Here is a 121,896-nt window from a genome sequence, read left to right as displayed (position 1 = left end):
AAGTTTTTTCTGTATACTTGTACGTAATATATTAAGCTCTTAATGAGTATTGGACATAATTTATACTTCACCAATAGTGCAGTATTGGTTGAAGAAACTATTTGTGGGTATGTTGTGTTGTATTCGATAAGCGATACGACAGTTCCTTGCTGCACAAATATAATCAAAAGTGTACGTGCAATTCGTCTTAAAAAGAACGAAATCTTTTACGTATCCCAACCATCAAACTTTGTGATCAAATCATCAAGATTGCAGTAGTGGAATTTCAATACTTTCAAATGATAAATGTGTTGATTAAATAGATGAAAGTTCACTATAACTTTTCACTATCTAATTGATATGGAATTACTTATGCTTTACTAGATAATTCAAGGATTAACCAATTGAGTTTTTATTCACTTAGTGACTTTATTTGGGCCCTAATTAGGTTTGTAGAACCACGTAGGCTAATTAATTTGAATTTGAACCCATCAATATGTAATTATACATAACCAAAGGGACACACAATGCAATTTAATATTAATTTTAAAAAATCAAAATTAATTGGCTAATTCGAAACCTAAACAGTCAAGAGAATATTGTCTGTTTAACACGACTCTCCTTGTTTACGACTCTTTTAATTTAGCACCATTCTTCAATCGAAGCCGTTCAATACTCACCTCACCCATAGATAGATCTGCACCGTTGATTTTCCCCAAACACAATTATAAATAGCCCTCGCATCGTTTATTCTCTGCCAAAATACTTTCACGATATTGGAAACTTGAAGTTAGAGAGAGAAAGAGAGAGAATTTAACGGAGGATAAAAATATCCGGTAGCTAATTCTTAGGGTTTGGAATTTAATTTTTCTGAAATTCGATTTTTTCTTTGAATATTGGGAAATTTGATTACAACATTGGCTTAATTTTTTCGTTGATCGTTGTAGATAATGAGCGATCAGGCAACGGCGATGAATCGAAACCAGCAAACACAGGAGCAACAATTGGCGAGCATGAACCAGAGTTTGAAACAGCAGCAACAATTGTTGATTATGAACCAGAGTTTGATAAGTATGATGACTACGAACCAGGGTTTGATGACTACGGTGAACCAGAGTTTAATCAGTATGATGAGTCAAATGAATCTGCCCGAGCAGCCTCCGATTCAGGTAATCGAATTCGAAAAACTTATCTTTCTCCCATTTATTTCACGAAATTTGGAAAGGTGTAGTGTCAGTGACAAAATTATTAACGTTTGTGAGATCAATTCGTTCGTCGTTTCTCGGATTACAACTTGAAATATTCCGGTCTGCTAATTTATTAGGGTTTTGTACCTATTTTATATTTCTGTTTCCGAATTTTGTTAATCGTCTGGATAATGAACTGAGTCCGTCTTCTGTTTTCGAATTTTGTTAATGATGTTAGCTGCCGATGATGAATCAGTACCAGCAAAAAATGCAGCAACAAGTTGCAAGCGTGAATCAGAGTTTAAGAAAGCAGCAACAATTGCTGTGTACGGATCAGACTTTCAAACGGTCACAGCAACCGGCCTTCATGCGCGCGGTGCAAGCGCAGCAGGTGCAACCGGTGGCTCAGCAGGTGCAACCGGTGGCTCAGCAGGTGCAACCGGTGGCTCAGCAGGGGCAGTTCTTCGCTCATCAGGGGCAGTCCTTTGCTCAGCAGTTGGCTCAGTGGTCGGCTCAGCAGGTGCAGCCCTTGGCTCAGCAGGTGCAGCCCTTGGCTCAGCAGGTGCAGCCCGTGGCTCAGCCGTTACTGTCGATGCGGCTGCAACCACAGCAGCAGCTTCAGGTAATAGAATTCAACATTCGTCTTTAATCTTGGATTACGATTTAAGGGAAGATAAATATGTCAAAATCTTTTGGTCTACTATCTCTTAGGATTGGAGTCTGATTTTTGTATTTGACAACTGTGAAATTTGATTACAACTGGCCTGGAAATCTTTTGGTTCTCACTTCCTGTTACTGTTTACGAACTGAGGGTTTAATATGTCTGTCCCCTTTTTATTTGTTTCTGTAGATCAATCAGTGTTTAAACCAACAAGCGGCAAGCATGAATCAGAGTTTAAACCAGCAAGAGCAATTGCCGAGCAGGTATCAGAGTTTAAACGAGCAGCAACAAGTGTCTAACATTAATCAGGGTTTAAACCAGCAGCAACAGCAAATGACGAGCGTTAATCAGGGTTTAAACCAAAAGCCACAAGTGCCGGGTTTAAACCAGCAGCAACAACAAATGACGAGCGTTAATCAGGGTTTTAACCAGAAGCCACAAGTGCCGAGCGTTAGTCAGGGTTTAAACCAGCAACAACAAGTGCCGAGCAAGAATCAGGTTTTAGAACGGCAGCAATATTTGGTGGGCATGCATGAGCGTATGAAAAAGAGGGCTGCGGATCTGCTTTTAAAACAGCAGCAGAAGTATTTGATGAATAACGACGGTGGTGGTGCTATGAAACAAGCACCATTTTCAGCTTTTGATAACTCACTGCCACTGGTGGGTCTGTCACTGGGTACAGGGAGCAATACGATGGGAAAAGGGGATAATAACGATGAGCACCACAAGTCCTTATTTCACCCTAGTGGAATTCTTGGTGGCAAAATGTTCAATGGTGGTTGGAATTTGAATTCAACCAACAATGTGTTGCGAAATCGTATGGCACAACTGGAGAAGGAGATTCTATCTTTGAAAAAAAAGGTGGTCTTGATGGAGAAGGAATTTGGGGGATTAAAGACGAGGATGGAGAAGGAGTTGGGGGATTTTAGGAGGATGATGGAAGCTCATTTGGTAGAGGATTCGGATGATGATAATGAGGATTCAGATGGGGAATTAAACGATGAGGATGATGATAATGAGGATTCGGATGCTGAAACTATTCGAAGTGTTGAAGAGAAAGACGATGATAATAGTGAGGATTCGGATGCTGAAACTATTCGAAGTTACGATGATAATAATGAGGATTCGGATGCTGATAATAGTGAGGATTCGGATGCTGAAACTATTCGAAGTTACGATGATAATAATGAGGATTCGGATGCTGAAACTATTCTAAGTGTTGAAGAGAAAGACGATGATAATAATGAGGATTCGGATGCTGAAACTATTCGAAGCGTTGAAGAGAAAGACGATGATGGTACCGTTTCCGACGGTTCTAAAGCAGCAGGAGAAAATGTTGAATTACTTGTTGAAGGGTACAAGAGTAATAATGACACCGTTACTAAACATGTGAACGGTAAGCAAGGTAAAAGCTACAGTGACGAGCCACTTGAGGAGTCAAATAATGATGTGGATGCAGAAATCAAGGTAAATGATGACGAGGATGCTGAGCTTTATGGATATGTGATGGTAGGATGAGAAGGTAGTGCCCGATTCGGTGCAATGATGCCCCGTTAATTCTCATCTGTATTCGTAAGCATATAGGTATATAGTCGGCCCTCACCATTTCTGCAGTCCTTACTCCTTAGCATTATTCTTAGCATTTCTACTACTTTATGTCTATTAGGACCTTTAATTTTAGTTCTTCGCTTAATGGTTTGAACAGTGAAGTGATAAAATATTTTTCTTTAATTTTTTTTGTGGTTTCTGTAGTTTTATTATTGTTGTGTATTTTTTGTTTATGCCTGTGTGTATATATCTATGTGTGTCTTTTATGTATGTGAAACATGTGTGTTTACTTTAAACATTAATGCGTGTGTGAGTGTGTGTCTGTGTGTGTGTTTTAGGGTAAGCTGCTAGTTTGTTTTGACCTGGAAGACTTTTGTAATTTTGACCAGCTGTGGAGGTAGAGGTGCAATACTGTGTAGGACTGTATGCATTAGATTTTGTTTTGGTTTTCCTTCTATTAATTAATTTTAATTTATGCATTTTTAGTTCACTTTTAGGTTTGATTTTCATTGTGGCAAGAATGAATGATTATGTGTTTGGCTAAATTTATAAGTTATGAAAATTTGTTTGGTATTTTTTTTCAAGACAGATCTTAATTTTTTTTTTAAATAAATTGTTAAAAAGCTTATAAAATATTTAAGAAAAAAAGTACTAACCCCCATTCTTTTTATTTATCTTGAGCTTATACTGCATCACTGTCGAAATAGAAACGAATAGGATAGTATTATTAATGGAAAATTGATTAAGAGTCCCTTTAATTTTATTTTTTTTATAGCTCTAACAGTTCGTTCGGATATTTAGAATTTGATAACAGTCCATCGGGACAGTTTAGTTAGACAACTTAGATTGAAAGTAGACAATTTAAAATACACAATTTGGACTGAAAATTGACAGTTTAGTTGGATAATTTGTATTTAGAATAGACATCTTAGATAAAAATAACCTCTTTCCAATGATGTTATTGTGGCATATTTAGGCGATCAACGACCGATGACTAGTAGGGAGAAGCGAAAGAGTAGGAGAAACGTCATTTTTTGGAGTGGGTGTGGTTATGAGGACGGATGGATTGGAGAATAATAATGTATTTTCAGTCTAAGATGACTATTTAGTATTTTCTATCTAAGTTGCCCAAGAAACTTTTCGCAAAATGCTAAAGTATTATTGCCCTGATTGAAAAGGGTATTAGTGACAAGGGTGTTCAGTAAATTGCCATTATAATTAATAATGTGTTGGAAAACTGAAATGATTATTACAATATGCGACCGGTAGAGCCGGGGGCACAGGCGGATCCATCGCATGATGAGGATGATGATGTATCTCTGTAAGTTTCCGGTCTCAATATATTTATTCGGAGCCAAATTTTAGACCAGATGGCGATGACGATTCAGCACCCCTGACTCTTTGACTAGTGCTACTACTTCGTCTGGTGCTGCTACGTGACAGAAATTGTAATTTTAAAAATTGGAACGAAAAATACTTGTTCCAAAGTAAAAAAAACACCGGTTTGGAATTCGAAATCTAATTTGCATTTCAATTTTGTTCCATTAAAAATCGAGAAAATCATAAATCAGAGTAAAAAATTTATACAGTTCCAAAATCGAAAATAATCAGATTAAAATTGGCAGAATTTAGAAATCTCTGTTCCAATTTCCATCCCCAAGTGGAATCACTTAAATAGTGGAACTAAATAAAGTAGAAACGTGAGTAGTTTGTGCTCTCTGTTAGCACTAAACCCATTAATAGCGAACACTAATTCATCTACTTAAAAGCAATAATCTGGAATTCCATTATCTTCAAACATATATAATGCTATCTATATATCATGTGATAATTTTGTTTAATTTACCACTACGTACGTACTTTAAATTCTTATCTCTCCGTTATGATGCACATGCGCAAATAAGAAAAATTATTATAATCAAGTCCCAACACTTAATTAATTGCCGCCAAATCAATAGTTAATTAACTAGTTAATGCATGCAGTCGCCATACATCATTTAAGAATTAAATTGTTCATTAATCCCCAACGTGGAATATCTTGTCAATCTCCATTTTCTATATAATTTCCTAATTAATCACACTATAAATAAACCAGCTTAGTCAGTCGTTAAACTCACCTAATTAGAGTTGGAGTAATTAGCTTAATTATAAATTAACTCATATCATTTTAGCTCAAAATAATTAAATTAATTAAACATGCAGAAGTCATACAATTATAATTACTCTAGGGTTTTGATGTTTTTAATGTTGTGTGTAGTGGTGAGGTCTCAACTTAGTGCAGATTTTTACGCTAGAAGCTGTCCGAATCTGCTTAATATTGTTCGAAAAGAGGTTAAAAACGCGATAAAGAATGAGATGAGGATGGCTGCTTCTTTGCTTCGACTTCACTTCCATGATTGCTTCGTCAATGTGATGAGTAAACTAAATAATTCTACCATTAATATTTCTTTTAATTTTATACGAATATTGTAATTTATTTTTCTTTTTTTGTTTAATTAGGGATGCGATGCATCGGTGTTGTTGGATGGAAGTGACGGCGAAAAGTTTGCGCTTCCGAATTTAAACTCAGCAAGAGGATACGAAGTGATCGACACCATAAAAAATGCAGTGGAGACCTCTTGCAGCGGTGTCGTTTCGTGTGCCGATATTCTCACACTAGCTGCTCGAGACTCCGTGCTCTTGGTATGTAATTACAATAAATTAATTATTTTTTTTTTAATTATTATTATTTTATTTTTTTGAAAAAGAATAAATTAATTTATGACCCAATATTGCATATATACTGTTAAAATCTCTATAGATTAACACAATCGGTACTAGCAAAATTCTATTAATTTAGTGCAATATTAAAGTATCGAACTAATAGTAGGTTTTTATCACTATTATTTAAGAATGGTTATTAATTTATCGAGTATTAATTTATATACGTTGGAATGCATGCATGCAGAGTGGAGGGCCATCATGGAAGGTAGTGTTGGGGAGAAGAGATGGATTAGTGGGTAACCAAACGGGAGCAAATTCAGCACTTCCTTCTCCGTTTGAATCTCTTGATAATATCATTGCCAAATTTGCTGCCGTTGGTTTAAACGTTACTGACGTCGTTGCTTTATCAGGTATTTAATATATTAAATTAAATTACGGCCAACTCCCTAAGGTAATTTTAAATTACGAAAAACCCCTTCATATTTGGGTAATTACAACCACCTCCCTCAAATATAAATCTCATTACACGTCCACCCTTTCAGTGTCAAATTCTACATAATCTTCTAGATTTCGTGGAAATCTTCTCTAGTTTGTACTCGTTTTGTGCAAAAATACAGTTTCTAATACAAATCTAATATTTACAAGCCACGAGGCACATCTTATAATCATCTTGTTTCAAAATGTGGAGCTCGAACGGGTTAAAATGGATACAAACTGAAGAATATTCCACATAATCTAGAAGATTCCACTAAATGTGATCACACCGCAAATGGCGACATGTAAGAAGATTCATAATTCAGAGAGGTGGTTGTAATTACTCAAACATAAAGAATTTTTTCATAATTTGACCTTACATCGGAGGTTGACCGTAATTTACCCTATAATAATTTATAAACATAAATATTTATTTTTTATAATATTTATAACTAACCCTTGAATATTTTTTGAAGGCGGGCACACAATTGGGTTATCAAGATGCGCGCTCTTCAGCAACAGGCTATCCAATTTTTCCGGCACCGGAGCACCGGACAGCACGCTCAACACCAGCCTGATTCCGGAGCTGCAGACCGCCTGTCCGGCCACCGGCGACGGCAACAACACCGTCCCCCTAGACAACAGATCCAGAGACTTATTCGACAACCGCTACTTCGTCAATTTGGTCAACGGGAGGGGCATTTTGCAGTCCGATCAAATACTTGTTTCCAGTGACTCAGCTCAGTCAACCACCAGAAGTATTGCCCAACTCTACAGTACAAATGCTACGGTTTTCTTTTGTGACTTCGTGAATTCCATGATTAAGATGGGGAATATTAGCCCCTTAACCGGATCAAATGGACAGATTAGAAAGAATTGCAGGGTTGTCAATTCTTGATTATTATTATTATTAGGGTTTGGTTTATTTCTCTAGTTGGGAATTGTAATGGGGTCTATCTAATAAAATTTAATTTGGGATTAGTAATTAATTATTTGTTCTCTAATATGTGATATAAAATTAAACTATATATGTTTATATAAAAAAAAAAAATTGGCTTTAAATAATTAGCATGATCATGTGATTAAATGTTTTTTTTTTAATAGATAAATATTAATAACTGGTAAAGAACTAAAAACTTGGTAAAATATTAAAATAATAATAAAACAATTTTATTATTTCTAACAAAGTTATGGCATTTGGCACTCTTATTGTTTGTTTACTCTAATTATTAAAAAAAAGTTCTTACATTATTTTTAGTAGCAAACCCCACCTTGATTAAATTTTCTTCACCAAACTATTTCAAAAAAATCATCATTTAGGGATTGTTGGCTTAAAAAATACATCTTAGTGAATTTTTGTTAGTATTAGTAAACATATAATATTTCTAAGCGATTCGAAATAACACGGTACAAATCACTCGAAGAACCAATATTTGAGTGTTGCGGATAAATTGTTGATTTTTTTTTATTTTATATTTGATGATGAAGGAATCCGCAGCCAATCATATAGTTGCACTGGGTAAACTTAGACTCTTGTATAATAGTTTGCAAACCATACGAAAGACGTAAACCACATTAGACTAATCATGTGTGATAAACTCGACCTAGCGACCGTAAGCAAAGGGATTCAAACCTGGGTCAATTAGCACATCCTAACTTGCTCGGAACGCTAGGCCTTAATTGTTGAATTTATTCAATGAATTAATAATGGATCATATGCTAATTAGTTCTCACCTTATTTCATTGTATTGGCTTATTTTCAACATTAATTGAGCAAGATAGAGTTTCGGGCCGGGCCCGAGTCTTTAACAAAGTTAATTACGTGGAATTTTCTAGTTCTAGAACTTGGATTGAGTCTTTTTTTTTTATTGAATATGACAATGTATGTTTAATTTTGGGAATCTAATAAAAATTGGAGATAAAAGACAGCCATGCATAAAGTATAAATTTTCACACAATAGATATAATTAATATACTTACATGAGCCATCTATTTTGACAAATCTCTTGTCACGTGCATTGAACTTTGGTTAATTATAATAAATATTAGTTTAATTATAACTTTAGTTCATTAAACTTTACAAGAAAAGTTAATTATTTGTTTTCCACGTCAAACCAACTTAATTTCTAAAAGCATCTCAAGTATTGGAGATATATAATATATAGTTGTTGGTAAAATTTAAGATTTTTTCCCATTTTAGAATTGAATGATATAATATATGGATGAGATCTTACACCATAGAAAATATTTACAAATGCGAAGCAACATTATGATAAGATTAATTCAACAGTTGGTCTAATTATGTGTTGTTTGCGGATGGTTTTAGAAATAGATTATGGGCTTTTTAGTGTATATAATCTGTTTTTAGCTGTTTGCAAAACAAATTTTTGTTTTTGCTTCTCTTAAATAAAATTGCTTTAAGCTATAATTTTAAAAGCACCCATGTATCTGTTTTTTCTAATTTAGTTTATTATTCAGCTAATTAGAAAACACCCCCAACTTTTAGAAATAAACACTTAATTCCAACTTAATTCACAATTATTAACTTCTACTTTTAAATAAGCTTTTACAAACACCATCTAAGAGTTGAATATATGTTTCGTCAAATTTGCCGCAGTTTGGACCCCGCAACTTATTATTTGCCGAGGAAAAAATAAGGACCTTCAAATTTTAGTCAAAACTAAATGAAATTGATTCATTCTTCTGTTTATATGCCACCGTGGGATGCACGGGATAGCGTTGCAAAAAAGAAGAAAATTTAAATATATGATGATTAAATTGTATTAAAAAAAAATTACACAAATGTATAAATTACTTAGCTGTTAAATTTAAATTACCGAAATAGCATCAAAAAGTTAAATTATTCATTTATTATCTAAGTGGTGGATTAATTCCAAGTTTTATTTATTTAATTTTTTTGGAGAAGTTGAATAATTCCAAGTCACGTTGGCCGAATAAGTCCAATCCGATCAACAAATAAATATACATCTATATCAAGAAAATTATTCATTCATTATTTAATTGCTGGATTAAGGATATTATATGTGTGGTAAATCATTAATTATATGATTGAAAATGCAGTCCAGTTGATATAATTGAATATAGTACTTGCAGTGAATAAAGAAGAAGTTTTCATGCATAGACGTTTTCTCCTCTCCAACAACTAATTAATTGTCACTATAAATTAACCTAAACTCAGCCACAATTACATAGAAACAAAAAAGAGAGAAGAAAAATACATACACTATACTGCAAATAATTAACTATATTATTCCACCATGTCTGTGTTGAGAGTGCCAATAGCAACTTTTCTCGTGCTGATATTCGTAACTGTGTTCGAAAAAGGATGTAACGCTCAGTTGAGCACCACATTCTACGCTACCACGTGCCCTAATATATCGAGCGTGGTTCTCAATGTCATCCAACAGGCTCAACGGGCTGTTGTTCGGGCTGCCCCTAAACTTATTCGCCTTCATTTCCATGATTGCTTCGTCGATGTAAATTTTCCATCTCTATTTTTCCCCTCTTTTTTTCTAGGGTTATTAGGGATCGGCATGCATGTGTTAAAATCTAGAAGAGCCTCTTTTTTTTTTTTTTGCTCATAATTTGTTTTTAGGTGTTTATAAAATCGGCTTTTGCTTTTCCTTTTGTTTCTCTTGAAAATAATTGGCTTTAAGCTATTTTTGTTAAAAGCACCCGGCCACTAGACCACCGGTTTATCTATTTAAGTTAATTTTCTTGCATACTTGCAAACAGTCACTAACTTAATTCGGTTTTTGAATAAGCTTTTTGCAAACACCACCTTATTGTTCCCGATACGTACATATCGAAATTTATAAAAATTAGTGTTAATAAACAATAACAATAGACAATTAGTTAATATTGTCTCCGAAATCTCAGGATGTATATTCCGGTGGTTATATATTTGAATGTGTTAAGTACTAATTTGTTTGTGTTCATTCGTCAGGGCTGCGATGGATCGCTTTTGCTAGACAATGCAGACGGCATACTCAGCGAAAAAGACGCGTTCCCGAATGCCGGTTCTGTCGACGGATTCGGTATAATAAACCAAGTTTTGGTTACAATAACTCATTTACTGTAACAAACTTTAAGTATTGTCGCGAAACATTCAGTTTTGGGTAACGACTGGGATTAGTTATTACAAAAAGAAATAATTCGTTATGAGAAATGCCTTTTTCGGTGACAACTTGATTACTTCGTTACAAGAGATTTACTGTTGTTACCAAAAGGTTTCTTTATGGTGACAAACAATAGTATTCGTTACCTTTAGTATCAAGTTGTCACAAAAGAAAATAATCTTTAGTGACAGCAATATTGTGCTCACAAAAGGTTCCAATTTTTAAATACTTTTGATTATAAATATAATTAATATATAATAAAAATAAGAAAGAAAATACAAGTAAAAATTAAAAAAATATATTATTTATTTATATTTTTAGTCATAACAATATATATATATATATATATATATATATATATATATATATATATATATATATATATATATATATATATATATATATATATATATATATATATATATATATATATATATATATATATATATATATATATATATATATATATGAATATGTATATTTTTTTCCCTCAAAAATAAAAGGAACAAATTTTGATTATTATGGTTAAAGAGTATTGAACAATTATCCTTGATTTAAATTAATAATCAAATCATTAAAAGATTAATTTAAATTTAAAAAGCTTTATATACTACGTTATTTTATTAATTTTTTATTTTATTAATATATATTTTTTTTTATGTTTGATTTTTTTGCTGAAAATATATCTGATGCATGTTAAAAACATCAATTATTTTAATAAGTACCGTAGTGGTAGAAACACCTTTAGTTAAATAAATGTAACTTTAGGTTAAAATTTGGACTAAAAGAGTCCCAAAATTCTGGGCGGCAAAATTAGCGCCTCTTCTTTATACTTCTCTGGATTATTCGAGCGGAGAAGACAAAGAATCAAATGAACAGACAAAGACGAAGATAGGGTTTTCAATTTTCACCACCGTCACAGATTCGTCACTCTTCCTACCGCCACCGCACACCTCGCGAGTTCACTTGATTTTTCTAGCAAAGGCGGCTGAGCCAATAGAGAACGACAATTCAAGGTACATAAATCCTGAGTATTTCGCAGCGATGATATGGGATGAAGTTTAAGTCCTATCTTGATTTTTTTGTCCACTGGATTAACTTTTTTTGGAATAACATCTAATTTACATATGATTGTAGTTTAATGGTACAAATGCACTAAGATTATATAGTGCTTGAATCCTGCTGACTATTACAACTTATAATTCATATTACGATTGCCAAAGGGGTCGAAATAGTTATTGAAGAATTGGAAACCCTTTCTCATATGAGGTATATAAATCAATTTCATGAAATCCTTTAGTTTTATTTTCCCTGGTTGTGGCTTCATTTTTTAATTGTTAAAAGTTGAGAATAAATTGTACATGTTTGAAACATTAAATAAATTCTTCACATATACAGATTCTTTGAGACTTTTACTAACAGAACCTGAGAGAGAATTTAAATTAATTGCGTGGAACCATTTCTAAAATTTTCAAGCGCGAATTGTGTTTTACGTATTATTCTTTATTTGCTAACTTAATTGATTATTTAATTGTGCAGTTAAATGCCACCTAATAATATAATACCGCGTCGCATTTTAACTAGGAGGAGTAAAGATGCAAATGTAGAAGCATCTTCAGTCGCCCAAGAACTTCCATTTGTGTCGGCAAATTCACGATCTGAAATCCCGTCATCTCGTGTGCCAACTTCATCTACGTCTCCCCATCTTCATGAGGATACACAAGGATACGAAAGTGAAAGTTCTTTATCAATCCCTGAAAACTCAACTGGTAATTTTATGCATTTTTCTAATAATACTTAACTTTATCATCTATTTATTAGATATTTGTATTTCTATGAATAAGTATCAGTTTCCACAAAGAAAAGAGGCCGCGGAGCAACTACAGGAAAATCAATAGAGAAAGCAATTACTGAAAATGTTAGTGTCTATTGTTTGATATACATTTCTCTTTTTTGTTACATGTACCTAATTATAATTATATATATTCTTTTATTTGTGATTAGAAAGGACAATTATTAGAAATTGAGTTTCCTGAAGGTTTTAAAAAGCCACGTCAATTTGCTAATCACTTAGCAACTGGAATTGGAGTTGTGGTTAGGTACAGTCCTGAACTTGACTGTATGAGTAACTGGAGTGACCTTGCAGAACACGAAAAGCTACCTATTTATGCTGGATTAGATGTAAGTATAATGGTTTTCTACATTTGTACTTTGTCATAGATATGAAATAAATTTCTTTATTTTGATAGTTACTCTTGTCCACCAATTTTAGACATGGTTTAATATTAAAGGATGGGGAAATAATCCAGTAGTTCAAAGTTATATGGAGGAGATGTTCCAAAAAAGTTATACGCATTGGAAAGGTCGATTATCAGGAGCTTATAAACGTATGATTGAAGAAGAAAAAGATCCCAAGGCTTGTAGTCCGTTTGATTGGATAGAACTTCGAAAATGGCGTACTTTGTGTGATTACTATGAAACTGAAAATTTCAAGGTATTATTACAATTGGTTTGATATATAAATATCATTTTGTAAATTGTGTTAAAACTTTTAGTAAGATTTTAACTTTTACTTTTTCATATGGAAATGCAGAAAAGGTCTAAAGCTAATGAAAGTAATAGGAAACTTCTACCGTATACTCATACTTCAGGTTCAAAATCATTTCATACACGGCTATTGCAAATGGTAATATATTGATTGATTTTGATTGATATTTGTTTAGTTTGGTAATGTTGGTTCTTATATTTTATTTTTCTAATTTGAAAGGAAAATCAAATCTACGTGGATAATTTTGCCATGACTCATAAGAGAAATGGTACTTTTGTGAATGAGAAGGCTGCAGATGTACATGTATGTTGGATTGTGCACAAATGTCATTTTAATTGATACATATTTATATATCTAAACATGAATTATGGACTTGACTTTGTTAAACGCTCACAGGTTGAAATGGAAAATATGAGGAATGGACTAAATCAAAATGAAAGTATCACTTCTGAGCGGGAAATTGTAAATAAGGTACTTGGTAAACGATCTAGATATGAGAAAGGCTTAGGGTATGGAGTTGTGCCGTCTAAATGTTCGAAGAGGTCAACATGTGAATCTTCACAATTGGAGACAGTTCAAGAAAAGTTGAGTGTTACTGAAGATGAATTGAAAGATGCTACTTGTCGTATTAAATCCCAACAAGAATTGATTCAAACGCAAGAAGCACTAATTCAAAACTATGATGACCGTTGCAAAAAGCAAGATGATGAAATACAAGGCCTAAGGGAAGGGCAAGACGAGTTGAAGCAAATGCTATTGCGTTTATTGCAACAAAATAGTTCAAGCAATCAAGACAAACTTTGTAAGTTATACATGTTTGTTGCTATCATTTTCATATTTTAATTTTATTTTATGTTAGTGTGCTGAATTTTGATAAAATACAAGTTGATTAGAACTGTGATAAAATTTGGTTCCATATTCCTTTAATTTGGTGTTGTATAATATGTTTATGTGTGATTATTTTTGGGCATATGTTTGATCTGAGCATTTTTGTCTTCTTCTTGTAATCTTTATTGATAATTAATTTGTTTGATTACTCTTATTACATGCTTGAACAGGAGATGATATGACTTAAGGAATTTTTTTCCAGAAATGTGTGCTTAAAATTTGACTTTGGAAATAGGTATCTTCTTCCAATTTTTTTTCATACAACCTTATAGTTTTGTTTTTCTAATGTTTTTTTACTGGTTTTATGCTTAAATGTCTAATAAAATTTAAATAATGCTTATATTTGCAGGTTTTTGGTGTTAATACAACAAAGAATGGTCCAGTGTAAAGTTTTGAAAGTTAGCTTGTATTTTGATCAATCATGCATCACTAAGGATACTATTTAGAACATTTTGCTACTTCTTAATTGTTTTTGAGTCCTGATGTATCTTTGAAGCATGTATCTACAATGAAATGTTTGGTGTTTATAATCGATATAATTTTTTTAATGTTATATTATCTTACATAATTATTTTGAATGAATATTCTTGTTGTCAGAAAATTCTCAATTCATTTTTTTATTTTACAAAAAAAATTAAAAATAATATCGGAAAAAAAAAGTATTGGTGAGTATATCATTGTCATAAGAAGTTTTTGTAACCAAGACATTATTATATTTTAAATTTCATGAAACTGATTATTGGTAACGAATTCAGACTTTCGTAACGACTAAAAATATATAGCGAGGACCGTATTTGTTACAACTAATATGCTATTGTAACTAAATTTAATTTCGTTACCAATGTATTAGTAACGAATAATAAGAAATCGTTACCTAAACTTCTAGCGTCGAGCTTTACACGACAAAGAAAGGTAACCAATTACGTCGTTACAAGACGTTAAGGTGACGAAAAATTGCCATTTGGCGACCAATTTCATCGTTACCACAGGTGATTTTTCTTGTAGTGAATTGTAATGGGGTCTATCTAATAAAATTTAATTTGGGATTAGTAATTAATTATTTGTTCTCTAATATGTGATATAAAATTAAACTATATATGTTTATATAAAAAAAAAAAAAAATTGGCTTTAAATAATTAGCATGATCATGTGATTAAATGTTTTTTTTTTAAATAGATAAATATTAATAACTGGTAGAGAACTAAAAACTTGGTAAAATATTAAAATAATAATAAAACAATTTTATTATTTCTAACAAAGTTATGGCATTTGGCACTCTTATTGTTTGTTTACTCTAATTATTAAAAAAAAGTTCTTACATTATTTTTAGTAGCAAACCCCACCTTGATTAAATTTTCTTCACCAAACTATTTCAAAAAAATCATCATTTAGGGATTGTTGGCTTAAAAAATACATCTTAGTGAATTTTTGTTAGTATTAGTAAACATATAATATTTCTAAGCGATTCGAAATAACACGGTACAAATCACTCGAAGAACCAATATTTGAGTGTTGCGGATAAATTGTTGATTTTTTTTTATTTTATATTTGATGATGAAGGAATCCGCAGCCAATCATATAGTTGCACTGGGTAAACTTAGACTCTTGTATAATAGTTTGCAAACCATACGAAAGACGTAAACCACATTAGACTAATCATGTGTGATAAACTCGACCTAGCGACCGTAAGCAAAGGGATTCAAACCTGGGTCAATTAGCACATCCTAACTTGCTCGGAACGCTAGGCCTTAATTGTTGAATTTATTCAATGAATTAATAATGGATCATATGCTAATTAGTTCTCACCTTATTTCATTGTATTGGCTTATTTTCAACATTAATTGAGCAAGATAGAGTTTCGGGCCGGGCCCGAGTCTTTAACAAAGTTAATTACGTGGAATTTTCTAGTTCTAGAACTTGGATTGAGTCTTTTTTTTTTATTGAATATGACAATGTATGTTTAATTTTGGGAATCTAATAAAAATTGGAGATAAAAGACAGCCATGCATAAAGTATAAATTTTCACACAATAGATATAATTAATATACTTACATGAGCCATCTATTTTGACAAATCTCTTGTCACGTGCATTGAACTTTGGTTAATTATAATAAATATTAGTTTAATTATAACTTTAGTTCATTAAACTTTACAAGAAAAGTTAATTATTTGTTTTCCACGTCAAACCAACTTAATTTCTAAAAGCATCTCAAGTATTGGAGATATATAATATATAGTTGTTGGTAAAATTTAAGATTTTTTCCCATTTTAGAATTGAATGATATAATACACATATGAGATCCTACACCATAGAAAAAAGATTTACAAAACAACATCATGATAAGATTAATTCAACACTTGGTCTAATTATGTGGTGTTTGCGAATGGTTTTAGAAATAGATTATGGGTTTTTTTGTGCATATAATCTGTTTTTAGGTGTTTGCAAAACAAGTTTTTGCTTCTGCTTCTCTTAAAAAAAACTGTTTTAAGCTATAATTTTAAAAGCATTCATGTATCTATTTTTTCTAATTAATTAGTTTATTTTCCAGCTAATTAACAAACACCCCCAACTTTTAGAAATAAACACTTAATTCCAATTTAACTCACAATCACTAACTTCTATTTTTAAATAAGCTTTTACAAACACCATCTAAGAGTTGAATATATGTTTCGTCAAATTTGCCACAGTTTGGACCCCGCAACTTATTATTTGCCAAGGAAAAAATAAGGGTCTTCAAATTTTAGTCAAAACCAAATGAAATTGATTAATTCTTCTGTTTATACGCCACCGTGGGATGCACGGGGTAGCGTTGCAAAAAGGAAGAAAATTTAAATATATGATAATTAAATTGTATTAAAAAAAATTTACACAAATGTATAAATTACTTAGCTGTTAAATTTAAATTACCGAAATCGCATCAAAAAGTTAAATTATTCATTCATTATCTAAGTGGTGGATTGATTCCAAGTTTTATTTATTTAATTTTTTTGGAGAACTTGAATAATTCCAAGTCACGTTGGCCGAATAAGTCCAATCCGATCAACAAATAAATATACATCTATATCAAGAAAATTATTCATTCATTATTTAATTAATGCTGGATTAAGGATATTATATGTGTGGTAAATCATTAATTATATGATTGAAAATGCAGTCCAGTTGATATAATTGAATATAGTACTTGCAGTGAATAAAGAAGAAGTTTTCATGCATAGACGTTTTCTCCTCTCCAACAACTAATTAATTAATTGGCACTATAAATTAACATAAACTCAGCAACACTTATGAAGAAACAAAAAGCAAGAAGAAAAATATATACACTATACTGCTAATTAACTATATTATTCCACCATCATGTCTGTGTTGATGAGAGTGACAATAGCAACTTTTCTCGTGCTGATATTCGTAACTGTGTTCGAAAAAGGATGCAACGCTCAGTTGAGCACCACATTCTACGCTACCACGTGCCCTAATATATCGAGCGTGGTTCTTAATGTCATCCAACAGGCTCAACGGGCTGATGTTCGGGCTGCCCCTAAACTTATTCGCCTTCATTTCCATGATTGCTTCGTCGATGTAAATTTTCCATCTCTATTTTTTCCCTCTTTTTTTCTAGGGTTATTAGGGATCGGCATGCATGTGTTAAAATCTAGAAGAGCCACAAATATATATATATGTTCCGGTGGTGGTTGCAAAAGCTTTTAGAAACAGCTTCTGAACTTTTTTTTTTTTGCTCATAATTTGTTTTTAGGTGTTTATAAAATCAGCTTTTGCTTTTTCTTTTGTTTCTCTTGAAAATAATTGGCTTTAAGCTATTTTTGTTAAAAACACCCGGCCACTAGACCACCGGTTTATCTATTTAAGTTAATTTTCTTGCATACTTGCAAACAGTCACTAACTTAATTCGGTTTTTGAATAAGCTTTTTGCAAACACCACCTTATTGTTCCCGATACGTACATATCGAAATTTATAAAAATTAGTGTTAATAAACAATAACAATAGACAATTAGTTAATATTGTCTCCGAAATCTCAGGATGTATATTCCGGTGGTTATATATTTGAATGTGTTAAGTACTAATTTGTTTGTGTTCATTCGTCAGGGCTGCGATGGATCGCTTTTGCTAGACAATGCAGACGGCATACTCAGCGAAAAAGACGCGTTCCCGAATGCTGGTTCTGTCGACGGATTCGGTATAGTAGATAACATGAAAACAGCCTTGGAGAGTGTGTGCCCAGGTGTGGTCTCGTGTGCAGATATTTTGGCACTAGCTTCTCAAATTTCAGTTAACTTGGTAACTACATACAAATAATTAATCTTTGTTTCATGCGCATAAGTACTTATAAATTAGTAACTATTAATTATTTTCAAGTTAATTAATTTGAAATATGGTTTTATAATTAATTAATTAGGTAGGAGGTCCATCATATTCAGTACCACTAGGAAGAAGGGATGGCAGAACAGCAAACAGAGCAGGGGCAAATACGGAACTTCCAAGCCCTTTTGCCAACCTTGATGAACTCCGATCCAATTTCAGCGCCAAGGGTCTCGACTCTACCGACTTGGTCGCTCTATCAGGTATACTTACGCCTCGTTTGGTTGGGATGATTACCCATTATTAACTAAAATAATGTTATCATAGGCATATTTTTTGTTAGACGTCTCCTAGTCCAATAAAATTATTAGATTATTTAATCTTATTTTGTCAAACAAACGAGGCCTTATATTACAAGATGAAATATTAATCATGAAAAAACACAAATCCAAATTCAAGATTTTGAATACATATTTTTACTATATGGTGCAACTCAGACTTGCACTAGACGTTATTTTTGTTCCTCATATTCGTCTTATAAGTAAAATACTAATCCATTTTTTTTTTTTCATTTTGGAAATCGGAATGAAATTTTTTTGTTGCAAAGTCAGAATTTCGCGAATCGGAATCAGTTGAATTCGGAAATTATGCTCCGATTTATCCTCTTAATATAAATTAATATATTATATTCATACTATAAATATAATTTCCCAAAACAAATTGAATTATTTTTTAAAATTAAAATCGAATCATAAATCAAAATTGTATAAATAATCCCAATTCCGAGATGCAAAATATTTCAGGAATATCGAAAATCGGGATTAAAAAAAATAGGTTTCTAATTCAAAAAGTTTTGGATTTAAAACGGAGAAATTCTGAAACTCAACCAATTTTCCGAGTCAACTCGCAAATATTATTTATCATTGTTTATCTTGTTTTTTAGACAGTTTTATCCCACCAATCAATAATACAATTGGGTTTTTTCATTAGATTATTTTATCTTATATTGGCTAATCATATCTTGACAACCAAACGAGATCTAATAGTATATATATTGTAATCTCAGGTGCTCATACATTTGGGCGTGCAAAATGCAACACATTCAGCCACAGGCTCTACAACTTCGCCAACTCCGGTGGGCCCGACCAAACCATAGAACCTACTTACCTGGAAACGTTGCGACAAACGTGCCCTCAAAACGGCGCCGGAACCACCTTAGAAAATCTTGACCAGTCAACGCCCGACGAATTCGACAACGAATACTTTGAAAATCTGCAGAGCGGGAAAGGCCTTCTTCAGACCGATCAACTATTGTTCTCTTCTACTGGATCCGATACAGTTGCTATTGTTGACCGGTTCGGTGATAGCGAAACCGAGTTTTTCGATGCTTTCGTCCGGTCCATTATTAAAATGGGCAACATTGCCCCGCTCACCGGAACTCAGGGAGAGATCCGAGCTGATTGCAAGACGGTTAATTAATTAATTAATTAATTATTTATTTAAAAATAGTGTGCTTCGTCTTTTTTTTTTTTTTTTCCTACGTTTTGCAAGTTGTAAGTTTAATTTAAATAAATTGTAATTTTGAGTTATTGTTTGATGAAAGTTGTGATGTGGAAATTTAAATATGTTGTAAGTATGTTTTATTATTTATAATTCATAGAAAATATATAATAATAAATAGTCTAATAACAAACATTAAGAATAATAAAATATCAAATATAATATATAGATAAAGTTGAAAATTTATTATTCGAATTAAGTATTGAATATCACCACTCTATTTATTGGAGATACGTGCTCAAGAGGTCAAACCATGGATTGGTTAAACTTTAATTGGTTGTTAAAAAAAAAAAAATATCAACACTTGAGTCTTTCATTTATTTGTCTAAGAATTGAATTATATATAGTTCCTCAAATTTGCCACAATTTGCACCCTGCAACTTATTATTTGCTGACGAAAAATTAAGGGTCTTCAAATTTTAGTCAAAAATAAATAAAATAAATGAAATTGATTCATTCTTCTGTTTATACGCCACCGTGGGATGCACGAAACAACGTTGAAAAACGGAAGAAAATTTAAATTTATGATAATTGAATTGTATTAAAAAAATAAATTACACAAGTTAAAATAATAATTAGTTGTTAAATTTAAATTACCAAAAAAGCATAAAAAAAGTTAAATTGTTCATTCATTGTCAAATTGGTGGATTAATTCCAAGTTTTATTTAATTATTTTTTTTGGAGAAGTTGAATAATTCCAAGTTACGTTGGCCGAAGAGGTCCAATCCGATCAACAAATAAATATACATCTATATCAAGAAAACTATTCATTCATTGTCTAATTGGTGGATTAAGGATATTATATGTGTGGATTAGGTATATTAAATAAAAATTAATAATAATAAATCATTAATTATATGATTGAAGATTGAGTCCAGTTGATGTAATTAAATATAGTAATTGCAGTGAATAAAGAAGAAGTTTTCATGCATAGACGTTTTCTCCTCTCCTACAATTAATTGTCACTATAAATTAACCTAAACTCAGCCACAATTGCATAGAAAAAAAGAGAGAGAGAAGAAAAATATATACACTATATACTGCTAATTCACTATATTATTCCACCATGTCTGTGTTGAGAGTGCCAATAGCAACTTTTCTCGTGCTGATATTCGTAGTTGGGTTCGGAAAAGGATGTAACGCTCAGTTGAGCACCACATTCTACGCTACCACGTGCCCTAATATATCGAGCGTGGTTCTTAATGTCATCGAACAGGCTCAACGGGTTGATGTTCGGTCTGCCCCCAAACTTATTCGCCTTCACTTCCATGATTGTTTCGTCAATGTAAATTCTCTCTCTCTCTCTCTCTCTCTCTCTCTCTCTCTCTCTCTCTCTCTCTCTCTCTCTCTCTCTCTCTCTCTCTCTCTCTCTCTCTCTCTCTCTCTCTATATATATATATATATATATATATATATATATATAGAGGTGGTATTTGCAGAAGCTTTTAGAAATAGCTTCTGAGCTTTTTTCTTTTTTTTTTATTGACTCATAATCTGTTTTTATGTATTTATAAAATCAGCTTTTGTTTTTCCAATTGTTTCTCTTGAAATAATTGGCTTTAAGTTATATATTTGAATGTGTTAAGTACTAATTTGTTTGTGTTCATTCGTTAGGGCTGCGATGGCTCGCTTTTGCTAGACAATGCAGACGGCATACTCAGCGAAAAAGATGCGTTCCCGAACGCTGGTTCTGTCGACGGATTCAGTTTAGTAGATAACATAAAAACAGCCTTGGAGAGTGTGTGCCCAGGTGTGGTCTCGTGTGCAGATATTTTGGCAATCGCTTCTCAAATTTCAGTTAACTTGGTAAGTACATACAAATTAATTAATTAATCTTTGTTTCATGCACATAATTACTTATAAATTAGCAACTATTAATTGTAATTTTCAAGTTAATTAATTTAAAATATGGTGTTATAATGAATTAATTAGGTAGGGGGGCCATCATATTTAGTACCACTAGGAAGAAGGGATGGAAGAACAGCAAATAGAGCAGGGGCAAATACGGAACTTCCAAGCCCTTTGGCGAACCTTAACGAACTTAAATCCAATTTCAGCGCCAAGGGTCTCGACTCTACTGACTTGGTCGCTCTATCAGGTATACTTAGGCCTCGTTTGTTAGACGTCTCGGAGTCCAATAAAATAATTGATTTTCATTTCAATTTTAATTTTTGACTAATCGTATTTTGTCAGCCAAACAAGGCCTTATATTACAAGATGAATATTAATCATGACAAAACACAAATCTAAATTCAAGATTTTGAATAAATATTTTTACTATATGGTGCAACTCAAACTTGCACTGGACGTTCTTTTTTTTCATCGATTTGTCTTATAAGTAAAATACTAATCCCGATTCACTTCCAAATTTTTTTCATTTGGAAATCGGAATGAAATTTTTTTGTTGCAAAGTCAGAATTTCGCGAATCAGAATCAGTTGAATTCGGAAATTATGCTCCAATTTATCCTCTTAATATAAGTTAATATATTATAGTCATATTATAAATATAATTTCCCAAAAAAAAAGAGAGAGAGGAGTTTGAATTAGTTTTTAAAATTAAAATCAAATCATAAATCAAAATTGTATAAATAATCCCAATTCCGAGATGCAAAATATTTCAGGAATATCGAAAATCGGGATTAAAGAAATAGGTTTCTAAATTCAAAAGTTTTCGATTTAATTCGGAGAAATTCTGAAACTCCACTATTACCATTCTTCACCTTCATACGCTACACATTTTTTCTTATATGCTACGGTAGTTTGGTTGGAAAGATTAACTATATATGATTAACTAAATAACAAGTCAATGACTTTTTGAGTCAAAGTCGCAAATATTATTTTATCATTGTTTATCTTGACTTTTATGTTTTTTCATTAGATTATTTTATCTTATATTGGCTAATCATATCTTGACAACCAAACGAGATCTAATAGTATATATATTGTAATCTCAGGTGCTCATACATTTGGGCGTGCAAAATGCAACACATTCAGCCACAGGCTCTACAACTTCGCCAACTCCGGTGGGCCCGACCAAACCATAGAACCTACTTACCTGGAAAGGTTGCGCCAAACGTGCCCTCAAAACGGCGCCCCAACCACCTTAGAAAATCTTGACCAGTCAACGCCCGACGTATTCGACAACGAATACTTTGAAAATCTGCAGAGCGGGAAAGGCCTTCTTCAGACCGATCAACTATTGTTCTCTTCAACTGGAGCCGATACAGTTGCTGTTGTCAACCGGTTCGGTGATAGCGAAACCGAGTTTTTCGATGCTTTCGTCCGGTCCATGATTAAAATGGGCAACATTGGCACGCTCACCGGGACTCAGGGAGAGATCCGAGCTGATTGCAAGAGGGTTAATTAATTAATTATTTGAAAATAGTGTGCTTCGTCTTTTTTTTTTTCCTACTTTTTTTCGAATTTTTTTTGCAAGTTGTAACTGTTTAATTTAAATAAATTGTAATTTTAAGTTTTTGTTTGATGAAAGTTGTGATGTGTAAATTTAAATATGTCTGAAGATTATATTCAAAAGAATGAGTAAAAACAAGAAATAATGTCATTATTCAAACACTCTAAAAATTAATCCCAAAAATAAGATATAACAACTTATCAGCTCTTAAAATATCTTATCAGACGTAAGAGCTTATAAGTTGTTTAAAATAAGCTTAGCCAAACACCCTCTTAAATTGCGCCAATAAAATAACTGTAACTAATGTTCTTGAGATTATAATTAACTGCGTCTGAGGTTCTACAAGTGGTATCAGCTCATTGTACATTGTCTAATATCTATACAAAAAAAAAGGCAACTTAGAATTAATACACGCCTTTCAATAAATCAGAAACAACTATATTACATCTATGTCCGGAAAAAAAAAAAAAAAAAAAAAAAAAACACGATACTAGGTATCTAAGTTTGTTGCGTTTGCCTTTGGCTCAACACGAGTTGAGCAAACAACAGTTGGTTCCAAGTGTCGGGGACGCCAGGTAGGCACCAATGGCTACAATCTTGGTGAGTTTCGAACAAGCGTTTCTCCTGGACCGTCGCGTTCGGCTTTCTATAAACCGAAGGGTGCGCATCGCTTCTATAGTTTGTCATTCGCGTAACGTTTAGGTAAACCACGGGTGACTTTAGCTTCTCCATCGACTTATCGAGCATTTGCGGTATCGGAGGACTCAATTCTTCTATACTCAACAGATCCTTCGCATCCTTGATCGGCTCTCTACTATCACATCGTCCACCGGAATTCCACTCTCCTTTACTGCGATTTACGAGGGAAAGTAGACAAACATATTAACTAACATATTAACTAACATAGAACATAATTTGTTTAGCCTATGATGTTTTATTTAGTTTTTTTTTATTATTTAATTACCTGAAATGAGAGAAGGAATAACCTCGGAAAAAAACACGGGTTTTCTTCGGATCTACGTTGGATTCGACCCATCTTGCCCAAGTGGACATTGCCTTATCGAATGCTTCGACAACGTCGAGTTTTTCGTGAACATGGTCGCCTTCTTGATAGTATCCTTTCCTACAAGATAGATACAATCATAGTACTCTATATATCAATTATTTCAGTTCATTCTTAACAAGATTTACGAAGAATTAAGAAAAAAAAAATCGACGAGAAAATAAAAATACCCTTCGGATGTTTTCTCATGGGTCCACCAGTTCCCGGTGTTGAATACAAGCACGTCAGCATCTTTATACAAATCGTACGATTTTTCAACACGGTCGAGCCGAAGTGTTTCTTTAGTCGAACCGTTTTCTATTGGCATTTCCCATTCTTGGACTAGAAAAGCTGATCGAATATATTCCACCGAAACATTATAATCCTACATCCAAAATAAAGTTTTTAAAGAAGAACCCAAAACGAAAAACCCGAAAAAAAAACGCAAGTGTACATATATGTATATATACCGGGAATAGGAAGGAGTAAGTCCCTTCTTTCTTGAATTCCTGTTTACCAGAAGCCTCAAACACTCTGCTCTTATCCTTAACCGAATTCCGCAACAAACAAACCATCGATTCGTACATGTTTCTGTTCAAAGAATCGCCCACGTAAACTATCCGCTTCCCTTTCAAGAACCGAAGCATCTTGCCACCGTCGAATCTGCCAATTTTTCGACATTTCCAAAACACAAATTCAATCACAAGTACATTTTTTTTCAAAACAACAAAAAAAAAATAAAAAAAACGGAATCTTTATCACCACCTAGGCACATTGCAATGATTCGGCTGCCAACGCAACTTCTCGTAACCGGTATCGGGTCTTCCGTTCAAATAGCAGTTAAACGATTCGTCGATGAAAGGGCAAGAACCCGGTTCGTAAAAGGGGGGAGAATTATCTCTCACCCATTTCCCATCAAACACATCACATTTGCTCATCAATTCAACCCATCTTTTTTTCTTCTTCTTCTTCTTCGCCGCCGTCGATTTCCCTTCGGACAAAGTCGAATTTCTCGAACCGTTTGAAGAAACACGAGATTGGTTTAATTCCGGGTTAAAAACGGAATCTTTTGCCCTGGAAAGATTCTGCTGTGATAAATGATTATGGTGCGGGAAATAGGAAGAGAGTTGCGACCTGTTTTTGATGACGTTTTTTAACCACTGAGAAGAAGATTGATGAACGTGGGAGTTTCCGAAGAGGAAGATGATTGTGCAGGCGAGGAAGATGAAGGCGAAGGAATATGCGAATGTGATGGATCCCTTTGTCCGAAAAGTTGGTGTCCGGATTATGGAATTGGGCGAGAAAAGGGCGTTCTTCAGCTCCATTGCGATTGCGATTGCGATTTGCTGTTGTTGATGTTGTTTGCCGCCATTGTTGCGGTTTTATTGTTGGTTGGTAATGGAGGAAATGCCCTAATTGGGAGAATCTGATTGTTGGTAGATTTTAATTTGAATTTCAGAGGGGACACACGTATGTAGGAATTTCAAATATGTAATAATACTACATGTTAGAAGTAGAAAGACAATTGACTAAATATTTTTTTTTTTAAATAATAATAATAATAAATTTAAAGAATTTTAAAAAAAAAAAGAAAAAAAAAAAAAAAACGAACATCTTCTTCAGGAAAGACCAATAACTCGTCCAGAATCGGCATCGATATCAATGTCGCTCTGTGGCAATCTAGGCATTGTTTTGATCATTGTCCCAACTAAAGGATATATAAATCCAGCTTCCAATGCTTCCTCTCATCTCTTCAACACATTCGTCAATTCTAACTCTAAATCATCGATTATTCGACATATTTCTACAACTACTAGCTCAATGCGACTTGGAACGATTATTTTAACAACATAGATTCTAGTATAAATTTCCGATATTTTCTTTTACAATTAATATTAACAAAAATTGCAAAAACCTTATTTGTTGTAATCGGTGTTCAAGGCAATGGGTAGAGGTGGCAATGTGGCTCGGTTCCACCTCTCTCTTTCTTTGGAAATGGGAATGGAGCCTATATTAGTAATTTCATGTTTTATATTTAGTAAGTTATTGTAAATTTTGATTTTTAATTTAATATGGTCTTACGGTAAGACTCTTACCACTTACCAATTTAGATGCTTCAAAGGGTCCCTTCAATAAAGCATCTTATATATTAACATTTAAAAAGATCTTGCAGATATTTCGATTCCAAAGAACGATGACGATGACGATGACGCTATATCTTCAATCCGCAAATTCTAGATTATTCAACATACTAACAAGAGAGGAAGAAAAAAAAAAGAAAAAAAAAACATCACAAAAATACAACCTATGGAATGGAGGAACTCTTATTGACCCATAGTCCATCTTCATTGAATCACAAAACACCAAAGCATACAAAAAAAAAAAATGCAATCCCAAAAATCGAACATCTTCTTCAAGAAAGACCGATAACTCGTCCAGTTTCAGTGTCGATATCAATGTCGTAAAAGCAAGGCCTAGTGGGCAAGCCAGGCATTGTACTCATCGTCCCAACTAAAGGGTAAATAAATCCAGCGCCAATGCTTCCTCTCACATCTCTTATCGGCAGGACAAAACCACTAGGAGCACCCTTCTCCGAAGCATTGTGTGAGAACGAGTACTGCGTCTTTGCCATGCAGATTGGCAGGCCCGAAAATCCTTGTTTGCTGTACATCTCTATCTGCTTCTCCGCCTACCTCATCCAAAAAACCAAATATAACAAATTAAACGAAAAAAAAAGTCGACAACTGCGTTTAGATGGATCGTGTGCGATAATCTATTCACATGAGGGGTTTCTTGCGTTCGACATCTCTGCACTTATTCTAATTATCACAAAAACTCACTACGTTATTTTTATTACCATAAAAGTTCCTAAGATCGAAACTCAAGAGCAAATAAACGCATGGAGCACCCCTGCGCGGACAGTGATCTAAAAAGAAGGGTTTATTGCATTTAGCACCCCTGCATTTTCTCTAATTTTCAAAAAAACTCCCTGTGTTAAGGGGGTTTGTGCTAAAACAAATGCATCGTAGGGTTTTTTTTTTTTGGAAAATACTTATAAAAATAGGAGTTTTTTTAGCAATTCCTTATAACACAGGGGTACTAAATCCAATAAAATCGTAAAAAGAACGTAAAATAGGAGGGTTTATGCAGATAAAAATTACGAAATGACACTTCCAAACTCAAGAAGAAACAACTAAAAAGCTAAACATGTACCTGTTCGGAATACTCGACCCCACTTGCACCATACGACTTTGCTATTGCCTCTATTTTCTCTTTGATACTTATATCTAAAGGATATAAAAACGTCAAAGGTTGTGTAACACTTTCACACGCCTTTTGAACCGCAATTCCAAGATCCACCTGAGAATCGAAAAAAAACCAAAATAAATATAAATTCAAGGTACGACAAAACCCCGTTAAAATTCCGTTCCACGAAAAGTAAATGCTAGATAAAATAGTAAATTAGTTAGTCAGCTAAAAAATGCTAGCTAAAATAATTGTTTTCAGAATGATGAAACTAACCGCGCCTTTCCCGCCATGTGCATGATGAGTACAAATAACAGCATCAAAAGCCCCCGCCGACAAAGCCGCAGTTCTCACAGCATTGAGCTCCGCTTCAGAATCCGTCGAAAACATATTAACCGCCACCACAACATTAACACCATAAGCCTTCGTGTTCTTAATATGCCTCGCCAAATTAATGCACCCCGCTTCAACAAGAGCCACATTCTCCGTCACGTAGGCTCGGTCCAGCGGCCTCCCAGCCACAACATCGGGCCCGCCACCGTGCATCTTCAAGGCCCGAATAGTAGCCACAATCACCGCACACTGAGGCTTCAATCCGCTGTACCTACACTTTATATTCATAAACTTCTCAGTCCCAATATCCGCACCGAACCCCGCCTCGGTCACCACAAACCCACCGGGGCCCACAAGCTTGAGGGCAATTTTGTCCGCAACTATCGAAGAGTTGCCGTGCGCGATATTCGCAAAGGGGCCCGCGTGTACAAGTACGGGCGTGCCCTCAAGAGTCTGCATTAGAGTAGGGTTAATAGCGTCTTTCATCAACACCGCCAGTGCGCCACCGACTCCAAGGTCATCGGCGGTGATGGGGTCGCCACCCCTACTATTTCCGACCACCATCTTTCCAAGGCGGGCCCGCATATCAGGTAAGGAGGTCGTGAGGGCTAAAACCGCCATGATTTCACTAGCTACCGAAATATCGAACCCCGTTTCTCTAACCATGCCCTTTTCTTCGGGCCCTTGTCCAATCGATATTTTTCTCAAGAACCGGTCATTAACGTCCATGACTCTCCTCCACGTGATGGAATCGGGGTTTATGTCCAGCCTGGCGAACTGCTTTGCTTCGGTTGGTGTTAGGTCTTCGGGGTTAGATTTTGAGATGCCGAGTTTTTGTAGACGGCCGAGCATGACTTCATTGAAGGTTCTTTTGCCTTCTTTGTTCGGCGGGCACAGGCGGTTGAAGAGGGCTTTGTCGGATTGGGTTGACTCATGGAAGATTCTTGTGTCGATGGCAGCGGCGAGGAGGTTGTTGGCGGCAGTGATTGCGTGGATGTCTCCGGTGAGGTGGAGGTTGAATTCGTCCATCGGGATCACTTGGCTGTAGCCTCCACCGGCGGCACCGCCTTTGATTCCGAATGTGGGCCCCTGTGATGGCTGCCGGAGGCACGTGACTACCTACGGAAAATCGAAAAAAAAAACAGATGATAAATTATCAGAAGAAAGAAGGGCAAATCAAGTTTGATTGAATACCTTTTTGTCAAGAAAAGCTCCCAAAGCTTGACAGAGACCGACGGTGGTGGTGGATTTGCCTTCTCCGAGGGGGGTGGGAGTAATACCTCCGACCACCACGTAGTACCCATCTTCTTTACCTTTAAGCTCATCAATCACTGACAACAGAACCTGGATACCTCAAAACAAAATCGAAACCCAAACATCGGAAATCCATATATACAATCTACATGAACCAAAAATGCCCTAAAAAATGGGGGGAAAAAAAACCAATCGGAAGAGTGAGATTTTCTAATGTTACCTTAGCTTTGTATTTGCCGTAGAGATCGTAATGCTGAGGGGCGAGATCGAGCTCCTGGGCGATGTCGGAGATGTGGAGCGGCGCCACCGAATTGGCAATGTCTATGTCGGCCGGCACCGGCGATGAAACCTCGAGTTTCCTCAATGTTTTCCCCATTTCGGGTAATCTGGGATGATTTCTTCCGTTGGTGTGGGGTGATTTTTGTAGATTTCGATCGGGGCACGGAATTAGGTGGGAAATGTTGGATGTTAGATGAGAAGAAATTGAGCGAAGAAACATGGGAGAAATTTTCTGCAGATTGTCTCTTATCTAGTGAGTGGAGCTCGGGATGTGTGTCTCCACTGTTGGGGTCGCACGTGGGGTGGACTGTTGGCGAATGTTTATCTGCCACGTGTAGGCAAAAAAATTATTTTTAACAGCAAAAACAAAATAAAAAATAATTAACACATACGTTTAGAAATTTATGGAGATGCGGGGTATCGATCCCCGTACCTCTCGCATGCTAAGCGAGCGCTCTACCATCTGAGCTACATCCCCTTGACGACGGTACGTTTACTAATGTATTATGTGTCTAAATGCAGACAAAAAACTATTTAACAAATATGAAAAAAATTACTACTATTTAACGCAGACGAAGAAGAAAAGTGGAGATGCGGGGTATCGATCCCCGTGCCTCTCGCATGCTAAGCGAGCGCTCTACCATCTGAGCTACATCCCCATCATGCCAATTCATTTCATTAAAAAATATTTGATTTTATGCATTCCAGTTGAAAGAATTTCCAATTGCCACAATAATGCTGCCCTCACTGTTAAATATGTTGTTGGAGCCAAAAGTTATGTGTCGTTGCATTTTATTCAAATTGAAAAAAAATAAAAAATAAAATAAAAGGATTCGTTTATGCTTCCAAGCTGGCCATTTTTCAAGAAACCCTTGGAAGAAGAAGTGAAAAGCTTATTTGTTGAAGATAACTATTTGTGTCTCTGCTGGTTTTATTTGATGTTCTAGTGAATGAAATTTAAGGGTAAAGAACATTAAATAATTTTATTTGGCCAATCAAGTAAAACTACATCTTTTAGAGCAAGTATGCAATTCATTTGGACAAACGAGTAAAGAACATTAAATAATTTTAGTTTGGCCTAATTCCATGCACCTAAAAAGTACAAACGAAAGGAAGACTTCACATGGAATTAAGGTTAAGTAGTGTGTCTTTTAAGATTGTTTTATTTGTGTGCTAGTTTATAACACTTTCGGCATATAAGGTTTCAAATTGACGTGAGGTTAAGCCATAAGGTGCTATGGTATGACCTAGGGTCGGAGTTTTAGGCGAGCTGATGTTTTTGTAACCTAATATCCCATTAAATACGGTAGACCCATATGAGAAGGTAATTAGGTCAAAAACCTTAATGAAGCTGGACCCCGGTGGTAGACCGAGATTCCGGCGGAGTTGGAGGCTGACGCAAGGAGAACCAGGTTAACATCACGCTTACGTCATAAACCCAACGAACAGAGAACGATCACAAATCATGCGAGGATATTTTTGAAATATTAAAAAGTAAAAAAGATTTTACAAGTATAAAAATGGTCAAAAACAACTTTGAAAATTTTAAGAGTTGAATAATTCAGGTGCATATCCATTAGCATGGCATCATTTCAGGTGAAATAGCTCATACAATAGATCCACACTCATTCACTGCCATAAATACGAGGGAGAAAGAGCGCCCCCGGCACCAGAAACACAACACGAGAATCGAAATAAATACCAGAGCATGCATCTTGCTTTTTTTATCCCCAAGCGAAATTGGGGCAAGTATCTACAAGGGCAAAATGGACCACAAGAATGTGAAGAATGCTCTCTTCTTTCCTTCAATTCAAAACACTAATGGTTTTCGATAATAATACATGAGCACAATCTGTGATCGAATCCTTGACTCAAAAAAACATACTAATTTACACGGTTTTTCTTCATTCCTTCATATTCTGACGCTCCGATCCAGTTCAGAATATCAGATAAAACCGTTCCATTGTTTGTTGCTTCATTTGCAAAAGACACTGTACACGAAAATAAAAAAAAAAAAAAAAAAAAGGAATATAAATTTCTTCATACAGGCATCGGGTTTTGGGTCCACTATTCTAAGCTCCTAGCATAAATCAACTCCAAGATAATCAGAAGAGCGACTTTACATCAACCTGTAAGGCAATTAAGAAAAACGAAAAATACGATCAGCTTGATAAATAGCCAGTTCAATGCATAAAGGACAGTCAAAATGAAATACTTTGTGCTTCAAAATAGCAATCAATTGTAAGAACTATATGTAGAAGTCTAGAACCAACAGCGACTAATGATCGAGTATGTACAACACTGCGAAACTTGAGCCGAGCATTTGACAATCAAATTTTAAAAAACTCTTGCTTTACGCACTTTATAACTTCAATCAAATTCCAAATGGGAACACAAGTAGCAAATCTCGATAAAGAACAAAATATCAAACTCAATTACTTAATTACTTAAATAAAAACCTAGACTGAAATCCCAAAAAATAAATTCAATCCCATGAAGATCTTACTGTGTACCATGTTGTAGAGAACAATCCATTATCCTATTTCGATCTGATGGTGTTCTGACTACAACAAGAAACTGGAAATTTAGACGTCACGAAACAATGAATGCTTGTTTAAGTGCGTCAATTTGAAAAAAAAAAAAAAAAAAAGTGACGGAAAGGATCAAACCGCTAATAATAACAATACGCCGACTGAATAAGCATAAAAAGAAACTAAATTTTAGTACATTATTACGTCGACTCATACATCAGCAGAAACAAATTTACCCTGTCGACAAATTAGCGGTAGAAAAGTTTCGACTTTTCATAGTTCACATGCTCCGTACAAACATATATTACCAAATTCATGATGATTGGCCAATCAAGTTGAACACAGACAACACAAATACAATAAACACATTCTGCAATTACCTTAAGCAATATCAAATTCAATAAATAACTTCAGCAAAACAATTATATCATGAAACGAATCGGAAAGGCAGATATATACTATAAACTCCCTCACACATAATTCATAACATACCAAAAGATCAAAACCGATGCTGCGTCAAGCGGCGTCGACCATCAAGATATCGCCATCTTCGTCACGCATTTCATCGACACCCCTACCACTAACTTCCCCACCATTATCACTCGAGCCTCGTCTACTGGAGCCCGATGCAGTAGCAATTGAAATCAGATTGGCCTCCCCATTAACCCTCCTCAACCTCGGCTCTCTAACCGGAGTTCTATCCAGAAGCAAAAGTACATCACGATCCACCTCCCAGCGGTGCGCCCATGGGTCAATCGCCTTCTTTTTCGGCGCGGATTCGGCTGGCAATTTGTGCCGGCACAAGGGGCAAGTGTTGCTCCTTTGAAGCCATTCAACAATACAATCCCTATGGAAAAAGTGCTCGCACGGCAATTTATTGACTGTTACAAAAGTACCTGGATCTATCTGGAAATCCTCCATGCAAATTGAGCACGATTGAAGAGACCGGTCTGAATTTGGGGGAAATATTTTAATCGGCAGCGAGCGAACGAACGATTTCAAAGCAGGTGTAGATTGATGGGAATTGGGGGTTGCAAATGATAGGAGGGAACTCTCGGAATCGGAGTCGTCGCCGGAGTCGGAATCATCGGAGGTCTCATAAATGTAGAAGTTTGGGCCAGGGGGGAAATCGGAAGTCGGCGGACGAGGGGGAGGAGGTATCGACGGCGGCGGCGGAGAAATGGTGTGGTTAGGGATTAGGTGGCGGTGATAGCATCGAGGGCAGCGGAAAGAGGAAGGCGGAGAGGCGGATGCGGTGGCGGTGCGGGTTATGTGGAAGGAGTGGTTGCAGTTGTAGCATCTGTATGATCGGCGGTGTGAGGGGGCGGCGACCGCGACGGCGGCGGAGGAGGAGGAGGAGGATGCGGTGGCGTCGACTGACGGAATTGAACGGAGGGTGGGGGGCTCCGTCGTTAGTGACGTCATTGCTTCGTTCCCCCGCGGTGACTTCTAAACCCGCGTGTCTAGTAATTTTCTTCAACTTATAACTCGTATATATACTAGCCACATAGCATAAATTTTGCTTCTTTTTTTTTTTTTTTTTTTTTTGTTCTTTTGCTTTTTTTTTTTTCTTTTTTCTTTTTTTTTTTTTTTTTTTTTAATTTTTTCCTTTGAAATTTAGTGGATAAGTCAATTCGTACTCTGTTAGGTATCCGTCTAGCTTCGTTTCAGATTTGATAATAATATTTATTTTGCCAAAACGGTATAGCTGGGTATTTTTTCGTTCCATCTCGAATTTAGCTGGTACATGTATCACAGTTTATGCATGAAACGGGCCTGACAGATAGGAGACGGTGGAGTTTTTAACACGTGTAAAAGACAGATAGGATTTGATAAAATTTCTAAATATGGTCGTTAGACGCGCTCCGTTAGGGATCCGTCTTGCTTCGTTTCAGATTTGAAAATAATACTTAGTTTGCCAAAATGGTATATTCGGGTATTTTTCCGTTCCATCTCGAATTTAGCTGGTACATGTATCATAGTTTATGCATGAAACGAGTTAGACAGATAAGAGCATATATAGTTTTTAACACGTGTACTAGACATATAGGATTTTATAAATTTCTAAATATGGCCGTTAGGGGTGACGATTTAACGCGCGCTCCGTTAGGTATCCGTTTTGTTTCGTTTCAAATTTCATAATATTACTTATTTTGCCAAAACGATATAGTTGGGTATTTTTCCTGTTCCATCTCGAATTTAGCTGTACATGTATCACAATTTATATGTGAGACGGACGAGACAAATAGGAGCCTATACAGTTTTTAACACGTGTACAAGACATACAGGATTTGATAAATTTCTAAATATGGTCATTAGAGGTGACAATTTAACGCGCTCTCCATTAGGTATCTGTCTTGCTTCGTTTCAAATTTGATAACAATACTTATTTTGCCAAAATGGTGTATGTGGGTATTTTTCCCACTCTATCTCGAATTTAGTTGTACATGCATCACAATTTATATGTGAAATGGGCGAGACACCTAGGAGACTATATAGTTTTTACACGTATACAAGACAGATAGGATTTGATAAATTTCTAAATATGGCCGGGCGTTAAGGGTGACAATTTAACGCGCTCAGTTAGGTATCCATCTTTCTTCGTTTCAAATTTGATAATAATATTTATTATGCCAAAACTGTTTACGTGGGTATTTTTCCTATTCCATCTCGAATATAGATGTGCATCGATCACAATTTATACGTGAAACGAGAGAAACATATTAGGAGTCTATAGATTTGTTAACACATATACAAGACAAATTGCATTTTATAGTTTCTAAATATGCTCGTTATAGGTGTAAATTTAACGTGCTCTGTTAGATATTAGTCTTGCTTCATTTCAAATTTGATAATCATCATCATTTTGCCAACACGGTATACTTGGTAAGTTTCTCTCAAATTTTTTGCGTGAAAATGGGTCACAACAAATAAGATTCTATAAAAGCATTTAGCACGTGTACGAGACAGGATATGATCCGATAAAATTTTAAATAGTCTCAAGGCGCGTAGCGTTGTATGAGTGTTTAATGGAGTAAACTACAACGAACCCCTAAGGTAAGATGTGATTACGAAAAAAACCCAACTTTTCTTTTTTAACTACAACCCTTGATTTTTTTTTTATTATTATTATTATTTTTTTGCAAATACACGAAATATGTAGGATTTTATAAATTTATAGGTGTATCGTGTATGAGTGTATAAGAGTGACTAGATTATAAGAGTGACTTTCTTTCCTAATGCATCCATATCTAAATTTAAATTACAAAAGCTACAAAATAATTGAATTAAAATTATATATTCAATGTTCTTGAAAAAATCAAAAAAATACTTTAAAATTTGAAACACAAATTTATATTCGAATTAAAATATTTATTCAATATTTTTAAAAATACTTTAAACTCAAACGACTAATTTATAAGAGTGAGAATTTTTTTTCTCTTAATTCGTCCCTTCATAATTACAATCTATTTCAAATAAAATTATTTATTTAATATTCTTTAAAAGTATTTATAAGAAGACCGTTATTTTACAAATCTTTCTTCTCAGTTTCTCTCTCCAAGATCTCCCTCTCATTTTCACACACAGTTCAGGCGGTGCTCGTTTACGGCGGTGCTCGATTACGGCGGCGTCGTTTCAATTCCCCGGTGAACTGGTACAAGAGTTCTTCTTTATTTCTCAATTGATTTTCCCCCTTTTCTTCTGCCTTTTTTCAATTTTTTTTTTTTTGTTCCGTCGCAACATGGGTTATGCCTTAAACCCTAATCTCCTTGAAGTTTATGCGAGTCTTGTACATTCCCTTAATTTCGCAAGATTCCTGATAATGCGGGTCAGAATTTTTAAATTTAATGTTTTTCCTTCGTTGCTAAACAACGAGATTTGCCCTTTCGGTTGGGACTTCATATGAAAGTTTAAGTAATTGAAAATTCAATTTTGCTTCATGTTTCCTTGTTGATTTAAAATGTATTATTTTTTTTACTGAATTTAGTTAGTATGGTTCTGGAGATATGCAATTTAATGAAATAGAAGAAGAAAATTCAATTTGTAAAATTAAATCAAACGGTATCATAAGTTTTCAAATGGAAAAATACTTTTGTTTTTATGTTAAATAATAATAATAATAAAATGCGTGTCTTCGTTATTGACTTCTTATGTTGTTGTTTTTCCAGAAATAATTGTATTTTGTTACCAAGCAGTCCCTCCTGAACAAGGCATGCCTGCTATGAAGAAGGTTCGTATAGATGATATGATAGCTCTGCCGTTTAATTAGTGATTTTATTTTCACGACTTTCCTTACAATCCGTCCCGGTTTGTTGAGTGCTGAATGCATTAGTATGCCTTCGTGTGTAAACTTATCTTATTTTTTATTTCATAACCAGAGTGCTGAATGCATTGGGATTGGGCAAGTATTCAATAAACTGGTGACGGAGATCGGAAGTCCAGTTGATTTTGAACTTCCCCAATCATTAAATAAATGGAAACCTACTTCTTATTCATTTATCAGGCGCAGTATCCTTAATAGTTAGTTACTAAATTAACTTCATATGCCTAACATTAATCTGGTATTTTTTATGTTTTTAATCCTGTCAGCAATCTTCTCCCTCCCAATTTCTACTGTTTATTAAAATATATTTTTGTTTGTTTAATCTTAACTACTTCAAGATGTGTATCTAGCTAAGAAGATGAAAAGGCGTTTGGGGGATGATGGAATCTTTTGTTCCTGCAGCTCGTCACCTGGATCTTCTGGTGTTTGTGGTAGAGATTGCCTTTGCGAGTACGGATCACTGTGATTGAGTTTTTATGACAAATTTGGACTTTTAATTGAGCCTGACAATTTGATGATAACATATTACCTCTTCTTATCATTGTACGTTTACATATTCGACAATGTTTGGATATATGAGCGATCCGACGTTTCTTTTCCATCGTACTATGCGTGCATTTGGCTGTCAATCTGGGACCATCTCATTGATGTTCCTAACGTGCTTGAAATAAATAAAAAATACTTTGCTTCTTCTTACCACTGTTTCACTTCTATTTAATTCACTAGAGAGTGCATGAAAACTTGTTTAGTTGTGAAGAAGGTTTTGAATTCTTTCGCATATGGGCAGATCCAAGATCTACGTTTTCCTCTACACTTGATATTTTTATACTTTGAAACTTGGTACCCTTCCCTATTGGTCTATCTGCTTATAGTAGATATTTTTGGTATTGCGATGATTATACATGCAACACATTTTAGAGTGAACAAGTTCTTAACGTGGATCAAATAGTATATTTTCTTGATTGATATCTTTGTTTCCTGTTACAAGTGTGTTGATGTCTAGCTGCTCTTCGGCCTGTAAATGTGGGAGCTCATGTCTGAATAAGCCATTTCATCGGAGGCCTGTGAAGCAGATCAAAACCGTGCAGGTGATACTTCTCTTTGTTTATTAAATTGTATTAGCAATTACAGAAACTGAAGATTTGTACTTTGTAGGGTGTTTGGTTGTTTTCTTGCATTATTTTCCCAGTGGCACTGTTTAACTGAAAACTGTGGTTGCTAACGAAACGGTATCCGAGTGTCTAGAGCAATTGATCCGCTAATGTCTTAGACTTCTTTTAGAATTCTATTTGCATTGTTGTGAGATTCTTGATACCTGTTGGAGTAACAACTCGTTGATGATCAGTTTTAGATTTTGTATTGCAGTTATGTTTCCGTTGGAACTTGGAATTTTACTTTTAAGTGTCATTTCTACAGTGGAATTTTAGAACTTGATTGTGTACATCCTCTGCAAATAGCTTTATTCTGTACATCCTTGCACATCTATTTTAGGTTGATTGTGTACTTGTTGACTTAAACAAAACCATGACTAATCAATTCTGCTGCTGCCCTTTTTCATGATTCAAAATGCAAATGTATTTAATGTGATTTTCGTCGCATTATAGCCTGGCTTAATGATTTGTAGTATAGATACGCTAAACTGTTGAGTAAGATGAAGTGCCTTTTTTCAGACTGAGAAATGCGGAATGGGTATAGTGGCAGAAGAAGACATCAGGAAAGGAGAATTTGTGATAGAATATGTCGGAGAAGGTAAGTATTTTTTAAACGAAGATGTGCATTTTACAGGAGCCAGTTCTCAGCTGAGTGCGATACTTTATTTTCACTCTTGCAGTTATTGATGATATAACATGCGAGGAAAGACTCTGGAAAATGAAACACAAGGGAGAAACAAATTTTTACCTCTGTGAAATCAATCGAGACATGGTGATCGATGCCACTTATAAGGGAAACAAGTCTAGATACATTAATCACAGTTGCTGTCCCAATACCGAGATGCAGAAATGGTTAGGCTGAATGATGATCTTTAGTTTCTTGAAGTGAAAAACACATTTTATTTTAATAACTTCTCTAGCAACTCTTGATTTTCAGGATGATTGGTGGTGAAACAAGAATCGGAATATTTGCCACCTGTGATATTAAGAAGGGCGAGCATCTGACCTATGATTATAAGTACGAGCTTTCACAGTTTATTTTAACTTGTTCGCTTTCAAGAATTTACATCAATATTTTGGTCTAACAAATCTGGCAGGTTTGTGCAATTTGGAGCAGATCAAGATTGCTACTGTGGTGCTGCAGGTTGCCGAAAGAAGTTAGGAGTTAAACCAAAAAATCATGCTTCGGATGCTGCACTGAGAGTAGTAACATGTCAAGTGGCTGCAAACTCTCCGAAAGCGAAAGCAGTTATATCAAATAAACCTGTAAGATTTCCTTATTTTACGTACAGAGAGTATGAAGAGTAAACTGAAGCTAGGTGCTTGGAATTTGTGTACCGTCGTATGTTAGCATCAAGAGTTATTAGCAATCGAGAACTAGAAGAAGCCATCTAGGTTTTGACAAGATGGAATGCCAAGACGTTGATATTAAGTAATAGCGAATCTATCTGTATCTGCACAAAAAAAAACAAAATCGAAATCTGAAAAGAAGATAAAACACCCTTTCTAGTGTGCCGTCGCATCTCTCCACAATTTGCATCCACTAGATGAAACTTTCATGTTACAATCACTTTTACAAAATGTAACAGAAACGGAACACCATCTGTAAGTAGATTTTGGGCCAAATCAAAATAAGGACATGGTTACATGAATATAGATACGTTCAAGTGGGAATATATAGAATTTTCTTTAAATCATTGTGTATCACATACACACGCACATATATATCTATATATTTTGTTGAACGGGGGACTAAGCGGCTGCATAATTTTTTTGAAGGTATATATGAATGGAGTTCCTGGTGTAGGTGCGCTACTCCCACTTCTCAACAGCTTTTACTTTCCTTTTACTGGGAAGAATACACTTAGTTTCTATTTGGCATCGTTGTCTAATTTGTGTTGCGATTAATTTATTTCCAGGAGGTTTAAGGAACAATTCTTCTCAAAGAAAAAAGAAGCGCCGGAATTGCATTGGTTCAGTAATACGAATTTTTCACATTTCAGATAATAGGTACATGAGATTATATCATTCTTCTTTTTTTTTTCCCGAAAACTTTCCTCTTTCAGTTTGATATTGTTCGGTTCTTGATATATTTTATCAGGTCCTTTGGGATAATAAGACACTTTGACAGCACCAGGAGAAAACATTTGGTGAGGCAGCACAAAATGTCACATGTTTATATATATATATATATATATATATATATATATATATATATATATATATATATTATTTCCAACTTAAGGACAGTTCATCATAAAAAAAATCATTTTTTCTAAGTGCAGATTATGTTTGAAGACGGAGATTCCGACTTTCTAGACTTGTCAAAAGAAGAATGGGAATTTTGTAATTGTTAAAGACATTGTCAGGTAACCAACATAGGCCTTGCTCGTGTAGATTTTACGACATGTTTGAACCTGGGATTTTGTATGTTTGGTTCTGCAGGTGCGAGGAAGATGTGATATATGATGTTTACAGTGAATGGAGGAGGATTAATGTTACCTATAGATTTCTTATTTTTTGCCAATAACTTTTTGGGCAATACATATGTGATATGTTGTAATTCTTTATTTCGTTTTATTTGTGTTCGATTCGTAATAGCAATCTGCAAGTGTAATCTATATAATAAATAAAATGGTTAAACACAGTTTACACCCGTAAAATATAGGGTGGTAACATTTAACCCAAAGTTACAAATGTAAAATTTACCTCTCCATTAATGAATTTGGTGGAAAGATTTTGACGTTAAATAATGTGGCATTTTTCCATCTCAAAAAAAAAAAAATTATATACATATATATATATATATATATAAAGAAAAAAAAAGAATATATATATTTAAAAAATCTTTCAAAAATTAATATTTTTAAATAAAATAATAATAAAAAACATTATCTTATAAGATTAGTCGAACACCCTCTTAGCATATCAAATCAAACTTAAACGCAAATTTAAAAGCCCAATCTTTTTTCGAACAAATAGCTCCAATATCTTTTCTCTCTCTCTCTTGAATTTTTATTTCAATACAATATTCTATTCCGATTCGGTATAGTAGTGAATTTTAACTTCCTCCCCCAATATTAAACCCTAACTCGTTTTCCCGCCAATTTTGCGCTGGTTTGGCGCTATCGATTCCCACTCGGGCCATCCACTCCTGCTTTTCCTTTCGGAGTAGGAGCTCTGTAGCTGAAGAAATGGCGCCACTGAGTTGGAGGCACCAGACTCTGATACAGGTCCTGCTTTCGCGGGGCCCACTCAAGGAAAATGACTTCTCTTCCATCTTCTCACAAGTCATCGGGAGAACTTCAGGTTTATTACACGTTTCTCTAATTCCAAATTTTTTTTTTTTTTTTTTTTTGTTCAAGATACGATTGTTGAAGCACAATATATGCATATGTATGTATATGTATGTATCAATGTATGTATCTATCTGAAGAGTTTATGTTGCTTTTTTTAGGGTATGAGAAATTCGTTAGTTCTAGTACAATTGATTGTGTGTGTACTGTGTACAAGTGATTTGATTTACTTGGTATGTGTAAATTGAAATAGGATAATATATTATACCGTGCTGTTGATTTACTTGATATGTGTTATTTATTATATGTGTTGTTTTCTGCAGGGCCACAGCAGCAGTTGCTTAATGAATATCTGCGCAAGATAAATACGGAGTTAAGTTATGTTCAGTTGGAGTTGCGAGCATGCCGAAACCAATATGATGGCAATGTGTATTATGGTGTCGTCAACAATGTCTCGGATGAACAGTCCAAACTCGGAACTAAATACACAGTTCCTCAGATTGCTTTCTACAAGGGCATTGTGAGCTTCTTTATTTTCCTTTCCCCATATTATATATGTATAACTTCTTTAGGATTTTCGTAAGGATTGTCCAATAAGATGTCGAACTGGAAGCTTGCTTGATGTTTAAGGAGTTAACAGAGTTAAAGATACGTAAAAGAATATATAAAATAATAGAAACAAAAGAACGAAAGAAGTTTGTGCACATTATTCTTACTTCAAGATTGCATTGTTGAGAGGCCTTTTGATGTGTTGGCTGAAGAATTAAGTCACTGTGCTGGCATCGACGAAGCTGTTTTTGTCTTTAGTTCATCTCCTTGTATATTTTTTTATTTTTTCTATAGGAGTAGTTCAAATATCGTATGTGGTAACAACATTTCGGGCTACCATAGTAGAACATGGACAAATCCTTTTTTCTTTGAGGGAATAGCTATACCTTTAGTCTTTTCCTTTGTTGTACATTTGGTGTCAAATCAGACTATTCATAAATTTCATTTCCCTTGACATATTTGCTGAATCAACGAAACAATTTCTTCCAGCTCCTGGACATTTGGCTGATTCGTATTATGGGATCAAAAAAATAAGCATTTGGTGATTAAAAGCTAAAATCCAGATTATTTTGCTCCGTTTTTTATTACTACTAAAGTATCGTCTCAATATGGGAATTTCTTTTAGCATAAATACACACACATCACACACACACACACACACACATATATATATATATATATATATATATATATATATATATATAAAGGATTTATCATGCATGTGATTTACTCTTTGTCTACATACTTTGTCTATTCCGATGTTAGTTTTTTTACAATGTTTAGTGAGATTGTAATGTTTTTCTTCTTTACTTGATGTTTATTTGTTTTGGAAATTTATATTAGGTTGAAGCTATTATACAAGATGCGGAAGCTAGAGGCTGCATTTTGAATACTGATGCTCTAAACATACGGTTGGACACACAGGTTTCTGGATACCTTTTTTACAGTTTTTTGTTGTGAATGATATTTTCTTAAGGAGTAAAATCCTGTCACTCAATCGATATCAATACTTGAAGAACTTGGATTTATTGGTCGGACTGATTCTTAAGTGTAAACTGTTTGGATATTATATTCTTGAACGACCATGCTTTTGTAGGGGGGATTAGTGATAGTACAACTTTGATTCCTATACTTCAATTGGACTTTCTGTACGTGTTGCTTGTCCTTTCAACTTATCATGATGTTGTAATTCTTATTCTTGTTCAGCTATGTTTTTCGGCTATGTTTCCAACCATATTTAATTTATGTGCAAAATAATACTGTCAGTCCTATAAGTTAGCTGCAGGCGTGGTGCGAATATAATCCAATTGTTTTATGTGAACATGCTACCATATCTGAGATATAGTCTGGCATTCATTCAGTTCTAGAATAAATTCATGGAAACTTCGATGACTGGAGGGCATGTGCATGTCACTTTCTTGGTAAATTGTACCGTTGAAGGAAAATGATTGTTATTCCACTTTCCTCTTCTTGATTTTTTTTTGATAAAACAGGTTCCACAAAAATGTACGCCTGAATTTAAAATCCCAATTCTGCAATTGTCTAATTTGGTGCCTAAATTGCTTGGGATGGCCTTATCGATAGTTGATAGGATTCTTTCTTGGAGAGAATTCACGAGTAATTTAACTGATACTTGGTTCTTACAGTTGCACCATATGTTGGACTTTTTGTAAATTGCAGGTTCATGGGGTGACTGATTCAGAGTCGCAGGCAGTCCAGATTCCTCCTGCATTTAAGAATTTTTCCATGTCGCAAAAGGAAAAAACTCTTGAACAATTGGTAAAAGACAATTGGCTTTGTTCAATGCCAGATGGAAAAATTGGTATTGGAGTAAGATCCTTTCTAGATCTCCGAAGTTGGTTTCGTGCCAACGAAGTGCCTGCATGCGAAGTTTGTAATGAGGCTGCAGTTAAGGTTTGTCTTTTAGGCTGAAATCTGATTTTATTTTCAGACTTCCTAGTTCCTACAAATTTAGTGCGCAGTTATTTATGCTTACTAAGCTTTGCAATGTTATGGCAACCTTCTCTCCCGATTCTTAACTTAAACATTGTATGGGAACAATACGACTCTGTATAGCCTAGTTTCGTCAATCTGTGTTCCTGAATTATTTACTCCTAAGATAAATTATCAGTAGTCAATTTATGGATTTGTGAATTTCAGAGTATCAATTTGTGGTTTATGTTCCAATTTTTTGAAAATCTTTGTTGTGGATTAATCAGCGAGTGCCGAAGTCGCGCATTACGAAATGGTGTATTACATCATAACTTTCAAATATAAATAGTGTTTCTGTTAATTTATCCCCAAAATTTGTGTGTGGTTCTCATGGAATCACGGCCTATCGGGTCCATTTATTCTACCGAAATGGTAAACTCATGTTTGTGTTTTCTGTATAATATCATGTGGGCAGGCTCAACTTTGCCAAAACGAAGCTTGTAATGTTCGACTCCATCCGTATTGTCTGAAAAAGAAATTCTCTCAACAAAGGGTACGAAGTTGTTTCACTTATCCATACCCTCACTATTCTCTCTATTCTACTATGATTGTCTGAAATTAATACACCAGAGTCGACGAATTCGCAGGTCGAAAGAGTTTGTCCAGGTTGTGGAACACAGTGGCATGGCATCAAAGCAGAAGCTGTAGAAGAACCGGATGAGAATATTCCTCCCTCTCAACCTTCGATGAAAAAGAGGCGTAGGCCCCACCGAGAAGATAATGCCGACAGTGAAGAATACTCTTCTCAAGCTTCTTTATCCAATGTAAAGAGGGTGACTCGTAGTTCTGCTCGCCGCGGTGCCAGCTAAGGCAACTCTGCCTGCTTACGTGGCAATTCCTCCCTCGGATAATAAACCTTGTGTAATGTGTTTTCTGATTACTGTGGCTTTTTTCAGATGCTGCAAAATGGAGTTTTTGGAAATTTATTTTTTTTAAATTTTTTCGATGTAAATTTTGGTATTGTATTACAGAAGGTGATAGTTCCGGTATTTTTGTAATATTAGATATATATTGCTGCTACTTTCTAGTGTTGGAATAGTATGTATATATTTTTTGGAATTTAGGCATCCCATTTTGAATGGATTTTATTGCAATTATTATTACACTGGATTGATTAAGGTTGGCATGGCTACTCATTGGTCAACCGCAAGAATAATTATCTCATATTTCATGGATTTCTTACACTTTTGAGTTCATCATTTGTAATTCATATGGAACAGGCTTCAAAAACCCTACCTTACAAATAGTAACTGTTCTCTTAATGGTAATTGAGTATTTTTTTCCTTTTTTTTGGGAAAAGAAAGAAAGAAAGAACGAACGAATCTAAGTTACTGTAAATTTCGTTTTATAGTTAAATCTCTATTTACTAATATAGTCATAACTAGCAAAATTCTACTAATTTAGTGAAATATTAAATTATTTAACTAATAATTTAGTACATTATAGAAAATTGAACCAGATCATGTCTTTCCTCAATGTTGACAAAATAAGAATGGGTAATTTGCAAATTAAAAAAAATTCTTGGATGCTTAGACTTGAAACAGGTATGGACATAATTGAAGAGATGAATAGTACTAGTGAATAGTGATGATAGAGGATAGGTGCATTGAACCATGTGAAGAGGCAACTGTTTTTTTTTTTTTAATCAAGATTCTTGGCCCCCATGCACCATCATTTAATGCCCCCCACCTGGTCTCTCTCTTAATTATTAATTTTAACCTGTGCAGCTTTATCACCACTGTTTAAGGTAAAAATTGAGAAATACAACAGTCAATTTCACTTAATGTATATCCTGACTAGAGGCACAACCTGAATCCAAACAGTAAGATTCTGCTACTACACACCAGCACCACAACAGAAGGCAGCCAAATGAAACTTATTATAATATTTTCAACTTTTTTTTCTTTCTCAAGTATATATAATCTCTCTTAATTTCTCGTGGAAATTATTAAAAATGATATTAAGTTGCCTCTTCTATTTCAGTCATTTCATTTCAACAGCCTCATCACTCCAAATTAAATTACAGATACTGGACACTTGAAGGTAAAATCAAAAAATAAAAATCACAAAACTTCGAGATCGAGATCGAGAGAGAGTTGACAATATAGATAAAGTGTTACTGCAGCTGAGTAGCAAAATATACAAGGAAAAGGGGATTGATCTATTAGAGCAGCTAGTACATTGCTCCAAGAGTTCTATTTCTACTATGGTTAGTCAGCAAACTCTACATCTCTACTTTTCTAAACATAAAATTAAAATGCATTCTTCTTCCCAAAGGGCTCTGGCTCTGTTCCACTATACATACACTGACACACACACTCATTACATGGGAATATGCATTTCTACGATATTTCGTATCGTCCTCAAGGCCTCACCGACACCCACTCGTAACGCCCCGCCAGAGGTAACTCTTTCCCAAAGTCAAAATTGTACCTAAAAACATATATTGTGTGAGAAGAATTGGATTATAGACACATATGGATTAAAAAAAAATAAAAAAAAATCGGACGTACTTCTCGATAAAATGGCGCTGCAAAGGCTGCTCCTCGCGGGCAAAAAACTCCTCCAATTCACGAGCACAAGGAACATTAAGGAGAAGGGCATTTTGAACTTTTTGAGTAGAGTGTGTCGAACGTGCCTGCTTTGTAGTAGAACCAGGGGTAATTCTGGTATCGGTAGTCTCAATTAAACTGCACGGAGTGGTTTCCCTCGTTCCCCTGTTGAAAATTACACAACTGATCAGTACATTATTTAATCTCTTCATAAATTTTTTTTTTTGATAATGATCAATCATAGATAATCGAAAAACGGGACAAGATAAAATTGCAGATAATGTCTAATTAACCATTGCCACAGTGTACATTTTTCACAAGAGCTATACTGTATATTGCAATTTATCCAGCTAAAATAATATCTTCTTGTTAAAAATCAGCAGTAAAACTGATTATAATTAGGAAAAGGAAAAGAAAGAAATGGAACTACAATTATTGAAGGTGCTAACTTTGTCTGTGCAACTTTTGTGGACACTATAAGTCAAGTCAAGTCAAGTGGTGGGGGCTGACAAAGGCAGGCAAATGCCAAAAAAATGTTTATTATCATTAAAAAGAAAAAAACTATATTCAGTATTCAGTCACAAGTCACAAATCACAACCCTTGTGCTAATCTTTCTGTGAAAGCAATTTCCATATCTGACATTGAATAATGATTTGATGCATAAACAGTGACTAACCCCACTAGCATTTATGGCACTGAAAAGAATGGGAAAGGGCTATTCCAATAAATATACATACATATATATGTATATATATGTGTGTGTGTGTACGCATGTGTTTAAAATATGTATTGAATGAATAAACTCATATGGTAGGGTGAACTGCACAAAATAAACCTAAATATAGATAATTGCTTCAAGAAGAAACTGCAGTAGTAACCAACTCAAAGAATACTTCTCTGACTGAAACTAATTGAAATATACATCCAACTGTAATCGTACACTAGAATAAGAAACACAGATCTTAAACTCAGACAAAATAAAATATAAAAAAAAAAAAAGATAAGTCATTTGTTGTAAAATTCGATTTTGAGAAATAAAAAAGTTCCTTAAAAAGCACTTTCATATAAAGAAAGCAAGCCCAAAGGGCCAAAACTCCTTTTTTCCTCCCCAACTAAAATGTAAAAAGAAAATGAAAATTGAAAAGGGCAAACTTTTCTGCCAAATAAACAAGAAAGTAGACTTGAGGAGGTTAGGTCAAATCTTATCACACCCTATTTTTCTGCAGATTCTTAAAAATGGCAGAATTTTTTTATTTATTTTTTTTTTTAAAAAAAAAGAAGGAAAAATTGGCTTCATGGGTAGAATTGTTTTTGGACAAAATAAGAATTAGGAGAGGAAATATGTAAAATTAAACAGAAGTTCAAAGGTAATTGAAATGCAGAAGTGCTTAAGCACATCAATTATGAGGGGACGAGATAAAATAACAGAGGGTTAAACATAATTATGGCTGCCTGAGAGAGTACCTTGCCCTAGTTTCAAAATCGAAGTTATTTTCCCCAAAAGAAGTTTCAATTGACAAATCCTCCTCTTCAATTTCACCTCTGCAGCCACAACTGTGTGGGGAAGTTGGGGAATTTTCCTGCTGCATGGATTTCTCGAGGCGCCGCGAGCGTAGCTCTAGGTAACATGCGTCTGGTTTTGACGGAGGCGGCGAAGGGGCGGCGGCGGTGGTGGACTGTAGGCGCTGAAGAGCTAGGGTTTTGGCGCGGGTGCGGACGCCGAGGTAGGATTGTGAGACGTCCATGAGAGCGACGCCGACAGTGACCTTGGCTTTCCTGGTATACTTCCCCATCTCGTGCGTGAAAATGTGTGTGTGAGAGAGTCTCTGAATTTTTATCACTGCTCCAATCAAATTTTCATGGAGAGAAGAGAGAGAGAGAGAGACGCGGCGGTAAAAACTAAACAAGGGCTTTAAATTGTGTTTTTTTTTAGCCTTTTCTTTTTGGGAAAACTCTATTTTTGCCCCCTCAACTAAATGGATGTTTCTATTTGCACCTTCAACTAAATGAATGTTGGAAATTTGCCTCTTTGAACTACATTTTTAAGGGATTATTCCTTCAAAATTATTTTCTATAGCTTGAAATATTCATAAATATAACCCGCAAGGGTGGCCTAGCGGTTGGAAGCAAGGGAGCTTGGGTCAATTGACCCAAGTTCGAATCCCCTTGCCAACGGTCGCTAGGTCGAGCTTGTCACACATGGTTAGCCTAGTGTGGTTTAAATCTCTCGTATGGTTTGCAAGCTATTATACGAGAGTGTAGGTTTACCCAGTGCACCTATATGGTTGGCTGCGGGTTCCTGCATTATCAAAAAAAAAAAAAAAAAAAAAATATTCATAAATATACTTAGAGTACGTCGGTCACTAAACTGAAAATAGACAGCTTAAGCAAATAGCTTAGAATAAGAATTGTATATGAAGTGTATTGTGTTAAATCATTGGCCTAAACTCACCATCTAATCTGTTATATTTTAGTCTAAACTGTTCGAAAGAACTTTAAGTAAAATGAGAAAGTAAAAGTATACTAATATGAAAAGGAATTAGACTTGAAGGGTATTTAGTAAATTACTAATATTTTTTAAACAAGGTAATTTTAACATGTAAAGAGAAGTCATTTTTACCAATCGATGCTATTTGAAAGCAAAATCGATTTTCAAGCCTAAAAGTGGCTAAGAAGATCGCCACGATCGTGGTGCACACTCACTGACCGAATATGGGGAGCATTTCATAAGATATGTGATCAAAACCAATACCCAGATCATGACCACCCAGCCCTGATCACGATCTGACAAGATGGTTACCAGTTTTCCGAGATTACTAGTTTCTCAACAGAAAACTAGATTGCGATCCAAGACACCCATACCGCATTGCGATCATATATAGAAGGGCTTATACATTTGAAAGTTCTTCTTCGACCTTTCTTCGATTTTTAGCAGTTCCACGTTGGAAGTTTCGACAGGGATCTCGAATAAGGTTTTTCAGAGGGTTTTTATTCACGAATAATTTATGATTTATCGTCTTCTTCCTTTTGACACTATGTTTGTATCAAACTGAATACTCTCCTAGGGAAATGATAGTGATTTGGATTTTGAGATCTGTTATCTATTTGCATTGTTTCGATTTCGTTTATGTTTTCCTGTATTAAATGCTTCTGACTGATCACTGCCTATCAGATTGATGTTAAATAGGAATGAACTCGAGTTAGAAAAATATAGCTTAGGTTGTGGAAACGAGACGTTTAGGTATCCTTTAATGACTTGACCTAAATGTTCTCTTTACAGCAAGTTCTGAACGAAGACTTCAGGTTCAGGGGTAAACTCTAACTACACTGGAGACGGGAATTAAGGTACTTTAGCTTCTGGGTTAGCAAATAGAAATATTGCTTTAGATATCAGGTTTGCGAATCGAATGGATTTTGCCCCAAAAAGGCTTTTACAAATCGAAGTCTTTCCGTTCGATTTATCATCGTTACATTTACGATTATTTACATTTGCATGTGTTACAATGTTTATCTGCTTTCAGTTATTAGTATTAATCACAGCTCCATCCAAATTCCAACGAGTTAGATAATATTAAAAAGTAATATAGTTACATTACTTATCATTAGAATTTATAGGTACATGTGGATCGATACTCGAAATTACAGTTCACTTCTGAAAATTCAATATTCTAATAAAATATTGTTCATCCGTCAAAACACAATAACTTATGCAATTCATACATGCATGCGAAAGACAAGTGAGAAGGATGAATGTCCCTTTAGATAAAAGCTTGTTTCAAAATTGGATGCTAATTAACAACCAAAAAATTTAAATATTAAATATTTTAAAAAACATGGCAGTAGATTTACGAAAAAAGTATCGAAAAATCCAACAAAAATGTATTTGATGGGGCCTTTAGCTTTATCCCACCCCCAATAATTAATAGTATGGAAATCTATAATATCTTGAACAGAATTTAGAGAATTTGGATTCAATCAATATTTAGAATAAAAAAATGACTATAACTATCAATAAAATTTGGTCTAAAGTTGTAACCACCGTACCGTACCCCTTGATATGTTCTATTTCATACAAGTTGTACCAGCTACGAAACTATTTGCAAAAACGAAAAACCGTTGGTTAGAATTTCAAAACTAATCTGATTTTTTGTACTGATATTAAGCATTGATAATATTTATTTATAAATATTCCAGTCCCTTTGAGAGGAAACTATCTACTCTATCTATATATCTATCTATATGTTCATCAAAAACTTTTGTTGATGTACTTGTCAAACTGTTGATAACCTGAAAAAAGTATCGAGACATAACAGATGGTGATGTTAAGTACTGATATAATATTGAAGATGACCCGTGAAACACAAGTTTGCAGATCTTTGTTGTACCTATTTCCACAACTTGACGGAGCTATCATGGCTAGCAGAGGCAATCATTCCTGTCCGAGTTGACTGAGCCAAAGCCGTAATTATGTTCTCGTGTGCTGGGACTGTCATGCTTCTGTTCTCCGCCATGTTCCACAACTCCAAAGACTGCATGCATGCATCATCAACGTTTATTTTTATTTTTTAAAATAAAAAAAAAATTGTTGGAGAGAGAGAGAGAGATGATTAGAGAGAGAGAGAGAGTGATGATTACCCGCAACCCCCCAACAACCAAGATAGCAGAATAACTTGGATGAAAAACACAAGAGTAGAATTTGTTCTCATCGGAGTTGAGTTCACGGATGCACTCTCCAGATTTTAACGACCAAACTTTAATGCAGTCTTCACTCACAGTAGCCAAGTGGTCTCCATTGACATCCCAGCAAATGTTATTGACCACGCCAGAATGCCCCTAAAAAGATCACCAAAACTTTTAGCATAACAAAGAAAGGCAGCAACAAAATACACAGAATTACAAGTTTATTCACTGCACGAAGCATCGGAATAATTAAACCGAGATGCGAATATAATGAACAAACCTGAAAAGAATGTATTGGCCTGTCGTTTTCAACATCAAATATGGAAACCAACTTGTCTGATGCAGCTGCCAAAAATTGTCCAGTTATAGGTTGAAACCTCACTTGACCACTGCCTCCTTGCTGTGCATGAAACACGAGAAGATTAACTTCAAATTAACACCTCCAGAAATACAGATGATGTTGGATAAGCAGATAAAAGACAAGAAAAATAAAAGAAATAACAGAGTTAGACGCCCAACCTTGGAAATCCGAGTGCGCGAAAATGGGCTCATACTCCAATAATTTATTTCGTTTTTACCATCAGAGAAACAGAAAAGGTCATTCTTCTTAGGATGGAAATCAAGGGACATGACATGGGAAGTATGACCTGTATAAGTATGCAGACAATAGCTTGGCTGCACAATAATTAAATAGAGTAAGTACTTGTAATTTCAGTAAATAAATGCAGAATTATCAGAATACAAACTCCTACGCTTGGTCTTTTATTTAGAATTGGTGAAGTGTATTGGGAACTTAGAATGGGAGTTAAAACTTAAAAGCAATGTGTTGTGCTTTTCAGGAGAAATATTAGTGTGTCGTCAAGATGCTTTTAGTTATATGTACGTGTGTGTGTGTGTTTATATAATAATATAAAATAAAAAAATGTAAAAATGATAGATCATAGGCTGCATTTAATATTGAGAAAAGGGTAAAAAATGTATTCAAAGATGACAAAAGCAAAAACAATTGTACGTGGGGGAAAATAATCTTTGCCTAAACAAAGACCAGACAATTGACCTAGGTTGAATTGCATAGATGTTAAAATATGAAGGCTAGATTGAATTGCATAGATATTAAAATATGAAGGCATAAAAATATAAAAATGAATATCAGATTGAGGGAATGATATCATTACATTAGTAGCATCCCATATTCTCACGGACTTGTCGAATGAAACTGTTGCCAGCTGAGTAGAATTTGGCCGGAAGCGAACATCCGTAATTAAGTATTGATGTTCTTCCATCGTATTCTGTGTTTGCAGAGTATCCATATTCCAAAGAACAGCCTAGTTCAAGAACCACGAAGAACAGGCGAAATCAGAAGGAAAATGTGGGCAGACACTAAATCTAGTAATGCATGTATAAGAAAGTATAAAATAGAAAATTAAGACACGTAACTGCATCCAAAAACAAACGTGCAAAACAACAATAGAAGACAATGACATCCACATTGAAACTTATGTTGAGAAGGCAATTTTCTAGGAACCAACTTATACCTTTTTGTCATGCCCGGCACTAGCCAACAACTTCCCATCTGATGAAAAATGGCAACAAGCCACTTTGTTTTTTGCTCGTATGCAACCAACTTCTCCAAATGAAAAACCTGCAAATAAGACATAAATCATGTGAAATTGTTGCACTGGAAGTTGGCATTAAGCGGGAGAAACATAATATGAGACCACCTTTAGAAGTCTCCGTTTTATGCTCAGCATGAGTCTGTTTTAAAGAGCCATACATATTTCCGTCCTCGCCATCATTAGATAAATAGGATTCTACATTATCTTCAAGACCACCAACATCTCCAAAATTCCCCAAGTCATCCTGTACAAAGAAAGTACAAATACGAACAGATGGGACGCATTGCATGTTGCACCAATTAGAATTCAGATTTTTCGAAGATAAATCTCTGAATAGTAGCTTGAAAAAAAAAAAGCATAATAGATGACCAGTAATATCTGAAAGGTCCCGTATTAGTATGTCTAGAAGGTGATACCACAAATTGAAAAACAATTGAAACAAATGATAAATCCAATCTTACTAGTTCGTGTGCAGATGATGCAACTCCACCAACTCCAGCTGCACTGTACATCATCATACTCTTGGGCACGTTATTGACATGTTTGATTCCAGCACCAGGTGTATGTGTTGACTGTGGTGAGCCCGGAGAACGGCCTGCGGTATTTCCAGTACCTGTACTGTTGGCAGGTCCAGATGAAGATTGTTGTCTCCTTTTCTTGTTGTTCTGTTTCAGGTTAAAGCAAACGTCCTCATTATTTTTGTGAAGAGACGTAATGAGAAAAGATTTGTGTATTTTATTATACAAACCAAGGAGATATTTACTAAGAAATACAATAAAAGGAAAATAGACACAATCAATATGATTGATTTGATAGCCATAATCTATGCCTATAAAATCCCTCCAATTAAGCAATTCATACAATTTTCAAGCAACTAGACAGGATAATCACAAGAATAAGAAAAAAAAATGTTGTGATTGTTCTGACACGAGTAGTTACGGAATCAACTGATAGGTTACTTCACACAAATTGCCACATATGACATATGAATCTTTTTTCATTGTTCAGCCAACAAAATCGGATCAAGTTTCACAAGAATGAACTGACCTGTTGCAATTGCTGCGGCTGCTGCAACTGATCCTGTTGTTGAGAGGAAGACTGCTGCATTTGCGCCATTTTCATCATCTGCTCAGGATGACAAACTTTTAATTTGCAAGCATATAGAAAAGACGAATATGAAGAATTTATCATATCTTCAAAAAGATTAAACTCGACGAAGGGACAGTTACATTCTTGAAGGTGCACAAATACTTAAAAAGAAGAAGGCATAAATTTCACTACCTAGGGCAATGGGAGGCTCAATTTTTACCTCAAAATGAGAAACAAAAAACTTAAAAGAGGCATGAAATCCAGCAAAAAGAAGAGAAACAACAAAGGGAGACTTTCAAGCCACTATTTAAGATTACATAGCATTGCCAGGAACAAGTAACTAAATATAGTAGCAATAAACAGCGACAATAAATAATTTGGCCCTAAATTTATAGGAACTCGGTGATTTTTAACAATATCATTAATTCACAACATCAGCTATAAGCTGGAATGCAATACATTAGTTTGCATAAAAAGAATTAGTTCATAAAGAACACACACAAACATAATAATTATATATTACAACAATTGATAACATTGCATCAGATTTGAAAAGGAAAAAATGTTTCCTTTCAGGCGAAGGGTGTGGAGAGAAGTAATATATACGAACTAAAATGTTTGATCATCTTAAGGATAGATGTTAGCGTGTGTATTGGTAAAATCAACTAAGTATTTTCCAAAACATTATCTTCCAATAGAGCCAATTAAAAAAAAAATCAAATAACTGTTCCCATCTCTGAGTGTAAATGTCGGAGAATATAAATGTAGAATTACAACTAAGACTGAACAAAACTCAAGCAGTTCTATTGCACCAGAAAATAGTGTCCTACTAGCCCATAGGTGTACATGAAGCTAAACAAAAAGGACGATTGCATTGTTCAGTCCTTTTTCCATCTATAAGAAAGATACACTTTCCTCCAAGACAAAACATTCACCAAAATGCATAAAGATTATGTGGACAAATGTCGTTTACAAAATCAGGTCAGGGACAGTACTTACCTTCTGTGAATTTGATTGACCATCTTTTGCATTAAAGTTACCCCTTGGTGCTCCAAATCCGTAGTTGGGTGAATTTTCAAGGTTCCCTAGTACCTGAGCTTGTGCTAGAGCCTGCTGTGGTTGTGAAGCCATAAGAAATTGGTTTTGGGTCGGCAAGTTGGGCTTCTGTAAACCCGAACTCGTCCGTAATTGGTCGATCCCCTGTATGATCTTGAAGCATCAGCACTTGAGAGTTTTCTCGCTTAAGCCAGATAATTCCTCGAGAAATAAAAAAATTGATAGCTAAAGCAGAAGAAACTCACTGTCATAGGCCAACCCTTCAGTGGAAGTTCACCGACTCCTTGATTCAACCCTGAAACAAGAATCAAATTTATGACGATTCACATCATCAAGTCAAATAGCCAACAAACATCAGAGCCAGCCTAAGATTCAGATGGAGCAACAAAGAAATTGCAGATAACTTTTGGGAACATACTTCGATACCTAAATATGCTTTTGCAAATTACTGGTATAAGAAAATAAAAGGTACATCTTAACATTTGTGTAATTGAACTTGCAAGATAATTATTTGAATATCTTAGAAAATGGTAAAATTAATTATCCTTGCCTCCCTCCCTCCCTCCCTCCCTCGAAAGAAAGGACATGAAGCGCTTATGGAACACCAATTTTATTACCTGCACCACCAAGTCCAGATTTGGACTGAAGAATTGCCTGCCCATAAAGTGATGATGCGTCCAAAGACAAAGATTTCTGGGTCGCACCCTCTCCTGTAATGCCCTAGAAGAACCACAAATTAAATGGTTACAGTTGTTTCAAACAGAAGAGATGAATTTAGTAGTTACAGTAGCCAGTTGCTGCCTTACTTGCATTTGCTGCATGGCTGCAGATATGCCTCCAGGATTTCTTTGCATCAAGTGCCTGAATCATCCCCACCAAAAATAATATGACAAGAAAATGTAAAGATCTATAATAGTCCAATTTATAAACTTCAATTCAAATAAGTCGAATGAGACAAAAGTCAATGTTACTCTTGTTGACTTGAAGCAGACTTGAGAAGTGCCATCCTGTTAGCCTCCATAAAGCCCTGTGGTATCTCTGAATCCATTGAAAGAGGATGCTTCATGCTTTCTTCGTACATTTTCAGCATTCCTTCAGAGTTCATGGGACCGAGTGGAGGATGGTTCGGATCCCTTCTCTGTAACTGGCCACCGCGCTGCTGCATGTGTTGCAACTGCTGCATCTGATGCTGCATCTGAAGCTGCTGCTGTTGTTGTTGCTCCCTCGTCTTATATAGCTGAGTCTAAATATAGGTGGAAATGCCAAATGAAATGAAATTTCCGTATATACAATTGCGGCATGCGATAATAAGAAACCTGAAATAAGAGAACCAAAACCAAGTGCAGATTTTTGAAATACCTCTATATAAGCTGCAGCTGGTTCAGAATGCTTTGCATTTTCCCTTGAAATATAGATGTCCCAAAAAACAGACCACCATTCAAGAAGGAATCCTTCAGGAGTATCAATAGCTAAAAACACAATTAATTGTAAAAAAAATCAGATATCATCCCATGGTTCTGAAACCAGAAACAGAAAGCAACTCAGTTTTTCCAACCAACTTCCCGAGCATAAATAATACAATTTCATAACATCTAATAGATTCCTTACCCATCGGACCAGTAGCTGAGATCGAATTTTAAAGCATAATGCATGAAAAACTTACCTACAGGATCTGTAGCAACTTTTCCTTCAGTCACGAAAGCTTTGGCTGAATTATACAATTTTCTTTTCAAGAAATAGTCATGAATGTAGACATCAAGCCTGGAAGAAAAAGAAAAAAAACAGAAGTCTTAACCAGCAGTGATCCTCTGCTATTTAAATAAAATACACACAGTCCAACGGAATTTTTTTGTCAGTCTGCCAGAACAATGTGAAGCAAATAGTCATAGAGAAGAAGATCTTCTGACTGAAACAAATAAGCTGCTTCCACCTACCAACTCAATTATATTTCGACAATGTTGCCACCTACTAGAATTTAGTATTGTTTTCCTATTCTCATGAATTCAATCACATAACTTAGAGCACTTCCCAATTTTTTGCCAAGAGAGAAAAGATTCTCCTGGTTCCCATTCTTAATACTACCCCGAGTGTAAATTTAAAGAGACAACAATACAAACTAAATAGTCAAGAATCATTACATCTTATCCGCTTCCCAATTACTAGTCAGCGACATGATCGTTTCTTCAACAAGGGATTCCGCAAAATTCTTCTCCGTCAGACACTTGTCTCACGCTGAAACCAAGACAAACGAGCAAAAATAAGCACAGAAACGAGAAATCATAAACTCACTCACCAAAAATAACAGAAATCACACTCTACGTTGAAAAATTCCCACCCGAAAACCCTAGGTCGAACTAATTTCGCACCACAAAAATTAAAATTCACTTAATCCCAACGAAGCCAGAAAAAATATCATTCCGGAAGGAAAAAAAAATACATATATATATACTCACTTTTTTTTCAAAATTCACGTCTGAATGTCTTAAATTCTCAGTTACAGCTTCTCCTTTAATTACTAGGAATCGTGACCCTGAAATTCTCCGTTGAAAAAATACTCACCAAAATTCACTTTTTTTTTTCACAATTCTCCGTTAAAAAAACACTCACCAAATTCGTCACAGCAATCGTTACACTGAAATTCAATTAAGCTTCTCCTTAACTACTAGGAATGTAATCCGACAAAATTTTCTATCAAAAAAATAAATAAAAATCCGACAATTCAATACATTACAATGATGCTACGGCAATTCTCAAAAATCCTATTAATTTTTTTTGTTTTCCAATTAAACAAACATCTAGAATCTTACCCCAAAACGAAGTTGCAGACGAAGAGAAGTAGAATTCGCAAGTTCTGGTGAAGACGAAAGGCGGCTACGTGAATTCCTAAACAAAAAATAGCTGGAAAACCAATCGCCTTAGGTGTGGGAATGTGAAGGAGAATCAAATTTGAGAGATATATATAGGCTCTAGGCTCGGTTTAAGGTTGGGAGTTGTATGGCTTCAGGAGACTTCGTGTGGACTCATAACACTGCTCCGAAGCTGCGGTTGTGTGACCGAGGCTTTGAAGTTTATCTAGGTTTAACTAAGTTTTACTTGTATGCTATTTTTCGAATATTTTTCGAATATTAACTCTTGGCTGAGCTTGGTTGGGGATGATGGTGACGGGAAGAAGAAACTTATTCTTCTTTTTTTATTTTTTTATTTTTAAGATTTATTTATATTTATTGAAAAGAAAAGGAAGAAAATTGGTGTAAAAGAAAAATACTAATTTACCCCAGCTAAAGTCACGTGTGAGGCACGTGATTTGACTTCCGGTCAATTTTGGCCAAAAATGGACATTTTGGACATCGGTGCTAAGAAAATCGGAGTTCAGGTATGCCCGTGCAACTTTTTTCCGTTCAGGGGGTAAAGCGCAAAAACGTCCAAAGTTTAGGGGATTTTTTGCAGTTAACCCTTTTATATATAAAATCTTATATCTAAAACTAAGAAATAGGAATAACATATTTGTAGAAAAAAATTAAAATTAATTATATCTCTTATTTTTCAGTCTTTTTTTCTCTAATGACTTTCATTGTTTAGATTTGCAAATCGGCTAGGAAAATCTTAATCCACTCGCATATAGGTTTTTTTTCTTTTTTTTTTTTTTCTTTTTTTTTTTGTAAACAATTTATTTTGTGGTTAATATTTCTTACATATTACAACTAAACGGAAGTTGTGTAACTTTAAATCTACGTATTTTTGTCGGGATTTGTATGATCATATTTGTAGGAATATTAATGTTACAATGGTAATTTAAAATTCACAATTAATTATTTTAATATAGTATAATTTATTTATTTTTAACATAATTTAATTATTATATATCTAAATTTTCTTCCTTTTTGAATGCTAGCAGTGCATCGCACGAGAAGAATTGCTAGTAGGTATTAAATAGGTAATGACATTAATATTTTTAATAAAAATTAATAAAACACAAACATTAAAAAAAAATCATTTTCCTTATTTAACACCACACACGTAGGGGTGGAACTCGGAGGGAATTGAGTGGAAAAGAGCTTTTTTGAAAAAAAAATCAAAATTTTTCGGAAATAAAAAATGTATTCCAATTTTCGTCCAAAAAATCGGAATGCAAAAATTCTCCGATTTTGGAATGCCTCAAAATCGACGAAATTTCAGAAATTACATTAGTTTATAATCTTTTGTTCCAAATTCTTATAGAATTAAAATTTTCACAATATTTTTCTATCTTTTGCATAACATGCAAGACAATCTAAAAGAGAGCTCGACAAAACGTAATTAAAAAAAAAGTAGAAACAACAAATTGAAACATAGATTTTCTTATAAAAAAAATGCAGCATACGTTTCTGATAGATATTAATATTTTATAAGGTTTTAATTTACTTGACTATACGATATTTATATTTTTCATATGAATTACAAAATATATTATAAAATTGTATTACTTACTTTAAAAGAGGGTGAATTGCTCTTTGCACACCATAACTAACCCTAATTGGCGCTTTGCACTAGACACGACCACGGGGCGGGTCGGATCCGGGTCCAGGTCGTACCTGCCGGGTCCGGATCCAACTTTTAGGGGACCCAAAACCGACCTGTGGGGAGGTGGGTTCGGGTCCAAATCAGTTTTTTTAAAAAAAATTCAAAAAATAATTACAAAAAAAAAAAGAAAAAAAAAACTTAAATTGAAACTTGAAAAAACTTAAGATTAACTTTAAATTCAAAATTACAAAAAAAGAAATATTGAATTTAAATAGTAAATAATTTTAGAAAAAAAAATGAAACGATTAAGATCTTGAGACATAAACTAAATAATATGAAAGTTGTGAAGATTGGATTAGGGGAATTTATAAGTGAAAATAATAATTGAGAAATTTTTCAAAAGTTCAAAATTAAAAAAAATCAAAATTCAATTTTTATTTTAAATTTAATCGTAATTTTTTATATTTTTCCAAAATTAAATATACATGCATTTGTTATTAGTGGATAATTTTAATATAATAATAATAATGAACATGACAATTAGTAATTTATTAAATATTAGTTATACAATTATTATAATCATTTTACAGTGTTATTTATATTTATATAATTATAGTTTCTGAGTATTATAATAAGTTATTTTGCCTGAGTGGTTAGCACTATGAAATAAAAGGTTAATCATTACCAACTTGATCTTGTTGCTCCTGACAACAAACATGCGTGAACCATTTCACGAAGTATGTGTTCGGATAGGCCAAAGTCTCGATAGTTAGCTCTTGGTCTTCCGGTCGAAAAACAACGGCGATGAAGACGTGTAGGTGCACTATTCCGTGGTGGGGATTGTAACTTTCCATAAATTTCCCATTTGTCACTCAATGCTGGAACTTTACTTATTTCTTTTTTTGAGGATCTACAAAATCTACTAAACCACTCGGGCCACTCGTGTTTGAACTCCAAACTCAACATATTTTGGTGTTATTACACTTAAAATTCGGGTGGACCGTCGGGTCTCGGGTCCAATAAATCGGGATCCGAAACCGACCCATAACTCTGGTTCGAACTCCCAACTCAGCATTTTTTGGTGTTATTTATTTTACTTAAAATTCGTGTGGACCCGACGGGTACTCGGATCGGGTTCTCGGGTCCCCCCGCCGGGTCTCGGATCCAAAAAATCGGGACCCAAAACCGACCAATACTCTATCGGGTCCGGGTCTGGGTCAATGGTCAACATGGCGGGGTAGGGCGGTCTTTGGGTCGGGTCCGGGTCAAACCGAGTCCGTGGCCGTGTCTACTTTGCACCCTCACATTTCAAAACTAGCAATGTCCACCCTTAATTCGTATTTCTCGTGGCACAATGCACCCTCATCATTTTTTTATTGTGCGATTTAAACCCAAAAATCAATATATCACGATATTTTAACTTATGTAAAAAACAATTTAAAGTTTTATTCTAAATAATATATTTAATTTCTATCAACTAGAGTCTAGACATTTAAAAATAATACTAATGTTCTACAATTCTTATTCTATTTTTAATTTTTTAATAAAATATTAATTTTATGGAAATTAGGAATTTTAAATTATTCTGAAAATTGAAATCGACTCAAAATTAGAAATTATATATACATTTTTGCTTCGATGCAAAACATATAAAATAAATCATCAGTTATATTTTAAATATGTATATATGTAAAATAATTAAATAATATTAAGTAAGTAAACAAAATATAAAGAATGATGAAAATTCCTTCAATATTGTAAAATATCGCGATATATTGATTCTTTTTTGCTAAAATGTTACTAGAAATTGAGGTAGGGTGCATCTTGCCATGAGATGCATATTTTAAGGGTGGGCTTCGCCAATTTTAAGATGTCAGGGTGGAAAACACCGAATACTGCTAATTCACCCCTTCAAAAAACAATTTAATGTACTTATTACTAATAAGTAATAGCATTATATTTGAAAGACTTCTTAGTTTACTGCACTAAAACAATTCTATGAAAACACAAAAAAAGCCAACAAAAATTTATTTGGTGGGGCCTTATATCTCACTTCCACTTAATTGAATGTCAATAATCCTCAAACAAGGCCCAGTTCGAATTTCTTTGTCAAAGCTTTTTTGAACATGTCATGGTTTATGCTTAATTTGGTTTACGTCACTCATTCAATCTTACGAGCTATTGCACGATAACGAAGTTTATCCAAACGAGTTTGTTTGTTTGCTTCGAAAGTATTTGACCCACAAATACGCATAGAAACTCAGAAATTTGTGTGTTCTTCGTTTTAGTATTTAATCTCGTGAAGAAAGATGAAAATAGGTGAAGAAGAAGGAAAGAGACTTTTAGCTTAGAAAAAATATAGGGACTTCTAGCTATTGTATTTATTCAAACCTAAGACATTTGGATTTAATATAATCATGTCAATTTAATTCCCATTGCTATATAGAAGCAAAAAAATATGACAACTTTCAGCTGAACTCTATCAGAATTCACGAAATTTGGATTCGATCGATATTCAGAATGAATACTATCATAAAACTTGTTCAAAATTTGTAATCACTGTACCCATCGATATTTTCTATTTCTTACAAATTGTACCAGCTAAGAAACTATGTATAAAACGAAAACGCTAATTAGAATTTTAAAACTAATCTGGTATTTTTGTGGTCATATTATATGCATTGATGATGATTTTTATATACATAAGATCGATGGTGATATAAACTGATATATTTCTTACTATATCCACAACTTGCAGATCTATATGAAGCTTTCCGACCAGCAAATTCTGCACTATTTCCACAAGGTGACGGTGTTATCGTGGCTAGCAGAGGCAGTCATTCCTGTCACAGGGGACTGCGCCAAAGCTGCAACTATGTTCTCGTGTACAGTGATTGTCGTCAACCTTCTGTTCTCCGACACGAACAAGAAATCCAAAGACTGCATGCATCATCAACGTAACGTTTATTTTTATTATTCAAAAAAAATAAATTAAAAACTGTTGTCATAGCCATTAGGAATTAATCTCAAATGTGAATGTGTGATTCTGAGAGAACATGCCACCACAAGCCTGGGGTGTAGCAGAGAGAGAGAGAGAGATTGATTGATTACCCCCAATCCTCCTACGATCAAGATAGCAGAATGACTTGGATGAAAAACACAAGAGTAAAATTTGTTCCCAACGGAGTTGAGTTCACGGATGCACTTTCCAGATTTAACCGACCAAACTTTAATGCAGTCCTCACTCACAGAAGCCAAGTGGTCTCCATTAACATCCCAGCAAATGTCATTGACCACACCAGAATGCCCCTTAAAAGATCACCAAAACTTTTAACATAACAAATAAAGGCAGCAACAAATATAATGAAAATACAGCGAATTATAAGTTTACTCACTGCACTAAACATCGCCATTAAATACTTAAAATCCTCACCGAGATGTAAATATAATGAACAAACCTGAAAAGACTGTGTTGGCTTGTCGGTTTCAACATCAAATACGGAAACCACCTTGTCTGATGCAGCTGCCAACAGTTGTCCAGTTCTAGGTTCAAACCTCACTTGACCACTGCCTTCTTGCTGTGCATGAAACAGATGATGTTGGATAAGCAGATAAAAGACACGAAAGAAAAAAGGAATAAAAGAGTTAGACGCCCAACCTTGGAAATTCGAGTGTGTGAAAATGGGCTCATACTCCAATAATTTATCTCGTTTTTACCATCAGAGAAACAGAAAAGATCATTCTTCTCAGGATGGAAGTCAAGGGACATGACATGGGAAGTATGACCTGTGTAAGCATGCACACAATATCTGGGCTGCACAAGAATTAAATAGAGTAAGTACTTATAACTTCAATAAACAAATGCAGATTTATCAACATACAAACTCCTATCTTGAATTGGTGAAGTGTATTGGGAAACTAAAATGGCTTTAAAACTTTAAAGTACTTTAAAATTTTGAATTTGTGCTTTTTTAGGAAGGCATAAAAAAATATGATTACGTGAGCAGCATCCCATATTCTCACGGATTTGTCAAATGAAGCTGTCGCAAGCTGAGTAGAATTTGGCTGGAAGCGAACATCCGTAACTGAGTTTTGATGTTCTTTCATTGTGGTATATGTTTGCAGAGTATCCATATTCCAAATAACAGCCTAATTCAAGAGCCAAGAGGTATAAGTGAAATCAGAAGGAAAAACATGAAACTTTGGGTAAATGGCAGATAATTAGTCTTAGTAAGGGCATGTATAAGACTAATGAAAAACAAACATGCAAAACAAACATCCACATTGAAACTTATACCTCTTTGTCATCCCCGGCACTAGCCAACAACTTCCCATCTGATGAAAAATGGCAACAAGTCACTTTGTTTTTTGCTTTTATACAACCAACTTCTTCAAATGAATAACCTGCAAGTAGACATAAATCATGTGAAATTGTTGCACTGGAAGTCGACATTAAGCAGGAGAAACATAATATAAGACCACCTTTAGAAGTCTCAGTTTTATGCTCAGCATGAGTCTGTTTTAAAGAGCCATACATATTTCCGTCCTCGCCATCATTTGACAAATAGGATTCTACATTATCTTCAAGACCACCAACATCTCCGAAATTCTCCAAGTCATCCTGTACAAAGATAGTACAACTATGAATAGACGAACATAATGCATGTTGCACCAATTAGAATACAAAGAATAGTTGCTTGAAAACAATGTTGTGATTTTTCTGACGGGGGAAGTTATGAAATCAACTGATAGGTTACTCAAATTGTTCAGCGAACAAGTTGCACAAGAATGAACTGACCTGTTGCATTTGTTGTGGCTGCTGCAACTGATACTGTTGTTGAGAGGAAGACTGTTGCATTTGGGTCATTTTCGTCTTCTGCTCAGGATGACATATGTTTTATTTGGAAGCATATAGAAAAGATGAATATGAATAAGTTATCAGATCCCCAAAAATATTAAACGTGAAGATTAAAAGACGAAGAGGCATAAATCTCCACAAAATTCTTAAAGAGGCATGAAATTCAGCAAAAAGAAGAGTAGCAACCAACGGAGAATTTAAAGCCACTGTTTAAGGATAAATAGCATTGCCAGGAACGAGTAACTAAATATAGTAGCAACTGCAACAAATAATATATTATGAACAATATCATTAACTCATAATATTAGCTGTAAGCTGGAATGCAATATATTAGTTTGCGTTAAAAAAAATTGTTCCTTAGGTACACCCGAACTTGATAATTATATATTATCACAATTGATAACATTGTGTCAGATTTGAAAAGGAAAAATGTCTCCTTTCAGGCTGAAGGGTTTGGAGAGAAATAATATATACGAACTAAAATGTTTGATCATCTTAAAGATAGATGTTACTGTGTGTCAACTCTTGGTAAAATCAACAAGATGATTTGTTCAGCCTTTTCCACCAAGACAAAACATTCACGAAATGCACACACAGATGTTAAGTGGACAAATGTTGCTTACAAAATCAGTTCAGATACAGAATCTACCTTTTGTGAATTTGATTGCACCGGAGATTCCAAATCTATAGTTACCCCTTTTTTGAAAGGCTGACCATCTTTTGCTTTGAAGTTAAAAGATGGTACTCCAAATCCATAGTTGGATGAATTTCCAAGGTTCCCTTGTACCTGAGCTTGTGCTAGAGCCTGCTGCTGTTGTGAAGCTAAAAGAATTTGGTTTTGGGTCGGCAAGTTGGGCTTCTGTAAACCCGAACTCGTCCCTAATTGGTCGATCCCCTGTATGATCTTGAAAGCATCAGCACTTGAGAGTTTTCTCGCTTAAGCCAGATAATTACTCAAGAAATAAAAAAATTGATAGCTAAAGCAGAAGAAACTCACTGTCATAGGCCAACCCTTCAGTGGAAGTCCACCGACTCCTTGATTCAACCCTGAAACAAGAATCAATTATGACGATTCACATCACATCAAGTCAAATAGCCAACAAACATAAGATTCAGCCTAAGATTCAGATGGAGCAACAAAGAAATTGCAGATAACTTTTGGGAACATACTACGATACCTAAATAGGCTTTTGCAAATTACTGGTATAAGAAAATAAAAGGTACATCTTAACATTTGTGTAATTGAACTTGCAAGATAATTATTTGGATATCTTAGGAAATGGTAAAATTAACCCTCCTTCCCTCCCTCCCTCCCTCCCTCCCTCCTTCCCTCCCTCGAAAGAAAGGACATGAAGCGCTTATGGAACACCAATTTTATTACCTGCCCCACCAAGTCCAGATTTGGACTGAAGAATTGCCTGCCCATAAAGTGATGATGCGTCCAAAGACAAAGATTTCTGGGTCGCACCCTCTCCTGTAATGCCCTAGAAGAACCACAAATTAAATGGTTACAGTTGTTTCAAACAGACGAGATGAATTTAGTAGTTACAGTAGCCAGTTGCTGCCTTACTTGCATTTGCTGCATGGCTGCAGATATGCCTCCAGGATTTCTTTGCATCAAGTGCCTGAATCATCCCCACCAAAAATAATATGAAAAAATAAAGATCTATAATAGTCTAATTTATAAACTTCAATTCAAATAAGTCGAATGAGACAAAAGTCAATGTTACTCTTGTTGACTTGAAGCTGACTTGAGAAGTGCCATCCTGTTAGCCTCCATAAAGCCCTGTGGTATCTCTGAATCCATTGAAAGAGGATGCTTCATGCTTTCTTCGTACATTTTCAGCATTCCTTCAGAGTTCATGGGACCGAGTGGAGGATGGTTCGGATCCCTTCTCTGTAACTGGCCACCGCGCTGCTGCATGTGTTGCAACTGCTGCATCTGATGCTGCATCTGAAGCTGCTGCTGTTGTTGTTGCTCCCTTGTCTTATATAGCTGAGTCTAAATATAGGTGGAAATGCCAAATGAAATGATATTCCCGTATATACAATTACGGCATGCGACAATAAGAGACCTGAAATAAGAGAACCAAAACCAAGTGCAGATTTTTGAAATACCTCTATATAAGCTGCAGCTGGTTCAGAATGCTTCGCATTTATCCTTGAAATATAGATGTCCCAAAAAACAGACCACCATTCAAGAAGGAATCCTTCAGGAGTATCAATAGCTAAAAACACAATTATTGTAAAAAAATTCAGATATCATCCCATGGTTCTGAAACCAGAAACAGAACGCACCTCAGTTTTTACAACCAACTTCCCGAGCATAAATAATACAATTTCACAACATCTAATAGATTCCTTACCCATCGGACCAGTAGCTGAGATCGAATTTTGAAGCATAATGCATGAAAAACTTACCTACACGATCTGTAGCAACTTTTCCTTCAGTCACGAAAGCTTTGGCTGAATTATACAATTTTCTTTTCAAGAAATAGTCAAGAATGTAGACATCAAGCCTGGAAAAGAATTACACAAACAGAAGTCTTAACCAACAGTGATACCTCTACTCTTTAAACAGTGTGAAGCAAATATCATAAAGAAAACGATCTTCTGACTTCAACAAATGAGCCGTTGCCACCTCAATTAATTCGTCAATGTGAATTCACTGCAGTACTTCCCAATTTTTCGCCGAAACAAGAAAATCAAGACAGTACTACACCAAAGAGAGAAGAGTGTAAATTGAAGGAAACAAGCATAAAAAATGAATAGTCGAGAATCCTTACATCATATTCGCGTCCCAGTCCGTCATCGCCATGATTGTTTCTCCAATAATGGATTCCGCACAATTTCTTCGTCGCAGACACTGAACCCAAGAAGAATTACATACTTGCATTTTAATCAAAACGTCCAAAAATTGAAGCACAAAAACAAGAAATCTTACAGTTACTCACCAACAATTGCAGAGATCACACGCGCGAAAAACCCTAGGCCGAACAAATTTCGCACCGCAAACAATTGAATACAGTTAAATTCACATAATTCCGACGAAGCCAAGATAAATATCGTTCCAAAATATATATATATACACAAACTCACTTTTTTCTTTCACAAATCACTTGTTAATGGCGCAAGTTCGTCTATCAAAAAACCCAGAAAATGAAAAAAAAAAATCATCAAATTCGTCACAGCAGTCGAGACTCTGAATGTAATCCGACAATTCAATACATTTACAACGATGCTGCTGCGGCGCTTCTCAATTTAATTTTATTTTTCCAATTAAACAAAAATCTTACCCCAAGAAAAAACAAATTGAAGCAGCGAATTGTAGTGAAAATGGAAGCGGAAGCACAGCTTGGTAGAGAGAGAAGAAAAATAGCTGATCATGCAGTTATCTGAGCCTTGGGTGTGGGAAATGTGAACGAGAATCAAATTGGAGATATATATATAGACTCATAGGCTCGGAGTAAGGCTGGGAATTGTATCGGTTGGGGACTGGGAACTGGAGGTTCGGAGTGAGGTTTGGTAAATGGGTTGGGAATGTCAAGCTGCTTTATTGTTAGTGAAGTGCAACCGGGAGTAACGGCTTCATAACAGAGTGCTCCCAATTAAATGTTGTAGTTTTATTATTTTTTGAATTTTATTATATATCGAACTGAAACCGAATCGAACCTAACAGAAACCCGAAACCAAAATCAAAATCGAACCGAATTTGCTAATAATAACTTGTTAGTACCTTGTTTGGCACAATATGGAAATAGTACTACCCCTAGATACTCACATGAGTGTTATATTTTGATGATAATTATATAACCATAATTAAAAAAAAATGAAAAAATAATTCGTTTATTACAAATAATCCGGTTGATTATATTGAACTCGGTCCGGTTTGGCAAGAGAGTTTATGTTATGTAGCTTCATATTGTCATTTATGTGATTAATGATTGGCTTTTTTAGCCTTGAAATCTCATCATCACTTTGAAATGGCTGCTCTTGAGGTTGTCTCTATGTATGTTGCAATTTCCTTTTTTAGGGTTGTTTCGTAAATATATAAAAGTTTCGGGGATGCTTCTGATAATAATAAAAACATAGACACGATTTTCCAAAAAAAAAACATTCAAGAATTGTTACCACAAGAAGTCATTTGCCCAACAAAATCTTACATCTTATGTCTCTTTTCTCACGCATCAAATATGCACTAAATACGAAATTTCAAGGCCGGTACCACGGATTTTGGGGCCCTAACCAAGATTTGAAAAATTAGCCCATTTTCTTCTTCAATATTATTAAATGCTTTTCTTTTTGGTCGACCAATATTGATAATTATATGTAGCATGCAAATTTTAACTTCTCAACATATTTTTATTTTAGTTTGTAAATTTATTCTACTCTAAAATTTAATTTTATTCGTGAATGCACATCTATAATTGACAATAAGCATGCACATCATTTTTTTTTACTACTAAACTCTTTTTATAATTAAATGCAATCAAATATCAAATATTAAAGGCATAATGAATCGGTTGTAGGCCAATGTATAAGATATATATATATATATATATATATATATATATATATATATATATATATATATATATATATATATATATTAATATATATATACACGATAGAATAGCGATCATTTTTATATAAATATATGGGTAAATTACGAAAACTCCTGAACTTAGGCTAAATAACGAAAAACACACCCACCTATTCATAATTAGAAAAAAAATCCTAAGGTTTGTCTCCGTCATACACCACCCCCTTAGAGTGTGACTTTTCACGGATTTTTTTTTATTCGAGGGAATAGACAAAGCACAATTTCAGATATCTTCTTTTATTTCTCACCTATTTTACAAAAGGTATAATAGACTGTACACATTTTCTGTTAAAAAAATCGATCAGCAGTTAATCAGAAGGGAAATTTTGGTTGTTACGAATAGATGGGGTGTTTTTCGTTATTTAGTCTAAGCTCATGGGTTTTTTCATAATTTACCCAAAATATAATAACAAATTACAAAAGAAGATTATATTGGAATAATTCGTACTATTGATATGTCAACTTTAGCACTTTCTTGGATGCCCTGTTTGAGAAGACCAAAAGCTAAAGTGCCATTCAAATAATTATTGCAAATTACAAAAAAGGGTCTGCCATAAATCATAATTAAATCATTGCCCCTCCAACACTGAAACCCTAAACCAGAAACCTAATTCCAGACACAAACTTAACTACTACATGTATAATAATTTCTCATCACACCAAATTAAATTATATTATTAATATCCAACTAATAACCTTGTTTTAAAATCTTTAACTCAATTGATATACAAATGGATATAAATTAAATACTCCTATAAGAACAAAAGTGCAGCAGCTATATATATATATATATATATATATATATATATATATATATATATATATATATATATATATATATATATATATATATATATATATATATATATATATATATATATACCATTCCATCACCTCAACATATATATAGGAGTTTTCATGGTGCATACAAATGTATGACTGATCAAGCTATACAATAATTCAAGAAAAGAAAAATAATAATAAACTTCACAAAACAAATTAAACGGGAAAAGAAAAAGAAAGATTATGCATATATATAAACGGCCGGCGTTACAAAAAAATTCTCCTCCGCGGCCACGTACGGTAGCAAAATGATCTGAGCTGATGAGTACTCCACTCGAAGAAATTAAAAAAATAGCTCGAAAAAAAGCGAAAAACCGCGATTTTATTACCTGTTGGAAATAGGGTTTGGTCCACTGGGAACTTCATGATCACTTGCTTCAAACTCCGACCCTACTTTGGATTTACGGTTTCCTCTCTTTCGTCTATGGCGAAGATTCATTGTTCTCGCAGTAGAAGAATCCGAAAAAATTAGGGTTTGATAATTGTGGCGAGATGGAAGAGCGTTCGAGGCGGTGGCCGCCATGTTTGATGATGAGGGTTTTGAAGGGTGGTGATCACTTGTGGAGCCCACAAAGATAGAGAGAAGAAGAAGAGAGAGAAGGAATATTTGAAGATTAATTGGTGGTGATGAAGGAGAAGGGATGATTTTGTGGAGTGTTGTTTTTGCCATGCAATTTGGAAATGAAGAACCTGCTAATTAAGTAGCACTCCCCAAGATCACACAAGAGATCAATATCCATTCAAATGAAAGGAAGGGAAGAGAGAGAAAGTACTCAAGGTTAGAGAGAGAAGCAAATGAAAAAGAGGTTTTGAAATTGCATACACATTTTGGTGGAGGAATTAAGGAATGAATGAAAAAGAGAGATTTAACTTAGCATGGAAGGATATATGGAACTTTATATATATATGGTTGTTTGTAGTGTAGTATGTATATTTAATATCTATTTTATGAAGAAAAAGTGATTTATATATATATATATATATATATATATATATATATATATATATATATATATATATATATATTGAATGAAGATATTATTGACTTTGGTGCCCCCACCTTTTTGGTATGGCTTCAACTTGAAGGTTTAGAATTTCCAATAACTCATTTATTTTGAGTGTCTAGTATTTTCTTCGCTCTACTCGGCAATTGCTCTAGTTGGGAATCGAATCCGTGACATTGATTTTGTTATCGTTTGTAGGATATATATCAGGCGCTACCAGTTGTTCTAAAACAGCTGGTGTTAGGAAAGACGCAAACTCTAGAGTGCATTCAACATATACAAGCGCACAAAACATTCGTATTTTGGGACGCACATACTCGGATCTCCCCCACGTGGACAAGTGATGTCAAACTCAGGCTAACGGTTAATAGTGTTTAACTAATTTATACTTTATACACCAATATTTGTTGCAGTTTTCATGGTTTTTTTTATGTCGATGAAGCGCATTCTTTTACTGGATTTAATTAATTTTCAACGACTGTCGAGCAAACGTGAGGTGTTTGTGGATATTTTTGTGAAACGATTAAATAGGAGTAAAACTTGAGATAATTGCATTTGTTTTAAAAATTGGTGAGTGTTCACAATTCTATAATTGCACTTAATCCCTTGTGGTTTGAACTTTGTACGCATAATACCCTTGTAATTTCAAAAATTTCATCTTCCTAATGAACATTATTATTATTTACCAAGTGAAATATCATAAGGGATTATGTGCTCATATATAAAGTTCAAACTACGAAGGTGCCAACTGCCATGTGCTTATATTGAAAGTACAGGGGGTGATATGCAAAAAGTTCAAATTACAGGGATTAAGTATTATTTACCCTAAATTAACAACGAGAAGAATCTTGAAGAAGAAAACATAAAGGTGGTGCAGATTGAAAATACCAAAAAAGCGATTATGGTGAACTTTTTCTTTCTTGGGGTAGGTTTGCAAAAAAATAAATTCTTTGACTTGGGTTATACCTATGTTTAGACTATCAGCCTTATATTATATTTTCTGTTATTTGCTTTACTACTTTAATTAATTATTCATTTATACAAATTAATGTAAATATGTTCCCATATGTGTATCACATTATAAATAACCATAACTTGACATTTTCAATTGGTCAAATTAGTTAATTAATAAGATGTTAGACTCCTCGATATGTTGCCGGAAGGTTACCTTATTCTATGTTACACCTGATAAATTCACCGGATTAAGTTAATTGGACACATATATATTATATATATAATAATTAATATATTTTTATATGATTATCCGATGTATTTCATTCGATATCACATCTATAAGACCTATTGTATGCCAGGGCCATAGCTCGGAAGGAAAAAGATAATTATCGTATTATTGGCTTGGAACGTCCAACAATCTGATATATTAGAATGCCGTGGCATTTCACTACGGTCTAACCGTCATAAAGTAATTTTTTTTTTTTTTTTTATAATTTCTAATATTTTGTTAAAAAAATGAAATTAATAGGATTGACAAACAATATATTCCACATAAGTATAATATAATATTATTGAAGTAATAAAAACATTTTTATAGAAGTATATATGGTGTAAAACGTGAATAGGGGTAAAAGTGAAAAGTAGAGAGAAATTAAAGCTGCGTTTTCTCTTCATTCCACACATTCAAAGGCCAAAGGGAATTAATTCCCAAATGACTTGTCTCCGCCATCCCTAACCTATGCATGGACCCCAATGCAATTTCTCCACTTTTTATGGGCTCTGCATTTAAAATTTAAATTTTTACATTAATTGTGAATTATTTTGGTATTATGTATCTAAAATCTTTAAGAGTCTATGTAGCACAGAAACGGAAAATTATATCGTACACCTGGTTATTAACACCGGGTAATTATTAACCGTAGATCTAGACACAATCACATACACTCATGTGTATGTGTGCTTAGTAGGTGTGTTATTTAACATTATCTACGGTTAACAAACATCCAGTGTAAATCATAGTAGTTAATCTCGCGAGATACCGCGATATATATCGCGAGACGGTACGGTCTCAATCAAAACGATACAACTCATAATATGATCGGCTATGCATACATACCGTTAAATATCGCGAGATATCATATCGTATCGAAATTTCACGATACGATACGATATTTACGATATTAGTCAAAATATTAAAAAAAAAATTTAAAAAAGAAAAGAAAAAAGAACGAAACGAAATATTCACATTACCAGGGCCTGAAAACGAATTTCAATATTATTTAATGTTTTTCTTACATATATTAGATACAAGAAATTTACACGCCAAGTTTGATATTGATAATAGATAATAGGAAAAGGCCAAAGTTGGAGTTGAAGAAATTGATGAACATGGGTATGAAGACACTCATTTGAAATTGGTGGATGAAAATAAATTAAGTGACATTGATATTGAAGTTTATGAGTGATAGGTTAGTTTTTTTTACAAATTGTGGATCAAAATTTGAACTTTGTTGATGTTATTTCTATGAGCAGCTTTTGTCCTATTTATGATCTATTTTATGATAGATTAGTTTTTTTTAAGAAATTAGGGATGAGTGGTTTGACTTTAAAATATAAAATTTTACATTTTTATAGTATTATTATTATGTGTGTGTGTGTGTATATATATATTATTTTTAATAGTTGGTTAAATATCTTACGATAACGATATGATACGATACACAGAGGAAAGCGATATGCCGATATTTTCCGATTCTATAACCATGGTGTAATTAACCTGGTGTAGCATATAATTTCCCCATGGAAACTTTTTCAAAAAAAAAAAAAACTTCCCCATGGAAACTTCAATTTCTTAATGTTTCCATTTTTCAGACACGTTTCGTTTCGGACACAGTTCGGACACTTTTATGGGCCAGTTTACAATTTCTAAAAAGTTATAAACATATTTGAATAGCAGATTTTCAAATATTTTTGTTGCTTCTCTAATTATCTACACGATTTAATGATCAATTGCAAATTGATAGTTGCAAGTAAAACTTATTTTGAATATATTTTTATGAAAAATATAAGAAGAATTAATAAATAAATAAAAAATTATAAATGTTTATATAGCATATTTATAAATATACCCCTATAATTTTAATATTTAAACGTTTCTCCCAACCTCTCGTATTCCTATATATTTTGGATATGTCATTTCTCCGTGTCCGTTTCCACATTTCCCTGTCTCACCGTTTAAGTGTCCGCACTACATAGTTTAGAGTAGATTTTCATTATTTCAAAAATTGACTACCAACTCTCATGTGTCCAAAGACAATGAAGTGGATATTATAACAACAATGATTATATTTTAGTCACCAAATATTAGGAATTTTGTGTTCAACTTTTTTCTCTAGGAAGAGACCGCAGTGGTGGAGCCTGCATAGGGTCGGGGGCCCCGGCTCGCATCATTTCTTAGATCCCTATCATTTTATATACAAATCATATAAAAAGAATGCGTGTATAATTTCTGGCTTCGTTAGTGGGAGAGAGTATCTAGCTATATATCTTGATGGTGGTGTTTTGGTTTTTCCTAGGTGTAGTAATAGTAATTAATTCTAAGTTAATAGAGCTGAAAACAAGATCAGAGATACTCACACTATTCTGACCCTAAATTCATACAAAATTGATGTCAGTAGACAGCAATTATCAAAAATCTTATCTATGAACATCAAAGTGTACGTACAAATATAATGTATGTCAATCTTGAACAAAATAGCTTTTCTCAATCAACGTGAATTATAACATAACTTGCCCAAATGTTGTCAGGTGCTGCTACTTTCACTAAAGCAGAATAAAGCAGCTATAAAAAGAAAATAAATAAAAATGGGGCAGGGCCCACATTACATGCAGCAGACCTCAAAGAAATCCCACTAAACAAACACATGCTTGACACCCCCATCATACATTTTTTTTAGGCAAACTATTTAGTAATAATTACACAATAATTAATAGCCTGAATGTAACAACAAGCTAATTAAGGATGTGATTACATATATTTTGAGAAATATAAAGACAAATTGTCGTGTATTATAATCATCCCACTTTCCCTCCCCCTAATTGTGTTTTTTTTTTTTTTTTCATGACGTCTGATCACTTTTGCGTTCACTGTTTATTTGCCCCTCGATGGGACACCTTATACAAGATTGAATACACATTGGCATTTTCGGGCAACACATCCGTTTGACTATGACGATGGTTTTGTACAGAGAGAGAGAGAGAGATTGAATATATTCCTAGTTTCAAGTTTATGTTCTTTGGTGAACGAGTGAGATAGTTCAAATCTAGTAGGTTTGGGACTATGAGTAAGAACTTTGACCAGACGGCTTAGGGTTTCTAGGTGATTTGTGCTTTATGTGAGTTGATGGAGCCACCGCCGGTGGATTCTGGACGAGGAAAAAGTGACAAATAAAACTGAGCCGTTAATAGAAATCTAAGCCCCTTTGTTGAAGCGATGCTACTCATAGCTTCTATGTTCGTGTTCATTTCATTCTTATATACAATGGGAACACAAGAAATTGATTAATTCAGAACTTCCTTTTTCAAAAGATATTATGTTGTGTAAAGATGGTAGGGCACAAGGATTATCTTCTGAATTGCAATTTTGCTTTTGTATCTAATATTAAATTAGCTATTGCCTGTCTTTTCCCATGTCCCCCACAATAAAAAAAAAAAAAAAAAAAAAAAAAATTTAAAAAAAAAAAGAAAAAAAAATCTTACATAAAAATCCTCATTATTTTATTCATGCACGATATCTTGTTACATTGATGACAACGTACATAAATAGGTTGTCAAATAAAGTAATAGCTCTTCACAAATTAAAAGAAGGTACATATTGTGAATACAGTTGCACTGCAGGCAAAAAGAAACTAAATCTAAGGCAAAAGCTTAAATATACCAACACACAACAAATGCAAGAACCATTATCAATGGGGGGGCTAGGCTAAAATTCCCATACGAAAAGAGAAAAGATCGAATAGAAACTCACTTCCGCCTTAAGGAGTTCCTAATTCCAGAGTAGATTAGCCCCACGGACCTTCCTATCAAGCAGACTAAAAAGAACGAGATGGCATCACTGGCTTTCGTAACAACCGTTCTTACAAACGGCATGGTGATGTCAGCCAGTTCTAGGAAGAGGCTGAAGTAGTATTTCCTGCAAGTGAAATGAAAAATGTATCGAACTTAAGTAGGAATTTCTACTTCTTTGCCTTTACTAGTTCCGTTAACGTGAGCATCGAGAAAGAAAGAAACTGGAAACGTATTTCGACATGTAACAATTAACAAAGTAATGAAAACTTTCAAGATTAAAATGCAGGAATAACATTTGTCAGTACAATTATTGTATCGACGTCTGAAAAAATCCCAAGAACAACACTCAGTCGGTACCTACTGGAGATGGGAATTTGGATGACCAACCCCCTTGACCTTATGCATGAAAATACAGGGGTAAAGAAGGAAAACGTGAAAGTCATGTACTTTAGACAAAATTTGGACTAAATCACGAATATCTTCTCTATCTTTTCTGAATAGCAGGAAAGTTGACCCTGAACTCAAGTAATCTTCCCATAATAACAAGGTAGTTTCATATAATATAGCCGGATAAGAACCTCCATTTCCACATTCCAGACTTCCCGAAATTAATCACGTGAATAAAACCAGTAATTTAGGACGCAATAGGTACATAATTAAATAATATGTTACATGATGCCCGATGCTGAGGATATATATATATATATATATATATATATATATATATATATATATATATATATATATATATATATATATATATATATATATATTGAATATCACAACATGCAATAGTGACATGAATTGCAGTAATTTAAGGAGAATAAATAAGATGGTAAAACGGAGTAGAACATACCACCCAGTCAAGGCCCTTAATTCCATGGTCCTTTTAACAGGTATAGAGATTTGGTTGATCGCAACAAATTGCAATGACGATGATACAGGTCCTGATCTGTTGATGCTGAGCTTCTTCCACCAACCAAAATTTTCAGCCTCGCTGCTGCTAGATTCTTCAACCAGTTGACTTTGAAGCGTGCAAAGGTCAAATCGGTCTTCAAACATAGATACCACTGCTTCCATGTTCTGATGCATCCACTGATGTAGCGCCACCTGTTATAACCAGATACCCCTTGCCTTTCATGATTATGTAACACTAGATAAATATACTAAGCACCTCATCTTCACTAACACTATCTTACAATCTTTAGATCATATTCATATCCCACATTATACAATCTACGTTAATTGAGACGTCTGCGGGTTTACTGTTTACAGGACTTTTATGCTTCACATTTCATGAAATTCGTTATACTAGATCAAGATAGGAACGAGCCTCGAAGAATTACACATTTATGTAGTGTAGCTCTTACCACCTTCTAGAGAGGATAAGGATCTACAACATGATGCTTATTTTGATGTTATCTTCAGAACTGAGAATTGATACAGTATACTTGTACTATGGAAAAATGACTGACAACCCAAAACGAGAAAAAGGGAAAAGGTAAAAGTCATACTTCATTGCGTAATCTCTGAAGTGCTCGGGTGGACAGGGTACACAAGCTCAAACCAAGGTTGTTCATTTCATTGGACAAGCTACTATCCACAGATATAAGTTCCAAATACATGCTTGCAATGCCATCGGCTAATGTGATCAGCAAGTCTTCTAATATGTCTACCCCGTGCTGGATAAATAAGCTAGAGTTATAATAGCCGCCTTTCCTGTCAAAACATACCAAGATAATGATAAACAGAACTAAGAAAAAGGTATTCCTCAATCAAATACAGGAAAAATCATTGCACCAAACAGTCTGATGAAAGAGACGGATGAAAGAGAAGGGTCAAGAATCAGAAACTTCCAAAAACTTTCTTAACATGTATTCGTTGCAGCAATCATGTTTCTGGATTTGCGGCTGTGCCATCAATAGTTATTTTAACTTTAATTGTCACATCTCCTATCTTAATCGATTTAGGAATACAATGAGATGCTCATCAGAAAACAAGAAAAAGCGATAACTAAAAGAAATATAATTTTCTAAGGGATAAGATGAAAATGTAGCCAAACAGTAGAAAAGCATGTGAAATTGAAACATAGACAAGAACCAACTACTAAAACTGCCGCAAAAACAAACTTTGCTGCTCCTTCGTACCTGGAAGAACCGAATTTAAGGGCATATACTAACTCCGCGTATAGATCCTCCTTGCCCAACTTTATAATACTTTGAATGATGCTGCCATATCCATTCAACTTATCTTCTGCCAAAGAAAGAAGTTCCTGAAAGAGGACATAAAACAAAGAAAGTATAGTTATGGCTACTATATTTCTTCTTTCAAACAACTTATATATCTTGTGCTCCGGTGTTTGTTGAGCTAGATAACATGCCTTGTCAGGTTTACTGGAGATAAGGCGAAGCTCCTCTTCCAGCCATGCCATGCATACAGGCTGGCAGCACTTTTGAATAATTTCAGCAAAGACAGCCAATAAATCACTTTTTGAATTCGTAGAAGGGTTTGTACATATACTTGCCACCTGAAGGAGATAATTGAATTGAGAAGAACCCTTTCATGGTGGAGGAAGAAAAACACTGAACAGCATGCAAAGGGAAAACCAAAAGAAGCAAGATGTAACAAAACAGAAAGTGCATGCCTCTTTGTTGAGACACTGAAACGATGCCCACAACAATCTTATTCTAGGACCCTCAGCAATAGCAGACAAACTTGAAGGCTGTTTTGCAGGTTTTTGTTCAATCTCGGAAAGTCTTTCACTTAAATTGACCCCATTCTTAACAGCAGATAAGGAATCCACTAGCTTGCGTTTCACAACATCCCAAGCAAACTGCAACCGAACCTCACCGTCATTTGTCACTCCACTGCAATCATATAAGACAGTATCTCAATAAAGGAACTTCTATCTCCAGACAAATAGAGATATTTGCCAACCCATAATAAGATTTCACCCACTAACCTTCCTTACCTACCCGAGGAGGAAGAGTTTCCAGGGACAACATCAACAAGCGGTGTGCTCGTTTGAGTGCTATATGGTGACTTCTCAGCAGGAATTACACCAGCCATATATGTAAGAGTTATGCTTGCTAAAAGAAGGATTTGGTCCATCAAAGGGACCCAGTCAGAAGCAAGTACACTATTAGCACTGGCTAGGGCACTCGAACAACATGTCATAGGAGTCCTCCAACCCGGACTTCCCTTTAGGATTTTTGAGTGAGGAGCATGCTTGAGGGCCTTCCATGATGAGAGCCGGTAAACATTATTATTCCGACAATAGAAGCTCCTAATAGAAGAAATAATAGGTAAAAATGTAGTTAACAATTACTGAAACTGCTAATAAAATTACATCTATATTTTATCTTGTGGAGGCAGATGCAGAACTTGCATGAAGTTCCTTATTTAGATGTGATGTGACAATTAAAATAATAGATAGGACTAAGACAAAAATACGAATCAAGCATGATAATTTACTGCATTGTAGAGACAATGCATATCATAAGGCAATTTATAGTTATAGAGCAGGTAAGTGAAACCTTCTTGCTTGAAGATGCGAAGTTTTGGCCAGAACGAGTTGCTCTTCTAAGACATTCCCATTAAAGTGCAGCTTGACTTTGGATGGAATGGCCACATATTCTGCCATTCCAGAGGTTTCTTACTACTTATCAGTACATTCTATGGCTTATATACATTGCGGAAAATGCTGGATCTTTCCTCAGCTTCAAATGAGCACCTACACAATCACGAAAGTATATAACTGCATAAAAAACGAGAACGTATATTGTCTATGCAAAAAAAATGTGGAACATACCATATTAGCTATCCCATTTCTATAAATGTACATACATTTCACAGCTCTCGTTTTAAAGTGGAATACTGAATAATCGCACGACCAAAAGATATTCCATTTCACTATTTGCTTGGGTCAACATTGGATAGGAAAATTATCTCTAAAAGGAGGGTGCCCATTCATTTTCCTAGAGAAAGCCCAAAATAAATTCTAACTTAGAACAAACAGCGCAATTCAAAAAAACATAAACTTTCCATAATAACATAGTGCAAAAAACATCAATCCGAAGCATATAGTGGAATAACAGAAAATAAACAATTTAATTGCACGGACACTCAACTTTCTGAATCTGTAATGCAATTGATTCACATTTTTCATAATAAAAACATCACATCCCGATCCCTGAATTCTTCCCTGATACTCCGAAAAAAAAAAATTGTAAATCACATCACGCGAGCAACTCAGCTCAGCTTTACTAGTAAAGAAAAAAACAACAAAATAAAATGTACATATTCGTCAACAAGAGTTACCAAGCTGAATTTGAATCCTCGCCAACAAAAGAAACCCTAGATTTTAAATCAATGGCGAGAAAACTCAACAGAAATTAAGGGGTTTTTTTTTTTTTTTCTTCTGGCAAAATTGCGCAGCCGCTAAGTGGTGGAGGAGAGAAGGATTGGGTATGTGCGAACCTGGTTTTTCACATGGAATTGAATTTTTATTATTAACGGACAATACAAAAGGAGAGAACCAATGCCGATGTTGACATACGTCGAAGCTTCAAAAGCAGCTGGTGGCTGAGCTTACAAAGATGAAATTCGGTAATGGGCTCGGGCTTTCCCTAATTGGGCCTTGGAAAATTTTATAGCCCGAATAAATTAAATCTGTATTTGGATCTCATTACCCAGAAGTTAGGATCAGGGCCCAGGTATGTACTTTAGGGTTTATTTAGGGGTGAAAATTGGAACGAGATTTTTGGATTTTGAAATAATAAATTTTTTTATTTTTTTTTTGAATTACCGAATAAAAAAATCGATTTCTGGTTTTCTTGAAGATTGTTTTATGAAGCTTGGAATATATATGAGATTCCAAATTTTCGACTTGATTTAATTTTTAAAAAGTAATTATGAAGATTATAATAAAATAATTATGAAGATTATAATTTCTTCTTAGAAACTAAATTTATATGTTATGATTTAAGGGATAATCGTAAATCGACAAACAAAACAAGAGAAAAAAAGATGGAAATAAAGATAGGTAGTGTTTTCTGGAGTAAGAACAAACAACTTGCGTTCTAAAATAGATAAAGCTACGCTGCTTTAATTTAACTTAACTAAACTATAAATTACGCGTAAATTGTTAAGCAACAGACAAAAGATTCGGACTCACGTGCTTGAGGCCCTTCTATGTAGAGCTGTTCGCCGTAGTTCTACCTTCTATATTAAATTGAAAACACTTAATAACTTGAAGAAACGTGTAGCTCTTCTTCTACAGTCCAAACGAAGTCGTTCTATGAATTGAAAAATTCAAAAAACAAACAGTTTATTTCGACACATTATAATATAGTTATTATTAATTTTTTACAGTCTAGAAAAATAAAGAATAGAATTTTCGAATTCTGCTAATTTAAATCATAAAATAAAATTTCTGATATTGAAATGAAATTGTAACTAATTTTTCACTTAGGGTAGGTAAAAATAAAGATAAAAATACTAATTTCGTCTGATTTGGTAAGTTCATTTTTTTAATCGGACCCGACCCGACCCACATAGATCGACGGCCCGCCCAGCTCCATTTTATATTTTTAATATCTTTTTCTGTTTTTGGTTAATATTTAATATTTTTTGGGAAATAACTTTTGAAAGATTTTGGTCCGCCACCAAAATCCCAAACCTAAAACCCTAATCCCCTTCTCCCTCTTCCCACTCTCCACCTTCTCTCTCGCCGGAAACGTAAACATGCCGAAGAGAAGCAAAAGTACAGTCAAATGTTCAATTCACGCACACACGAATCCACTGCGTCTTTCCACCACGCGCGCAAATTCACCGTCTTCTTTTTTTTTTCTGTGTTTTCTAATAATAATCAATAACTGTGGATTCAATTTTTGGTTTTTTGTTTTTAATCTCAGAGAGCAAGAGTAAGAGGACTTCGTTGAAGAAGAAGTACAAGATTATAAGGAAAGTGAAGGAGCACCACAAGAAGAAAGCTAAAGATGCTAAGAAATTAGGTCTGAGTAAGAGACCCAAAGTAGAGAAGGATCCCGGAATCCCCAATGACTGGCCTTTCAAGGAGCAGGAGCTCAAAGCCCTAGAAGTGCGCCGCGAACGCGCTCTCCAAGCGATTGAGGAGAAGAAAGAGGCTCGTAGGGAGAGGGTATTATTTCTTTTTTTTCATACTTTTTTTTGTTCAATTTAGCTGTTATTGTTCCATTTACATGTGTTTCTATGGAGGTTTTTTGCTCCACTGGGAGTTTGTGTTGGTTGCATTTTCGTAGTGTTCGAGTTTTCATTGTTGCAGTTGGTTTAATTTGTTTATGTGTATGTATTTTTAATTTGGATGAAGCGAGCGAAGAGGAAATTGGGCCTGCTCGATGATGAAGATGCCGAAGAACCTAGTGCTGTCTCTGAAAATGCCGCTGGAATTGTTAAGAAACCGGGTATGCGAAACTTTTTAGCACTGGTGAATACCGAAAATGAAAATGGGGGGATTTTTGGCTGTCGATATAATTGTGTTTTCTCAATTTTGTTTTAAACCAATTTTTTTTAAACCTTATTGCAGAAAGCCAAGAGAAGACTTTCTACAAGGAGTTGGTCAAAGTCATTGATGCTTCTGATGTCATATTGGAAGTTCTTGATGCTCGAGATCCCATCGGTACACGCTGTGTCGACATGGAAAAGATGGTGATGAGTTCAGGGCCTGATAAGCATCTTGTTTTACTCCTCAATAAAATTGGTATGCTCGTTTGTCACACTTTCCATGTGTTTGTCATTTTGAGGGATGAATTATTTGACCGCCACTTTTAGTTAATGTTTAAAGAATATATGTTACATAATGCAAGCACTTGACAACTTTGGTTGTTTACATTGCAGATCTTGTCCCTCGTGAGTCTGTTGAAAAGTGGCTCAAGTATCTTAGGGAGGAATTACCAGCAGTTGCATTTAAATGCAGCACACAAGAACAAAAAGCGAACCTTGGGTGGAAACGTGCTCCAAAGGGTAACAAGTCTGTGAATTCACAAAGTCTTCTGCAAACAAGTGACTGTCTAGGAGCTGAAACTCTGATAAAATTGCTGAAAAACTACTCAAGAAGCTTCGAGGTACTATTAAAAGTTCCATTGATGACTTGGCTTTGTTAGAATATCAATAGTAGTCTTTTTTTATGTGCGTACTTCATTCGTTTTATTTGTTTTTTTACTATGTGGACGCGCATTTCTTGATTCAGATAAAAAAATCCATCACTGTGGGGATCATCGGACTGCCTAATGTTGGTAAAAGTAGTCTAATCAATAGTTTGAAAAGATCCCATGTTGTCAATGTTGGTGCTACTCCTGGTTTGACGAGATCTATGCAAGAGGTTCATCTGGATAGTAACGTTAAATTACTAGACTGCCCCGGGGTTGTGATGCTTAAATCTACAGAAAATGATGCGTCCATTGCTCTTAGAAATTGCAAACGAATTGAAAAATTGGCCGATCCGATTGGTCCTGGTTAGTGCATACCTTTCTCTGGGCTTTTGCTTCTTAGTTACTGCTGTATTATTATGTACTTACAACGTGCGTTGCTTACTGATCGAGCAGTTACGGAAATTCTGAAGCTTTGTCCAGAGAGAGTACTGGTAACGTTATACAAGGTCCCAAGTTTTGATTCTGTTGATGACTTCCTTCAGAAGGTTGGTACTGTGAGGGGAAAGCTCAAGAAGGGTGGCATTGTAGATGTTGACACTGCTGCAAGGATTGTTTTGCGTGACTGGAATGAAGGTATTAGTTTATTTTTTCCACCTTTCAAATATGCATCGAAAGATTGGTATTTTTTAGAATGCAGTCATAATTTGATCTGAAAGGTGACCAGTGGTCATAATGTTTGGGAGTTTAATATTACGAGAAATAGAAAATTTAGCTTAAAGGGGCAGATGGAAATTTTGGTGGCACTTAATTCTGACAGTTTCTGATGTGCTAAACCCATTCTTGAAAACTATATAATTATGTGTCTTCTTTTTTTAAATATTACCCCGTGAAGAAGAAGTGAAAGCTGAAAAACAAATGAAAGTTCTGCTTAAGTTCAGTTGTTATTGGATATACTTAATCGGAGTGAGAGCAGATAAAAGATCAATTCTTTATTAGCTTGTAAATGCAAGCCAACTATGATCTAAAATTGGTATTTAATTTGCTTTTTGTACCTGCAGGTAAAATTCCATATTATACCATGCCTCCCCAGAGGAATGTAGAGGAGCCTTCCGAGGCAAAGATCGTACCCGAACTTGCAAAGAAGTTCAATGTGGATGAAGTTTATGACGGTGAATCATCATTTATAGGAAGCTTGAAATCTGCTAACGATTTAAACCCTGTTGAAATCCCTTCAAATTGCCCCGTAAATTTTGACATGACGATGCTTGAGGTTCGTCATCTATATCCATGCTTAGTTATTACTGGATCTCTAAAATCAGCACAATCAGCACAATATATGGAGAATATTTCAGATTTATAATAAGCTATCTATATGCAGGATGATGAACCATTAGAGGAAGCTCCAATGGAGGGCGACCATCCCATGGAAAATGCAGAAGAAAATGCGGTGCCGAAGGAGAAATCTGGCATTAACAAGCAAAACGAGAAGCTATATGCAGAGGAAGGCATGCTAAATTCCAAGGTGAAAAAAGCGGAGAAGAAAAGACGGAAAAAGGAAGTTCAGACACCAGCAAAGGAAGGTGATGGGAATGATGATTATGACTTTAAGGTTGATTACGTTAAGAAATCGTCAGCCATGGATACTGACGAGGATGGTAGAGAAAATGAGAACAAAGTTGAGCTGCCTTCTGTTGTAGACATGGACAAGGAATAAATGAAAAAAAGAAAAAGTTCGAAAAGAAGAAATAGACCGTTTAATTTTATCAACGAATTTTTGTGGGATTTAAAAATGTTGCTCCTGTATTCATCAACTTTATGTACTCTCTTTTTTTCTTAATAGCAAAGCAAGTATTATTATGTCTTGAATAGTAGAGATTGAAACGGAAATGATCGGGTATTTCGATAGCCATCGATACAATATATGTATGTGTTTTTGAGAGTCTAATTGTAATAGCTTCAAATAATCCTGGTACCAAAAACATTGTGTAGTCATTCGGTTACGATCAAATATGCAATGCAGTCGATGTTCTTATATATCGAGTGTGAGGTCTTTTATATTTCATTAGAGAAAACGGTAGTAATTCAATAGACGCATAATTTATTTGACGACCTGGTATATAATCGACAGACAATGTCTTACTATACTGTTCGATACGATGAATAAATAACTAGTAAATGAATCCTTATTTGGTACCCTTGGAAAAAGGGTCTTCCTTGGTATGCTTTGACACTGAAGTTGCAGCTGCAGAAATCACAGTCGCGTTTGGAATTACGCCTTTTGCTTCCACAGCATCCCTCGAAGCTTGCTCTTTCGCTCGTCTAGCCTTCTCCAACACCTCCTCCTGCCCATTTCATCGGTTCAAGTTACAATTTATTTATTATTATTTTTCTATTTAAACTTCATTATAGTCTATAAGCAGAAAAACTCATTCAAAATTGCAGTATTTCAAGTAACTTTTGCAAAGATGCCATTATCGGAATAAATAACTATTTCTAGACAAGCTGAACATGTTCAAATTCGAGGATTATGTTAGTATTCCAAGAATTAAGAAGAGAATAATGCAGCCAATTATAGATTCTTGCTCTTTGTAACTTAACAAGACAGATCGATTTAATTGGCGAATATAACATATTGGGAAAGTAGAGACGGAAAAGCTGGTGGGATATCGTTAACAATAGTGGGACAACACATGTGCAGCACATGCATCTATCAAGAGACTTCCAAATTCTAAAAACATATAAATAAGTAAAACATGCAAATATATATATTTTTTTAATTATTTATGTAGTCTTATTACAACCACCACGCTTGATACGGATACACATACCTGGAATTCAGACACATGTTTTTGCTGCTCAGCTTGCAATCTGCCAATTACGCTCAGAAACTCGCCCACGGTTGACTCTATTCGCTCGTTAATTACTTCTCCTAGAGCCTTCCCCAAGAAAAATGCATCCAAAACTGTTTTGCTCTCATTCTCCCCTGCAAAAATATGGTGCATTTTTTTTAATTTTCTGGTCACGAATATTAATTATGAACACTAAAAGAAGTAATGTAAAAGATACTGATTTTTAGTGAAAATATATAGTTTTCATTCTGTTGGAAAATGCAATAAGAGGCACTTTTGAAATCTAGCTTGAGATCCTCCAAGAAGTCAAACTAAGAACATGTCAACACGAAAAGCCCCGATTCCGATCATATTTTAAACAAAAAAGCAACAATTTTCACCAAGAGATTGACCGAAAGATCCAGATTCAAATATCCTCCAAAAATCTTCAATTTTTGTGTGTGTGTGTGTGTGTGCGTGTGTTTTTTTATCTTTTTCTTTTTTTTTTATAATTCAAATATCCAGATTTCAAATCAGACAAAAAAAAAAAAACACAAAAATGATGCAAAGTCAACTCTGTATCAAACAAAAATTATACGACATGGAATTGAACTTTTGCACAGTAAATTAAAAACATTTAAAAAAAAAAAAATTGTACCCGAATCGGCAGTACTTTTGCACAGGAAATTAATCCTAGGTAAATTGAGCAAGCCAATTGAGACGGGGTTGATAGTCGAAAGAAACAAGGGATTCTGACGCGAGGCAGAGGGGATAACAACACTGCAGCGGCGGCGTTGACCGATTATAGATGGAATACGAGGAATTGAAGATACTGAATGCGATGCTATCACTCCTCTATCCATCTTTCTCTCTCTTCTTCTTCTCTCTCTCTCTCTCTTGTGTTTCTGCTGCTGTTTCTTTCTCTCTCTACTCGTCTTCTTCTTCTTCTGGAGCAGTAGTATAAATAATTTTTTTTTTTTTTTTTTTTTTTTTTTTTTTTGGGATATTGAAATTAAGTGCAATTAGTTTTTGTTTATTATAAAAAGGCACACACAGCTGCCCCTTTTGATGCTTCGTTTGCTTGTCTGGGTTTTTTTTAGTTTAGTTTTCTCCCACTCTCCACGCTCACGAGGAAATTGCAGACTTACCCAACAATTACTTATTTTATTGCAAAAAGACCCCCGCGAAATTATTTCAAGTTCAACCCACTTAATAAGTTTACATTGTTCTCCTTGAGGTTAGATCTAATTGTTTAGAGAACCTTCATAAATATTTTGTAAGCTACGACCACACCCCTACAACGTCCATTATGTTTAGGTAATTCAATTATGAATATTCTTATACGTCGACCTTATACGGTGTCAAATTTAGTGGAATATTCTCTATTTTTTTACCCATTTTATCATATTCGAGCTCCACGGGTGAACACAAGATGATCAGAAGATGTGTCTCGTGGCTTGTAAATATCAGATTGTGGTGCATTATAAACTGCATTTTTGTACAAAACGGGTACAAACTAGAGAACGTTCGACAAATTTAAAAAATTATGTTGAATTTAATACCATATGGGTGAACGACTAAGAAGATTCATAGTCGAGGGGATAGTTGTAATTATCCTAACAATATATATATATATATATATATATATATATATATATATATATATATATATATATATATATATATATATATATATTTTCTTTTTAATTTGACCTTATCTCAAAGAATAACCCGCATAATTTACCCATATTTTTAAAAATAGTAAAGATACCTTCCCACAAATTTATTTTTAACTGAAAATATTCAAATTTAAATTTAAACTTTTATGTTCTTGGTTTATTGTTAGTTCGTCTTAATTTGTTGTTATTTCGGAGTTTTTTCTTACTTTTTATTTTTATTTACCACTTTACAATTCAAATGATGCATCATCTAGTGTATTTTTCATTTAATTTTAATCAATTTTATTCTTAATACTAATAATTAGTTGAGAAATTGCATTAATTAATACTAAAACAATTCACGAGAAGGGTATTTTAGTCACTTATTTTTTTTCCTAGAATCCATGAATATTTATTAATTTTCTTAATGTGAAAAATAAAATCGAAACCAGTATATCATATATAGGGGTGGGCATTCGGGTCGGGTCGGGTTATTCGGGTTATTCGGGTCGGGTTATTCGGGTTTTTTGCAAAAAAAAAATTACCCGAACCCGACCCGAAATAACCGGGTACCCGGTTGCCGGGTACCCGGTTATCTCGGGTCGGGTTCGGGTCGGGTTCGGGTTTTACTATTTTCCTCTTTTTTTTTTTTTTTTTTTTTTTTTTTTTTTTAGAAAAATAAAAGTAACTAATTTTATTTAACATATACATATATCTACAGACATATATATATATATATATATATATATATATATATATATATATATATATGTATATAAAAAAAAAAAAAAAAAAAAAATATTCAACCGGGTACCCGGTCGGGTACCCGGGTAGGATTTCTAATACCCGGACCCGACCCGGTTTGGGAGCACCGGGTACCCGAACCCGGGAAAAACCCGGTTACGTAAAAAATTACCCGATCCGGTCGGGTATTACCCGACCGGGTCGGGTTATACCCGAATAACCCGACCCGAATGCCCACCCCTAATCATATATTTCCAATTTCAATAAAAAAAATTATTCAAAAATTCATAAATCAAATGATCAAACTGTCCTAAAATGGAATTATATTAATCGAAATCACGAAAATCGGCAAATTTCAAAAATTTAAAAAACAGCCACGGTGGCCACCGGCAAACAAGTAACACCTGGTGAGTGGTGAGCGTGGCATACATCGTAATTTCTTATGCTACAGAAGGACAATAGTGGTTTAACAACTCGCACCAAACGTTTCACTCACACACACAACACAACATAAAGAATGGTATAAATTTCCCATTTTCTCTCTCTAGAAACCCAAAATCGTCGTCCCCCCATCTCCACGCTTTCGACTTTTCTCCCCTCTTTCCTCTCTCTCTCTCTCTACAATCTACAGTTACGAAAATATAGAAATACAAAGCTGGACCTAGGGTTTAGCCAAGAGAGACGGAGGAATAGAAATGGGGCAGCAATCGCTGATTTACAGTTTCGCGGCGCGTGGGACTGTCATCCTCGCCGATTACACTGAGTTCTCCGGGAACTTCACCGGAATCGCCGCTCAGTGCCTCCAGAAACTCCCCGCCACCAACAACAAGTTCACCTACAACTGCGACGGACACACCTTCAACTACCTCGTTGAGGATGGATTCAGTAAGCGGCGCCTCCTTTTCTTTTTTTTTCCTGATCTGTTTGCTCTTGTATTTGATTCGTTTCTTCAATCGGATTGTTGCGTTATCTATGAGATTTTGTTTGATTGACCGTCAATAATCGGAGATTTACAGATTTTTCGGTTTTGTTATGTGGTTTTGTGTGCAAATGAAGTCAGATCTTAGTTGACTGAATATCTCTCGTTGACTACATTCTCAATTAGTTGGTTATTGTTCTCGATCGGATTTATGGTGCTAGAGATGTGATTTCATTCTAAATGGTTAAATGAGCTAAATCGGAAAACTAGCGTATAAGCAAAAACAGGATTATTGCAAGTTCTACATGGCCAATCATTTGATTTTCAAAATATCATCTCAAAAAATTTGTCTGGGGAAATAAGCGTTGTTGATATGATTTAGATTGATCTGAGTTTTATTAATGCTAAATCATTCTTACAGTACCTAGTTTTTGGATTTCAACACTGCATTTCGAGTGTATAGTTTACGGAGACTTCTACTCATTAATTTCTATAGGATTCATTTGGCTGATATTTTCCTAAACTTAATTGACGAAAGGTTGCTTGGATTTGAGGGTCTGGTTGTTACTTTATCAGAAATGCTCGAGGATATGTTCTGTTTTTTTAAGAAGTATATAGTTATGGGCCGATTCTTGCATAAACATTTTTTTCCCTGTGTTCCCTTTTCCAATTTTCCCTGTTTGTGTCCTAATGATTCGTGTTTTTGAATGGCAGCATTTTGTGTTGTCGCGGTTGAATCTGTTGGAAGACAGATTCCGATTGCGTATCTTGAGCGAATTAAGGATGATTTTACCAAGAAATATGGTGGAGGGAAAGCTGCCACAGCTGTTGCCAACAGCCTGAAGAAAGAGTTTGGGTAATATTCTTGATTAGTTCCTGTTTTCTTCTTTATTATGTCCTGATTTATAACTTTCATAGTGGACAATCATAACTTACTACGACTACTCAGGCCCAAATTGAAGGAGCAAATGCAGTACTGTGTGGATCATCCAGAGGAGGTCAGTAAGATGGCGAAGGTGAAAGCTCAGGTTTCAGAAGTTAAAGGGGTGATGATGGAAAACATCGAGAAGGTGAATAATTTTCTTACAGTTTCTTCTATTATTTTCTCTTGAAAATGTTCTATTTTAGATAATTTTTTTATAAATGGTGTGTGATTCACTATCAAGTCTTTTGTCCTTTCAGGTTCTTGATCGTGGAGAGAAAATCGAGCTTCTGGTGGATAAAACTGAGAATCTCCGCTCTCAGGTCTGTTCGATTGTGTTATATTTATCATTTGTTGGGATGGATTATAAAACATGTAACTCTGTGTTTTACATATTGAATAGATAGTTGCCTCTATAATTAGTATATTTGATTTTCATAAAATACAAATCAATGAAAGACTGTTGCTACAAATGAAAAGAATGCCTATAATCATCTGATGGAGCAGCTATGCTAAAATATCAACCGCAGCTCTAATGTATGAAAGCAACAATTTCATTGCTTACATTTTGATACGTTCTCTTTGAATAAATTTTGCCCTGTTGTGTTGGTATTTTCTATGTTGATTGGTGGTTCGATTACTGCCTGATAGCCTGGTTTGCCAATTACATCTCCTCCGGCTTATAAATCATATTGCTTGTTCAGCTTTTCAATTATTTATGTTGTTTTTTGTTTCATATTATCTGTTCTTTCTATATGTTCCGTGTTGATGTGATTTTGTTTTGGGATTCTATGTTAGTGTACTGTATCCTTAGCAGTAACCTGAATTACTTATGGTAATCAATCATTGATATGCATTTTCGGGTTATTTTTTTCACAGGCACAAGATTTTAGGACACAAGGAACACAGATGAGGAGAAAGATGTGGTTCCAGAATATGAAGATAAAGCTGATTGTTCTCGGAATTATCGTGGCCTTGATCTTAATCATCATTTTATCAATCTGTGGTGGATTCAAATGCAATTAACTTCTCTTCTATTTTTCGATATTGCTTTTCATCATCCAACTCTTTGTACCCCTAAATTTTTCGGTGACAGGTTTTACTTTTCGTTGTATTTTGTATTTTTGTGAGATATAATAGTGTACTTGTATAGTGTGTATTTCTGAATTCATCTCGATATATTAGCAGAAGCGTGAAGTTTGCGATGCTGTGTTTCTTCCTTTCAGGTAAGATTTAGTGCAAAATATAGTGTTCAGTTTTGCTATGTTTCTCTACTTAGATCCGAATGGGTCCTCGATTTAGACACTTATTATTAGTTCTTGTTCTAATATTGTGTGGGTTGTTTATATGCTATACCTGGTGAAGACTATACCGAGTGATTTTTTTACCATTGATCTTCACAAACTAATGTGTTGTGTGTGTGTGTTTGCGTGTATATGAATGGTAAAGATCTACCGGGAATAGCATAGAATAGTCCGATTGTTTGTAGAGTTTTATAATTTGCATTGAAATAGATAAATCGACATACAATAAACATTAATTCCCTTTTCCAAACTAAAAATCCCAAATAAAAATATGTACATATACAACCTTAATTGGGATCATTATTCAAACAACATTTCTCCTATCTAACAATTCTTGCATCTCCCAACATCTATACCCTCACTTCTCCATTTTCGCGCACACACACACACACACACCTTTGACAACAACTAACATGCTGTAAGAAAAAAAAAGAGTTGAAAATTAAATAAAATTAACAAGCCAACTGATCTCTATACTGAGAAATTTCTTCAAATATTGGTAGCCTTCTCGATCTAGTGCCCCCCCTCTCATTCATTACACGTTCGAGCGCCTCCACAAAATCGTCTTCGAAGCTCAAACCCGGGATAAGAAGATTCGGCAGCAACGGGCCCACAGGATTCTTGGATTCCAACTCCAATTCCAATTCTTTGGCCCGATTTCTCGATTTGAAGTCATCCGAACCTGGAAGCTTAAACTGCAAAACATCCTGAAGAACCAAACGGGCCTCTTCGTATCGGGTTTGTTTGATGAGGCATTGGCAAAGATTCAGTGCCTTGTTGGCATCCCCATCAATCATTTGAGCCTTGCGGTACACGACTTCTGCTGCCATGAAATTCGACTTCTGCATGTAGGCCCATCCTAGGTTTCCCTGTAATAGACAATGATCATTTAGTCAGTTGCGGAGCCAGCATAGGGGAGGGGAGGGGGCCATGCCCCCCAACATTTCTCAAATTCCTAATATTTTATATATATATTTATTATTTTTCGTGTATTGTTGCATTGTCGGCCCTTTAATAAATTAGTGCATATTTAGCCCTTGTGGACATAAAATCCGAGCTCCGTCACTGCATTTAGATAACTTAATTTTTTTTAAAATAATCAGCCTGAATGCAATAAACGCGAAGAAATTATAATCTAAAGTAGTACAAGAAACAATCTGAATTATTACTGTTTATGACTTAATAATTACCAGAATTCTTGATGTTTCTTGACTGATAGAAACCTGAAACTTCTTGCCGTGAGAACGAGCAGTTTTTGTCGGCTTCCCGTTGAAAGCCTCTCCTAAATATATGAGCTTCAGCTTATGCTTTAGCAGCACTATTTGTTCATCAACTTTCCCGCATTTCTGCATCAAATTAAATACGTAATGTTTTCATTTATACTCGAGCTTTGCTATTGATAACAATATTTGATGAAAGAAATGCATGCATATACGAAATATATGTGTGTGTATAAACCTTGTACAAGTCGATGAGGACATTATCAAGAGATTCTTGGGCATTTCTGGAGCAAAGTCCGCGAAAAGACTTGACAGCTTCGATTGCCTCTTCGGTTCTATCGAGTTGCTTCATAACTACGGCCATATCTTTTAGGGCACTATCCACTCTATCTCCGGCATTTATCGCCTTCCAAAACCATACTATCGCCGCCTCTTGATCCTTCTGAACTAGCTGTGGATAACACAAGATAGATAGACCAGGGGTGTAAATGAACTGAGTCGAGTTGAACAACATAATAAGTATCTACTATTAAACTTGTCTGGGTCGGCTCAAGCCTATATGGGGCCCGTAGGCTAAAAAAATAAATTTAGCATCCTTATTTTAATTTTTTAACATAAAAGTATATATTTTTGGGAAATATTTTTATTTCTTTTTATAAGTATTAATTATTATTTTATTGTCTTTTCTATAAAATTGAGCTCCATATGCCTTTTTTTTCTGTTTAGTCATAACTTATATATATATATATATATATATATATATATATATATATATATATATAATTTGGAGGCCCTAATTATAATAATACGTAATTTATGGGGTCCTAACATAATATATAATAGTTTGGGCACATACACCTAATTGGCCTACGCCTCGAGCCAGGTCTGCTTGTCTGAATTTTTATCGAGTTTTAAATTTTTTATTTTTTATTTAAATATATTTATATTTGTATGTATCATGAAATTAAGGAGCATTATGCAACTTATATTTTATGCAAATTAAATGAAAGAGGTTAATTATCCCATTTTCAGCTATTGTATTACTTTTTAGTTTTTAGTTATAAAAGTTAATGTATAAATAGTTTTAAATAGATAATTCTTTCAACACAATATATTGCCATTTATCAAAAAAAAAAAAAAAAAAGTCAACTGATAACAGAACATAAAACACAAATCCAATGCATATAAATCATTTGATCCATCCATAATTGAACAGCCGAGAAAAAGAAAAAATAAATAAAAAGAAAAAAAAGAAAAAAAAAAAGAAAAAAGAAAAAGAAAAAGAGAGGTTACCGTACGTACCTGAGCATGTTTGGCGCGAACATAAGGGCCATCACCAGAAGGAACTTTGTGTATAACATGAAAATTATCTTTTTCTTTCTTCGGACTACTATTTTTCAATACTCCTATTTCCATTTTCTTTTTCCTTTTCTTTTCTTTAATTAATATATATAAGCAAGATTCTACGATGACAGGAATATAGGAGAGAGAGAGAGAGAGAGAGAGAGAGAGAGAGATTGGGATGCAGAAAAAATAGGCAGTTGGTTTTATATATGTACGGGCGGGGAAGCAACTGAAGAATATAGAGAAGTGAACCTGGACGATGTAGCGTCCATATTCATATTTTAACTGATATTTACCACATACATACAATATATATATTATACAAATATATATATTTTGATACAAATATATTCAAAAATAAATTTTACTACCAACTATCAATTTGTAATTAATTATTAAATCATGTAAATAATTATAGAAAACAATCACAAAAACATTTGAAGTTTTGCTATTCAAACGTGTTTTTACATTTTTAGAAATTGTAAATGAGCCATAAGATGTCCGGCAGGTGTTCTCGAGTGTCTAACACAAAACGTGTCTGAAATGCGAAAACATTGAGAAGTTAAAGTTTTCGTCCTACATAGTTGATAACACATCAGACTATTAAGGATTAATAGTTCAAGAAACAAATAACTTCTCTAGAGTATATTGTAAAATAAACAAATAATCTTGATTAACTCAGGGAATTTGTTAATAAAATTGAATAATAAGTAATTTTTGCTTATAAATGTTAGAGGGTTTTTATTTATTTATATATAAAATTAAAGTAAACACAATCAGACAGCTTTGAAATTGTTTTTTTTGTTTTCTACTTTTGGTTTCATAATTAATGATCAAGTAGTAATGTATATCTCAGTGAAGTCATAAATTCATCCAGCCAAACTTTCTACATTCGACACAGTTGAACCTGGCCTTTATACAAAGACACATACAACTAAAACCAACACTGTAAGGTCTGAAATAATAATAAAAATAATAATAATAATAATAATAATAATAATAATAATAATAATAATAATAATAATAATAATAATAATAATAATAATAATAATAATAATAATAATATTATTATTATTATTATTATTATTATTATTATTATTATTATTATTATTATTATTATTATTATTATTATTATTATTATTATTATTATTATTATTATTTTATTATTATTATTATTATTGTTGTTGTTACTGTAAATCGCCATATTCGTAATGCTCTTCAGTTTGATGATTGTGGCAATAAAATATAATAAAAATATAAGGAGATGAAAGAGATTGCAAATGAACAATAAAACTTAGAAAGATAATTGTGGGTGTATTTTTGGGGAGGAAGTGATTTAATTATATAGGTAACAAGCCTTGGGAATTACAAAGAGGTACATAGAAGTTACTCTACCACTAACGTCAAAGGATATTTGTGTGGTTATGTTAAGAAACCTCACATACATATTATTTACAACACTCTCACCTGAGGATTCCTATCAAAACCATTACTGTGTTCTTTGTTTTATCTCGTTAAAAACTTAGAAGTAATAAAAATTCAATGGGAGAAACAACATCGGTTAGGTAAAAAAAGTACAACGCACAATCTTTTCATCCTTTAATGATGCATATGGATAGAACAAACACGCGTCTATTGAACCCTCAAGATAACAAAATACGTCATTTACACCATTCAAATGTTGGTGTGTCGGGTGCCGACCAGACAAATTTACCGCAAATTCAATATGAGGTCGAGTATATTAAGTTATGCACAATAATGCGTCTATTTCACTTAGGTACGGCACTTCAGGTGCTACACTTCCTCGTCCTCCTCCTCAGACAAAATGGATCATTTGACTATACAACGGTCGGACTACTATAGGCATGCTCGATGATTTCTCTTCATCTACATCAAAGCGTCTTAACATCTTTTCTATGTAATTCAATTGATGGACCAAAAATTAGTTCTACCGAGCTCTTTCATCTCAAACTCATATTTTAAGAGTTGGGTTGTTTCTCGGACTTCTTCAGGAGTTCCAATTAAATTCATATCATCAACATAAACTACGACAACATTAAACCCAACACATGTCTTCTTAATAAACACGTAAGGACAATTATCGTTGTTCACGTATTCCCTTCCGAACAAATATTGACTCATGCGATTATATTACATTCTTCCAGATTATTTCAATCCATAAAGTGAACGACTCAGCCTAACTTAGATTAGGGACTTTCATATATATACTCGTATCCAGATCTGCAGGTATCCTTATTATGTGAACGACTGTTTTTCCATGACCACCGTGAGCGCCCGATAACATGCTGTAATCGTCCTATTCGTATTGCTTTTCAGTTTGATGATTGAGGAAATAACGTAGAATAACAATATAAGGAGGTAAAAAAAAACTCGAAAGAGACAATAAAACGTAGAGAGAGAGTAATTACATTATAATTTATATAGGTGTAAAAACCATCGGAGTTATAAAGAAGTTACTACACCACTTAACATCATAGGATAAACGTGGAGTAGGTTAATAAAACTAGTGAAAACTTGTGTCCTTATGTAAGGAAACCACATTTCATACACATTATTTAACAATTATTGTTAGTACTACTAGTACTATAAAGATGGAACTAAAAAAAAATCTCTTATAATATTAATTTTGTTTCTTTTCTTTTTGATGAATGAGTCCATATTATTTCCAATTATACCCACTCAAGAAAATATTATGAATCTGGACGTACTTATGCAACCAATTAGTTGGTAGGCACCCTTTTACCTCTCGACAAAAAAGTATCCAAAACCCTTTACTTATTGAATGAGACAAAACTAAATAATTGATCGAGTCCATAATCTTTTATCAAATTGTAATATTCTCTCGTTTATCTTCAATTTGTATGGCAGGGAGGGGAACATACGATTACTTATTTAAAAATTCGAGATTAGCTTTTAAAAAGTTGTAAATGACAAAATCAAAGGCAACCTACATTAGTTATTATTATTATTATTATTTATTATAAGGTAATAAACTATGTGACATTTCCCCTACACCGAAATAAGTAGATACAGAGAATGTAGAAGCAAATACAAAAGAAAGAATTATTTATATGAGAAATTGGTTTGGTTGCTCTTTTGGCTCAATAAAACAAACATATGCCCATAATATACAAAAAAGAAACAGATTGGCTGCTGCTGCTAACAACACTTGATTAATAATCTACAAACTCGTGAATTGTAAAACCCAACTTTCAACATTGTACAACCAAACTCAAGAAGCCGATTCGAGAGCGCAGTTTCTTGAGATCAAATACGACGAAAACAAAGCCACAACTCATTGAGAGAGATCGTAAACCAACTTTCCAACATAGTAACAACTAAAATAAAAGCCAAGCCAATTAGAAGAGCAAACAAAAACCAACAACTCACAACTATTCTTCTTGGTTACCACCACCACCACCAACCCTAGGGGGCCCACCCACCCTTCCACGTCCTCGCCCATAGCCGTACCCAAAGCCTCTGCCACCTCCGCCTCTGCCTCTTCCATACCCATCACCTGTAAATTAATCGAAATTTTCATTATTATTTGTACTATTATTTTGGACAAAAAAGGAAAATCCATGAATCCAAGGTTTTTGCATATTCCTGCAATTTTAGTGATCACAAGCTTTTGAGTGTATTCAAGGATATTAAGATAAAGATACAAAATTCACATTCCCAAATAAAAGGGATTCAAGGATATGTGACAAAGTTGTCAGGCTTCAAGTTTTAAGGATAAAGAGAACACTTACCACGATAACCCCAACCTCCACGCCCACCACCTCGGTTTTGATATCCACCAGAATAACCATCGGAATACCCCCCTTGATTGCCACCATAATAACCATCGGAATACCCGCCTTGATTGCCACCATAATATCCACCTTGATTGCCACCGGAATATCCCCCTCGATTGCCACCGGAATATCCCCCTCGATTGCCACCAGGATATCCACCTCGATTGCCGCCGGAAAACCCACCTCGATTGCCGCCGGAATACCCACCTCGATTGCCGCCGGAATACCCACCTTGATTGCCGCCGGAATACCCACCTTGATTGCCGCCAGAATATCCACCTTGATTGCCACCGGAATACCCACCTCGATTGCCACCGGAATACCCACCATAATTGCCACCGGAATACCCACCTCGATCACCGGAATACCCACCTTGATAGCCACCGGAATACCCACCTTGATAGCCACCATTATCTGCGAAAATAATCACACTATGAAGAAAGAAAATCGTTGATCATACATATTGAATGCATAAATTATAACCTAGTGCCCTGCTTCACAAGGCATCACAGTTGGTAATGAAAAGTACCTTGGTAATTTGCGTATCCACCCCTGTTCCAACCTCGCCCCCTCCCCCTGCCACGACCTCTTCCTCGTCCATACGTATCTAAAACTCGAAACAGAACTCAATCAATATCTGGCCTTGTAAATAGTTATGACAATCAAATGACGATTTCAAATGTCAGTTTTTTTTACCTCCATTGTCATTATTATTGTAAACCATACGTGCTTGTCTAGGAGGTTGCTGTTGCTGGTGGTTATAGTTCTGTTGTTGCTGTGGCTGATAGTTATATTGCTGTTTACTTTGTTCCGCATTAGAAGGAGCTTGATACCTGAATCAAGCAACATGGCAATAGAGCAAACTCGAGTGAGTCAATCTCAGAAGGCAAAAAAGAAAGCCACCAAGAAGAAAAGGCATAGTATAATGCTTTCCTAATTAGAAAAAAAACATAAGCCATATGGCGTTATAAATTAAAAGTAGCAGCAATACTTATAAATCAGATCGAAAGGTTATTGCATTGTAATACACACATTTTTTTTTCGATAAAAGGACGTTCAAGCAGAAAAATTACCCAGGAGAATTCTTGTTAAGCTCATTAGTAGAAAGGGTAATTGAAATCATTGAGACATGACGAGTCTGCTCCACACTGCACTAGACATAAAAATAGATATAAGTACTCATGAAAAGTGCCGGTGGAGTACAGTGAACAAATAAATATAGACTTTAAACTTACGTCTGAAGGCCCTCTTCAATGGGTTCAAAAGTATCGGTTATGCTTACTGAACTGATGTCAGTCTCCTGATGCAGTCGAGGAATTCTTCTCTATTTCAACAGAAAAAAGTACTGAATCCTTCGTATTGCATGAAAGGCAAATGAAAGAAAAAAGTATAAAATATTTTTTTATAGCAACCTTTATGATCTCTGCAATTGCCACACTCTTGTTTATCGCCTGCCCCATTGCTTTTAAGACAATTTCTCCTACTTGTCGCTCCTGAGGAAGAGATGAGTAATATACAGCAATCCAATCAGCTGACGGAAAAGAAAACAACAAATATGCACTATGAATTGACAATGGTTCACAACCGAAGATGGCTTCTTAAATAAACAAATCCCTACATGATAATCATATAAACAATCTAGATCATACTTCATTTCCCGACTTTTTGGTAGATTCTTTAAGAAAAATAAAGGCAGTGTGTGAAGTAGAAACTCAAGGAAGGAAAGCTCCATCCACATAAGCACGTTTCATAACAGAGCCAATCTCCTCAAGTACTCTGCCAGCAAATTTAGGGCTGACTATACAATGGCATTAGTACACTCTCTAGATGTTCTTACTCTCTTTATTTAAAATCTGCCTTATCGTGTAATGCAAAACAATTTAACTCGATCGAAATGTCTGCATATGTTTATACAAGTCATGCACCCAAGCAGAGAAATTTACTAAAGAAAATAATTACTAATGCATATTTCATTGACAACTGAAGACAACAAAAAATGCCGATAAAGGTCGATAAATAAAAAAGTTGCTTGACTTAGAATACAAAAGAAAAAAAAAACAGACATTGACCACGGAAAAAATACAGGGAAGAACCATATCAATGATAACGGGTCCTCGTGTAACAAACATTTTCATAGATTGAAGAATGCAGATTAAATACGACTCCTGTAAGAAAATATAGTTGATATTATTCACTGATTGTTACCACACCTGTAAACAGGACTTCATAACATAACCAACAAGTAATTTTCAAAATGAATGCTGGTGTTGTTAAAAATGTCTAACAACATAACAAAATGCAAGAAAAAATGTTATACATTTCTGCATGTTAAACAAATCCTGCGGCCTCAAACGGAAAAAATACAACATTCCAATTAAAAAATTAATGACTTCAATTAAGATTCATGTTATATTTCTAATAGACTCAATTCGAAACAAATATAGACTAGTAAAACGATCAAACCTTCATCAGCAAACATAAATTTAATTTTTTTTTTTTTTTACATATAGAACAATGTTAATGAGAATGTCAAATGCGCAGAAGGAAAAAAAAATCAAAAAAAAAAAAAAAGAGTGTACCTGAAGGAGTGTGGTGGCATAGCTGATGTAGTTACGAACCAGGCCCTGAGAAGTGATACGGATCTCATTTTCATTCACCGGAGATTCAGGTTTCGGCTTCTCCACCTTTTGGTATCTATCCATTTTTTCCTCAAGCGGAAATGGTAAACCCTAGCAAAACCCTAGAGAGAGAAAGGGAGGAGGTTAGACTTTAGAGAGAGAGGAATGCTGAGAAATGTTTTAAAGTATTTTTCGCGTGTGTGTGTGTGTGTAATATAACCACAGAGGTGAGGGAAAATCAGAAACTTCAGTGAGGGGTTGGGATATCTCCCTCTTATTTTGGGATTTTTTATGGGCTTTTTGGCCCGATTTCAACGGGCCCATTGTGGAACACGAAAATCTTTTAGCGCGCGTGCAACCCACGCTGCTAAATCTGTCTGGGTTTTAGTTCTGGGCTTCGGCAAGTGTTTTGAAAGTTTATTATGGGCTTGAAACTATTAATTTATTCGTCAATGGGTGTAAAATTCCTATGTGAGAGGATATTTTTTTTTATTATATTTTTATTACATTAAATTGCTTCATTTTATTTATATAAAAAAAAAAAGAAATTGCCTCATTTTCTATTTATTAACTCTAAAGTTTATGGTCTATGTGATTGGTAATACTGTAGAATTTCGATAAATTAATAATCTCGCGTAAATAATAATTTCTTCCGATCTCGAGTTGGTAAAATGTACTCAATTATTAACTCGATCATTTAATATTTGACTAAATTAATGGAATTTTGTTAGTTCCAACTGTATTACTTTATAGAGTTTTAACTGTACCTATTTTTATGGAGAATATTTTGACATTTTTATTGGGTTCCCGTAAAAGTACGAATATTTGGGCTTGGTCTTCATTAATGGGGCCGAAATTCAATTTGAAAGTGTTAAGTATTGTATTAGCAACTTTAGAAGTGTTACTAATTGTGTTATTAACTTCGAAAGTGTTTTTAGTTGTGTTATGATATAGCTAGAGGTGCAAATCGGACATAAAAATACTAATATTGTTTCAAAATAAAAATTACTAAAAAGTTTGAAAGTTCTATTTTTAGTCACTTAAACTATAAAATATGTAATAATGTTGAGATTATAAGTGGAATTTCGGGACTGATTGGAGATTAGAATTTAATATGCATTCTAATTCTATTCCAAAAGAAGTTGGAATAATTGAATATTGGAACTTTCGAAATAAAAAACAAAAATACTGTTTTCGAAATCATGCGGATCAATATCGGCTAAATTTTTAAAGAAATTAGAGATTTCCCATACCATAATATATGAATATTTATTAAAAGAAATTAATATATATGTAAGTTGTAACAACTAAAATATAATACGGGAGGAAGGGACTACCTAGCATAAATTAATGGGTAAAATTCAATTTGTGAAAGGTATTATTTACCCCTGGTGTATAGAAAAATCAAACACTCCCTACTTTTAATGATTAATGGGTTAAAAGACTTTTAACGGTGTTAAATTTGAATGTGTTTTACCCTGCTTTATGTCTGATATAATTCCTAATTTTTTAGGAGTATTTTTCTGTTTGTGGATTGTTGACGATTTTAGTATTTGATTTAGGGATTTTCATTTTTCCTTTTGGGGAGATTTTCCCATTATAATACGAAAATCTTTGTTTGTAATTTGAAATTCTTTCATATGGTTTAATTCCAATTTTAGGGTTTCTTTTAGATTCAAGGACTTTTAGTTTTCTTTTGGGATTATTTTAGAGACCCCATAATTTCCAAATTATATCTAACTAACTACCATGCAGATACTTCTCTATGGCTAACCTCCCTAATTTCGAAAATAATTTGGCAGACCCCCCTGGGCATACATGAAGTACCTAAATTGCCCTTAGTACCCCTTTCCATAACCGCGGACGTTGCCATGTATACGTGATCTAAGCGTTTTAATTACCCGTGAATGCAGAAATCGTGCGACGTATCAGGGAAACTGAATTTTCTTCGCGATTTGGTGAGATATTTGTTTCGTTTCAAACCTTGCGATTTTCGTATTCGGTGTAATTTGTGGATCTTTGTATCAGTCATTTTCGAATACGCCGACGTTGCTCTGTAAGTGTTTTTTAAATCTTAACACATCAGAATTAATTGTCGAAGAATAATTTGTATTATGTAAATTGTATATAATTTTTGTAGATTTTGTGTTTTTTTTTTGGTTATTGTCTTAAACTGTGTTTGTGGAGGGATCCTGTGTTGGTGTATGATGAGTTTGTGTGTGTTCATTTGGTAGTTGTATGCAGTAATGTTATCAGATTTCGCGTATTTAGAGTTGATGGCAATGTGTATACATATGTAAGATATATTTCTAAGATCAGTTATAGTTTAGTGATAGGTTTATATTTTTTGTTGTTTTTTGTGTTTGAGGTGGTGTGGTGGTATTGATAGCAGTGTGTTCGTGTTTATGCTTTTTGCAGTCTGATGTATTTCATTGACAGTTTTACATAGTTAGGTTGACGATTGTTTTCAATTATTTCAGAGTTCCGTCTCAATATGTCGTCATGTGTGACTCTCGTTCTGAAATTTGATGGTGTTTTTGGGGTGAATAATTGTACAGGGGATTTTAATTTTGAGGAGTTAATTGGATTTGTGAACACGAAGTTTAATGGACTGCAGCGTAGCAATGTGGTTATGTCGTACAATATACCCGGTGTTGGTGAGGGAGTGTTGGGTGACGAAGATGATGTTTTGTTTATGTTGTCTTCCATGCGGGAATTATCAATGAGTCGGATTGATGTAGTTATAAAACAGAGGGTGGGTGATAGTCGGGGGATGGTTGGGTTGGCTCCGGTGTTACCTAATACGTATGAATGGGATGTTGATCGAGGTGTATTCAGTGTTAATCCGTGTAGCTTGGTGACAACAGGTCCCCCGCAGTTAATGACTGCTAGTTGGGCAAATCTTATTATAGATGTGGGGCAAGTGTTTGAAGGTGGTGCGAAGGATTTTAGGAAGGCGTTATGTCTTTATGCTATTGAGATGGGTTTTGAATTCCGGTATGTGAAGAACGAGCGTGTTACGGTCACTGCAGTTTGTAAGGATATGAATGTGAAGGACTGTATGTGGAGGATTCATGCATCGATTGAGCACGCCAATGGCTTCTTTTATATTAGAAGATATGTCAAGCATCACACGTGTGACTGTGGATTTGCTACGTCTAGTAAGAAGTGGTTGACGTCGGATATAATTGCTGAGTTGGTGATGAGCGAAGTCAGATCTAAGTCTGGGTGGGTGGCCAACGATGTGGTTGTCCATGCGAAACTTCATTTTGGTATTGATATCAGCTACTATGTCGGTTGTAGGACTATTCAGGCTTCTAGGGAACACATTTTTGGTAATCACACAACATCGTATTCGTATCTGCCATCCTATTTTGATGAACTTGGCAGGGCCAATCCTGAAAGTGTATATCATCTTGATATCAATCAGGCAACGAATCGATTTCAGCAATGTTTTTTTGCTGTGGGTGCTTGTTTAATGGGTTTTAAGTCATGCCAGCCAGTGTTGTCTGTTGATGGTACGTTCTTGAAGGGGAAACATAGGGGGATTTTGCTTGCTACTGTCAGGAATGATGGTCAAAATGGTGAGTAAGTAATGGAATTTTGTCTAAATAACTGTATATTACTACACACTGTTGTGTTTTTTTTATTTTTTATTTTTTTCAGCATTATTCCCGGTGGCTTTTGCAGTTGTGAATGAGGAGACTGATTGCAATTGGGCATACTTTTTTGAACACCTGAAGACTGCGATTGGGACAGAACGTACGTTGACATTTGTGTCGGACCGGAACAACGGTATATTGAAAGGAATGAAGAATATATTTCCACACTGTTTCCATTCTTTTTGTGTTTGTCATATCCAGAAGAATCTTATGAACAAGTTCCGGGGTAGTACGGCCACTTTTCGTAAGGCGATATCCTTCCAATTTAATGCGTGTGTTTACGCAGCTACCAGAGAAGAATTTGACCAGAATATGGAGAACTTTAGGAAGAACGGTGGACTTAGTGTTGCTAACTTTTTATGCAATTTACCTCCTGAAAATTGGGCTCATGCTTATTTTGGTGGTAGGAGATATAGGCAGGTTGCGTCTAGTGGTGCAAAGTCGTGGAATTCAAGCTTATCTGATGTTCGTGGATTGTCGATAACAAATATGATTGATGGCAACATAAGCAAAATGATGGTTGACATGTGCTTTGCTAGTAATGATGCGTCGAAATGGACATCTGTGTTGTGTAAATCAGTCTAAGATAAGATTGACAGTCTTGTTCAGGATGCTAGAGTGATCACTGCCCGTCAAGCCTCCGATGATTTATATGAGGTGCTGAGCGATCCGGTTGTTGTGGTCGACATTCGTAGCAGAAGTTGCACCTGTAGAATGTGGCAGATCAATGGGTTGTCTTGTGTTCACGAGGTTTGTGTATTGTTTAAGTACAAAAAGACTGGTGCGTATGATTATTTTGACGAACATTTTCGTACAAATTGTTATAGAAGAGTGTGCTCTCACATCGTTGTTCCTTTTGTTACCGATGCCGGTCGGTCTCCGGCTATTGAAATTGGTGCCCATGTGTTCAAACCGCAACGTAGGAGGCCGAAGAACAAAAGAATTCCTTATGTTGGGGAAAACATATCAAGGAAGATGAAGTGCAGCAGGTGTAATCACATTGGCACCCACAATAAGAGAACCTGTATTAGGAGCATGGCTTATAATTTTAACATTTTTATGAATTGATTTTGCTGGATTGGTTTTATTGTTCGTTGACGTCTGAATTTGAACTAATTACAAATGGTTGTTTGGTTTTGCACCGTGGTGTGTTTTCCTATTTGTTGATGGTGTGTCAAACTAGTTCAATGTGTATTGCTCGTGTACACAACAATATTCGGTCCATTGTTATATGTTGTTACATGTAATTGTATGTAGTTATATTGTGTTGAAAAACATGTAATCCGACTCTAAGTTTGAATAGATGACTTGAAACGATTACTTTAGAATTAAGCATCTATATCTAGCTTAGGTTTACAATTTTTGGTATTTTGTAGTTGTGTATTAGTGTCTGAAATTGCATGTGTTGTACCTGTAAACAAGTATTTTACTGTATTTGTAAATCGTAGTTACATGTAGTTATATTTGTGTTATTGTATTCAAGTCTCAGTTTATATGGTTGTTTATAAGTGGCAAAGTCTCAAGGGCTAATTGATTGTTTGTGGGCAAAATATTTAGGACAATGGGATAAAACTTTTAATTTTAATAAAAGCATAATACACAAAAGTTATACTTCTAAAGCAAAACATTATCGCAAATAACAAAATATGTTTAATCCCAAGAGTCTGCAGACTCCCAATCATGATCGCCCGTCTCTTTATCTTCCAGGTAGTAGTCTGGAGATGAATCGTCGGCATACGATAGCGGCGGAGAATCAGGTAGAGATGGCGCGGAAACACACGACGGCGTTGGTGGGTCGGGGAGGAAGAGGCAGAATACATATGTTGGTGTTCATTGTTTCGTGGTGAATCAGTGTGTGCTCACCCAGTTTGCACTTCCGGTACTGATCATGACCCCCATCCGACCCGTTAATGAGGTTGTATGCCGCCTCCTCTGGGTATGCGTGTTCCCATGTTTAAGAAGGAACTTCATCTTCCACCACAGTCTTTCAATTGTTGTATCTGAAATCGCACACATGATTGTTTTTTTTAAATCTTTTTATTGTTGTTTGCGGTATGTAAATTGTGTGCTTTATGTATGTGTTACAACTTGTGTATGGGGGGAGGGGGGTGGGTGCTTTATAAAGCGAATGGCAGTGGTACTAGATTGGTTGGGACTCGAAAGGTTACATTGAATGATCATCTTTTCGTAACACGGACGACTGTTGGCAGTCAGTCGCCCGTATTTGAAATTCAAATTTTTTTTGGGCGGCGCGCGCTGTGGTGGTCTAGGCGGGTAACTCAGTAGTTATATGTAGTTATGTGTAGTGAAATGTAATATTTCTTTGTTCCTTCATGTACTGTATCATGCAACACAATTTCAGACGTGGGTTAGTTATCAATTTGGATAAAATACAATAGAATTGCATTACGCTGTAATCACATTAATTCATGCAAAATAGAACCATATGTCATATGCGTGAATTACATCCAAAAAAAAAGTTGTCCAAAAACAAAGTTAAAGTACTAATGTGGCAGAACATAAATAATAGCATCCAAAACACTTTATAAAAAGTTTTTTCTTCCTCAGATAATGCATACTTATCACTTCAACCTGTAATACAAGAACGCTTCGACAATCTCTCTCCTCATATTGTTCATGCCGTCAACTGAGTCTGGATTTATGAGGGGTAGTTGGGGGGAAAATTCTCTAATAATGTAGAGAACTATCACCCCGCAATCTTTTGAATCCGGGTCCTGTTGCGGGGAGTCAGCAATGTCAAACAGACCGGTGCGGAGTGGGATGTCATTGATCCTTTGTGCACGGACGGACTTCTCTACGTACTTTTTCTGATAAACAGGAAGAATATTGAAAACAAAAAGCCTGATGAGTTTGATTGTATTTGTTAATATGTCAATGGTAAGTTAAAATAGTATCATACCATGTCCTTTGCATCCGTTATGTACACATCTTTTGCATTCGGTGTCTGAGGTCTGTAGGAGTTGTAGAAGCGCCATTCCTTGTCCACTTCTGCTTGTAATTCAATGATACGAAAGCCTGACTTCGAAAGGGGGGAAGATTGTAGCATGGATTTGTTTTTTTTATATTCATTTCGAGATGAGGGTTGGGTCTGTGTCATGATGGAAAAGCTCGGACCATCGTACTCGTCTATTGTCTTGTACAAATCATATTCCTGCTCTTTCTTCAAACGGGCCTCCGGAGCTGCCTTCTCATCCTCGAGGACCCGTATTGAGTTCTTCAGCATTATAACCTCGAAGTGTAGGTTATCGTTCTCTTCCTTTTGGCTCTCCATTGAATGCATGTGCTGTTGCATGGTCGATATTTTACCCTCCATTGTCCTCAATTTTTTTGATTCTTGATCCAATTTTTGTTTGAGATTTACAAGTTGTGCTACTAGTCCTTTGTTTTCGTCTTCGAGTGTTGCATTTGTTGTTGTCAACATTTCAGCTTCATCTGACGTAATCATCGTTGACATCTCGGACTGCAGATTTGCAATATGTTGTTTGTAACGGTTCTCCTTTTCGATATGTTTGCAATTTCCTCTCGCAGTGATGTGTAAGTGATGTCATGCATGTTTTATGTACCTTGATGCTGGTTGTCCACGGCTTCCTTTGTTTTCTGTTTTCTCTGTCAGACTGCAATGGGTTCATTGTCTTCAATGTCTTCATCGATAGAGTTGTCTGGATCGTCTTCGTTGCTGCTATATTCGATGATTATGTGACCATTTAATAGAGCATCTTCGCGGTTGTTCCAACGATCTTGTTCGTGCAGATTGCTGATGATGTTATCGAAGCAATTGCTTTAACGGACAGTAACTTTGCGATGTCTTTTAGGTTCCACCTTAGGAATCTTGGGAATGCGTTCGGTGTCGTCGACACTAGCAGGTTACTGCGCTTGCATAGCCAGTACTGCATACATTTTTTAGGGAAGACTTGTTAGTTGCTTCAACAGAAACATCATTTTGCATGAACATAACTATACATAATTACATATATCTATATATGACTATAATCGTTTAGATGTCGTAGGCAGAAGAATTACCAGCAGTAATGGAGTGCAACCCGTCACCTTATCAGCGGGGGATGATCTCACATGATCTAATAAAAATTTTGTAATCCATCGTGCCCAGTTGTACCTCCCCATGTTTGCTATGCTATCAGAATACTTGAACATCCACCAAGCAACAATGCTTGGGATGATTTGAAGAAGAAGCTGCTCATTAGGTGGAGTGCTATCAACTTGATAACGTCCTCGTTGTCCTCTTGTTCCCTCCCCGCTAATGATGCCATCAGTTGAGTTTTGACATCCGAAAATGTCACTTGACTATGATTATGGAATCTCCTATGCACGAGCCCGTCATTTGGCCTTTGGGATTTGTCAAAACGCATCCGTACCGGCTCAGACTTTATACCAAAAATTAATTCACATTCTTCTGGTTCGATAGTTAGATTATTGCCACCAATTACAAACGACTGTGCTTTAGCATCGTAAATCCTGAGAATTTCCTAAACACCGGTTTGTGTTCTTGTAACCGAAGCCTCACTTATTTTTTGTTTGGCGAAATGGAGGATAAGATTGTAGAACGGTGTACGCCGGAGGCAATCGTAGTGCTCTGGCCGGAGATGGACATCTGAGAAGAATTTAACTGTTTTATGTAGTGTTGAACGGTATTGCGAACTGTACCCCCCTTTGTCTAGGGCCTGGCGCGCTAGTGTTTCTTCATCTATACAACAAAAAACAAGCATGTATTGTAGGATAATGACTGATATTAGACACAATATAACTACATGTAACTACAGAGCATTCCAGTTAAATACGTATGTTGTTGATTCAGAGATGCACCGATCTCTGGCTAACCGTTAATACAACTATGCAAATCTATAGAAAATGTATATATTTTGGGGGGGAAGCTGACATAGATGATGTAGAACATAACAAATACCTGCGTCCAGGTTTTGCAACTCTTCTACCGCCGCTCATTTTGATTTCTCTATGTTATCGCAACAGATATTTGGGTTAGATTACAAAACTACATATAACATCCAGTGACTACATAGGACTGCCTGCGTCTCATAGATCTATTAGAACAGAGAAACGGAAAAAAAAAATCGAGAAATAGTGCGAATACCCATTTACAGAGTTTTTGTAAAAAGTATATGTTTTCTTCATAGCTTTTGCCTTTTTCACCATTGTTCTGGTTTTTTAGGAGGAGCTTTAGTACGGCGGCGTAGAAACGAGTGGATTTGTTGTCTGTCGGAGGTGAAAGACGGGTGGTGTTTGTGGTTGGCGGTTTCCACATTCGGAGGTAGGTTGTAGACGATAATCCTCTCTGTTGATATGTTGCGTGTAATTTAGATTTTTGGGGAAATGCATGGTTATATGGGGATTTGATTTTGTCAAATATTTTATTTATTGCCCAACGTATTTTTGCTGCATGGATAGTAATGTACTTTCCTAACCCCAGGAGGTATGTCAAAGGAAGATTTATCATTGGGTTTATCACTAGTTAATTTGCCTCTTAGAAGGTATGTAAAATAAGCCCTTTTCTTTTTTATGGGTGTACATTCATAATCTGCAAAACTTCATTCTTATTTATTCAACTTTTCAGTTTCTTTATAAGAGAAATAGCTGAAAATAGAAAGAAAAAATAACTAAACAAAGTGAAAAAATTATTAAAAAAGTGAAAAAAAAAATGATTAACATTTGCTAAAATTAAGCAATTTATATACAAAATTTTTTGGGGTACTTTCGTAAAAAAAAACGAACATTTCTTTGCAATAGTCGGTCAAAGGGTTTGACTAACAGAAATTAAGAAAAATGCTAAAGGTAGAGGTATTTGATGTTTTTTATACTTTATTGGGTAAATGATATATTTCGCATAGGAGAATAATTGAAGAGAGAGAATGAAATGCTTGTTTCTACAACAATTTTATGTCCCATTTTATATAGCTGCCTTTAATTACTACTAATTTTAACATTATATATTTTTATTATACATAAAGTATGTTGAAATGATGATTTGGTAATTATACTAATTTAGTTAAATAAACTAGTACTCAAGTATGCATCCAAGTTGGATGCATATAAAATTATATAATTGCAAGTGCACTTGATTTAAATTATCTCCTCTAATTAATGGAAATTATTATTAAAAAACATATTTATATATCTAATTTTGCATTAAAATGTAGGATAAATTACGACCGGCCCCTGAAATAAGATTAAATTATGAAAATCTTTCATGTTTAGGTAATTATAACCACCACTCAACTATGTATTTTCTTACAAATAAAACGCTCATATAGTAGATAAATTTGATAATGTATGAGTGAACGAGGAAAACAACACATAATTTGGTCTTACCTCAGAGGGAGTATTGTAATTCGGCTTTACCTCGGGGTTGTTATTATTCAAATAGGAGGGATAGTGTTGTAATTTGGCCTTACCTTAGTGGATTTGCCGTAATTTGATATAAATTATAGTTGGTGTACTTGTTTGTTCCCACCTAATAATAGAGAAAATAACGAGTGGCCTTGTATTTTTTTCACTTCTATAATCCCTCCAATAAATACAAAACAAAATTAAGAATTGATGACTAGTATTTAAATTAACATGTGAGTGCCATTAAATTAAGTTTTGCTTTCTACCACCCTTCCAAACTTTTTGTCGAGATTAGTTATATGCCTTAATCATTAAAAGATAATATTAATGTCACACTATAACAAAATATCATGTTAAATTTATTATCAAGGAAAAATTCAACTATATATAATTACAAAAATATATGATATTTATTTTACTGAGTGATTATTAGTCGTTGATCTGCATATTATCACATACTCTCACATTGTGTATATGTACACAGTGAGTGGTTATTTAACCGGATCAATAACTAAAAATCACACGGTATATATGACCCGCCTGTTATGTAGTATGGAAATTTCAACTTCTTAGTGTTTTTGCATTTCGCACACGTTTTGTGGCCGACACTGAGAACACTTGTTGAACACGTTATGAGCCATTTTGCAATTTCTAAATAGTTAGAGACATTTTTGAATAGTACATTTTCAAATATTTTTGCACTTTCCAAATTGATAACTGATAGTAAAATTTATTTCTAATATGTTTATATAAAACATATAAAAATAGTTTGTATATAAATAAAAATTTATATATGTTTACTCACATATTTATAATATTACATATTTACCCCAAGTTCCTGTAATCCCATTTTTTGGGATGCGCCGTTTCCGTGTCGTTTTTCCATTTTCCCGTATCTCAATTTCCGTGTCCGTGTTACGTTCATGTAAATAACCTGTAAGTTGCACGTGGGAAACGGGAAAATTTCACGGAAATTTCACCGTCCATGTATAAGTCATGTTGACCGTCAGACACAACAGTCAACGCATATCGTAGAAATTGTATTGAAGAACACTTTCTTCTCTTTTATATAGTGACACTGCACATCCAAATTTCTCAAGTGGAATAATATCACCAAAGAGAAATATCAGTGTGTGTATTTGTGTGTCTTAGAGAGAGAGAGAGAGAGGGAGAGAGAGAGAGAGAAATGAGAGAGAGAGGAATGGAGAAAGCTGCGAACAGACAGAAGATCCTGCTGGACCATTTGCGACCTACTTCTTCCGTTCCTCACCTAATTTCTCAACCTTCTCTTTCTGTGAGTTTTTTTTCCCAATTTTAATTTTTTTTGGCTTTCAATTGATGTATTCTTCTCTACTCGCCCCTCCGATTCCATTGAATTCAAATTCAGTACTCATATTCATGTTTTTTTTTTTTTTTATCAAACTCCAATTTTATCTCGCTTAAATTGTAGTTAGAAAAACTAATGATCTGCTGATTGTATTTAAACTTGCACAATTATCGGTTTGAGTTTTATCCGATCGGCTAAACCTTGTTTGGACTAGATTTTTCACAAGTTTACTTTATGTCAACTAGTTTCTGTAACTCAATTTGGTTCAGAGACATGCTAAAGTTTAGAATCACGGCAAAATATCACCTCCCGTATTTTTGAACTTTGATTCGACTCTTACGATGTTGCCTTTCGTTTGTTTTGTCTTTGTTATAAATGCTTACGGGACGAGGCTCTTGTAATAAGTGATAATGCAGTTGTGCTGTAATATTGGGGAAAAAACCTTTTGAGTATGTGAACTTTTGTTTTGCTAAAACTATCAAGTGAAATTTTTATATGCATGTTCAAGAGAGGTGTTGAAATGACCTAACACCATCCAAATTATACGGAGATTTTCAGCTGCGATCCTTTGTAATTGTCGTTCATGTACAATTTTCTTTGACAGCGTGCAGTATGTTTGGCTGGGGATAGTGCTGCATATCATAGAACACCTGCTTTTGGAGACGACATTGTCATTGTGGCGTGAGTTGCTTCACATTTTAGAAATTCAGCTACCCGTTTTTGTTTATTTTAAATTGCCAACCAACGGCTAAATGCTAATATGAATTTCTTTTTGTGTCCTGAAGAGCTTATCGAACGGCCCTTTGCAAATCAACACGAGGCGGATTCAAGGATACCCTTCCCGATGATTTACTTGCCGCTGTACTGAAGGTGAGTCTGTGTATAGATGTTGGTGAACCTATTTTAGACATTTTCTCACATGCTACTCATGATTTTGTCACCTAATTTTGCGCCTGTTTTTTTCTAAAATTAGTTATATATATGTCTCTTTGGTCATTTTCTTTGCGTAAATCTTTTAGCTATCTTCGTATGCTCTCATGATTGTGCAGGCATTGATCGATAGAACAAATCTAAATCCTGCGGAGGTAGGAGATATAGTTGTCGGCACTGTTTTGGCTCCAGGTTCGCTGAGAGCTATTGAGTGCAGGATGGCAGCATTGTATGCCGGTTTTCCTGGTATATTTACCAAAAAATGCCTATTTCGACCCGTTTTCACGTTTGGCAAATTTACACGTTCTGGTTTCTCTATTTTGTTCCTCACTGAATCTAGTTCATCATTTCTCCAGATAAAGTACCTATCAGAACAGTCAACAGACAATGCTCATCTGGTCTCCAAGCTGTTGCCGATGTTGCTGCCTTTATAAAAGCTGGATATTATGATATAGGTATTAATGAATTGAATTAAAAGTTTGGAGAAGACACATTTGCATTTTGCAACTAATAATCCCTCAATCATCATTTTTTTTACATACAGGCATTGCTGCTGGATTGGAGTCCATGACAGCAGATTTTGCGACCAGTGCGAACACAATTGAGAAAATTAACCCTAAAGTACATGAAAATTCTCAACTTACCCTTTTTGTCTTCTTACAGCAATAATCATGCGAATACTGACAATGTCAAATCCTATGTACGGTGTTGGTTACAGGTTGAGGCTTTCCCTCAAGCTCGTGACTGTCTTCTTCCAATGGGTGCTACTTCTGAGAATGTTGCGGAGCGTTATGGGGTGACGCGAGAAGAGCAAGATCAAGCTGCTGTGAGTTTTTCCTCATTCTTGTTTGCATGTCAATTATATATATATATGTATATAATGGATGGAGGGAAAAATTATATGCCCACTTGGAATTTTGCATGAATAGGTTGTTTCTCATCAACGTGCTGCTGCTGCAAGGGCAGCAGGAAAATTTAAAGACGAAATCATTCCGGTTCATACAAAGGTACATAACCTGGAATATAGTAATCATTTATGTAAGAACATATATAATCTTTCTATGAATTTCTAAATGATTTTGCTTTGAAGATTGTGGACCCTAAAACCGGTGAGGCAAAGCCTGTTGTGATCTCAGTAGATGAAGGAATTCGGCCGAGCACAAATATGATAGATCTGGCAAAGTTGAAGCCTGCATTCAAGAATAATGGAACCACAACTGCTGGTAAAAGAGTTACTATGTCTTGAAAACTTGGTGAATGAATAAGTTTCGATGTTTCTTGTGTGGATTATTATTAAAATTGCTGACATTATTTCTCAGGGAATGCGAGCCAGATTAGCGATGGTGCTGGAGCTGTTCTGCTCATGAAACGAAGTTTAGCTATCCAAAAGGGGCTCCCAATTCTCGGCATATTCAGGTGAAAGTGTCTTTAAGAAGTATATTTTTCTGGATACTGAGATATTTTATTCTAGTTTAATGCATGGATCATGATTTTTCAGTTTGCACCCAGATTAGTTATTAATTCACTGAAAGAACTCGATAAATGACTATAATTACAATAAAATAGGTAAATCTAATTGATGTTGGATGTTATATATTGAAAGCAAGTCGCGGTACAATGAATAGTCAATTTTCCTACCACAGTAGTACATAAATAATTCAGAAGAAAAAGGATATCGAGCTTGACTTAGTTTTTTCAAGATTTCCATGTGTTAAAATTATTATTATTATCCTAAAAGATACATTGTGCATCACGATACAGGAGTTTTGCAGCTGTGGGTGTGGATCCTGGTGTTATGGGTATTGGCCCAGCCGTTGCTATTCCAGCTGCAGTTAATTCAGCTGGTCTCGAAATTGCTGACATTGACTTGTTTGAGATAAACGAGGTACTTGGTTGACTAAGTAAGACCATTTTGGAAGTTAAATTTGTCTGAACCAAATTTGAAAGAATAAAAACAAGTCTACCTTAATATTATTTGCAGGCATTTGCTTCCCAGTTTGTATATTGCTGCAAGAAATTGGATCTTGATCCCGAAAAGGTTAATGTAAATGGAGGAGCAATGGCCCTTGGGCATCCTTTAGGAGCCACAGGTGATATAAAATCTCTAATGTTTGATTTATTCTGATATTACACCGAATGGAAGTGTATTTGCCAGTAGTTAAATACGCTTAATAAAAAAAAAAACCGTAATATATTTAGATTCTTATTTCTACTTCAGGGGCTCGTTGTGTCGCCACACTACTTAATGAGATGAAGCGACGTGGAAAAGACTGCCGCTTTGGTGTAATATCTATGTGCATAGGTACTCACTTGCTCTATAAAAAGCGTAATATATTTTTCTTGATTCAATCAGAATGTAGGCCTCCATTTGAAATTGATGGATTTGAAACTAACGACTTCAAATCCCTAATAACTAATCTATTGAATTTCTTCGGGTGAATTTATTCTACGGTTAATTTAAAATCCGTACCTCTTATTTTTGAACTATTTTTTGAGTCCTTGGCAGTTATGGAATCATTTGAAACCATTTCCTCTAATTCTTGCCAAAATCCAATTCCTTTAGTTAAAATGGAAGCTAACATAGTTTCACATGTTGAAAATATTGCTATAAAATATTGGTTGTTCCGTTTTGCAGGTTCAGGCATGGGTGCTGCTGCCGTTCTTGAAAGAGGGGATTGTGTAGACGAACTCTCCAATGCACAAGCAATTAGCGCACAAAATTTCTTGTCCAAAGATGCTATATAGAAACCGTTTATTGCCCGGCGAATTATATTTTTATGCAATGAGATTTGGTGTCCGAATAAGACATGAAAAAAATAAAGATGTGTGTTTGGTGTCCAAAATTCGTAATCGTAGTCTTTCGACGAATTATATTTTTATGCAATGAGATTTGGTGTCAGAATAAGAGATAAAAAAAATAAAGATGTGTGTTTGGTGTCCAAAATTCGTAATCGTAGTCTTTCGTTGCGAGTCGTTTGTTGCATCTCCTATGGAGTGGCAAATAATTCAAACAAACTAAAGTTTCATTTGGATTGAAGGATTTGAACGAAAGACTTCAATTCCCCGTATTCGTGAAACTTGTTGAAATAAATCTACTCATTGTAAATAATAAATTGCAAGTTCGTTGCTAACATTTAAAAAGAAAAATTATTCAAGGCGAAAGAGAGATTTTCGAGCCTGCAAAACAGCAAGCAACGACGAGTTTTCAACATGAACCAAAGAACAAAAGATCATGAATAAAAATAGATACGAATAGTTTTCGAAACTTGAAATAAGATAATTGACACAAAAGAAAATTCAAAGATGAAATGAGATAACATATCCATGTCAAACTATATACAAATAAGAGAAAAGATTACAGTTGAACAAATTTCAAGAGCTAAGAACAGGGAAACATAAACAGGCCTTAATTATTCTATTCCCTTTCCATAAAAGGAAATCGCACCTGCAACGAATTTTAGAATAATACATGCACGAAACGATTGTCACTATACCCATTAATCAACTTCCTGCCCAATACCAAAGTTTCCTTCATCACGAATCTGAAAAACATATGAAACGTATTAAGCCAAAATCTAGCAAAACAGGTCCTCCCAAAAAAAATAAAAAATACCTGATTCTTCCGGAAGCTTCCTATTGTCGATTCTCATCCGACCTAGCACGTGTTAGCCTCCGACGCCTTCTCGGATTAGGAGGAGCATCGTCATTTTCACCACCAATACCATTTTCTATATTCACGTATTGTTCTTCATCTTCACTCCCATCATCTTCATCACCATTTTCTTGAAGGCCCAATAGATTCTCACCCCACAAATACCGCCGCCTCGAGAAGCTTCCGGAAGCACGGCGATGCCTCGACAGCACCCTTGACCGCCCGCCCCTCAGCTCGGTCCCACGGTCCATCGAACCCATCATCTGAAACAACAACAACGTGCTCAGCCACCGCCCGCCGCCTTCACCGCCACTGCCACCACCACCACCACCACCACCTTCAATCATATAGTCTCCGACGACCACCGCACCAGGCACCGCCGAGTGAATCGCACTGACGACATCATTGTACTCGCTCCGGTCTTCGAGTCGGTGCCACGCCCTCTGTCTCGACGGGTCGATATCCGAAGGGCAAACTGTCGGATGAACTCTTCTTGCGTGCCTTCGCAGCTCCTTGTAGTTACCGAGGAAGGAGCAAGATTCGTGTGAGCAGCTTCTTGATTTCTGGTTCAGGTACTTTCTAGAATCTTCTAGAACCTTCCAGCCCAGAACACCCCCACGGCATAATGGACACCTCAGATTCGACACGTCGTCTGGCTTCTCCATATCGATTACCCCATGATCAAGACTCGCATCATCACTCGAAGAAGTGATGACGGGCTTCTCTTCTTTGAGCTTTCTAAGTCTGTCCAAGCAATTTGAGTGCCTGTAGCTAGTGTTGCATATGTAGGAGCGACAGCCCTTGTTGTGGGAAGTGCAAATGAGAAGAACAGCATTGTGTGGGTGATCCATACATATGGGGCACGAAGCTTCGTCCCATTCCTTGTACAGAGCAGACAAATCTGCACCGTTTGATAGGCTTCTTTTCCTACTAGCCATCTATTTCCACTGAGATATGTTACTAATATTGAATGTGTAAACATACCGATTTTAATACACACCAGTGCAAGCAAACGGCATTCACATTGCATAAAAGAAAACGAGGGCTAAGGCAACAACCCAAGAAAATCTTTTTACGGTACATGGACGGTTTATCAACCAAAGAAAATTTGTCCTGATGGCCAGAGGCCCAGATGTATGTGTGTGTGTGTGTTTTTTTCTTTTTTCGAGATTTTTTTTTTTTTTTTTTTTTTTTTTGCAAACACCACCTTACAAGAACAATAAACACCAACTTTAACTAGCTAGTGTAATCTTAGGAGCAAAGCCCACTTACCCGATACAAGTGTAAGCTAGTAACATCTATGAGTTGAGAAAAATATGTTACCTAATCACCGATATTCAGTAGTGCTCAGTATCATTCGTGCTCTCCACGAGTACTAAAAAGGTACTCATAGAAGTTAACCTTCTTATCAGCAAAAGGGGGTAAAAACACGCAATTACTTACCAAAACTTGAGCACCAAACAATCAGGTAAATATATATGAAAGAGACAAGGATGGAGGATTCTTCACACACTCCACAACCCACCCACGGGCCCAACAAACCAAAACAAGAAACAAGCAAAAACAAAAACAGTGTCTACATTGTAAAACAGATAAAAGAAATTCAAAGGAGTTCGACACGATGCTGAATGTAACTCAATCCTATGAAATTAACATGAAACAAATAACAAAGATTTTAATCACCAATGCAAAGACATTTCTGCACACACGATGATACTACTAGCCATTCAATTTTACTCACCGCTGGAAAGGTATTGTGATTTTCTCTTTTACTGGCAGCTTCAGATCTTTAAAACACGGGATCTGAATCTTATAACTTTCTGATTTAGCAAATGATATAACATAACATCTTTACTTTGACTCTATAGCAATATCAGAATGGCAAGCCTTCACGAGCATTTCATAACTACAATTTTTGCACAGCTAAAATTCTCGGAGTAATTAGGCTTCAAATAAAGTATTATTGATTTATATCTCGAGCCACAATCACCAATCGATTCCCACAACCTGCAGCAGTATTGTGGAACAGAGAGTGGTCATTTGCATAACATTCGGCTCCGTTAATCATCAAACAGCAAATATGGGAAAAAAGAATATACATAAACCCATAAGCACAACATAAAAATTATTTAAATGTTCAAAGAATAAGTTTTTATTATATCACCATTTAATTATAATTCACAAAATATTACGATCGCAGGCGTATTGCACCAATTTAAAGAGTTTATTCATCAATTCAAAACATCACCCTTCTAAAAATCAAATAACCCATGAGGTATACTTCAGCAATAAAATATCCCTAATATCCAGAAAGTTCCTCCCTTTATCTGTATACATCGATCAATAAACTGAAATACGCATATCGACATGTATATAATAACTAGGGTTTGCAAGGATCGGCAACAATTCGAACCAACAATCATCAAATTGAGGTAAAATTAATAAACAATTAAAAATAAATAAATAAATAAAAAGGCCCCCTCCCCCTGGAAACAAATCAAGAAATTGAAGGTGCGGAATTACAATTCGAGGTAATAGAGATCGCCGAGCGTTTATCCTTTGATTGATTAAATTGTGGAGGAGTTTAATTTTTATTCAAAGCGGAGAAATATTTGTTAGGTCGATTGGGGGTAGGGTTGAAAATGGGGAAAAAGGTAGCGTGTGAGTCTCTTTTCATGTACTACTGTCTAAATACAGAATACAGATCGCGATAAGAGAATTCCGGGAAGGGGATCACTATTTCAAATCCCAACTTTTGCTTACTTGAATACCAAAAAAATAAAAAATAAATAATTAATTGTAAATTACTTTAATACCCTTAATGAAATTAAAACTAAAAAAATATTACAAATACTATTTTTCTTTCTTAAATACCAAATAATCAAAAACTCAAAAAACCATTTCCCTCCTTCTCCACCTCCTTCTTCTCCCTCCCCAAAAACCCTTCTAAAAAATCTTCCTCACAACAAACCCTTCTAAAAAATCTCACAACAAACCCTTCTAAAAAATATCAAAACTAAAGAAATTAAAACCTCACAAAACGTATAAAATTGAGTTATAAGACAATAATATGGTAGTATATATGAAAGGAGAACACATTAAGGTAAGTATCGATGTCTTTTTTGAGCTTCGAAGTCGATTTTGAAGTTTTTTTTTTTTGAAACCCGTCGGCAATTTTCGACACATACAGGTCGATTTTTTGGTCAATTTTCGACACCAACGTGTCGAAAAAGAAAAAAAAAAAAAAAAAAAAAAAAAAAAACCAAATTTCGACACCTACCTGTCGAAAATTGTCCAAATTTCGACAGGTATGTGTCGAAAAAATACTGTTGGTAAAAAAAAAAAAAAAAAATTTTTTTTTTTTTTTTTTTTTTTTTTTTTACCAATAGTGTTTTTCGACACCTACCTGTCGAAAATTGTCCAAATTTCGACAGGTAGGTGTCGAAATTTGGTTTTTTTTTTTTTTTTTTTTTTTTTTTTTTTTTTCTTTTTCGACACGTTGGTGTCGAAAATTGACCAAAAATCGACCTGTATGTGTCGAAAATTGCCGACGGGTTTCAAAAAAAAAACTTCAAAATCGACTTCGAAGCTCAAAAAAGACATCGATACTTACCTTAATGGCTTCTCTTTCCACATATACTACCATATTATTGTCTTATAACTCCATTTTATAAGTTTTGTGAGGTTTTGATTTTTTGAATTTGGAGATGTTTTGGAGGATTTAAGAAGATGAAAAAGATAGGGTTTAATTGGGTTGTCGCGGCAGTTACGAGCACGTACGGTGGCGTTCGGCGGCGGCGGCGGCGGCGGCGGCGGCGTCGGCGGCGGCGGCGGCGGCGGTCAGGGTTGGAGAGGAGAAGAAATGGTGGAGGTTTTCTTTTTTTTACAACAAAGGGTTTTTTTTCTTTTTTTTTATTTGGTTTTTGAATAGGTAATTTCTAATAAAATTTGATATAATTGATATTTTGTATGAAAGGGTGTTTTTGTAATTTTCTTTTTATTTTGGTTTTAAAGTAAGAAAAAACTTATAAATATGTACTTAATTGTGGTTTTCAACTAGGTAGTATTCAACTAAGCAAAAATTAGTATTCAAAATAGTTGCCCCCTTCCGGGAATTATCGATGTATATTCTGTATATATATATATATGTGTGCTGTATATATATATATATATATGGAGCAAATTACGGCCACCCCTGAGCTATGGTCAAATTACGAAAACCGCCCTCATGTTAGGGTAATTACAGCCACCCCCTCAACTATTTATTTATCTTACGAAAAGACCCCTCCAGAGGTAAATTTAGGGATATTAATTCAGTAAAACCAGACAAAAATTTCGGTAAACCAACATTTCATACCGTTTACCGAACTAAATATACGATTTGGTTCGGTAAATAACCGAATTACATAAATTTTACGTAAAAATATTTAAAAGGAGGGGGTGGCTGTAATTATCCAAACAAGAGGGGTTTTTTCGTAATTTGACCATACATCAGGGGTGGCCGTAATTTGCCCTATATATATATTATGAATATGTATATGAAAATGTCAAAAAGGGTATTAAAGCAAAAATATCGAATAACCATTAAAAAGATGAGGGGGGTTGAAAAGGGGAAAAAGAAAGAATATTTAAGCAATAAAGATGAGATAAAAAGAGCGAGAGATCACCTTAGAGATCAAATTACAAAAAAACATTCTTATCGATAATGCTAGAGTTTAGATCACCTTAGAGAGTTGAAGTAAATGAGCTGAAAGAGCAAAGTAGATCACTTGCTCACGAGTTTGATGACCTTGAGATACATGCGATTATAGAACACGTAAATTAAGTCGAGTTGATTCGGTGGAAACCCCTCCAACGCTCAAGTCAGACGTGCGAATAGTAAAAATAGTCTAGAAAATATATGTTGTAGTATTGCTCAGATAATAGGACGTACCTTAATGAGTTCAAAAACCTTTATTTATACCTCATTGATTTGGCTGAAGTTTAATCAGTTGAATTTGTCGGGCCAAAATCTTATTTGAAGGTGATTGGGCCTCGATAGTAGTCTTCAATATTGAGTTCGTGACCCACTAGGTAAAGAAATTGTAGGCCTATTGGGTTGGCCCAATTAGGCATATCACTTATGTTTGATTAATTACAATTAACTCTTAATTATGAATCTTTTTACACGTCCACCCTTATCATGTCAAATTCAATGGATATCCAAACGTGAGGGTTTTTTTCCTCGTAATTTGACCTTATCTTAGAGGGTGGCCGTAATTTACCCATTATTATAACGATACAACATACAACAAATAGATGGATGGTTTGTTTTATACTACATTAAATGCATTTTAGTAATTTACATTGTACCATATACATGTAAATATTTATGTATATTTTAATAATGAATGTGCTAAACGTCGAACATAAATTGGCCGATTCTAAAATAATTAAGATAAATTATCTCTCTGGTCTCATCCTATCTACCTTCTTTCTGCACTAAACGAAGTCACTCAAAATCGGGTTGTAATGAAGTATTAATTACACACACAAAAAACGAGTTTTAATTGTTTTAACTTCAGAGAGGGGTTGATAAAACGGATGATGGAAATCGCTGAAAGTCACGGTATGAGACCAATTACAACTACTACTTAGAAGATATGTCACTTGTGATCGATATGCGAAAAAAAATATATAAAGGCAGAAGGTACTAAAATTATTGGTACAAAAACATCCCATTGTGCTTCCAAGCTAAGGGAAGCATGCAATTAGGCATTGAATTTAGTCCACTACTTAATTAAGATATGAGTTTATGATGTGAAAATAGACGAGTGTGAGTAAGAGCATGATCAAGTTCACTAAAAAGCTACTCCATTCGTTTCTTTAAAAAAACAAAATTCATATTAAGTGTCACTTTACAGTTTCAATGTATCTACCTACATCTTTACCCTAACAATTTTTTTTTTATTATAATCTAAATAATTTTAGGGTAAATTTCACTTTTACCCCTTGTACTTTGGCTGGATATCACTTTACTCCCTAATACTCTCAATTGCATCGATTTGTCCCCTTGTACTTTGGTTCGATATCACTTTACCCCCTTCTACTCTCAATTCATTGATTTGCCCCCCTGTACTTTAGCTCGATATCATTTTACCCCCTTCTACTCACAATTGCATCGATTTGCCCCTTTGTACTTGAAAAATTGTCTCAATGTGGC

At 34.9% G+C, this 121,896-nt stretch overlaps 21 protein-coding genes and 2 non-coding genes across 40 annotated transcripts; 10 read left to right on the top strand and 13 right to left on the bottom strand.

Annotated features, from left to right (window-relative positions):
• Positions 1–569: 569 nt before the first annotated feature.
• On the top strand, positions 570–3,558 carry LOC105950206 (uncharacterized). Of its 2 annotated transcripts, none has more exons than XM_012973544.2 (4): positions 570–815; positions 927–1,148; positions 1,405–1,788; positions 2,017–3,558. In XM_012973544.2, exons 2-4 carry the CDS (start codon positions 930–932, stop codon positions 3,343–3,345), a joined length of 1,932 nt encoding a protein of 643 aa, XP_012828998.1. In that variant the 5' UTR covers positions 570–815; positions 927–929; the 3' UTR covers positions 3,346–3,558. The 2 variants fall into 2 exon arrangements, with proteins under 2 accessions (XP_012828998.1, XP_088669127.1); XM_088813001.1 differs by having other exon boundaries at positions 736–831.
• A 1,914-nt stretch (positions 3,559–5,472) lies between these two features.
• LOC105950129 (Peroxidase superfamily protein) lies at positions 5,473–7,541 on the top strand. Its single transcript, XM_088813002.1, has 4 exons — positions 5,473–5,784; positions 5,875–6,057; positions 6,323–6,488; positions 7,029–7,541. Exons 1-4 carry the CDS (start codon positions 5,572–5,574, stop codon positions 7,448–7,450), a joined length of 984 nt encoding a protein of 327 aa, XP_088669128.1. The 5' UTR covers positions 5,473–5,571; the 3' UTR covers positions 7,451–7,541.
• Positions 7,542–17,416: 9,875 nt separating this feature from the next.
• Positions 17,417–20,093, top strand: LOC105950172 (peroxidase A2). The gene is made up of 4 exons (XM_012973495.2): positions 17,417–17,704; positions 18,231–18,422; positions 18,541–18,706; positions 19,510–20,093. The coding sequence occupies exons 1-4, from the start codon at positions 17,483–17,485 to the stop codon at positions 19,920–19,922; spliced, it is 993 nt and encodes a 330-aa protein (XP_012828949.2). The 5' UTR covers positions 17,417–17,482; the 3' UTR covers positions 19,923–20,093.
• A 952-nt stretch (positions 20,094–21,045) lies between these two features.
• On the top strand, positions 21,046–23,508 carry LOC105950128 (peroxidase A2). Its single transcript, XM_012973445.2, has 4 exons — positions 21,046–21,288; positions 21,618–21,809; positions 21,936–22,101; positions 22,959–23,508. Exons 1-4 carry the CDS (start codon positions 21,070–21,072, stop codon positions 23,369–23,371), a joined length of 990 nt encoding a protein of 329 aa, XP_012828899.2. The 5' UTR covers positions 21,046–21,069; the 3' UTR covers positions 23,372–23,508.
• Positions 23,509–23,693: 185 nt separating this feature from the next.
• Positions 23,694–25,922, bottom strand: LOC105950170 (protein trichome birefringence-like 1). The gene is made up of 5 exons (XM_012973493.2): positions 25,224–25,922; positions 24,929–25,121; positions 24,650–24,843; positions 24,381–24,539; positions 23,694–24,266 (listed from the first exon to the last, which is right to left on the bottom strand). The coding sequence occupies exons 1-5, from the start codon at positions 25,781–25,783 to the stop codon at positions 23,915–23,917; spliced, it is 1,458 nt and encodes a 485-aa protein (XP_012828947.2). The 5' UTR covers positions 25,784–25,922; the 3' UTR covers positions 23,694–23,914.
• Positions 25,923–26,634: 712 nt separating this feature from the next.
• On the bottom strand, positions 26,635–29,902 carry THFS (10-formyltetrahydrofolate synthetase). The gene is made up of 5 exons (XM_012973492.2): positions 29,512–29,902; positions 29,232–29,381; positions 27,981–29,156; positions 27,672–27,818; positions 26,635–27,147 (listed from the first exon to the last, which is right to left on the bottom strand). Exons 1-5 carry the CDS (start codon positions 29,788–29,790, stop codon positions 26,872–26,874), a joined length of 2,028 nt encoding a protein of 675 aa, XP_012828946.2. The 5' UTR covers positions 29,791–29,902; the 3' UTR covers positions 26,635–26,871.
• A 73-nt stretch (positions 29,903–29,975) lies between these two features.
• Positions 29,976–30,048, bottom strand: TRNAA-AGC (transfer RNA alanine (anticodon AGC)). Its single transcript has one exon. It is a non-coding gene; the product is annotated as a tRNA-Ala (tRNA).
• Positions 30,049–30,156: 108 nt separating this feature from the next.
• On the bottom strand, positions 30,157–30,229 carry TRNAA-AGC (transfer RNA alanine (anticodon AGC)). Its single transcript has one exon. It is a non-coding gene; the product is annotated as a tRNA-Ala (tRNA).
• A 1,123-nt stretch (positions 30,230–31,352) lies between these two features.
• Positions 31,353–33,593, bottom strand: LOC105950171 (uncharacterized). Its single transcript, XM_012973494.2, has 2 exons — positions 32,594–33,593; positions 31,353–31,699 (listed from the first exon to the last, which is right to left on the bottom strand). Exon 1 carries the CDS (start codon positions 33,524–33,526, stop codon positions 32,618–32,620), a length of 909 nt encoding a protein of 302 aa, XP_012828948.1. The 5' UTR covers positions 33,527–33,593; the 3' UTR covers positions 31,353–31,699; positions 32,594–32,617.
• Positions 33,594–35,642: 2,049 nt separating this feature from the next.
• On the top strand, positions 35,643–40,156 carry LOC105950256 (histone-lysine N-methyltransferase ASHH3). The gene is made up of 14 exons (XM_088814198.1): positions 35,643–35,748; positions 36,271–36,332; positions 36,481–36,610; positions 36,764–36,875; positions 37,414–37,513; positions 38,096–38,174; positions 38,257–38,428; positions 38,514–38,594; positions 38,674–38,842; positions 39,356–39,383; positions 39,496–39,586; positions 39,678–39,726; positions 39,862–39,945; positions 40,022–40,156. Exons 2-13 carry the CDS (start codon positions 36,315–36,317, stop codon positions 39,931–39,933), a joined length of 1,101 nt encoding a protein of 366 aa, XP_088670324.1. The 5' UTR covers positions 35,643–35,748; positions 36,271–36,314; the 3' UTR covers positions 39,934–39,945; positions 40,022–40,156.
• A 429-nt stretch (positions 40,157–40,585) lies between these two features.
• On the top strand, positions 40,586–44,492 carry EMB1379 (embryo defective 1379). The gene is made up of 6 exons (XM_012973616.2): positions 40,586–40,885; positions 41,196–41,392; positions 42,265–42,345; positions 43,102–43,335; positions 43,829–43,906; positions 44,001–44,492. Exons 1-6 carry the CDS (start codon positions 40,771–40,773, stop codon positions 44,220–44,222), a joined length of 927 nt encoding a protein of 308 aa, XP_012829070.1. The 5' UTR covers positions 40,586–40,770; the 3' UTR covers positions 44,223–44,492.
• A 1,006-nt stretch (positions 44,493–45,498) lies between these two features.
• LOC105950140 (cyclin-dependent kinase inhibitor 3) lies at positions 45,499–47,958 on the bottom strand. The gene is made up of 3 exons (XM_012973458.2): positions 47,431–47,958; positions 45,927–46,130; positions 45,499–45,846 (listed from the first exon to the last, which is right to left on the bottom strand). The coding sequence occupies exons 1-3, from the start codon at positions 47,757–47,759 to the stop codon at positions 45,777–45,779; spliced, it is 603 nt and encodes a 200-aa protein (XP_012828912.2). The 5' UTR covers positions 47,760–47,958; the 3' UTR covers positions 45,499–45,776.
• A 1,989-nt stretch (positions 47,959–49,947) lies between these two features.
• Positions 49,948–57,477, bottom strand: LOC105950194 (transcriptional corepressor LEUNIG_HOMOLOG). 2 transcript variants are annotated; one of them, XM_012973528.2, is made up of 19 exons: positions 57,215–57,477; positions 56,546–56,639; positions 56,071–56,168; positions 55,767–55,876; positions 55,379–55,650; positions 55,214–55,268; positions 55,025–55,127; positions 54,653–54,702; positions 54,351–54,551; positions 53,310–53,387; positions 52,724–52,927; positions 52,368–52,506; positions 52,182–52,288; positions 51,822–51,971; positions 51,166–51,321; positions 50,927–51,046; positions 50,602–50,799; positions 50,352–50,495; positions 49,948–50,253 (listed from the first exon to the last, which is right to left on the bottom strand). In XM_012973528.2, the coding sequence occupies exons 2-18, from the start codon at positions 56,578–56,580 to the stop codon at positions 50,352–50,354; spliced, it is 2,220 nt and encodes a 739-aa protein (XP_012828982.2). In that variant the 5' UTR covers positions 56,581–56,639; positions 57,215–57,477; the 3' UTR covers positions 49,948–50,253. The 2 variants fall into 2 exon arrangements, with proteins under 2 accessions (XP_012828982.2, XP_088669253.1); XM_088813127.1 differs by having other exon boundaries at positions 55,214–55,271; positions 55,418–55,650; positions 57,215–57,458.
• A 3,944-nt stretch (positions 57,478–61,421) lies between these two features.
• On the bottom strand, positions 61,422–67,292 carry LOC105950127 (transcriptional corepressor LEUNIG_HOMOLOG). 5 transcript variants are annotated; one of them, XM_088813681.1, is made up of 20 exons: positions 67,062–67,184; positions 66,865–66,905; positions 66,720–66,752; positions 66,552–66,631; positions 66,384–66,481; positions 66,187–66,284; positions 65,884–65,993; positions 65,496–65,767; positions 65,336–65,390; positions 65,147–65,249; positions 64,763–64,812; positions 64,415–64,660; positions 63,706–63,783; positions 63,390–63,528; positions 63,205–63,311; positions 62,907–63,056; positions 62,566–62,721; positions 62,366–62,485; positions 62,019–62,216; positions 61,422–61,847 (listed from the first exon to the last, which is right to left on the bottom strand). In XM_088813681.1, exons 8-20 carry the CDS (start codon positions 65,717–65,719, stop codon positions 61,701–61,703), a joined length of 1,773 nt encoding a protein of 590 aa, XP_088669807.1. In that variant the 5' UTR covers positions 65,720–65,767; positions 65,884–65,993; positions 66,187–66,284; positions 66,384–66,481; positions 66,552–66,631; positions 66,720–66,752; positions 66,865–66,905; positions 67,062–67,184; the 3' UTR covers positions 61,422–61,700. The 5 variants fall into 5 exon arrangements, with proteins under 5 accessions (XP_088669807.1, XP_088669806.1, XP_088669803.1 ...); XM_088813680.1 differs by having other exon boundaries at positions 66,407–66,481; XM_088813677.1 differs by lacking the exon at positions 66,384–66,481 and having other exon boundaries at positions 67,062–67,292.
• Positions 67,293–74,924: 7,632 nt separating this feature from the next.
• Positions 74,925–79,829, bottom strand: LOC105950212 (phosphoglycolate phosphatase). Of its 12 annotated transcripts, none has more exons than XM_088814080.1 (11): positions 79,537–79,798; positions 79,368–79,441; positions 79,084–79,214; positions 78,774–78,970; positions 78,209–78,523; positions 77,882–78,104; positions 77,618–77,764; positions 77,385–77,509; positions 76,752–76,956; positions 76,094–76,347; positions 74,925–75,361 (listed from the first exon to the last, which is right to left on the bottom strand). In XM_088814080.1, exons 4-11 carry the CDS (start codon positions 78,878–78,880, stop codon positions 75,193–75,195), a joined length of 1,545 nt encoding a protein of 514 aa, XP_088670206.1. In that variant the 5' UTR covers positions 78,881–78,970; positions 79,084–79,214; positions 79,368–79,441; positions 79,537–79,798; the 3' UTR covers positions 74,925–75,192. The 12 variants fall into 12 exon arrangements, with proteins under 12 accessions (XP_088670206.1, XP_088670199.1, XP_088670203.1 ...); XM_088814073.1 differs by having other exon boundaries at positions 79,049–79,214; positions 79,558–79,798; XM_088814077.1 differs by having other exon boundaries at positions 79,558–79,798.
• A 927-nt stretch (positions 79,830–80,756) lies between these two features.
• Positions 80,757–84,224, top strand: LOC105950198 (guanine nucleotide-binding protein-like NSN1). Its single transcript, XM_012973531.2, has 9 exons — positions 80,757–81,001; positions 81,153–81,397; positions 81,587–81,680; positions 81,803–81,976; positions 82,114–82,340; positions 82,466–82,730; positions 82,821–83,000; positions 83,426–83,637; positions 83,746–84,224. Exons 1-9 carry the CDS (start codon positions 80,983–80,985, stop codon positions 84,079–84,081), a joined length of 1,752 nt encoding a protein of 583 aa, XP_012828985.2. The 5' UTR covers positions 80,757–80,982; the 3' UTR covers positions 84,082–84,224.
• A 140-nt stretch (positions 84,225–84,364) lies between these two features.
• Positions 84,365–86,322, bottom strand: LOC105950200 (uncharacterized protein At4g13200, chloroplastic). The gene is made up of 3 exons (XM_012973532.2): positions 85,854–86,322; positions 85,196–85,350; positions 84,365–84,709 (listed from the first exon to the last, which is right to left on the bottom strand). Exons 1-3 carry the CDS (start codon positions 86,056–86,058, stop codon positions 84,551–84,553), a joined length of 519 nt encoding a protein of 172 aa, XP_012828986.2. The 5' UTR covers positions 86,059–86,322; the 3' UTR covers positions 84,365–84,550.
• Positions 86,323–88,075: 1,753 nt separating this feature from the next.
• LOC105950233 (vesicle-associated membrane protein 722) lies at positions 88,076–90,643 on the top strand. The gene is made up of 5 exons (XM_012973580.2): positions 88,076–88,482; positions 89,231–89,372; positions 89,466–89,586; positions 89,699–89,761; positions 90,318–90,643. Exons 1-5 carry the CDS (start codon positions 88,293–88,295, stop codon positions 90,462–90,464), a joined length of 663 nt encoding a protein of 220 aa, XP_012829034.1. The 5' UTR covers positions 88,076–88,292; the 3' UTR covers positions 90,465–90,643.
• A 322-nt stretch (positions 90,644–90,965) lies between these two features.
• On the bottom strand, positions 90,966–93,601 carry LOC105950155 (protein SULFUR DEFICIENCY-INDUCED 1). The gene is made up of 4 exons (XM_012973474.2): positions 93,265–93,601; positions 92,201–92,413; positions 91,933–92,088; positions 90,966–91,611 (listed from the first exon to the last, which is right to left on the bottom strand). Exons 1-4 carry the CDS (start codon positions 93,376–93,378, stop codon positions 91,195–91,197), a joined length of 900 nt encoding a protein of 299 aa, XP_012828928.2. The 5' UTR covers positions 93,379–93,601; the 3' UTR covers positions 90,966–91,194.
• Positions 93,602–96,376: 2,775 nt separating this feature from the next.
• LOC105950250 (uncharacterized) lies at positions 96,377–99,994 on the bottom strand. Its single transcript, XM_012973601.2, has 8 exons — positions 99,704–99,994; positions 98,537–98,617; positions 98,360–98,448; positions 98,198–98,272; positions 97,821–97,957; positions 97,654–97,731; positions 97,080–97,538; positions 96,377–96,844 (listed from the first exon to the last, which is right to left on the bottom strand). Exons 1-8 carry the CDS (start codon positions 99,824–99,826, stop codon positions 96,720–96,722), a joined length of 1,167 nt encoding a protein of 388 aa, XP_012829055.2. The 5' UTR covers positions 99,827–99,994; the 3' UTR covers positions 96,377–96,719.
• A 2,242-nt stretch (positions 99,995–102,236) lies between these two features.
• Positions 102,237–105,865, top strand: LOC105954550 (uncharacterized). Its single transcript, XM_088812790.1, has 6 exons — positions 102,237–103,326; positions 103,409–103,923; positions 104,014–104,154; positions 105,075–105,161; positions 105,257–105,340; positions 105,845–105,865. Exons 1-6 carry the CDS (start codon positions 102,237–102,239, stop codon positions 105,863–105,865), a joined length of 1,938 nt encoding a protein of 645 aa, XP_088668916.1.
• A 4,930-nt stretch (positions 105,866–110,795) lies between these two features.
• LOC105950175 (3-ketoacyl CoA thiolase 1, peroxisomal) lies at positions 110,796–114,986 on the top strand. The gene is made up of 14 exons (XM_012973498.2): positions 110,796–111,079; positions 111,717–111,793; positions 111,898–111,982; positions 112,162–112,288; positions 112,399–112,497; positions 112,587–112,663; positions 112,761–112,868; positions 112,972–113,049; positions 113,133–113,265; positions 113,362–113,458; positions 113,804–113,927; positions 114,024–114,132; positions 114,261–114,344; positions 114,678–114,986. Exons 1-14 carry the CDS (start codon positions 110,972–110,974, stop codon positions 114,785–114,787), a joined length of 1,416 nt encoding a protein of 471 aa, XP_012828952.2. The 5' UTR covers positions 110,796–110,971; the 3' UTR covers positions 114,788–114,986.
• A 349-nt stretch (positions 114,987–115,335) lies between these two features.
• On the bottom strand, positions 115,336–118,422 carry LOC105950177 (cellulose synthase, putative (DUF1644)). The gene is made up of 4 exons (XM_012973499.2): positions 118,218–118,422; positions 117,436–117,701; positions 115,656–116,632; positions 115,336–115,584 (listed from the first exon to the last, which is right to left on the bottom strand). The coding sequence occupies exon 3, from the start codon at positions 116,630–116,632 to the stop codon at positions 115,676–115,678; it is 957 nt and encodes a 318-aa protein (XP_012828953.2). The 5' UTR covers positions 117,436–117,701; positions 118,218–118,422; the 3' UTR covers positions 115,336–115,584; positions 115,656–115,675.
• Between the last annotated feature and the right edge of the window lie 3,474 nt (positions 118,423–121,896).

The sequence above is a fragment of the Erythranthe guttata genome, chromosome 14 (genome assembly GCF_056151865.1).
Source record: "Erythranthe guttata isolate IM_541 chromosome 14, IM_541, whole genome shotgun sequence".
NCBI classification, from domain to species: Eukaryota; Viridiplantae; Streptophyta; class Magnoliopsida; order Lamiales; family Phrymaceae; genus Erythranthe; species Erythranthe guttata.
Note: the sequence above shows the minus strand (reverse complement) of the source record. Positions and strands in the feature narration are given on the sequence as shown.

Bases quoted from the DNA above. Each gene is read 5' to 3' on its own strand.
- LOC105950198 (XM_012973531.2), top strand. The intron at 81,977-82,113 runs GTATGCTCGTTT...TTTACATTGCAG, and splicing joins TTTACTCCTCAATAAAATTG to ATCTTGTCCCTCGTGAGTCT. The intron at 83,638-83,745 runs GTTCGTCATCTA...ATCTATATGCAG, and splicing joins TTGACATGACGATGCTTGAG to GATGATGAACCATTAGAGGA.
- LOC105950170 (XM_012973493.2), bottom strand. From the start codon at position 25,783: ATGGAGCTGAAGAACGCCCTTTTCTCGCCCAATTCCATAATCCGGACA. The intron at 25,122-25,223 runs GTGGTGATAAAG...AAAAATTGGCAG, and splicing joins AATCATTGCAATGTGCCTAG to ATTCGACGGTGGCAAGATGC. The intron at 24,267-24,380 runs GTAATTAAATAA...CGTAAATCGCAG, and splicing joins TATTCCTTCTCTCATTTCAG to TAAAGGAGAGTGGAATTCCG.
- LOC105950128 (XM_012973445.2), top strand. From the start codon at position 21,070: ATGTCTGTGTTGAGAGTGCCAATAGCAACTTTTCTCGTGCTGATATTC. The intron at 21,289-21,617 runs GTAAATTCTCTC...TTCATTCGTTAG, and splicing joins TCCATGATTGTTTCGTCAAT to GGCTGCGATGGCTCGCTTTT. The intron at 22,102-22,958 runs GTATACTTAGGC...TTGTAATCTCAG, and splicing joins TGACTTGGTCGCTCTATCAG to GTGCTCATACATTTGGGCGT.
- LOC105950175 (XM_012973498.2), top strand. From the start codon at position 110,972: ATGAGAGAGAGAGGAATGGAGAAAGCTGCGAACAGACAGAAGATCCTG. The intron at 111,794-111,897 runs GTGAGTTGCTTC...TGTGTCCTGAAG, and splicing joins GACGACATTGTCATTGTGGC to AGCTTATCGAACGGCCCTTT. The intron at 112,664-112,760 runs GTACATGAAAAT...TGTTGGTTACAG, and splicing joins TTGAGAAAATTAACCCTAAA to GTTGAGGCTTTCCCTCAAGC.
- LOC105950140 (XM_012973458.2), bottom strand. From the start codon at position 47,759: ATGGGGAAGTATACCAGGAAAGCCAAGGTCACTGTCGGCGTCGCTCTC. The intron at 46,131-47,430 runs GTACTCTCTCAG...AATTTTCAACAG, and splicing joins GATTTTGAAACTAGGGCAAG to GGGAACGAGGGAAACCACTC. The intron at 45,847-45,926 runs GTACGTCCGATT...ATATGTTTTTAG, and splicing joins CAGCGCCATTTTATCGAGAA to GTACAATTTTGACTTTGGGA.
- LOC105950206 (XM_012973544.2), top strand. From the start codon at position 930: ATGAGCGATCAGGCAACGGCGATGAATCGAAACCAGCAAACACAGGAG. The intron at 1,149-1,404 runs GTAATCGAATTC...TAATGATGTTAG, and splicing joins CCGAGCAGCCTCCGATTCAG to CTGCCGATGATGAATCAGTA. The intron at 1,789-2,016 runs GTAATAGAATTC...TTGTTTCTGTAG, and splicing joins AACCACAGCAGCAGCTTCAG to ATCAATCAGTGTTTAAACCA.
- LOC105950172 (XM_012973495.2), top strand. From the start codon at position 17,483: ATGTCTGTGTTGATGAGAGTGACAATAGCAACTTTTCTCGTGCTGATA. The intron at 17,705-18,230 runs GTAAATTTTCCA...TTCATTCGTCAG, and splicing joins TCCATGATTGCTTCGTCGAT to GGCTGCGATGGATCGCTTTT. The intron at 18,423-18,540 runs GTAACTACATAC...TTAATTAATTAG, and splicing joins CTCAAATTTCAGTTAACTTG to GTAGGAGGTCCATCATATTC.
- LOC105950212 (XM_088814078.1), bottom strand. From the start codon at position 78,880: ATGGCAGAATATGTGGCCATTCCATCCAAAGTCAAGCTGCACTTTAAT. The intron at 78,524-78,773 runs GTTTCACTTACC...TTCTTCTATTAG, and splicing joins TCGCATCTTCAAGCAAGAAG to GAGCTTCTATTGTCGGAATA. The intron at 78,105-78,208 runs GTAAGGAAGGTT...ATATGATTGCAG, and splicing joins AACTCTTCCTCCTCGGGTAG to TGGAGTGACAAATGACGGTG.
- THFS (XM_012973492.2), bottom strand. From the start codon at position 29,790: ATGTTTCTTCGCTCAATTTCTTCTCATCTAACATCCAACATTTCCCAC. The intron at 29,382-29,511 runs GTAACATTAGAA...TGAGGTATCCAG, and splicing joins ACGGCAAATACAAAGCTAAG to GTTCTGTTGTCAGTGATTGA. The intron at 27,148-27,671 runs GTACATGTTTAG...TGGATGAGGTAG, and splicing joins GGGTCGAGTATTCCGAACAG to GCGGAGAAGCAGATAGAGAT.
- LOC105950155 (XM_012973474.2), bottom strand. From the start codon at position 93,378: ATGGAAATAGGAGTATTGAAAAATAGTAGTCCGAAGAAAGAAAAAGAT. The intron at 92,414-93,264 runs GTACGTACGGTA...TGTTATCCACAG, and splicing joins TTCGCGCCAAACATGCTCAG to CTAGTTCAGAAGGATCAAGA. The intron at 92,089-92,200 runs GTTTATACACAC...AATTTGATGCAG, and splicing joins TCCTCATCGACTTGTACAAG to AAATGCGGGAAAGTTGATGA.
- LOC105950200 (XM_012973532.2), bottom strand. From the start codon at position 86,058: ATGGATAGAGGAGTGATAGCATCGCATTCAGTATCTTCAATTCCTCGT. The intron at 85,351-85,853 runs GTACAATTTTTT...ATATTTTTGCAG, and splicing joins CAAAAGTACTGCCGATTCGG to GGGAGAATGAGAGCAAAACA. The intron at 84,710-85,195 runs GTATGTGTATCC...TGAAATGGGCAG, and splicing joins AACATGTGTCTGAATTCCAG to GAGGAGGTGTTGGAGAAGGC.
- LOC105954550 (XM_088812790.1), top strand. From the start codon at position 102,237: ATGTCGTCATGTGTGACTCTCGTTCTGAAATTTGATGGTGTTTTTGGG. The intron at 105,162-105,256 runs GTAGAGATGGCG...GTGGTGAATCAG, and splicing joins CGATAGCGGCGGAGAATCAG to TGTGTGCTCACCCAGTTTGC. The intron at 105,341-105,844 runs GTATGCGTGTTC...CATGCAAAATAG, and splicing joins TTGTATGCCGCCTCCTCTGG to AACCATATGTCATATGCGTG.
- LOC105950129 (XM_088813002.1), top strand. From the start codon at position 5,572: ATGCAGAAGTCATACAATTATAATTACTCTAGGGTTTTGATGTTTTTA. The intron at 5,785-5,874 runs GTGATGAGTAAA...TTGTTTAATTAG, and splicing joins TCCATGATTGCTTCGTCAAT to GGATGCGATGCATCGGTGTT. The intron at 6,489-7,028 runs GTATTTAATATA...TATTTTTTGAAG, and splicing joins TGACGTCGTTGCTTTATCAG to GCGGGCACACAATTGGGTTA.
- LOC105950256 (XM_088814198.1), top strand. The intron at 36,611-36,763 runs GTATCCTTAATA...AACTACTTCAAG, and splicing joins TTATTCATTTATCAGGCGCA to ATGTGTATCTAGCTAAGAAG. The intron at 38,595-38,673 runs GTACGAGCTTTC...CAAATCTGGCAG, and splicing joins CATCTGACCTATGATTATAA to GTTTGTGCAATTTGGAGCAG.
- LOC105950194 (XM_012973528.2), bottom strand. From the start codon at position 56,580: ATGTCGCTGACTAGTAATTGGGAAGCGGATAAGAT. The intron at 55,128-55,213 runs GTAAGGCAGCAA...TGGTTCTTCTAG, and splicing joins CAGCCATGCAGCAAATGCAA to GGCATTACAGGAGAGGGTGC. The intron at 50,800-50,926 runs GTTTGTTCATTA...TGATCTTTTTAG, and splicing joins GGCCAATACATTCTTTTCAG to GGGCATTCTGGCGTGGTCAA.
- LOC105950250 (XM_012973601.2), bottom strand. From the start codon at position 99,826: ATGGATAGATACCAAAAGGTGGAGAAGCCGAAACCTGAATCTCCGGTG. The intron at 98,449-98,536 runs GTTGCTATAAAA...CTGTTGAAATAG, and splicing joins CAATTGCAGAGATCATAAAG to AGAAGAATTCCTCGACTGCA. The intron at 96,845-97,079 runs GTAAGTGTTCTC...ATTAATTTACAG, and splicing joins TGGAGGTTGGGGTTATCGTG to GTGATGGGTATGGAAGAGGC.
- LOC105950177 (XM_012973499.2), bottom strand. From the start codon at position 116,632: ATGGCTAGTAGGAAAAGAAGCCTATCAAACGGTGCAGATTTGTCTGCT.
- LOC105950127 (XM_088813677.1), bottom strand. From the start codon at position 66,583: ATGGCGATGACGGACTGGGACGCGAATATGAT. The intron at 64,661-64,762 runs GTGAGTTTCTTC...AAGATCATACAG, and splicing joins TGAAGGGTTGGCCTATGACA to GGGATCGACCAATTAGGGAC. The intron at 62,486-62,565 runs GTTGGGCGTCTA...TTTCATGCACAG, and splicing joins CACACACTCGAATTTCCAAG to CAAGAAGGCAGTGGTCAAGT.
- LOC105950233 (XM_012973580.2), top strand. From the start codon at position 88,293: ATGGGGCAGCAATCGCTGATTTACAGTTTCGCGGCGCGTGGGACTGTC. The intron at 89,373-89,465 runs GTAATATTCTTG...ACGACTACTCAG, and splicing joins AGCCTGAAGAAAGAGTTTGG to GCCCAAATTGAAGGAGCAAA. The intron at 89,587-89,698 runs GTGAATAATTTT...TTGTCCTTTCAG, and splicing joins TGATGGAAAACATCGAGAAG to GTTCTTGATCGTGGAGAGAA.
- EMB1379 (XM_012973616.2), top strand. From the start codon at position 40,771: ATGGCGCCACTGAGTTGGAGGCACCAGACTCTGATACAGGTCCTGCTT. The intron at 41,393-42,264 runs GTGAGCTTCTTT...AATTTATATTAG, and splicing joins TTGCTTTCTACAAGGGCATT to GTTGAAGCTATTATACAAGA. The intron at 43,907-44,000 runs GTACGAAGTTGT...ACGAATTCGCAG, and splicing joins AGAAATTCTCTCAACAAAGG to GTCGAAAGAGTTTGTCCAGG.
- LOC105950171 (XM_012973494.2), bottom strand. From the start codon at position 33,526: ATGACGTCACTAACGACGGAGCCCCCCACCCTCCGTTCAATTCCGTCA.